The 121,896-nt window shown below is 42.5% G+C and overlaps 3 protein-coding genes across 5 annotated transcripts; 1 reads left to right on the forward strand and 2 right to left on the reverse strand.

Annotated features, from left to right (window-relative positions):
* Positions 1-34,850: 34,850 nt before the first annotated feature.
* On the reverse strand, positions 34,851-52,018 carry LOC144274315 (uncharacterized). Its single transcript, XM_077833096.1, has 4 exons — positions 51,640-52,018; positions 47,676-47,750; positions 43,897-44,040; positions 34,851-34,922 (listed from the first exon to the last, which is right to left on the reverse strand). Exons 1-3 carry the CDS (start codon positions 52,016-52,018, stop codon positions 43,979-43,981), a joined length of 516 nt encoding a protein of 171 aa, XP_077689222.1. The 3' UTR covers positions 34,851-34,922; positions 43,897-43,978.
* An 11,144-nt stretch (positions 52,019-63,162) lies between these two features.
* HCFC2 (host cell factor C2) lies at positions 63,163-87,599 on the forward strand. 2 transcript variants are annotated; one of them, XM_077828612.1, is made up of 16 exons: positions 63,163-63,339; positions 65,896-66,044; positions 66,501-66,661; positions 68,248-68,456; positions 69,060-69,144; positions 71,444-71,547; positions 73,896-74,084; positions 74,983-75,162; positions 75,891-75,940; positions 77,014-77,173; positions 77,927-78,127; positions 79,708-79,784; positions 80,634-80,774; positions 82,167-82,352; positions 83,369-83,654; positions 84,515-87,599. In XM_077828612.1, exons 1-16 carry the CDS (start codon positions 63,168-63,170, stop codon positions 84,538-84,540), a joined length of 2,376 nt encoding a protein of 791 aa, XP_077684738.1. In that variant the 5' UTR covers positions 63,163-63,167; the 3' UTR covers positions 84,541-87,599. The 2 variants fall into 2 exon arrangements, with proteins under 2 accessions (XP_077684738.1, XP_077684729.1); XM_077828603.1 differs by having other exon boundaries at positions 83,369-87,599.
* A 9,031-nt stretch (positions 87,600-96,630) lies between these two features.
* On the reverse strand, positions 96,631-117,702 carry NFYB (nuclear transcription factor Y subunit beta). 2 transcript variants are annotated; one of them, XM_077828625.1, is made up of 7 exons: positions 117,584-117,702; positions 106,397-106,490; positions 105,364-105,494; positions 102,600-102,797; positions 100,590-100,671; positions 97,307-97,386; positions 96,631-97,075 (listed from the first exon to the last, which is right to left on the reverse strand). In XM_077828625.1, the coding sequence occupies exons 2-7, from the start codon at positions 106,488-106,490 to the stop codon at positions 97,043-97,045; spliced, it is 618 nt and encodes a 205-aa protein (XP_077684751.1). In that variant the 5' UTR covers positions 117,584-117,702; the 3' UTR covers positions 96,631-97,042. The 2 variants fall into 2 exon arrangements, with proteins under 2 accessions (XP_077684751.1, XP_077684759.1); XM_077828633.1 differs by lacking the exon at positions 102,600-102,797.
* Positions 117,703-121,896: the final 4,194 nt, after the last annotated feature.

Consider the following 121,896-nt stretch of genomic DNA (forward strand, 5'->3'; position numbering starts at 1 on the left):
TAAGTCCCCACTGAAGCAAAAGTATGAAGCTAATGCACTCTAAAGTCTCAGAAACAAAAAGAGAAATTAAAAGATCCCCCCAATGTATTCATTTATTTATTTATTTTAATTTCATGACTTTCAGGTGTCAAATTCATGATTTTTGAATACTGGTGGTTATCAATCTACTGCAGGGTTGTATACCTATATTCAATAAAAATTACAGTAGAAATTTGCTTTTGAGAAGGATATCATACAAGATAGTATAGCGCCCTTTGGCAGGGGCGCTGGAACAATGTGTACAGTGGGGGTGCTGAGAGCCATTGAACCACACTGTAAACCCTGGATAGGATGGAAACCACTTCAAGTCAGCGGGTGCCACAGTACCCGCAGCACCCCTAGTTCCAGCACTATGCCCTTTGCCCCAGATTTTTAAAGGTATTTAGGCAACTAGTGGGATTTTCAAAAGCATCTAGGTGTTTTCACCCATTAAAAATCTGGCCTGTGGTGAATATTTGGGAACCAAGTTCTACACATAAGGGATTGTGTGAAAATTAGCACTAGGGTCCTGGATAAAGAGGCAAAATAACGGTTGACAAAGGCAATCCCATTGGTGGGTCAAAGGAAACGGAAGAAATTTTTACACGAAACCAGAAAATCAGTCAGCCTTAAAGTCACGTGATCCCAAAGAATAAACTTGTGATTTAAAAAGAAAAAAGAACAAAAATTTAGAATAAAAAACTAATGTTGCAGTACAAACAGGAAGCATTGCACTAGAAACACTGGGAGATGTGATTGCTGAAGCTACTAGCAACGATCAATATTTTCAATGATTATTTGCTATTAAAATATCAATTCAATAGCAAGACATCCATCTGCACAATGTTAATGATGAAGTGCTAAAAGTAATAAAAAATAACATTTTGAAAAGCAAATAATGTAAAGGAGTATGTCAAGGTTCCTTCCCCACTCTGAACTCTAGGGTACAGATGTGGGGACCTGCATGAAAACCCCCTAAACTTATTTTTACCAGCTTAGGTTAAAACTTCCCCAAGGTACAAACTATTTTACCTTTTGCCCTTGGACTTTATTGCTGCCACCACCAAGCGTCTAACAAATATATAACAGGGAAAGAGCCCGCTTGGAAACGTCTTTCCCCCCAAAATCCTCCCCAAACCCTACACCCCCTTTCCTGGGGAAGGCTTGATAAAAATCCTCACCAATGTGCATGGGTGAACACAGACCCAAACCCTTGGATCTTAAGAACAATGAAAAAGCAATCAAGTTCTTAAAAGAGGAATTTTAATTGAAGAAAAAGTAAAAAGAATCACCTCTGTAAAATCAGGATGGTAAATACCTTACAGGGTAATCAGATTCAAAACAGAGAGAATCCCTCTAGGCAAAACCTTAAGTTACAAAAAGACACAAAAACAGGAATATACATTCCATTCAGCACAGCTTATTTTCTCAGCCATTTAAAGGAATCAGAATCTAACGCATATCTAACTAGATTACTTACTAAATTCTAAGACTCCATTCCTTTTCTGTTCCTGGCAAAACAACACACAGACAGAAAGAACCTTTGTTTCTCCCCCCCTCCAGCTTTGAAAGTATCTTGTCTCCTCATTGGTCATGTTGGTCAGGTGCCAGCGAGGTTATTCCAGCTTCTTAACCCTTTACAGGTGAAAGGGCTTCGCCCACCCACTTCCTGGATCCCAATAAGGCCAGGAGGGATTTTAAAGGTGTTTACCCTTCCCTTTATATTTGTGACAGAGTGAAACAACATTTACAGTGAACTACAAGAAAAAGACACCCCAATTCAGGTAACCAGAGCAGCTCAGACAATTTTGTGAACAGCTGCCAGACGTATCCAGACATAGAAATGGAGAAGGGATTCTTTTAAACACTAAAACATGGATGATAATTAGAATTTGTGGAGGGATGCAGTGCACGGTCATAAACTATTCCACACTGATTCAATAGTGCATCAGGTGAGATAGGGAAGAGCTGCCTTGCCTAGGCCTTTAACAGCACAGCCTTGGGAAGAGAGTACTAAGAGAGGTACCGTCCTACAGGGAGAGGGGTAAGAGGGAGCCCCTCTGCCCCTCACATCCTATTTTTGCAGCCGTGACAGCTGGCTCTCCCCACTGGAGATAACTGTCACCCCCCTCCCCCTGACTGGCAGTGCCCATGCCCAACCCCTGCTTCCGCCCATCCCTGATTCAGCCCCTCTCTGCCCCCTGCCTCCAGCTGTTTGTCCCTCCTGGGTGGTCCGCTTCCCCAACACAAACTCAGCCCACCCCCGCTCCCCAAATCTGCTCCCAGACTTCCAACCCCTGTGAGCAGCAGGGAGCAGATTGTCTGTCCAAGTGACTGTGAGGTCAGAGTCAGGGCAGCGGCTTCAGCAGATGTTACTGAGCATGCTCAGCACATCCGTGCCGTGCTGCTGAGCAGTTAGTAGGCGTATGCTTAGCACCAGCACAGCTGCAAATTCTGACGGGCAGGCACCGGGCAGGGGTCGCTAGCTAGTCCCATCTCTCTCCCGGCTGCCCACTGCTCTGGGCTTGCACTGTGCCCTACAGCTCCCATGGGGTGGTAGCCGCATTCCCCTGAGGGGACAGAGAGGGCAGAGAGAAGGGGTGGCCAGATGTGGATCTGGCAGCTCTGGCCAGCTGAGGATCTGGCACTGCAGCCACTCATCCTGGTTTTAAAGCTGATTTTTTGGTACATAGGTGTATATGCAAATACGTTACCTTGCATATAGTGATTGAACAAGAGTAAGTGTCCTTATTTCCCTAATCCCCTCTCCCATACCGTCCTCTCTTCGCACAGATAGCTTGTCACAGACAGTGATCTCCCTCACTTCCTCAGGGAGCTGCTTCTGCTTGGCTTGTTCCTGTAGGTTACAGTAGCCTTTTCCCACTGTCATTTCCCCAGCAGTCTGTTATACAGTGGGCCTATTAAGAACTGAAATGTGAGCCACAAGTGGCGGTGACTGTAAAATGTATTAGAGTTAGGGAAAAGCTGCAGTGTGTGCAGACTCAAAAGCATTGTGGTGGGGAATGAGAATGGGAAATGTGCTGCCTTGTGGTTAATGTCACGGGGGAGAGAGGGAAGGAAGGGAGGAGGGGAAGGAGTTGTTGCCCTAAGCAAATACCAAAGATGAGCTGTGTGTAAAACTAATGTTTCCATGCTTATTTAAACTGTCTGTTATGGCAGGATTGTTTGTACCAGTACAAACTAGACACATACACTATAGAAGAGCTAGATATTATGATTATTACAATACAAGCCATATCTGAGTAAGATTTGTGGAAACTGGGGGAGACATTTGTGTTACTAATGCCATATTCTCTGCCTTTTTAACTTCATTTGGGTTGTTCAGGATCCAGTAAGCAAAGACAGAAGTAAATGTGATTACTGATTATCACAGACAGTGCTCCTCCATGTCACACTCCTATATGCACTGTTTGGTTCTCCTTAATACTACTATTATTTAGACCAGGGTTGCTCAAACTTCATTAAAAAGAAAAGGAGTCCTTGTGGCACCTTAGAGACTAACCAATTTATTTGAGCATGAGCTTTCGTGAGCTACAGCTCACTTCATCAGATGCATACCATGGAAACTGCAGCAGACTTTATATATACACAGAGAATATGAAACAATACCTCCTCCCACCCCACTGTCCTGCTGGTAATAGCTTATCTAAAGTGAGCATCAGGTTAGGCCATTTCCAGCACAAATCCAGGTTTTCTCACCCTCCACCCCCCCACACAAAGTCACTCTCCTGCTGGTGATAGCCCATCCAAAGTGACAACTCTTTACACAATGTGCATGATAATGAAGTTAGGCCATTTCCTGCACAAATCCAGGTTCTCTCACTCCCTCACCCCCCTCCAAAAACCCACCCCCATACACACACAGACTCACTCTCCTGCTGGTAATAGCTCATCCAAACTGACCACTCTCCAAGTTTAAAACCAAGTTAAACCAGAACATCTGGGGGGGGGGGGGTAGGACCCCCAGATGTTCTGGTTTAACTTGGATTTAAACTTGGAGAGTGGTCAGTTTGGATGAGCTATTACCAGCAGGAGAGTGAGTCTGTGTGTGTATGGGGGTGGGTTTTTGGAGGGGGGTGAGGGAGTGAGAGAACCTGGATTTGTGCAGGAAATGGCCTAACTTCATTATCATGCACATTGTGTAAAGAGTTGTCACTTTGGATGGGCTATCACCAGCAGGAGAGTGAATTTGTGTGGGGGGCTGGAGGGTGAGAAAACCTGGATTTGTGCTGGAAATGGCCTAACCTGATGCTCACTTTAGATAAGCTATTACCAGCAGGACAGTGGGGTGGGAGGAGGTATTGTTTCATATTCTCTGTGTATATATAAAGTCTGCTGCAGTTTCCACGGTATGCATCTGATGAAGTGAGCTGTAGCTCACGAAAGCTCATGCTCAAATAAATTGGTTAGTCTCTAAGGTGCCACAGGGACTCCTTTTCTTTTTGCGAATACAGACTAACACGGCTGTTACTCTGAAACCTGTCAAACTTCATTGCATCATGACGCCTTCTGACAACAAAAAATACTACATGACCCCAGGAAGGGGGAATCAAAGCCCAAGCCCCACTGCCCGGGCAGGGGGGCCAAAGCCCAAGCCCCGCCACCCTGCGGGGAGGGGAAGGGCAAAGCCGAAGCTTGAGGGCTTCAGCCATGGGCAAAGGGGCTATAATCTGAGCCCCACCGCCCAGGGCTGAAGCTGAAACCTGATTGCCACTGCCCAGGACTGAAGCCCTCAGGCTTCGGCTTCAGCCCTGGGTAGTGGGGCTCTGACTTTGGCTTCAGCCCTGCGCCACAACAAGTCATGCTTCACAGTGGAGAGGGACTATAAGGTACATCTTCAGTGCCAGAGCATTCCCTGTTCCTGAAACCACCACTTCAGATACTCCCCCTCCTCGCAGTCCTGGCTGGGAGTCTCTGCTCTGTTATCCAGACTTCTGCATTATCCCAATCCCTTCCTTGTCCCCCAGCATGAGATGCATGTACCTCAGGCTGAGGAACAAGGAAGGGATTGGGATAATGCAGATATTAGGATAACAGGGTTTCGGATAAACAGGCGTATACTGTATCTCATGTCATCATTTCTCTACGATTGTGGGGACTTTGGGCAGTGGTGCACCTCAGTTCCTCCTATTCTCTGCCTATGGCACATAATAATTTAAACTCCTGTGGACTATAATACTTTAGTCTAATTTCAGTTGTTGGGTTTAGTATGTGGGTGCTGGTGGCCTGTGATATACAGAAGGTCAGACTAGATGATCTGTCTCTAATGTGCTTTTCACCCCAAATTAGAAGCTGCACATTTGTGTGTCTTGTGAATCAGATAAACTGTCTTTCTACATGTGAATAACGTCTCTTTTTCTATTGAAAGCCTTACAGAAGGTAGAATGCTTATACAATCAAAATGTATGGACTAAATCCACTAGATTTAAAAGACAATATGGGATTTATTTTGTTGTTTTTTTCTAAATCAGGGGTTCTCAAACTTCACTGCATTACGACCCCCTTCTGACAAGAAAAATTATTACATGAGCCCAGGAGTGGGGACTGAAGCCTGAACCTGCCCGAGCCCCACTGCCCAGAGTGGGGGGCCAAAGCAGAAGCCAAGAGTTTAAGCCCCAGGTTGGGATCTGTAACTTGAGCCCCACCAACCAGGGCTCTTTGGCAAGCAAGTCTAATGCCAGCCCCAGTGACCCCATTAAAATGGGGTGGCGACCCACTTTGGGGTCCCAACCCACAGTTTGAGAACCGCTGTTCTAAATGATGGTTGCACTATAGAAGTAGTAGGAGTCTCATGCAGGGATCCTAGAAATCTGTTTGTCATGGGAAAATGTGGAAAAACCATCCTGTGACACCCCCACAGGCTCACTGCTGGCATTGGCAATCTATCAGCAGCATGGATCTCTGGCCGAGTCCCCAGTGCATCCCAGCAGTGGGCCAGAGCACTTTCCCCTGGCTTGGGGTGGAGTGAGCTAGTGAGAGGCAACTGACCCCAGTGCTCTGCCAAACTCAGCTTCACCACAAAAAAAGTGACAGAACGGCATTCTGGAACATTCTGGCACGACTCAAGCCCTGGTGTCTCCTCATTTTCATGGTTGAAAAATTGCTTATATCTGGAATACAGAATCATTGACCTGAGGTTATAGAAAGTGGTATTTACCCTAAAGGAACAAATCCCACAGCATTCTAAACTTCCTGCATGAATGATTTTTTCATGTCCCGCATTTTGGGTTGTTGTAGGTTGAGCTATATGGATTCCACAGTCTAATTACAGATGGTTGCCTGTTTATTTATAGACATTCCTATGGCACTCATCACTGTAGTATTTGAGTGCTTCACAGCCATGTCTGACTTAAGCCTCACAACACTCCTGTGAGGTAGGGAAGTATCATTACCCCAGGTTTCAGAGTAGCAGCCATGTTAGTTATCATTATCCCAGTTTCAGGTATCAGGAAACTACGGCAGAGAGAGACCCAAGGCTATACAGGAAATCGGTGTCATAGCCAGGATGAGAAGCCAGATCTCTAGCTCCCGATTCTTAGATCTCACCTCAAGACCTCCCTGAAACAAATAGCCTGTGTACTTTGGCTATCTGAGTCAAATAAAAAGTTAGAGGTCCTGCACAGCAAATTTAAATGGAGTTATGCTCAAACAAAGGGGAAATGTTTATTGGCAGGCCTTGCAAAGGGAGGGGATGGGTAGAAACAGATAGTGCCCCAAGGAGCTTGTGAGGGGGAAGAAAAATTATGTAATATACAATTCAATTTTCCTGTACAAGCCAGGGAGGTGGATGGTGCCTGGGTGGTTACCAATGCTGCTGATGCTTGGAAAGGGGCTTGGGAAAATATAGTATTAAGGATGTGATGTTGGCTAGACCAATAGTTCTACAAAGATGCTGTAGGAGACATTAACCTGAAGACTCTTAGCTTGGGTAGCTAGGCTTTGGCAGAGGTTCCACCATCAGCCACGATTTTTTAACTTTTTATTTTTTCTCTCCGTTGTACATTACATCAGTGGTTGCCAACCTTTTCTCTGCCTTGACATACCTCGATCTCCAGGGGCTCTTCCCCTCACCTCTGGCTGGCAGCTGCAGGAGGGAAGGGGAGGGGCAGAGGAGGTGACCCATTGCTCTGCCCCTGGACGTTGAGGGGCAGTGAGGCAGATGGCCAATCAGAAGGCGGCCTTTCCAATCAGAAGGTGGCCAATCAGAACTACTTGTTCTCATGTCGTTTTTAAAAAAATTCCATGCACAGCTGTTTGGGCCTGACCGCACACCGGTTGGGAATCACTATTACATACACATTTAGGGAGTCTCCTGTGGGAGACTAGCTCAAGGGAAAAGAGAAGTTCAGTCTCTGGCCTATTTAGTCTTTTAGCCTCAAATCTTACATTGTGCCCAAAGTATTGCATTTGATGTAACAGTGCTCCTTGCCCTATTTTTACCAAGCTTTTGTTGGGACCAGGGAGGGGATTTCAATTCAGTGAGACCCTCTCCACAGTTGGAAACTCCATGGTGGCTTTCTCACAGACCCATTTGTTGGGGTTGAAACAGCTCTCAGCCAGAATCTCGTCCACTCCACAAACAACACAGCTATGGCTGTCGCTGCTGCCAGTAACATGAAGCCTAATGAAAGAGAGTGTCAGAGAAGTAGATTTTACTCCAGTGATGTGCCAGTTGGGCATGTTAACAGCTTTCACTAACAGAGCTTTCCTCGCAACCATTTGCGTTAAATAGATATTAACAGAAGCAAGCAGTTTTAAAAAGTCTGGCTAAGGATTTCCTGCTCTGCCCTGCCCTCACCTCAGTTATTCAAGTTTCACTCCTTTGGTGTTTGTGATGTCATAAACCTACTAGTTCTCCCATTGTCCATGGAGTCTCTCAGTTAAGAGAGGGTAGACAAGACCTGAATTTCTAATGTAGGGGTGGAAATTTAAAATAAAATACAAAACAAAACTGGAACCCTTTCAGGCCACTTTTGGCAAGGGCCCAATATGTTGCTTTCTTTGCAGGTTATCTAGAACAAACCCAAGCACCTCTACACAACAGGTTAGGAAAGGAAAGGAAGAATCCTGTTTTCAAGTCAAACTACAGGAGGAATTTTAAGACTGTAAGCACTATGGGGCAGGGACCGCCTTTTTGTTCAGTGTTTGTCCAATGCTAGCACTGTGGGGCCCTGGTCCGTGACTAGGGCTCCTAGGTGCTATGATACTACACATAATAAGTGGGCAGAAAGTACTGATCCCAACTGGCATAATCTTGAGATGGACGAGAGTACGATGGGAATGCAATATCAACTGATGCAACCATGGACACTGCTAAAATGTCAAAATGTCTACAAGAGATCAGCTCTTGGATGAAGAGCAATTGGCTTAAGCTGAATGCAGGCAAGACCCAAATGATGCTGGCTGGAGAGGGAAAATGCTTTGAAGAACTAGATGAGACATTGTTATGACCTTCTACTGAAGGCACACAGCCCCCATTCTTCAAAGTAGTAAAAAAGCTCGGGGGCCGGTTGGACTCCTTACTCAGCTCCTTGGATCCAAGGAGCATTAGTATCTGAAACTGCCCTCTTTCACTGTTAGCTTGCTAGGAAACCTAGTTCCTTCCTTCCAGATGAGGACCTGGCAATAGTGATCCATGCATTTGTCGCATCAAGTCCGGGTTACTGTAATTCACTGTATCTATAGCTGAATGTGAAAAAAAATGCACAGGCTGAAGTTGGTACAGAAAGTGGCTGCCTCCCCTCTCCATGGTTTAGGCAGTTGTGAGTACATCAGGCCTGTATTCAAGCCCCTCCCTGGCTTCTAGTCAGCTGTCAGTTTAAGGCCTTGGTTACTATTTCTCAAAGCAATTAGTGAATTAAGCCCTAGCTTCCATCGAAGATCAAATTTTGGTCTATGAACTGCTGAGATCGCTGTCCACCTCTGGGACAAATCCCAGAACTGCCCACATGACAGCTGGGCACAAAGTATTCTGAGCCAACGGGATGTGGCTGTGGAACAATTTTCCAGAGGAGACCTGGCAAATCAAGAGTCTGGCTGTCTTAAGGAAATGCTGCAAAACTTTCCTCTTTAAAAAAGCCTTTCTGCAGTAAGAATGACACTCAAAACACTGACTCCTTAAACCCCCACCTACTGACCAACCAAAAATAGGAAATTAACAAAATGTAAAACAAAACCCATTCCCCAGAAGTTTTAATCCCCAGAAGGGAGAAGTGCCAACAACTCCATGAGGTCCACAAGGGACTTTGCACTTAGTATAGGTCTTACAAGGAAGGCACTGATGGTCAGATTTCTAAAGGTATTTGGCACCTAAAGATGCAGATAGGTGCTTCTGAAAATCCCACTAGGCATCTATGCACCCAATTTCATTCATATCAATGAGAAGTAGGTGCCTAGACACTTTTGAAATTCTGACTAGGTGCCTACCCACATCTTTAAGCACCTACATGCCTTTAAAAATCTGGCCCCAGATACTACAGTGGTGGGCAGCAGTAGTATAAAACAGATCTATTTAATTAATTAAATAGAGGTGTTCCTCAAAAGGAATGGTAGAGGTGGTCACTCAGGTACTCCTAATTGCCATCCCCCTCCCTAATAACTCAAGAACACAGGAAAACACAGCAAATTACAAATGGATAAAATGAATTTTTGTTACACAAGACAGTTGACCTGTGGCACTCACTGCTGCAGGAGGTGAGAGCCTACTACTGTAGCTGGTTTTAAAAGAGGTAGCATAATTGCATGAGCAGTAACAGTAGTTGTAGCTCAGTATCTTGTTTCAGGGCATGAAATGATCACCTGTGTGTGACAGAAGGAATTTCTCCTATGCACCGACCCCTGCTCCAGTTGTGCAATGTTGAACATAGGATTGCATTCTGGGGGACTTTCACCTTCTTCAAAAGCATCAAGCACTGCTTTCTGCCACCAGGGCTGTCCTTAGGGTCTTAGTGTCCACCCTCCCGCCACTTCCTATCCCTGTTCTAATTTGACCCTTCCTGCAGGCTCCCACCACAGCTGGCTGCTGCAGCCTGGTGAGTCTTCCTCTGGAGGGGATCTAGTACTTAAAAGTGAAAAAGCCTTCCAGCCTGCCAGACCTATTAGCACCACACTGAAACTGTTAAAGAGCCATGAAGTGAGCTGTAGCTCACGAAAGCTTATGCTCAAATAAATTGGTTAGTCTCTAAGGTGCCACAAGTACTCCTTTTCTTCAAGTGGTAAGGAAGCCATTTAACAGGCATTTGCCAATCCCCAGGTATACACTGTCAGTTTTACAAAAAACAGTTGTCCATTACTGTAATATTTATTCAGAACATGTTAGTCTACAGGACCTTAGTTTAAAATTTGCTTGAAAAATATTTCATTAGTGTGTTGCTGAAGATTATAAAATCAGATCTCTAAAAAATCCTTGCATAGATTTTTAGATGCACAATCTGAGTATTCATCTTTAGCCTTAAATGCTTGGATTGTCATACATATCATTTTTTAAATAAATCCTTCAAAAGACCACCCTTATCTAAAATACACATGTGAACCCCGGCTGCAGTTGGGCATAAGGGCACCAGTTTAAAAATACTGCATAGGGCCCCATAAATCCTAAGGACAGCCCTGTCTGCCACAGACAGGATACCAGACTAGATGGGCCAAGGGTCTCTTCAGTCCTGTGATCTTTTCGTTCAGTGCAGTAAGGACATTGCATAAACAATAGAATCCTTATTTGATCCAAATAGTTTAAAATTAATAATAATAAAAGGGAATGGATTCAACATACTTCTCTGCTGGTAACCCGGCACCAGTCACCCACAGCCATGCGTCCTTCCCCTTACTGAGTCCAACCCAATAGTAGCCTTTTTCCATCTTCATCCTGTTCATAATAAAGGTCTGGAAGATACAAGACCAAAACTGTTTTAGATTGATAGGATAATATTAATTAAGGCAAAAGAAAGAAAAACGTGTAACCAGTTGTCCCAATGCTCTTATGGGAAATAATCCATAAATAAAATTATAATAATGTGCAGTTTCATGACACCTTCCATTCTAGAGCTCTTTATGAATATCAGCTAAGTCTTATTAACCCCATTTTAAAAATGGGGAAATTAAGGTACAAAGAGTGAAATTCACCCCTGTGGAGCAGGCCAATGAATGCCACTAAGTGGTGCTTAGACACTGTTTTTGACCTTCTGAACATAGGTGAATTTGATCCAAAGAGTTTAGGTTATTTGAAAAGTCATACAAGCTTGTGACAAGAGTAGGAATGGAATCCAGGTCTTCTGACTCCCAGACCTGCGTCTTAACTGCAAGACTATTCTTTCTGAGCCCATATTAATTGAGTGCAACACTCACTTCCCCTTGTAAAAAGAAAAGGAGGACTTGCGGCACCTTAGAGACTCACAAATTTATTTGAGCATAAGCTTTCGTGAGACGCATCCGATGAAGTGAGCTGTAGCTCACGAAAGCTTATGCTCAAATAAATTTGTTAGTCTCTAAGGTGCCACTAGTACTCCTTTTCTTTTTGCAGATACAGATTAATACGGCTGCTACTCTGAAACTTTCCCTTGTGAATACATAATAGTCCCCTGGGGAAGTGGTTAAAACACCATATCTAGAAACTTCTAAAGAAATGAGTTAGATAAAGAACAGTGAGCATATTTTGCAAGGAACAATACTGAACTGGCTAGTGGGGTGCGGGCACTGGACTAAGTGCAGCCTAAAAATAGTAATAAAATAATAATAATAATAAGGCCTTTCCAGGATTCTCTGATGTTAGTGGATACTTTGGATAGAAAGATCTCTGTTACTGTACTTTGTCCTTAGACAGAAGTAGGATACTTTGAAGGGACTCTGGTTAGCTTGTGAAGTGAAATGGGGCCTTATTGGCATAATCTCACTTCCCCACACAGGAAGCTGCCTCAGACTGGTGGGGCTTGGCCTGTGGGGCTAAAAATCACTCTGTAGATGTTTGGGCTCAGGCTGGAGACTGTGCCCTGGGACCGTCCACCCTCACAGGGTCCCAGAGCTTAGGCTTCAGACTGAGCCCAAACATCTACACAGTCATTTGTCAACCCTGGAGCACGAGCCCAAGTCAGCTGCCCCAGGTCAGCTGTGGGTTTTTATCCCCGTGCAAGCATACTCTCAGGTGAGGATAATGAAGGCCCACGGATCCCAGGAGGTGGTGGGGGTGGCAGCCATGATGGTGAAACTCAGTCCTCCCCTGAAGTCTTTTTCTTTAAGGACTCACAAAAGGAATGGTGGGTGGGATAGTCCGTCCCTCATTGTTTTGTTCAGCAATTAGGCCTAATAACTGACATACCACTTTTAATTCATTAATATCTGGCTCCACATAATGTTTTAACAAGCATAATTTCAACAGTCCTTGGATTATATCAATGTGGTCTTTTTGGTTTAGGCTAATCCAGTCTCTCTGATTGTTTTGCACCCGCTTATAACATTTTTTTTTAATTGAAAATAACTTAGCCTACTTTCCATGGTAATTTTCTAAGCAGGGAAAAGTTATAGACCAGTTGTCACAATAGGACCCCTAGCGAAAAAATCAGAGAAGACAGACTTTCAAGGAAGCAATTCCACCATCCCCCAGTATAATAATAGGACATTGTGGATATACATCCCACCAGCATCTCGCATTGACCATGTCAGAGACACGATACAGGGCTAGATGAGCCTTTGGTTTGTTCCACTATGGCAAAAGCTGAGAGAGAATAATGGATTAGATGCACCATTGATCTGATCCAGTAGTGGTGCAGTAGATAAAGGACCTTGGACAAATGGACTCCTGGTCATGTCTGGTGTGTCAGGAGCTTGATACAGACCATACAATGGTCTGACCCTCTGTGGCAGGAAGTGAGGTACATTTGACTTCCTTCTGGTATGGTATTTCTTATGTTCCTTTGTTGGATCGCTCCCCCTTTCTCCATTAGAACTGTGAACGAGGTGTTTTCTCACCTTCTCCTCCTCATTGTCAATCACAGCGAGGATGGCGGCCTGTGAGCTGCAGTACCACTTGCTATCACTCCAGTTTTTTTTCTTCTCCGAGAAATAGTAGCATTTCCCATGGTGCAGAACCCATCCAAGTGGGCAGTACTCACACTGGGCATGTTCTACAGGGTAAAGAAAGAGTCCTATAAAGAGATCAATGGAGTATCTCCACCCTCCTTTTTCTTCTCACTATCCAGCTCCCTCTCTCTTTCACAGACCATCCTTTCTTCTCAGATGTGGAGCTTGACATGGCAATCCCTGCCTTTGTCTACTCAAGGCTAGACTGCAGGAACACACACTACCTGGGGACTCCCTTAAAAACCAGCCAGATGCTTCACCTAACATGGAATGCAGCTGCCCGCTTTTTCTAAGTGGTGCAGAGCAACAGCAGCTTATTATACCCATGCTTCTTTCTCTTCCCGAGGTGCCAAGTCATCGATAGGGGATAATCAAAGCACTGATCATCACCTATAAGACCCTGTTTCTAGGCCGCAGCTCTCTCTCTCTCTGTCCAGTCATTGCACCTATGCTCAGCAGGAATGCTCCTGCCACCTGCCTGAGCGGGGCTACTCATGGGCACCATAGACAGGATGTTCCAGTCCTCACCTCTGGAATTTGCTTCTGCTGGAAAAAATATCTGATCTGACCCTGGCTCCATGTGAAGTGTGATGTAAGATCCATCTCTCTGTTCAGACTTTATAGTAAGTGCAGGTTGCGGGAATGCCATTCAGACCACTAGGTGGTCTACCCCACGTCCTTTTTGGGTAGCCAGTTTGGTGCTGCAGAGGGCGATGGTGTATTTACTGTCTATTTGGGGAGAGGGGGAAATGTTTCTAAACCTGCTCTAAATTATTCAAAGTGCACCAAGATACTACAGTGATTGGGGCTTTATAAATGCCTACAGTCATAAAACTATGAACTATTATTAATAAAAGATACAGGTTTCTGCATGCTTCAGTGATGCATAGGAAGGAGAATATCACATGAGGCTGTTACCTGCTTTCCCGCTCTCTAACTCCCCACAAAAATGTTCCCTTAATTTGCCCAGCATCATCACAGTACTTCTGTGAAGGTCATCGGACATATTCTGGGTATTTCCACTGAGTTCCTCAGACAAATTCTGGGCACTGTTGAGGCAGCTGAGACTAGAGCCTTGAAAGACTTAAATAGAAAACACATAGAGATATAAATACATGTAATGGATTAAGCAAAATGAGTAGCTGTGTCACACGGTAACCTTGCTTGGAGTGCCCTTCTACAGCAAGCCACAGCATGAGAGGCACATCTGCCTCAGTTTCCCCTTTCTCAGAGTCCCCAGTGAATAGCCCAAACTATCTTTGAGTACAACCATAGCCCTTGCAGGGTTAATTACCAAAGTCCCATGCACACAACCCATAACCCAAGTCCCATAATCATATTCCCAACATCAAATCAATCAGCGTCCTTCACCACAGGCTCTGGCATCCCTCACCATGCCTCTCTCCCAGTCTTCCGCCCTCTCTGTCCCTTCGGCTTCAGGTCTCTGGCTCCACGAGCCAGCAAGCATCTCCCTCTGCTGCTCTCAGTCTTAAGCTCTCTCCTGGCTTGTCTGTCTGGCTCAGGAAGGTCAGCTAGCCAGCCACTCCACTGCCTTCCTAATAATTCCCACCTCTTTCCAGGGAAGGCCTGCAGAGAGGCATCTGCTCCCTATAGGCTCTACCATACAACTCCTCCCATCTCCCGCTCTCTGGGAGCTCTGACTGGCCAGGTTTCTCTCCCTCTCAGCCCAGGTGCCCTCTTTTGGGATGGTGTCCCTAACCCCTGTTTGCCAGAAGCTGGGAATGGGCCACAGAGGATGGATCACAGTCACTTGATGATTATTTGTTCTGTTCATTCCCTCTGAAGCATCTGGCATTGGCCACAGTCAGAAGACAGGATATTGGGCTAGATGGACCTTTGGTCTGACCCAGTATGGCCGTTCAGAAGTTCTTTTAAAACAACTGGGAGACAGCTGATGAGTCACAGAGGCACTGGCCCTGCTCACTCCTAAGGGCAGTGTCACCCTATGATGAGCTGATAGAGGAAAAATGAGGCCCATCTAATATTGTCCTTTTTTTGCCACAGATGGCCTGATTGTCTCTCCAAATTGCCTGTGGCAGAGGTTTGCTTTTATGCCTCAGTCATTGCTTTACACTTGTCTCATCCTGCCAAATGGACAAGTAGCAGGAGCAGTGAATGAAAATGCCAAGCTTTTCTAAATGTAAATTCTTTCCCTCTTCAATGGGCTCTCTTTTCCTTCCATCAATTAAAATGGCTGAGCGCTAGAAATCTCTAGCTGTTGTGTTTCCAGTGTAATATTCAGGGCAGATGGATTAGGGATGGAAGATATGATCATGAAAACGGAGGTCCTATGGCATGTCTAACCCATTATTGAACTAACCCTCCCCTTCTTGTGACTTCTTGGCTTTGAAACAAGGAGCCAGAACTTACTCAGAACAGTCAAACCCGTCACAGTCCCAAGCAGAATGGTCACCGCTACTCCTAGGGATATGGTAAATGGATGGCAAAATGGAGAAGACGTGGAAGAAGCTGCAAGTACAGAAGGAGCTGTTAGCATAGTTTAGAATCAGGGGTTGGCAACCTTCGGCATGCAGCCCATCAGGGTAATCCACTGGCGGGCCACAAGGCAGTTTGTTTACATTAATCGTGCACAAGCACAGCCTCCCACAGCTCCCAGTGTCCACGGTTTGCCGTTCCCGGCCAATGAGAGCTTCAGGAAGCGGCGGGCTGCCACTTCCTGCACCTCCCATTGGCCAGGAACGACAAACTGCAGATGCTGGGAGCTGCGGGGGCTGTGCCTGTGGACGGTCAACATAAACAAAATGTCTAGCGGCCCGCCAGCAGATTACGCTGATGGGCCACATGCCGAAGGTTGCCGACCCCTGGTTAGAAACAGTAAGACACCCACCAAGGCAAAGGCCAGCTGGGCACTTTTATTCATCCTAACCCATAACAGAAGGCAAGGGGGGCACTTAAAAGGAAAGAAAGTTAGAATTGCCCAACAGACGGCACTGATCTGGGTTACTACTGAGGCAAATAGCTCTGTAGGAATTAAAATATAAGAATAGCATCTGCAGTGACTCTACAGGGGTTACATATTTCCCTCATTCCTAATGCTTCAGGGCATAAACTACTCTCTGGAGGTCAGGAAGAAATTTCCTTTCATGGTATATATGGTGCAATGGTGCTTCATATGGGGCATTGTGGATGTTTCGATCTCCTCTTTAGCTCAAACAGGAATTCATTTAGGGAAGTTCTATGGCCTGCGTTATACAGGTCAGATCAGATGATCCCAATGGACCCTTCTAGCTTTATAATCTATGAATCTAGGGACTAAGTATTTTGAACTATGAACCTATATACCATCAAGCCTCCCGTAGTCAATGAGCTTGTACCAGCCTCCTGGTTGGAGGAAGAGGACATTTCTATCTCTGTTCTGTTCTTTGGTGGTTTACTTTCCGTGAATACAGTGTTGGTGAAAGGTGCTGGGTTGCGAGTCCAGGAACCTGAAGCTCTTTGTATATCTCTCCAAACAGGTATAGTATAACCAGTGGCAGTACAAGCTTCCAACACACACATCAGCCCCCCCATCAAAGTGACTTGATCATGATCTGAAGATCCCTCTTCCAGGGCTGAGTAGGGAATTCGGTCTCAGTAAACCATTCATTCCTTGTGAGCCAGCCAATTAAGGGTAAGCAATCCCAGCCATGGAAGTGGGTTTTGTGATGTGGACAATTGTCCAGTCAGAAATTAGACTGCAACCCTAAATAATTTCACACAACGCACTGAACAGCTGGCAGATGGGAATGATTTCTGATCACTCCCTACTGACCTACATAGAACAGATAGGAACTGATGGCACCTAAAGCTGAGTGGGTCAGTATCCCCTTTCAGCCCCCCTGAATTATTCAGTCTCCACATGCATAGGGCAAGATTGGAAAAGGTGACTTCTGCAGAGGTGAAGGCTCTATTTAACCCATTCCCCATGACCTGAGAGTGGATGTAAACTGTGCCCTAGAGATAAAAGGTTCTATATGCGATCTCCTTGAGTCATTCAATCCATTGAGGTGGAGCTGCATGGCAACCCATTTCCCACTACTCCCAAATCATTCAGTCACACCTCACCCTCTAAATTCTTACTCTACATTCTCTAGGTCCATGATACAAATATACTTGCTTCCATTTTACTCAGAGATCAGATAAGTTACAGCCGCGGTTCTCAACCAAGGGTATGCAGAGGTCTTCCAGGGGGTACATCAACTCATCTAGATATTTGCCTATTTTCACAGCAGGCTACATAAAAAGCACTAGCAAAGTCAGTACAAATTTAAATTTCATCCAGACAAATGACTTGTTTATACTGCTCTATATACTATATGCTGAAATGGAAGTACAATATTTATATTCCAATTGATTTATTTTATAATTATATGGTAAAAATAAGAAAGTAAGCAATTTGTCAGTAATAGCGTGCTGTAACACTTTTGTATTATTATGCCTGATTTTGTAAGCAAGTAGTTTTTAAGTGAGGTGAAACTTGGAGATATGCAAGACAGATCAGACTCCTGAAAGGGGTACAGTAATCTGGAAAGGTTGAGAGCAGCTGAGTTGCAGTCCTTTCCTTCTGTAAACCCCTCTCCAAATATATGCTAGATGACCACTCTCCTAAGAGAACAACAAAAGATGTAATTAGCTTTGGCTTATTCATTGCCCTAAAGCAGAGGTGGGCAAACTACGACCCACGGGCCACATAGAGGGCAGGGGAGTTGTGGCGGTGGCCAGGGGGCAGGGATGTGGATAGAGGGCGGAGCAGTCAGAGGGCGGGGAACAGGGCGGTTGGATGGGGCAGAGGTCCCGGGGGGGCAGTCAGGAAGGAGAAGGGGGGTTGGATGGGGTGGCGGGGGACAGTCAGGGGCAGGGGTTCTGGGGGCAGTAAGGGGACAGGGAAAAGGGGTGGTTGGATGGGGCAAGGGTCCCGGGGGGCAAGTCAGGAATGAGAGGGGGTGGTTGGATGGGGCAGCAGGGGGCAGTCAGGGGTTGGGGGGGGTCGAGGGGTGGTCAGGGGACAGGGAGCGGTGGATGGGGTAGGAGTCCCGGGGGGGCCGTCAGGGGACGGGGGGGGGGGTTGGATGGGTCAGGAGTCCCGTGGGAGCCGTCAGAGTGCGAGAAGTGACGGGGCCGGATAAGAGGCAGGGGCCAGGCCACGCCTGGCTGTTTGTGGAGACACAGCCTCCCCTAACCGGCTCTCCATACAATTTTGGAAACCCAGTGTGGCCCTCAGGCCAAAAAGTTTGCCCACCCCTGCCCTAAAGTGATTTTTTTCTCTTTTTTTAAGGATCATATTTCTGTTTTGCTGCACTGGGATAGCACATACCCGCGTGCTCGCTCGCTCTGTGGAGCTTTAGCTGATGTTTACATAAATGGGCAGGAACCTGTGGGTTAAGGCACCATTTTGTGATGACTTCCGGATATAATTACTTTATAAATAACGTATTAATTTTGCTAAAGAGTAACCCATAGAAGAGTGACAAATCCTATCAGTGGCTTCAGTAGTGCCAGGGAAAAGCTGTTACCCAGTCACTCTCTTCAAAAGTGTTTACAAAAGCAGCCGGTATAGGCTAGGCATATTAGACATTATCTCATGTGCAAATGGGGCTTCTGTAAGTCTGTTAAGACTCTTGGCCTGATTCTCCTCTCACTTATGCTGGTGTAAATCAGGAGTAACTCCACTGACATATGAGTGAAAGAGGAATCATGCCCTCTCTGTTCAACGTATTCTAACCTATCTGTGTTTATGGCATTATCAAATCTCATTAAAGAAAAATATAATGAAAATAAATATGCCTATGCACCCTTATAGTACTTTTCATTGAAGGGTCTCAAAACGTTTTATAAATATTAAGCTTCACCACATCCAGAAACAAGTACATTTTACAGACGGGGAAACTGAGATACAGGAAGTAAATAGCATGCTTAATTGGAGGTCATGCAGCAAGCAAATGGCAGAATTGGATAAAGACCGAAGAGGTACGTCTATATGGCAAGCAGAAACATGCGGCAGCAAGTCTCAGAGCCTGGGTCTGTGAACTCTGGCTCACACTACAGTGCTAAAAATAGCCTGAGCTCCAGCCCAAGCCTGAACATCTACAAAGCTATTTTTGCACTGTGTCATGAGCCCTGTGAACCCAAGTCTTTAGAGCCAGACTCGCTGCTCTGGGTTTCTGCTTGCCATGTGGATGTACCCAAGGAGTCCCGACTAGAACTGGACAAATAACTGATCTTTTAGTTTGATGGCAGTTCAAAAAAAAAAAAAAAAAAACCAACGGGGGGGAAAATTGGTTCAGGTTGAACTGAACCTGATTTGATTTTTAAAATTTTTGATGAATCAATAAAGGGTGTTCAGGCTCTGCTCCAGAGCACGGATTCAAAGCCAGATCACCTGCATCCCACCCCTGGACTAAAGGTTGGGGGGCTAGCAGCAGCACCACCACCTCCACTATTTTGTGACTAGCCAATATTATTTGTACCAAATTTGCACATACTGTTGGGTCAGTCAAAACTGTATTTTTCATCAAATAAAGCGTGCAGAAATTTTTGCCCAGCTCTAGTCGTGACTCCGTTTCCTGCTCTAGCCACTAAATCACAGGTTCTCAACCTTTTTCTTTCTGAGGTCCCCCCAACATGCTATAAAAACTCCACGGCCCACCCGTGCCACAACATCTGGTTTTCTGCATATAAAAGCCAGGGCTGGCATTAGGGCGTAGCAAGCAGGGCATTTGCCTGGGGCCCCATGCTACAGGAGCCCCCGTGAAGCTACAGCATTTAGGCTTCAGGTGGGGCTAAGGGCCCTGAGCTTGAGTCCCATGTAGTGGCTGTGGGGCTTCGGCTTTCTGCCCTGAGCCCCAGTGAGTCTAATGCTAGCCCTGCTTGGCAGGCCAGACCCCTGAAACCTGCTTGCAGCCCCCCAGAGGGCCCCAGACCCCTAGGTGAGAACCACTGCACTAAATCAAACTATCTGGTGGTACATGGCACAGAAATAAACTCTGGAGATGTTATTCTTACTTCCATTCGATCTTTTCCTTCTTCCTTTGAAGCGTAGGGCTGTGTAACCATCCTCCCCCTCTTCCATCTCTAGCCTCTTTTGCAGAGTGAAACCAAGAGAAACAAACAACCCTTCCTGTCACAGCAAAAGCAACCATGGAAAGTTAGTAGGAAGGAAGGGGCAGTGAGAGGCTGGTCACTTATGAACTTTAACCAAAGTAAACCGCACAGGATGCTTGTATTTGAGTTCAGAGGACACAGCTTAGTGCATGCCTGAAAGGTAGGGCTTGTTTTTATAACCAAAAAAGAAAGAAGAAAGGATTTCATGTAATGTGATTGTGTTGCATTCTGTCACAGGAAAACTGCAATGAATGAAGGAACCCTACAGCTCCCGCTTGAGGTAGGAAAAATGAGGCCACTGTTAGAAGTGGAAACAGACCCTAGGCCTGCTGCTGCCTAGGCCTGCCCCTTAGGCACAAAACCATCCTTCTTGGCAAGTGGCCGAACCATTCAAGACAAGGCGTTCTAAAGCTGGGGCGAGCAAGGAGCTGAAGAACAGGTTGAGGCTGCAGTGCTACAGACTTTACGGTAGCTCTCCCCCTGGGGAGAATTACAGCACCGCGCGAGGAGGGGGTGAGCTCGCAAGCTCCTGGCCGCGATCTTGCTCGCGCGCGCGCGCGCCCTGGGGCATTGTCGGCCTAGAGTCAGAGCTGGGCGGTCGCGCGGGGCGCGCTGCAGCTGCGGTTGCTGAGCGGTCTATGCGCGGGGTGCTCCGGCGGCAGTTCCGCAGGGAGCTGCTGCGTGGGAGGCGGGGCCGGCTGTGAGCTGGAGAGTCTGCAGCCCACAGATCAGCGGCATAGCGAATGTGTGAAAGCCAGCGGGCGGGGCGGCTCGGCTGCCTTGCGTTTTGATGTGGCCCGCTTGAGTGGGTGGTTTCTTTGCTTCAAGTGAGGCTCCGCTTCCAAATCCAATCACTGTGAAGTCCTGTGCACACGGTCAGAGGTTGGCTGCTGCCTGACCAACTTTTGTTGTGTGCGGGCTTCAGCTATTTAAGTACAGCCTTAAGACAGGTTTCAGAGTGGCAGCCGTGTTCGTCTGTATTCGCAAAAAGAAAAGGAGGACTTGTGGCACCTTAGAGACTGACCAATTTATTTGAGCCTAAGCTTTCGTGAGCTACAGCTCACTTCATCGGATGCATTCAGTGGAAAATACAGTGGGGAGATTTATATGCACACAGAACATGAAACAATGGGTGTTACCATCAGACAGCCCCGCAACCTAAAGCAAATACTCACCAACAACCACATACCACACAACAGAACCACTAACCCAGGAACTTATCCTTGCAACAAAGCCCGTTGCCAATTGTGCCCACATAGCTATTCAGGGGACACCATCACAGGGCCTAATAACATCAGCCACACTATCAGAGGCTCGTTCACCTGCACATCCACCAATGTGATTTATGCCATCATGTGCCAGCAATGCCCCTCTGCCATGTACATTGGTCAAACTGGACAGTCTCTACGTAAAAGAATAAATGGACACAAATCAGATGTCAAGAATTATAACATTCATAAACCAGTCGGAGAACACTTCAATCTCTCTGGTCACGCAATCACAGACATGAAGGTTGCTATCTTAAAACAAAAAACTTGAAATCCAGACTCCAGAGAGAAACTGCTGAATTGGAATTCATTTGCAAATTGGATACTATTAATTTAGGCTTAAATAGAGACTGGGAGTGGCTAAGTCATTATGCAAGGTAGCCTATTTCCTCTTGTTTTTTCCTATCCCCCCCCCCAGATGTTCTGGTTTAACTTGGATTTAAACTTGGAGAGTGGTGAGTTTGGATGAGCTATTACCAGCAGGAGAGTGAGTTTGTGTGTGTATGAGGGTGGGTTTTTGGAGGGGGGTGAGGGAGTGAGAGAACCTGGATTGTGCAGGAAATGGCCTAACTTGATTATCATGCACATTGTGTAAAGAGTTGTCACTTTGGATGGGCTATCACCAGCAGGAGAGTGAATTTGTGTGTGGGGGGGGTGGAGGGTGAGAAAACCTGGATTTGTGCTGGAAATGGCCTAACCTGATGATTACTTTAGATAAGCTATTACCAGCAGGACAGTGGGGTGGGAGGAGGTATTGTTTCATATTCTCTGTGTATATATAAAGTCTGCTGCAGTTTCCACGGTATGCATCTGATGAAGTGAGCTGTAGCTCACGAAAGCTCATGCTCAAATAAATTGGTTAGTCTCTAAGGTGCCACAAGTACTCCTTTTCTTTTTGCGAATACAGACTAACACGGCTGTTACTCTGAAAACTGTAAGGAGAGTGATCACTTAAGATGAGCTAATACCAGCAGGAGGGGGGAGGAAGAAAACCTTTTGTAGTGATAATCAAGGTGGGCCATATCCAGCAGTTGACAAGAACTTCTGAGGAACGGGGGAGGGGGGAATAAACATGGGGAAATAGTTTTACTTTGTGTATTGATACTCAAGGTGGGCCATTTCGTTGTAATAGGTGCAGTAGCATCTATACCGGTAGACCCAAGTTAGCCTGTGGGACATGCAGGCTCAGCCACGGGTAGATCTGCCCTGCACTTGTTTGGTGGGTGTTTTCACTGCTGCTGTGAAGCCAACAGGCTTGTTCTGTGCTCCTGTCAGAGCCAAGCAGAGAGTGACTCCCAAAGCAGAGCACTGCACTGACTGGCAGGGTACAAGCCCTGCTCTTCCTCTGTGACATATGTGGGGAGAAATTCAGAATGGGAGCTACTGCTGCTTCTTTGAATCCTTCCCAGTAAGAGCCTTCTGGTCCCACCCCAAATCACCCCCTCTTTCTTTACTGTTCACATCTCTCAAATCCTGCAAACAGGCACGTTTTTAATTTGAAGGAGGTGCCTAGTCCTGTGGGGTTAGTTGAGTGTAGGGCTGCCAACTTTCTGATTGCAGAAAACCAAACACCCTTGTGCTTGCCTTGGTCCGGAAGCTGTGGCCAATGGGAGCTGCGGGGATGGTGCCTGTGGGCGAGGGCAGTGTGCAGAGCCGCCCTGACCGCCCCTGTGCCGAGGAGCCAGAGAGATATGCCAGCTGCTTCCAGGAGCCGTGGAGCCAGGGCAGGCAGGGAGCCTGCCTTAGCCCTACTGCGCCGCTGACTGGACTTTTAGTGGCCCAGTCAGCACTGCTGACCGGACCCACCAGGGTCCCTTTTCGACCGGGCGTTTCGGTCGAAAACTGGACTCCTGGCTACCCTAGTTGGGTGCTTAAAGTTAAGCAAGTGCTTGTCTGCAGGATCAGGACCTTGTCACTTAGGGCATGGCACTACTCACGTGCTTAAAATTAACCATGTACTTAAGTGACTTGCTGGATTGGGGGCAGAGTGTTCAGCACTTCGCAGAGAATCAAGCCCTTAGCCAGGCTAGACAGAGAGATGGATTTCCATTTAGGCACAGGAGGCATGTGCCTAGGGGTGTCTAAAAGTTAAAAGGGGTAAAAAGTGAGAACCTCAGAGTTACAGATACCTCGGGAATGGAGGTTGTCTGTAACTCTGAAATGTTCTGTAACTTTGAAGAAGAGGTTATGGACTTCAGCGACATGTGGTGGGGGAGGGTGGAGAAACAGAGTTGGGGCTTCTGACTCTTGGAGCACTTGGGCTCAGGGCAGGGGGCTCAGGGCTTCTGCCCTGTGGGAGCACTGGGGCTCAGCACTTTAGATGTCGGGGGAGTGCTAGCTCCATTCCCAGTTTCAGCCTTGCCGGGGCTCAGGGCTCTCCACGGCTCGACTCTCTGCTTCGGGGGAGGACGGGAGGGCTCTGGGCTTTAGCTACAGGGGGAGTGCTGGGGCTGAAACTGGCACTCCCCTCATAGCTAAAGCCCCAAGCCTTGATGCCCCCCGTGGGTCTAAAGGAAGGAACAGAGCTGCGGGGCTGAAGCCCAGAGTCCCAGCACCCCCTGCAGTGCTGAAACCGGGAGCAGTCGTGGTGCTGAAGCCCCGAGCCCCCCATCTAAAGCTCTGTGCCCCGATGCTCCCGAGGGTCAGAAGCCTGGAGCCTTGACTGCCCCGCCACCACCCTGCAGCTGAAGCCTTGAGCCCTAAGATAGTACAGTATTTGCATTTTTTTTTTTTTTTAAAGTCTGTGCTGCTGCCTGATTGAGGACTTCTGGTTCCACAGCGTGGCCTGTTGACCCCTCAGTCTGTAACTCTGGTGTTCATATCTTTGAGGTTCTATTGTATTTAAATTATCATTTATATTTCTTTTAGTTTAATTTTTTACGGAAAACACAAAGGTCCACTGTAGGCAGGACAGGGCGCTGAAGATGCTGTGCCTAGGTGCATGTAAAGTGTAAATCTGGCACTGGCTAAACACACTTCTCTTTTAGTTTTTCCTCCCAGTTTAATCTTTCCAGCTGTCTAACCATTTTGGTTGCTCTTTGAACTCACTCCAATTTACCTACCTTTCCGGTAAGTAAATGCAGTTTTCCAGCTGCACTCCCATATATGGAAGGACTTTTACCTCCGTGCTGCATGACTCCTTTGTTTGCAGTTCAGAATTGCATTGGCTGGCAAATGACTTTTTAGTTAGATGTGTCTGCAGTGGGATGCCGCTTGTGTTAGCGAAGAACCTGGCCCAGGGACATAAAGTGAGAGAATATGCCAGTAGTAGCTGTTACTGAGTGTGGTCAGGAAAGGGTTCTTGTAGAATATATTAATGATAAAGTAAAATTATGATTAATACAGTGAAGGCAAACTCTTTCTTCCCTAACAATGTTGCCCAAGAATGGGATGAGAGAACAATGGAGATCAGCTCTCACAGAGAGAGAAACATCAAACTTCGTCAGCAAATACTGAGAGAATGCTACCAGAGGTGAACCCTGAGATCTCCTTAGCAGAAGCAGATTATCCTACAATCATCTCAAGTATACCACATACAGATACAAATGCCACCAATGTAAATTCTGTTGTAGGAGTGATTATACCAAGCTGTGTGGTTATTCTTATCATTCAAAACGAATTTAACAAATGGTGACACTAAGTTGCTTTTATGGTGGGAAGGGGGTTGTCTCATTTAATATGTGTTGAGATTGTGTTTCCACCTCGATCCATAGGCGCCGACTCCATGGGTGCTCCGGGGCTGGAGCACCCACAGGAAAAAATTAGTGAGTGCTCTGCACTTGCCGGCAGCCAAACATGAGAACAGCATGAGGAAGCAAGCCCTATAGACTTGAATGAGGATAAATCCTTATAAAAATAGGCCCTGAAGACTTTGGGTCTGATTCTGCAAACCAACTTCCAGGAGCATCAGATGCACATCTGACAAGGCCCTGCTCCCTCCTTGTGTCCAGGCCACCTGGCCAGTGGCTTGGCACAAGCAACTCTAAGTCTGGTAACTATGATAACAACCTTGCAGAACCTGTGTGTGTATGAATGAATGTGAAATTGAATGGAATGTTATAGCTATAACTGACTGCTTACTATGGTTCTTTCTGTATTCACAATGAAAGCAGCATATTGCCTTAGCCCCTTTAATAAGATCCTGCTGGTTTTTATTTTCCTGGTGTAACAAATGAAGATGAAAGGTGCCTTCTTCCATTCCCTGGCTTCCTTGAGCCCAACTTCTGAAAGCATTGTGATTATCTAGCTATTCTACTTGGGCAGGTGAGGTTAACACAACCCTTAGTGAAGCATTTTATTTACTGGTGGGGATATTTGTTTTGGTTTAAAAAATGGGGCAGCCCCTCCCAGTGACAGCAGCATTACTAATTAGCATGGTGGAACCAGAGCTCAGAGTGCTGCTGGCTTGGCCGATCGGTGGGTGGGTTCAATAAATGGGCCAAATTTAAGTTTTAAAAAAATGTATTTGACAATTGTGAGGTGTGTTAGCGGAGTCACGTCCCCTGGGAAAAGATGTGACTTGGGGGCAGAGGAAGCTGTGCAATGTTTCTGACCCACAAAACAGATACAGTGAGCAGTAGAGCAATGTGGCTTCCTGCCTTGAGACCAGCTATGATGGAGGTACGCTGCTTAGCACCTTATGTCATCCACTGCACCTGTGCAGTGTGAGTGGACCATGCTACCCAGTCAGAATACATTTAAACAAGAGGCAACATGTTACACACATTCTGTACTGGTATAAATGATTACACTAGATGCCAGGCTGGGGAGAATGAGGCCTGTGTTCCTAAGCAATTGTTAAGACTAGTAGTATTAACACTGAGGGGTTTTAATGCAGTACAACGGTAACAGAAGCACCCTTCCTAAAAAACAGCTTTTTACTGGGCATATTTTCAGGAAGTGCTCTTGTGGATAACAAATGCTAAGTTCTGTCTTATAATCATGCAGGAAACAATCCACTAAGGAACTGGATGCTTGTGGTCATTGACAATGGTGGAGTGTGTGTAAAAGGAAGACGTGAGTAAGTGATTTTCTTTTAAGGGTTTTACAAATTTCTGAAGACCTAAAACTTTGTTTCTTTTTCATTTGTAATCCTTCTGATACCTTGGCTGGAGGTGGGGTTATAAATGCAATGCAGACATTAAGCATGCAACTTCCAGATTGAGAACGCTGACATTCTTCAACAGTGACTTTGGCACAAAGAATCAGTGACTATCAGAATGACAAGAATGGGAAATAGCCACAATCCTGCCCTAAAAATGCTTCAAAAGCTGTTTGAGGTTCACCACATTTTAGACACCAATGCCATGCTTCAGCCACAAGTTTAGCTCCTCGTATGTCTGACCTAACTGATTACACATATCATAAAGGAGACCTGCCGAAAAGGGAAAATAAATGTGTGCTTTTATTTTGTGTTTTATGATATATAAAGGAGACCTGGAAAAGTGCTTTTCGTTATATTTTTAGTTAGAAATATTAAGATTACCAAGTCTAGGCTTTCCTGTTTGGCTGGAGGACTAGATGGAGCTTTCTGAACCTGCAATTTAAGAGGCAAAGTGTTTAATCTTTCAGAATTCTCTCCCAACTGTGTGAGTTAAATTAATGTTAACTAAAAATCTCTTAGACTGCAACCTGAGCAGTTGATCAGAGGTGGTGTCATAATCCCACTCATTTTCCAATCATCCATATAGAGTTCCAGGCGAACAGAGAAGACAAGATCTAATATTTCTAATCTATCCAAGCAGGAAATGGTCTGGGGAAAAAAAAGCTTTCAAGCCTTCATGGTATTTATGGGAAGTTTTTTTTTAGTACAGCATCTGCAACCCACTCTTGTCTCTCTCAGATCATGTTTAAAGGATAGATATTACATGAAACAAATATAATAATTATACTGAATTATGTGAGACCCAAGGAAAATGTGTTCTTAGGACCTCTTTAAGAGGGGAATCTTTATTAGAAGCACCTTTCATGGTATGGGCCTCATTGGAGGTGTCCTTGGGACAGCAGAAGTCTTCTGCAAGTTCTGACTCCAGCAGCAGGCTGGAAGCGTCTGCCTCCTTTGGTGGCTCCTGCCCAACTGAGCTGCAGGGCCCACCTCTTATACTTCCTGTCCCTGTCCTGCCATTCCACTTCTGGCATGGTGGCCTAAGCCTTCTGGGTTCCGCACACCAGGGGACGTTGGGCTCTCCCTCGCTGTCAGTCTCTGAAGGAGGGCACTCCCCTTTGCTACAGCGCCCCAAACACAGCTCCCAGAAATTTTTCCCTCAGTGGTAGCCATTGGGTTAGCTCTGGTGCACACTCATAGCACTAGTATAAAGGGCCCAGCTGACCCTGTGCCCCCTCAGTTCCTTCTTTCTGGCCAATTCCAAAAGAGGGGTGGTAGGGTGGGTCTTAGAATGGATATATGCAACATATCTTGAAGAACAACAGTTACAGAAAGGTTTCAGAGTAGCAGCCGTATTAGTCTATATTCGCAAAATGTAAAGGAGTACTTGTGGCACCTTAGAGACTAACCAATTTATTTGAGCCTAAGCTTTTGTGAGCTACAGCTCACTTCATCGGATGCATTCAGTGGAAAATACAGTGGGGAGATTTATATACACAGAGAACATGAAACAATGGGTGTTACCATACACACTGTAACAAGAGAGTGATCACTTAAGGTGAGCTATTACCAGCAGGAGAGCGGGGGGAGAGGGGAACCTTTTGTAGTGATAATCAAGGTGGGCCATATCCAGCAGTTGACAAGAACTTCTGAGGAACAGTGGGAGGGGGGAATAAACATGGGGAAATAGTTTTACTTTGTGTAATGACCCATCCACTCCCAGTCTTTATTCAAGCCTAAGTTAATTGTATCCAGTATTCAAATTAATTCTAATTCAGCAGTCTCTCATTGGAGGCTGTTTTTGAAGTTTTTTGTTGAAGAATTGCAACTTTTAGGTCTGTAATCGAGTGACCAAAGAGATTGAAGTGTTCTCCAACTCATGAAAAATCTTGGAGTTATTGTGGATAGTTCTCTGAAAACGTCCACTTGATGTGCAGCAGCAGTCAAAAAAGCAAACAATGTTGGGAATCATTAAAAAAGGGATAGATAATAAGACAAGCAAATATCATATTGCTTCTATATAAATCCATGGTATGCCCACATCTTGAATACTGTGTGCAGATGTAGTCGCCCCATCTCAAAAAAGATATATTGGAATTGGAAAAGGTTCAGAAAAGGGCAACAAAAATGATTAGGAGTATCAAACAGCTTCCGTTGAGGAGAGATTAATAAGACTGGGACTTTTCAGCTTGGAAAAGAGACGACTAAAGGGGGATATGATAGAGGTCTATAAAATAACAACTGGTGTGGAGAAAGTAAATAAGGAAGTATTATTTACTTCTTCTCATAACACAAGAACTAGGGGTCTTTGATGTTCCCCTGGTGTTATCTGGACCGGTGATCTGCTAGGTGACTCCAATCCTTTACTCTGGGAGCCAGCTTACCCTGCTCTGCTGTGACAGCCTCTACTCCTGGGCTGCTTGGATTGTGCAACCGAATGACACTAGCCAATATCTCCGATCCCAGACACAACCCTAGGAACCTCTGTCTTCCAGTGTCCAGTAATTCACCCTGGATACTGCAAGCTTATATGAGTTTTTCAGTTTATCAAAGAAATTGATATGTACCAGGCTTGTTATCACAAAGGGAATCTCTAACACACTTCAAACCAAACGCACTCCTTCAGGTAGAATGAACAAATTTATTAACTACAAAGATAGATTTTAAGTGATTATAAATCAAAGCATAACAAGTTGAATTTGGTCAAATGAAATAAAAGCAAAACACATTCTAAGCTGATCTTAACACTTTCAGTGCTCTTATAAACTTAGATGCTTCTCACCAGACCCAGCCAGGCTCTCCCTTTTCACACCCCCCACCCCATTCATAGTCAGGTGGGCATTACCTCATCATAGTCCCTGACTGACCAAGGGAAGAGGGGTGACTCACTGGAGAGTCCAACAGATCCTTTGTTGCTGCCTAGGCCAATGTCCTTTGTTCCTGTGAGGTTGGGCTGGGTTTGTCCCATACATGCCCTGATGAGGTGTGAAGTGCTCCTCTGTTCCTGGAGTTTTGCCTGTGCTTGTTTTAAGCCATGAGGACATTTTCAGCCCCATAACTATATACATGAAATTACAACCTATAACATGACTATAACAATGCTCAGTGCATCATGAGCCTTCCGAAGACACCTGACATGACAAGCTTTGCAGTGGATACCACACAATCATCTTATAAGGATGAACATGGGAGTGCATGGTATTCCCGCGAGGTACAGAACATCACAGGGTCACCAAATGAAATTAATAGGCAGCAGGTTTAAAACAAACAAAAGGAAGTAGTTCTTCACACAATGCACAGACAACCTGTGGAACTCTTTGCCAGAGGATGTTGTGAAGGCCAAGACTATAACAGGGTTCAAAAAAGGACTTGATAAATTCATGGAGGATAGGTCCATCAATGGCTATTAGCCAGGTTGGGCAGTGATGGTGTCCCTAGCCTCTGTTTGCCAGAAGCTGGGAATGGATCACTCGATTACCACCTGTTCTGTTCATTCCCTCTGGGGCACCTGGCATTGGCCACTGTCAGAAGACAGGATACTGGACTAGATGGACCTTTGGTCTGACCCAGTATGGCCATTCTTATGTTCTTAATCCCAGGCCTACTGGTCCTATGGAGCATACAGCAGTTAGTTGGTCTGGACTCATAGAATTAAGCTTGTCAGAACTGATTAGCCATCTACACTGGAGTATGCCCAGCTCAGGCTACAAGCTTTGGTGACTTTGCACTCTTATGAAAAGGTCACATTAAGTTTTGAGCCCCAGGCTACTGTAATGTTTTTATAATTTGTTTTTTAAAAATAAGAGCCTGAAGTTAGGTTACATCCATATTTAGGCACTTGTCTGATTTTCGAGTGTGTTAAAACATGGGAGCTATTCGGTGCTTAGTCCATTGGCATCAGATGCAGCTGTTTACAATATCTTTGCATCACCACTGTACCCTTCCATAAACACTGCCATGTAGTAATCCATACCCCGCAAGAAAGCATGAATAGGATCAGAATAATTGCAGGAGATATTTGTGTTAATCCTCAATTTCTCAGTCAGTTATGATAAAACAAATAGAGAGAGCAAGAGACAAGACACAGACAGACAAAAAAATATATACAAAGACATTATATAGCTGAGTTTTACATACAACTATTTGTTGGTAAATATTAATCTTTTTAATCCTCTTTCTTGTATATTAAATTCATTTTCATATTAACTATTACCCCAGAATCTTTTATATTAGCAAAGACTGTCTTTGAATTCTAAGTCCCAGAGTATTGGTTCTTAGCCTGTGAGTGACTTGTGTTCAGGAATTTCCCGTATTGGGCTGTATCTCATTATTGCTGGTGTCTTCAAGCTTGTGGGAATCTGAATGCCTAAGGAAAAGACCCCTCAAACTAATATGTGTCTACAAAAGTATGTTACAAATAAGACTGGGTGATTGATAAGGGATGCCTATGCTCTAATTATGTTCTGTGATTAATAAGAGGTACTTGTTAGAGCAAATGTTTTTTGTAATGACTGAAATTAAGGACCCATTAAAAGATGTTTAACTCATTAAGAACTGTCAGTTGTCACAGATGTTATTAATTATGACCACATTAGAACTCTTTTAGCTTATCTATCCCTGTAGTACAGGAGGTGGTAAAATATGTCTTCTTTCCTGTATTAATCTGATTGATAATGATTTGAGATTATCAAATAACAGATTCAAATGGAATTATTTTAATCAAAGATTATCAAATTCAAATATGCTGAACTTCTATACACAGGTTTTCTATGGATGTATCTCTGCAATGTACATATTTTTTCCCAGACCATTATAAAAAGTGATCTAGGGTCTTTGATTAGATTTTTATTATAATAATTATTTCTGATAAGATGGTCAACTGAACTATATTTACCATACAGTTTGGAAAACAAGGTATTTTAAAAACATGTATGGATCAGATTTTCAAAAGCACTCGGGTGCCTAAAGATGCAGATAAACACCTAGTGGGATTTTCAAAAGCACCTAAGAAGGTTAAGATGGGACTGAGTCAGAATTAGGCACCCAACCTACTCATGTGTTTTCTAAAATCCCACTAGGCGCCTACCTGCATCTTTAGGTGCCTAAAAGACTTTGAAATTTGGCCCCATGTCCAATTCTTTCCCAGGATGAGCAAACACTGTAGATACATAAAACAGAAGCCAAATGCCACCCTCACTTTCTTTGCTACTTCTATACATTTTTGTCCCTCCCTGTTCTGAAAGATGCTTCACATTCTGAATTAAAAATAATGAATACATTGAGAAAAGTGTACATGATCTAGTTTAAAAAATAGTTATTGATAAAAGGGTTGTGTTAAAAATATACAAACTTCAAGTATCCAACTGTTTAAAAGTGTCTAATACTGCCAGGTACCTTCAGTGGGACATGAGGATCCTAAACACCATACTACATCTATTCTCACATGGCCTTAATATGCAATTTGGGTTTCTAGGCAGGTTACAGTTGTAGGCTTTGCAGATTTAGAATTGATTTTGCAGCTTGTCAGAGGAGCGTGATCCTAGCTTCTGAAGTGTGTCTGGCAAATAACCCAGAAATCTAAAGCTGAACAAACAATTAGTAAAAATTATAACAACAGATTCAAGATATGGCACTGGAACTCACCCCTGGCTACACAGATTGATAACGGCAGATACCTGAGATAACAGGTTTTCAACCTGGGAGCTGTGACCCTTGTCAGGTCACAAACAAGTTTCAGGAAGTTACAACCACCTTTCCCTTCTTTATAGCTAGATAGAAGGAGGATCTTGAAAATTGTTTCTGTTTTCACATAGGATCACTGTATAGAAGAAGTTTAGACCCATTGCCTTAAAACAGCCATGATATAGCACTTAAGTTATAATTGGCTTTCTAGAGCATTTTATGTTAAGGAAGGCCCAGCAAGTGGGAGCTGAATTCTGCAACAAAACTCTTTTGTGTCTGTGGTAAATTGGAAATCCTGCTATAGATTCAAGTACATTTATAAAACAAACACACACACACCCCCAAATCTCTGAAATGGACTGAATTGAAGTGGGTAACATGAACTTGAAATCTAGTCAATTAAAAAAAAAAAAAAAAAAGTAAAAGTTTTTCTCCCTGTTGCTGTTGGAAAAATCCACACAAATTGCTGGGAAAAGAGTGAACGTTAATTTACATAAAATGCTGTTCACAAAACAAAAGTTATTTTTCCCCTTAATCCCTTGTCAGTGTTAGAAATTAAGAAAAAAATCCAGACAGACTTTTTTCTGTTAACAACAAAATGAGGGTTTCAAGGGGTGAGTGATGTAGTTGAAGCACGGGGAGGAGGTAGCAGGAGCATTTGGGAAGAGCAGGGAAAGGTTATAAAGTCATATAACCAAGGAGCCAAAGGTTCTAGTAGGGTAAATGGTGAGGAAAGGGCAGAATTCCTAAGAAAAAATTAAAGATTACCAAAATTCCTAGTATGTAACTGTTGCCTAGCTTCTTAGAAATAACATCACTGACAAAGAGGCAAATGGCGTGAGATAAAAACTAAAAAAGTGACATGGACAATGGCTAAAAACAAAACAACAGGCAAGACAGAGAAGAGAAAATATAAATGGCGGGGAAAAGCTCATGCTGAGACTCTCTCTCCCCCCACATTGTGGTTTTTTTGTGTTTTTTTTTAAACAATGTAATCTTTTTATGTGTCTGTAAATTACCTAAGTGTTAGACCTGTAATAGAGGTCTCCCTACGAGATGGGGAGCAAGCAGATACCGGAAACAGTGTTGGTATATAATATTCTAAATGTTCTTCACTGATTACAAAACAAACCTTACTCACTCCACATTCACACCCCAAACATACTATACCGGAGTCCAAAAGTCAGAATGTTCCCAATGGCCAGTCGAGGTTCCTTCCATCAGGATAAGATCATAAGATGCGGGGAGCTGGTGAAAATCACATCTATATCCACATGGTTCTCTGGATCAATAAACGACTCCGATTTGCAAAAAAAAAATAGGCACCCATTCATAATCCATTCCGTCGCGTCATCGGTCCTTTGCCTTTATTAGGCCTTCTACCCACACAACTCCAAAGAGACAATCCTGGGTGGGCTGCCATGATCCAAGACATGCCATTTCCTCCAATTCTTATACAATATTATATCAGTCCAGCTGTTGTTATTTCCTTTTCTGATGATTTTCAGTATTTTTCCTCGGAGCATAAGATTGTTTTTGCACAAAGAGTTCTAATAGTCCTTGACCTTAAGTTCTTGCTTCAGTTGCTAACTTGCAACACACGCATTCATGTCAAGCATGCGTCATTCATACCAGGGCTCAATGACCTATAACGTATTACATGGACATATGAATCACTATGTGTATACACACACACACGCACACACACACACACCCACCCACTCCCCAACAAAAGTACACTTTTGGGTGCTGACTCTTCAGGACAATGTCTTCACTGAGTTTGTACAGCATCTAGCATAATCCAGATCTTGACTTTGAACACTATCATAATACATATGTAGGTATATATACACACATACAAATAAATAAGTGCAGATGTCTACAGGAGCTGGATTTTGCTTGTGATGGCACATCAGCTACAGGCATCCCCAATGCACCTTGCAACAGGCCTCCAATTACAGCACTTTAGATCTTATGTTCAGGAGAGCTCTATCTGCTACATTTCTCTAAAAACTCTTGTTAGAATTTAGAAGTTGTAATAAACTCCACTGGAAAAAATCAGATTATGTTTGTACCTTGCACTACTAACAAACCCTTCACTGGAGATGACTACTACTCATTTGGACTCTTTGACACAGATCCAGCGTCTTGAAGATGTGCAATCTACAGTAACAATTTTGTCACTGTTTAGGAAAGAACACTTCAGCTTCGCGTCTTCATTTTCCAATTGGATGCTAGGGAGAAGAAAAAAAATAAATGGGAATGAATCACTTCTGTTCTGAAGATAAATGTTTGTGAAAAGCCAGGATCACCAATCATTTCTACAGCTCCAGATTTATGCAACTGAAGACAGAAGCAATCAGCAAACAACCTATTTGTTGTTGTTGCAGAAGTTAAGTGTCTTGATGAATTACAAATAATTACATACAATGTCTCTCAACTCTACTTTGACAGCAACTCATTTTCTTTCTGGTTTCAGTCAGACATATGCCGATACCCCCCACCAAGTTTCTAGTCACAGCTGAAAAAACATACACATCATTAGTAAATGGAGATCCATCATCCCACTGCCATTCTGCTGCTTCCTTTCTTAGCCCAATCCAGTAGTAATGGTTCTGTCTCAAGCGTTCGATGTTCTCCTGTAATTGAGAATAGCAGAATTTTTTTTTCCTTCGTGGCCCATCCTAAATTGAACCTCCCTTCTTATGCAATTTGCTCTACACAGGACAGGAATAGCTTTCACTATTGATTTGAATTTAAAAAAAATACTTACCTATTACCACCAAAACAATTATTCCTTTGGGTAAAAGGGACCTCAGGCCTCAATACGTGAATATATTTAAGAAAACTAGATTCCAGCAGTTGACAAAAACACGTGCATGAACATTTACAAAGCAGGAGTCAACCAATACCAACTTAAGTCTCTGCATTTCCCTGCATAAGCTGCTAATAAACTTACTATTTTTACTGGGTATCGGGGTTCGGGGGGTGGTCAACTAAGGCAGCAAAAAAACCCACTGGATGCTATTCAATCATTCAAGAAGCCACTGTCAACATGAACATTTTTTCTTTGAGTGATTGCTCATATTGATTCCAGTTAGGTGTGCACACGCCTCATGCACAGCCGTCGGAAATTTTCTCCCCTAGCAGCATCCATCGGGTTAGCTGCGGAGCCCCCTTGAGTGGCACTTCCATGGTGCTCAAAAAATGACCCTGCTGACCTGGCACCCCGTCAGTTCCGTGACAGTTGTTGGAACTGTGGCATCTTGCTTAGCAAGTTCTCCATGTTTTCCCTAGCTTGTTTCATAGTGGTTCTGTTAGTACACCTCTACCCCATGTAACGCAGTCCTCGGGAGACAAAAAAAGGTCACCGCCTTATAGGTGAGACCGCGTTATATCGAACTTGCTTTGCCCCCCCGCGTTCCTTGTTCCCTGACCGCCCACTCCAGAGACCCGCATCCCTAATCACCCCCAAGACCCCACCCCCTACCCAACCCCCCTGTTCACAGTCCCCTGACTGCTCTGACCCCTATACACACCTCCCACCCCCTGGCAGCGGTGGGAAGTGGAGACCAACCCGCTCCACTCCGCCACCTCCGAGCCGCGGCGGGAAGTTGGGGAAAGGAGGTCCCCCCCACACTCACCTGCGGCGGGAAACTGAGCGCCATGGCTGGGAGCTGGCGGAGTGAAGCAGGCTGGGGCCAGGCTGCTCCGCTTCCCACTGCTGGTGAGTGCAGGGAGGTTGGGGAAAGGATGCCCTCAGCACTCACCGGTGGCGGGAAGTGGAGCGATGCGGCCCCAGCCCGCTCTGCTTTCCTTGCCCCGGCCCCAGCAGTGTTGCTAAGGGGGGGTGTTGGGGAAAGGTCCCGCACTCACCTGCGGCAGGAAGCGGAGCGGGCTGGGGCTGGGCTGCTTCCGCCACTGCCGGTGGGTGTGGGGGGATCCCTTCCCCCAAGCCCCCTTCCGCGAGCGACACGGCTGGGGCTGGGGCGAGGGAAGCGGAGCGGGCTGCTCCCGGCCCCCCGCTAATCCCCCCGGCCACTCTGGGACTGCGGGGCCCCCAAAAGTGCCCCCCAACAGCTCCTGTCTCCCAGACCCTGGGGGCGCGGGAGCCCCTGACTGCCCCCGAGACCCTCTGCCCCTTATCCAACTCCTTGGCCCCGGCCTGGCCCAGCACCCTTAACACACTGCCCAGAGCAGCGTGTCGGAGCTTTACCACGTTGTATGCGAACCTGTGTTATATCGGGTCGCGTTATATCAGGGTAGAGGTGTAATTCTTCTTGTTTTCTTACTTATATAGTTAGTGGCAGTTGGGTTGCGGGGCTGGGGGTTACCCTCCACCCGACTGCTTTTCCTTGAGAAAAGCTTTTCCTTCTCATGCCCAAGTCCCCGGCATCCAAGCCCTGCAAGTCCTGCTCCAAGCCCATGCCAACAGGCGACCCCCATGACTCTTGTCTGAAGCGTCTGTGGGAGGCTCACCAAGCCGAAAAGTGCAGGATCTGCAAAGGGTTTTATCCTAGGACCAAAAAGGAGTGGGACTTTCGCCTTAAGCACCTCCCAGCCTCCTTTGGTGTGGCAGGATCCAGCACCAAGTTCTTTGGTGCGCAGCGCCCCGGCAGCAGTAGTGGAAGCAGCACCATGGATAGACTCTGGCCGAGACCCGCGGCACTGCTGTTCTCAGCACCAAAGCCGGTGGCATCTACCTGGCACCACTCCCACTCCCCGGCACTGAAGCGGCACTGGAAGCAGGAGAAAAGTGGCTCTCCGTCCCAGAGACCCATCCCTCTGGAGCCGGCCGCTGTGGTATGTCCCAGAGAGGAGCGCCCAGGGGCAGTCTGTGGCCACGGCATTATTGACTTCGGCCCCACAGGGGAGCCGTAGAGTCTGGTGCCCTTGGACTCCCCAACCCCGAGCATTGTGGATGTCCAGCTGCCGTCCACCCCAGACGCATTTGCGGCCGCGAGGGACCTCATTGCCATGACGGCACCAGGGTCTCCTCTGCTCCACACCAAGCCTCCAGTGCCTCAGTATATGGCACCGTCTTGAGGCAAGCCAGCATTGATCCTACGGTCAGCACTGTTGGTCGAGCCTCAGCACCACTCAAGATCTCGGCACTGCTAGGAGTCCCTGCAGCGCTCCGCACGCCAGTTGCGTCAATGCTACCAGTCATGGCACCGCTCCGCACACCAGTTGCCTTTGCGGAACAGCTCCCAGTCCCGGCACAGCTCCCCAGCCTTGCGGCGCTGCCCTGGTCCTCGCGGTCCCAATCCTGTTCCTCGGGGTTGGAGAGAGCGTCTCAGTACTCAGAGCAGGACTGGCGCCGGTTGGACCGTGGGTGCCCCGATGTGGGAGCAGGGCCATAGCAGGGGCCAACTCAGTGGCCATTTTGGACTCCGTGGGCATACCACCAGACCCAGCTTCCTGGTCGCCCACCTCTGAACAGAGGGTGCCAGAAGCCTCAACCAGTTGGCCCATCTCTAGGGGTGCAGAGGAGGCATCATGCCTCCTTCCCCCCTCGGAACCACTTCCAACTCCAGTTCCTGAGCCGGAGGTGGTCAGCAACACAGGGCATTGAGCTCCCAAAGAGCAGGAAGATTGGGATGACCCTCTCCTCCCCCTTGGCCTCTTTGTCATCCTCCCCTGAAGAGGCCGTAGCAGGCACCTCTGTCTCTGGGCCACCCCTCATAGACAGCTGCGCCCACCAGGACCTTCTGCGCAGGGTGGTGCGCAATATGGGCCTGCAGGCAGAGGAGGTGGTAGAATTGGAGGATCCGCTGGTAGACATTTTGGCCCCGGAAGGTCCGCCCTGCCCCCCATCAAAACCATTCAGGCCAATGCCAAAACCATCTGGCAGACCCTGGCCTCCATCCCCCCTACGGCCAAGGGGGTCAAACACAAGTACTTCATGCCCTTGAAGGGGTATGATTATCTCTTTATGCACCCGCAGCCCTGCTTCCTGGTGGTTGCAGCCATGAAGAGAGGCAGGGTCAGCAGGCCCCAGCGTCCAAGTCGAAAGAGGCCAAGCGGCTGGACTTGTTTGGCCGCAAGCTGGACTCCACGTGGGGGGCTCCAGCTCAGGATTGCCAACCAGCAGGCATGCCTGAGCCGTTATAACTTCAACTCCTGGAACTCAATGCTCAAGTTCAAGGAGCTTGTGCCCCTTGAGTCCAGGGAGGAGTTTGGGGCCCTTGTTGATGAACGCAAAACGGTGGTACAGATCTCTTTGCAGTCCTCACTGGATGCTGCGGACTCAGCAGCGCATACTTTGTCCTCTGGAGTTGTCATGAGGCACACCTCTTGGTTGCAAGCCTCAGGCCTGCTGCCTGAGGTTCAGCAGACTCTGCAGGACCTGCCCTTCGACGGGGTGGGCTTGTTGGCGGAACAGACTGATTCTAGGCTGCATACGCTAAAGGACTTGAGGGCAACTATGAAGTCCCTCGGTATGCACGCCCTGGCAACCCAACAGAAGGACTTCAAGCCCCAGCAGCCGCAACAGCACTCCTACCCTCTTTGACCAAAGCAGGACTTTTACAGGCATAGGGGACGGAATAGCAGAAGGAAGCCTTCCGACCCCCGTCTGGACAAGGCCAGGGCCCGACCAAACCATCGTCGGATTCCAAGCAGGCCTTTTGAAGGGACGCTCGAGGATGGCGTACCGGACTTACCCCCGGATCCTTCCCCACCATTTTTGAATAGTCTATCCCACTTCCACCGTGCGTGGTCCCAAATAACTTTGGACCAATGGGTCCTTCACAAGGTGGAAGCGGGATACTCTCTTCAATTCTGCTCCTACGCACCCTCCCATCCCCCTTCCCTGTCCCTCTTCAGGGACCCCTCTCACGAGCAACTCCTTATTCAGGATGGTCAGGCACTCCTCGCCATGGGAGCGGTAGGGGAGGTTCCGTGGGAGCTAAGGGGCCAGGGGTTCTACTCCCAATATTTCCTAATCGCCAAGGCCAAAGGGGGCCTCGGGTCCATCCTGGACTTGCACGGGCTCAACAAATTCATGGTAAATTTGAAGTTCCGCATGGTCTCCCGAGGCACTATTATCCCCTCCCTGGATCCTCAAATGCCGCCCTCGACATGAAGGATGTGTACTTCCACATATCAATTCATCTGGCGCACAGGTGCTTCCTGGTCAACCGTGAACATTACCAGTTTACGATCCTTCAATTTGGCCTTTCAACAGCCCCCCTCCCCCCCCCCCCCCAAGTGTTCACCAAGTGCATGTCGGTCGTGGCTGCCTTCCTCCGTCAACAGCAGGTGCAAGCGTATCCCTACCTCGACGACTGGCTATTTCGGGGCCGCACCAGAAAACAGGTGCAGTCCCAACTCTGCCTGGTCAGGTGTACGTTCAAACGGCTGGGTCTCCTCCTCAACGTGGAAAAGTCGACCCTGGAACCGACCCAGAGGATAGAATTCATTGGGGCGGTGCTGGACGCAGTTCAGGCCTGAGCCCTCCTACCGGAGTCCCGTTTCCAAGCTATCACGGGCATCATTCAAGGCCTTCAGCAAAACCCAACCTCGACAGCAAGAGCGTGAATGAGTCTCCTCGGCCACATGGCTTCTTGCACGTACGTGACCCGGCATGCCAAGCTCCGGCTCAGGCCGTTGCAGGCATGGCTCACCTTGGCCTACCAGCCGGGGCACAACAGCTTGAATTCAGTGGTCACTGTGCCGGGACAGGTGTTCACCTCCCTTCGCTGGTAGCTCAACCCCTGAGCGGTGTGCGATGGAGTCCCCTTCCACAGCCCCCAGCCTTCCTTGTCCCTGGTTACGGATGCGTCAGCTATGGGGTGGGGAGCACATCTGGGGAACCTTCAGACTCAGGGCCTATGATCACAGACTGAGCTCTTCCTCCATATCAACGTCAGGGAGCTAATGGCGGTGCACCTTGCTTGCTAAGCCTTCCAGGCCCAACTGCATGGTCACTGCATGGCGGTTCTAACGGACAACATCACGGCCATGTTTTACATCACCAAGCAAGGGGGCAGCGTTCGACCCTCCTCTGCCAGGAAGCCATCTGACTATGGGAGTTCTGCATAGCCCATTCCATTCACTTGGTAGCGTCCTTTCTTCCTGGGATCCAGAACACGCTCGTGGACCGCCTCAACAGATCCTTCCACTTGCACGAATGGTCTCTCCGACCGGATGTTGTACACCCCATCTTCCAAAGATGGAGGTTTCCCCAGTCAACCTGTTTGCCACCCGATGCAACAGGAAGTGCCCAGCATTCCGCTCCTTCCAGGGTTGCAGCCCAGGCTCCCTCACGGATGCATTCCTGCTACCCTGGACAGGTCGCCTGCTCTGCACCTTTCCTCCGTTCCCTCTCGTGCACAAAGTCCTGCTGAAAATCCGCAGGGAGAGGGCAAAGCGGATTCTGATAGCTCCAGCATGGCCTCGCCAGCACTGGTACACCATGCTGCTGGAGCTGTCTGTGGACATACTGGTCATGTTGCCTCTCCTTCCCGATCTACTCACTGAGGACCATGCTTGCCTGTGTCTTCCTGACCTGCGGTCCCTCCACCTCACAGCTTGGACACTGCATGGCTGAACCTCGTGGAGCTTCTGTGTTTGGACCAAGTAAAGCAGGTCCTGCTAGGCAGCAGGAAGCCCTCTACTAGAGCCATCATATATTTTGTGTTGGTGTGACCAGTGCTGCACACCCTCACCGGTACCCCTCATTTTAGAGTACTGCCTGCACCTGAAACAGCAAGGCCTGGCAGTGTCATCTGTAAGGGTTCACCTCGCTGCCATCTCAGCCTTCCACCTGGGCACATCTGGCCACTCTGTCTTCGCCTACCCTATGGTTGGTCGCTTTCTCAAAGGCTTGGACTATCTATACCCTCAGATCTGTCAGCCTGTCCCTGCGTAGGATCTTAACCTGGCCCTTTCAAGGTGCATGGGGCCCCTGTTCAAACCACTGGCCATGTGCTCCCTCCTGTATCTTTCTTGGTCTCCATTATGTCCGCGAGACATGTCTCCAAGCTGGAGGCCCTCACCTCAGCACCACCTTACACGGTCTCCACAGGGATAATAAGGTGCAACTCAGACCGCACCCAGCCTTCCTCCCCAAGGTGGTGTCGAACTTTCACACCAGCCAGGACATTTTCCTACCCGTCTTTTCCCCAAAACCTCATGCTCGTCCCCGGGAACAGCGGCTGCATTCCCTTGATGTCCACAGAGCCCTAGCTTTCTACACAGAGTGCACTAAGCCGTTCAGAAAATTGACCCAGCTATTTGTAGCAGTGGCGGACCGGATGAAAGGCCTCCCAGTCTCCTCTCAAGGAATATCCTCCTGGATCATGTCCTGCATCCGCACTTGCTATGAGCTGGCTGAGGTGCTGACCCCAGCTCTTACCGCACACTCCACTAGGGCCGAGACCTCGCCAGCGGCGTTCCTGGCCCAAATACCGATCCAAGAACTCTGCAGGGCAGCAACTTGGTCCTTGGTGCATACCTTCACCTCGCACTACGCCATTGTCCAGCACGCCAGGGACAACATGGCTTTCGGTAGGGTGGTACTACAATCAGCATTCCTTAACTCCGACCCCACCGCTTGAGTAAAGCTTGGGAGTCATCTAATTGGAATCGATATGCGCAATCACTCGAAGAAGAAAAAACGGTTACTCACCTCTTGTAACTGTTGTTCTTCAAGATGTGTTGCTCATATCCATTCCAAACCTGCCCCCCTTCCCCTCTGTTGGAGTAGCCGGCAAGAAGGAACTGAGGGGGTGCCAGGTCATCAGGGTCATATATTGAGCGCCATGGAGGCGCCACGCCAGGGGGCTCCACAGCTGACCCAACGGATGCTGCTAGGTGAAAAGCTTTCTGACAGCCATGCACGCAGCACGCACACACCTAATTGGAATGGCTATGAGCAACATATCTCGAACAGTTAAAAAAGGTGACTAACTGTTTTTCCCCACTCATTGCTATGGATTCCTGGGGGAATGACACTCCCTCACAAATCCTACTCTTGGTTCATGAGTAAGGCTAAGATTTAGTCATGGGTATTTTTAGTAAAAGTCATGGACAGGTCACGGACAATAAACAAAAATTAATGGCCTGTAACCTGTCCATGACTTTTACTATAAATACCCATGACTATTGTAGCTGCTCTGGAGGGCACCAGCCACCCACTGCTCCGTGGCCCCTGGGGCCACTGTTCAGGCAGTCCCTCAGGCCAGCCGCTGCTCGGGGCCAGCAGCTCAGGGGTCAGCCCCACCGGTCACTGTGGAAGCCATGGAGGTCCCGGAAATTCATGGAATCTGTGACCTCCGTGAAAGACTCGCAGCCTTATTCAGGAGTATTGATTATTCGCATTATGACTTGAGTAAGTGGTATTTCAAACGAAGTAGTCTACTTATTAAAAAAGACAGGGGATTAATTTCTTCCTGTTCCTAATATTGTGTCCACGGAGATTTCTATTGAAATCCATTTGCTTCCTCCTTACTCTTTTCAGTATTTTATAGGGCTTGTAGATAAAAACGTAGGGATAAATGCAATCTTGGAAGGCCGCCATTGTCTCCACAGATGGAATTGAAAAGATCTATTTTGAAGGGGAAGACTTGCACAACATAGAACTAACTTCCACCGTAATTCACAAAAAAAAACAAAAACGTCATTTCCATCAACAGCAGAGGCTAATGAGATTGTTTCCACATAGTCACCACTTTATTCTAAAAGTCCTCAGAAAGCCCCAGCTCCAGGGCTCTCACTACCATACTTTCCTGCACATCTCCACAAATTCCTCTTACCCTATTCAACTGCCATTATTCCTAAATTTGCATCCCATTGCCCATACTTAGCTCGTCTGCACTATAAACTTTGATTGTCATTTTATCACCCATGCATGGGAAGGAGATAGCCACTGGGCTTTTCCATGTAAGGATTATTTAAGAACAGTTTTTCAGCAGGCACTCACCCTTTAAACAACAGAGTTTCTTGGTTGACTGATCCCAGAAACACTATGAGGTCATTTACTGCATCTCCAAAGGGCCAGTGAAGGACTATTCCCTGTAGTTCATTTTCTAGTGTTCTGTCAACTCTAGTTTTGAGGTTCTGAAGCAATGGGGTTGCCATCATTTCCCTTGGGGAAAAACTACTTCATATCCTATTATACCCCATACCCAAACATTCAGTCTCCACTTTCTTATGTTCATGCCATTACTATTGGCTCCACTCTGAGCCCCAATTATCCCAAAAGACATAAGTCATTGATTTCAACTGGAATTATTCATATCCTGTAGTGGAAGAATAGCATGTTTTCTCCTCTGAATATTTGTTCCACTATTTTACAAGTGACTGTGAAGATAAGTGGTCCATCCCAAATACCTATTAATCCTCTCTCTCACCTGCCACCACACTGACCTTCTGTTTTGACTTTCTGGAACATTCCCCACCTGCTCTATTTCTAGAGGATGATAATGCAATATTTTACCTTTAGCCTGTGGGTGCAGCATTGTCTTGTCTATAATTCTCCCACAGTCATTTATATTGCTGTACAAATAATCAATACAAGAAACCTCCAGAACGGACTTCATTAGGTACATAAGATAAGTCAGTAATGGGATGTTTGTTAAAACAGGTACAATAGTTTCACATTCTCACCAGTTGCAGTTTCTCTTTTATCACAGGAAGTGTTGCACCATGTGAGGTGCAGTACTCCTTACTGGCATCCCAGCTCTTTGTATCAGTGGAAAAATAATAACAGTTCCCTCCAAAACATATCCAGTCTTCTGGACACTGCCTGACCTGTGGAGAGAGAGTTCCTGGGAGACATAAGGCAAACAGCATAGTCACATTCTAAGACATGTTATTTTCTCCTCAGCCATATTACAGGCTGCTGAGATAGAGTAGAACACCTGAATATCACTAAACCTCAGTCTGAATATCATTGAAATTCCAGCTGAAGTTCTAGAGTGCCCGTTGTCCTGGACGAACTAAATTTGAATAGGTACCTAGTGCAACCACCCTACCTGTGTCTTGCAATTTCACAAGGGCACAATGTTCTTCACTAGGGGCTCTGCTTCCCTAGTGATAAGCTGTGGTATGAAAGCCATAAAAAGATAGACCCACTTTCTGTCCCAAATTTTCTGCAATGTTGCTGTGTCTTGTTAAACAGCTGCCACATAGCACTTACAGTGATAGCTGCATTTCACTGGTGGGAGAAATGATTCCTCTCTCTATAGGCTGTAAAGCACTAGTGTGTGATAGCTTCAAAAATCCAAATAAGAGCTTGTCTTCACAGGGAGTTATTCCAAAATAGCTGTTCCTGATTAACTCCATGTGTGGATGTTCTTATGCCAGAATAAGAGTGCCTGATTTTTCAGAATACTTAGCATTTTTTTTTTATAAATAGTGATTTATATGTTCAAAGCACTATACAGCTATTAATTAATCCTCACAACCCTAGGCAGGTGGGCAAATATTATCTCCATTTTGTAGATGGGGAAATTGAGACAGAAGAGCAAGTCATTTTCCCAAAGGCCAGAAGACAGCAAGTCAGTGGCATAGTGCTCCCTCTTCTCCTTCTGAAGCTAGTAGCAGTGCTGCTCTCTGCAGGCAGTTGAAGTGACCGTCATTCCCTCTGTGCTGCACACAGGATGCAGAAAGAACAAAATGCTGCATTTGGCAATCTGGAGCTGCAGTTAAGTCTTGACTTGTCTCCTCACAGACTAAAGGAGAAGGAAAGCAGCTTTTGGTTTTCCTCTGAACACATTTGGAGTAGAGGAGGAGGAGGAAGCATGGGTGAGGAAGAAAGGACAGGAACGGAGGAAAAAAGGACAGGAAAAACTGGTTAAAGGTGACACGCAAAGAAAAGGGTGGGGAAGTTGTCTTTAGTTTCTTATGACATATAAAAACCCAGAAAAAACAAACAAACATTTTTTAAAGTTATTCCTCTGGCAACTTATCTTATGCATAGAGCTCACAGTGTTTTTCCGAGAAGGCAAGAGCTGAAGTTTTCATTTAAAAAACCAAGCAGAACAAACCCCTTCATTTAAAAATAATCTCATAGTCCTTCTCTATAAATAATAATGCAGCTGGGAATAAAGTGCCCATATCCCTTATTTTTCTTTTGCAGTTTACCTCTAAAGCTAGAAGGAAAAAAAAAGTGAAGAAGCAGAGTGGAGAGTAAAACGTAATGTGAGAGAGAGAAAGAAAGTAGCTAATGAAAGGGAAAGAAAAGAAACAAAGAGATACAAAAGAAAGCATCAGATGAGACAGAAAAGTGAATACACTGAAGAAAATGAAGCAAGAGACAGGAACCAAATTCCAATCTCACTCATACCCATGTACTCCTGTAGGATTCATACAAGGTTCATGCGCTTGGCAACATTCAGGGCACACCCGGAGTGTTGTGCTGGACCTGTGCACACACAGCTCCTCTCAAGGGCATCAACCTTGGAATCTCGCCCAGATGGCATGAACCGTGGGATGCCTCCCAGGACTGGGCTCAAGGCCCGAGAGCAAGGAATGTGGTAGATAGAAATTGGTAAATAAGAATGTTAAACAAAGCCAGTGTATTCCTTTTATCTGTTGGAGAATGTAATGCGCGGGGGGAGAGAGAGAATAAAGGGGAAGGTGGAAACCTGACAGGCAGAAGTCGGTTAGTAGACCAGCCTGCTTGCTTGCTAAAAGCTGTGTCCTGTCTTGTCATTGAACCGCCACATATTCCCACTGCAATTCCCAGTTGCTTTCATGTAGCATAAAGCTTTGGTTACGAGCTCCAATAATTTGACACAGCAGCTACCAAAATCAGTTCAGAATTGAGAACTAGGAAGAAAAGGGATGATATTAATGAATTGTGTGATTTAAAGGCTTGTATCTACCGTGATGGCACACAACATTTGTTTTTAGCTTTCCATTGGCATATGCTGTTTATATAGTACAGTGATGTAGCTCTCTGCTACTCAGTTGGAGAATATAGTATTGTGCAGAGAGAGCTTAACCACACCAAAGCACAACGCTAGTTGATGTGCAATTGAATCAGACAATGAGAACAACAAGGGCTATGAGACCAACCAGCACAGAGCGGCTGCCAGTCCTTTCAAATATCTCATCACCTAATTCAGGCATTATATTGCAGCAAAAAACCTGACACCACAATTGCTACTTTTCAAAGATATGTACAAGGCACCTCGCCACAACTCAGCAGCAGAAGACCAATCTTGTACTACATTACCAACCATCTCCACAACAGATGCGATCACACTGTGGTGAGCAGAATGGGAACAAGTTGCTCCCTTTGTAAGAAACTCCTTCTACGTCACTCATGCAGATCAGAGACTGCCTGGCTTTGAGCTGCCATGCTATCTCTGGGGCAAGCTCAACCAGTTCAGATGCAGGGTGAAGTGCAGGAAATGACCACACCTCGGGACTCAGGAACAGCCATCTGTGTAGCTGACGTGCACCTGGAGACACCATACATCTACTGAATGGCTGCTCATCTTCTGCTGGTCTACCAGGAGACCTTTTCATACTCCATACTGCTGACCCTGAAGCTATCGAATGGCTAAAATATGTATCATATCTACCTAGCTCTTTTGACTTTTTTATTTATACATTTCTGTTTTATTTCTCTGCTTTATATTTTGAACCTTTTCCCATCTTTATTGTACCACTTGTGCATTTGCTAATAATGGGCACTACCCTAAAATACATAGCAGAACTCTCTAGTCCTGCTGGTTTTCTAAGGTATCAGACCTCAGAACTGTGACTTGATTGTTTTCTAGGCATTGATTCAGGATTTGATATCAGTTACCAGTCCTTGTAACTTTGTAGTTTTCAATCCTTTCTGGTTAGCTGCACACAGAACACTATAAAACAGTTTGAGGGGACAAAACGACTACTGAATCCAATTAAGCTGATGAGGGGAATTTCAGAGAAAGAAAATATAGTAATTCAAGTTGGAACTAGAATGCTTTAAGTATTTTGGATCATGAACTGATAAACCAATTTGAATTCTGCTGCTGTTTAGAAAGGAGTATACAAAAGAAAAGAAAATGCCAAATTTGAACTCTCCTGAGAGTGAGCACACAATACAAATTAACAGAGAGCTGCTACAGTAAGAATTTAGCGGTCTCAAAAATCAACATTGTTTAGTGAATGGAGTATGGGGTGGAACAAACTAAGGTTGGGAAGCTTGAATAAAATGGAAATACCGATACTTAACCTGAGATAGGTGTTCAGATTTTAAATGTGTATCCGATAACCAGGAAGTGTCATGCAAGTGCTATATATTACTTAATGTACCATCAGGAGTTTTGGCCAGGGATGCAAGGGAGAATCTAAGCCTTCTTCATATTGTGGGCATTTGCATTAGTTTCACTCTCACAGTTCTAGAAACAAGCCAAGGAGATGTTCTCCCCTTATTCTAAAGCCCTTACCTGTCAGAAGCAACACCAAAATAACCACAGTCTGTACACCAGCTATTACTTTCCAGAGGATGTTGGAGTACTGACCTGAAATCAGAAGAGTCAGCACCAAGTCTTATTATTCTGAATATAATGCTTATGAATGCCTTGTCTTTTTACATTACTTTCCATTGGAGGTTCTCAGAGCACTTAAGGAATTAAAATGACTACATCTACTTTAAACAGTGACATTGTCTGAACATTGTAACAAGTAATCCCAATGATGATGATAAGTGAAAAATTAAAGAAAAATTTAGTTACTTCTATTTTTCAATATATTTTATTTATGTGATAGCACTCTTCATTGTCAGTCAGTCTCTGTGTTACTTTCAGATAGCAAGAGAAAAGAAAACATTTTAAAAACAGAAAACTATAACGGTAAAGTTAGATACAGTATCATGGGGACTCAAGATTAAGTGTGGGACCAGGAACTACTTTTAAAGTCTTTTTTTTTTTTTTTTTTTTTTGAAACTGACTAAGTTTCAGGTTGGCAGTATCTCTGTAAGGCCTACAACATCCTTGTGAAGCAAATATGGGTAAACAGAGATATGGAGATTTAAATATATGGGAGGTGCCTCGCGACAACACATCAGCAGAAGACCAATGTGCACTATGTTACCAACCATCTGCATGGCAGATGATACATGCTGCAATGTGCAGAATGGGAACAAGCTGCTCCCTCTGTAAGAAACTTCTTCCGTATCACTCATCCAGATCAGAGACTGCTTGGCTTTGAGTTGCCATGCTATTGCATTGTAGCTAGATCAAAGCTAGCTTGTGTAAGAAGTGCTGCAATCACATCTCCTGACTGCAGTGTAGACATAGCCTTGACATACCCATAGTCACTTTCCCAAGATCACTATCATGAGGTCAGGCCTACACTATAAGGTTTTGTCAGCCTAGCTATGAGGTCAGGGATGTGAATCCTCCTCCCCAGCAGACACAACTGTGCCAGCAAAACCCCCATCATAGACCCAGCTGTGTTGACAGAAGAGAGCTAACATCATGCAGGGAGGTGCCACTATGGTAGTGACAAAAAAAATCTTCTTTTGGCATATCCTGCATCTATACTAACAGGCTCTGCCAGTCTATACCAGAACAGTTATATTGGCAAAGCATTTGCAGTATAGACAAGGCCTCACAGCCAGTGGCAGAGCCAGGTACAGAACATGGGCCTTGTAAGGATAAATTCCCAGACTGAAGCACTAAACCAGTCTTTTTGTTGTTTAAAAAGGGACACCATTAGTTGAAATCTAGTCATTTCAAAAAGTTAAAAAGCAGATTCAGCTATTACAGGGGTTCTCAAACTGGGGGTCGTGAGGTTATTATGTGAGGGTCATGAGCTGTCAGCCTCCACCCCCAAACCTTGTTTCGCCTGCAGCATTTTTAACTGTTAAATATAAAAAATGTGTTTTTAATATATAAGGGGGTGGTCACACTCAAAGGCTTGCTGTGTGAAAGGAGTCACCAATACAAAAGTTTGAGAACCACTGAGCTATTAGTTACTAGTTGTCCAAGTTCCATGCTTGCATGGAACAATTTACAGGACTGGAGTTTCATACATCTCTGAATTATTTTGTCTATTAGAATTACTAGAATTGAGAGATTAGAAGAAAAAACCCTATTTTTTCAGATTTTTTGTGCATTTGCAATAACTTTGTACATATCTCCTTTGAAAGTCTGTTTCTCCCTTGCTGATGGGACCACACACACACACACACACAGAGTAACCCCTCAATTAAAGTCATCCCAGTTAATGTTGTTTCGTTGCTGATCAATTAGGGAACATGCTCATTTAAAGTTGTACAATGCTCCCTTAAGACGTTGTTTGGCAGCTGCCTGCTTTGTCCACTGCTTGAAGAAAGAGCAGCCCGTTGGAGCTAGCTGGTGGGGGCTTGGAACCAGGGTGGACTGGCAGCCCCCCTATCAGCTCCCCACTCCCCTAATTTCGCTGTGCAGCAGCTGCCCAACAGGCTATCAATTGCTGGCAGTTCAGTTGTCCCTCCCACCACTGCCATGTGCTGCTCCTGCCCTCTTCCTTGGAGCTGCTCTCCAGAGCCTCCTGCTTGCTGTGCAAGGGAGGGGGGAGGAGGGGGATTAATGTCAGGATGTCCCCCTCCCTCCTACTTCTGCCCCCTGCTTACGCCTTCTCCATATAGAGCAGGATGGGGACAGGACAGGGGAAGCTTGGTGGCGGCAGCTGCTGTCTCAACTTCCTGATCGTTTTAAAGGCAAGGTACTTAGAATGGTGTCAGAATACTTAACGGGGCAATGCGTCTCTCTCTCTCACACAGACAGGGTGTGTGTCTCTGTCTGCCATACTGTATCCCCTCCCTCCATTCGTGCCCCCTTGTAGAGTGTGAGGCTACATTAACAACGTTTTAACCCTTGAGGGCTCAGCCGAGTGCTAGTTCATCATTTAGCAGTAAGACATTCCCTGGGAAATATCCTACCCTCTAACTTAACTACCTTATCCAAGCTTCACAATCATCATTGCTGTGTACAGTATTAAATTGTTTAAAACTTATACTGTGTGTGTGATATATATAATATAGTTTTTTGTCTGGTGAAAAAAATTTCCCTGGAACCTAACCTCCCCCATTTACATTAATTCTTATGGGGAAATTGGATTTGCTTAACTTCGTTTTGCTTAAAGTCGTATTTTTCAGGAACATAACTACAAGCGAGGAGTTACTGTGTGTGTGTGTGTGTGTGTATATATATATATACACACACACACACACACACACACACATACATACACACACACACACACATTCCACTGTAAACCAGAGTGCAAACTCAGATTTGAACCCAAACCTCCCTACCATCTATACACACACCTGTCTGACTCACCACAGCAAGCACTCAGGACCTGAGTCCTAGGACTTGCCCAGGGGGTGATTTGTAGCCCAAGTCCCACTATGACTTGGGTTCAGGCCCTGTCATTTTGCAGTGGGGATACAGGTCAAGCCATGAACCTGAGTCAGAAGGTCTGTGTGGGTACATCTACACAGCAAAAAAAAAAAAAATATCCATGGCAGCAAGGCTAAGAGCCTGGGTCAACTGACTGGGGCTTGTCCTGTGGGGCTAAAAATAGCAGTGTAGACATTTGGGCTCAGGCTGAAACCCAGCAAGTGGGGAGGGTCTGAGAGCCAAGAATCTAGCCCCAGAGTGTGAGCTGAGCAAGCTTGAGTCAGTTGACCGGAGCTCTGAGAGTAGCTGCTGAGGGGTGGGGGTGGCGTTGCTGTGTAGCTGTACCCATAGTGCAGTAGGCTCCAAGCCAGCAGCAGAAAAACCCCTTGTTTGAAGTAGAAAAGATTTAAAGGCATTTCAAGGGGCAGCTCCTCCTAGAACTAGATTTTTTAAAGCTACTGAACTCCCAGCCATTTAACCTGGGACCAGGGCCGGCTCTAGGCACCAGCAAAACAAGCAGGTGCTTGGGGCTGCACATTTCTAGGGGCTGCACATTTCTAGGGGCGGCATTCCGGTGCTGGCTATGCCGCCCCTAGAAATGTGCCCCCAGCTCGCCTCCGCCTGCTCCCCTGAGCACCCCCCCGCCACGCCGCTTCTCCTCCCTCCCAGGCTTGCCCCTTTGGCGCCGGAAGCCTGGGAGGGAGGAGAAGTTGAGGAGCCGCTGGAAGCCATGGGGAAAGAATCCGGCAGGCCCAGGGGAGGAGGCGGTAGGGCTGGGGATTGGGGAAGGAGCGGGGGGGGGGGCACGAAAAAAAAATAGGGGCATCCAAAAATTGTTTTGCTTGGGGCAGCAAAAATCCTGGAGCTGGCCCTGCCTGTGACGGTCCTCGAGGGGGACCCTTTAGGGATCCCCCTGCCCTCCCCAGGTGGGACACCCGCCCACAGGCCCGCCAGCACCAGGAGCGGGGCGGCTGGAAAGTGACCCCACGGAGCTGCCCTGCTGCCTTCCCTCTCCCCTCACCACAACGGCGCTTCAGCGGCAGGCGCTGGGGGCTCGGAGCCTCTCCTTGCCCGTCGCTGCCCCGGGGGAGCCGCCCGTCGCCGTCGCCGAGCGGGGAGCAGCTGCCGCTCGCAGGCGGCTCGGCCTTCGCCAGGAGGCTGCAGCCGGAGGTGTCTGCGCGTCCCTCCGCATCCAAGGCGGCGGCTGCGGGGCTACTGGGGCTGGAATCGCACTCGGCTCCGGAGAGCGAGAACTTTCCCACCACAGCCTCGGGCGAGTCCTGCCGGCGCTGCGGATGCCAGCGGATGCTGGAGTCATAACCGGAGTCCGGGCCCGGCCTTTCCGCTGTCTTCTGTCCTTGCACAGGCGTCCGCAGCTCCAGCTCCGGAACCGCCTCCATCAGCACGGCCGCCTGCTCAGGAAAGGGAAAAACAAAAATTCAAATTTGGCGCGAGCGCCGCGGCAGGGAAACTCCCCCTGGTGGCCATGTGCCGCTTGTGGTTTACAGAGCAGGCTCAGTAACCCCCACGGGAGGCGCCGCCGCCGCCCTTCTCCCTGCCCTTGTTAGCCCCAAGAGTCTGCGGACTGCTTTTTACAGGGCTGCAAAGGGGGCAAATCGGAGGGGGGCGGCAGCGACTGAACAGGGGGCGGAAATTGACCGGTTGGGGGGGCTCAAGTAGCTGGAAGTAGGGTTAGGATAGTGGCTGAAGGCAAAATCAGGGATTGGGGGGGGGAGAAGACGGAGTTAAACCCTGGGGTGAGGCGCTGCCAGAGGGTAAAACCCCAGCACAAGGAGGGGCAGAGGGGGTAACAGCTCCCCTTCTGGAGTGAGACACCAGTGTTTGTTTTAAAAAGAAAAAATAGGTGTGTGGAGCAGAGGGGCTTTTTTGCACGTCACACAAATTGAACATGCTCAGAAACGTCTGCTGAAGCCACTACTCTTCACCCTGCCCTTGTTAGCCGTAAGATTCTGCTGACTGCTTTTTACAGGGCTTGCAAAGGGGGCAAATCAGAGGAGGGGGGTGGCCAAGGTCTGAGCAAGTGGTGAAAATTGACTGGTGGGGGGAGGGTGTCAAGCAGCTGGAAGCAGGGTTAGGATAGGAACTGAAGGCAAAATAAGGGGTGAGGGAGGAAAGGAGATGGAGTTAAGCCCCAGGGTGAGGCGCTGCCAGGGGATGTCAGAGGGCAAAACCCCGGCAGAGGGGGTAACAGTTACCCCAGTGGACTGAGACATTAGTGTTTGGAAAAAAATAGGGTAGGGGAAGCAGAGGGGCTTTTTTAGTTCCCCTCCCACAAACAGTACCTCTCAACATGGGTTTCCTAGGGCTGGGTTCTTAAAGGCACAGGCAACTGAATGCCTAGTCACTACAGCTCCTCTTTGATGTAACCTACTGAGGTGCTGCAGCAGAAGACTTAACTCAGTGAAACTGGGCCTTCCCTATACCCCCCCACAGTCCCCCAGTGATCAACTAGTTACAACAATGTCGCCAATTTTGTCATTGGTTGGAAATTTGAATTGAAATTGAAACATTAATATACACTTTAAAAGCCTATACAACATATGATAAAATACTTGTACCTGAAAAAGTATAATAGGTTTGAAAAGTATGAAGAAAGACTAGCTTCCTCACATAGCTGTTGTTTTTTCTGACAATGTTGGCGCCTTGGTTTTGGCAAATTGGCCAACCTTATCATTTAAAATTATGATTTGTAAGCAAGGTCTGAATGAACTCTCCCCTGACAGCTAATGATGAGCCAGGGTGGGGGGAAGGCTTCAGGACCAGATTGTATTTCCATGCACTCACCTACCTTTCCTAGGTATCCACCAGGAAGAGTTGTGTTGCTCAAGTGATCAATTTTGGCTGGTGTTGGGAATTTCTGTACTAAACATTTTTATTATATTATAATTAATTTTTACATAAGAATATAAGAATGGCCATATTGGGTCAGACCAATGGTCCATCTAGCCCAGTATTCTGTCTTCCCACAAGAAAAGGAGTACTTGTGGCACCTTAGAGACTAACCAACTTATTTGAGCATAAGCTTTTGTGAGCTACAGCTCATGAAAGCTTATGCTCAAATAAATTGGTTAGTCTCTAAGGTGCCACAAGTACTCCTTTTCTTTTTGCGAATACAGACTAACACAGCTGTTACTCTGAAACCTGTCTTCCAACAGTGGCCAGTGCCACATGCTTCAAAAGGAATTAACAGAACAGGGCAATTATTGAGTGATCCATCCCCTGTCGTCTACTCCCAGCTTCGGGCAAACAGATGCTCTCAGAGCATGGTGTTGCATCCCTGCCCATCCTGGCTAATAGACATTGATAGACATACCTTCCATGAACTTATCTAGTTCTTTTTTGAATCCTTCTTTAGTTTTGGCCTTTACAACAGCCCCTGGCAAAAAGTTCCACAGGTTGACTGTATGTTGTATGAAACAGTACTTCCTTTTGTTTGTTTTAAAGCTGCTGCCTATTAATGTCATTGGGAGACCCCTAATTCTTGTGTTATGTGAGGGAGCTTTTCACTTTCTCCACACCAGTCAAGGTTTTATATCCCCCACATAGTAGTCTCTTGTCCAAGCCGGAAAGTCCCCCAGTCTTTTTAATCTTTCCTCATATGGAAGCTCTTCCATACGCCTAATCATTTTAATTGCCCTTCTCTGTACCTTTTCCAACTCCACTATTTTTTTTTTTTTGAGATGAGGCAATTAGGACTGCACAGTATTCAAGATGTGAGCATACCATGGATTTATATAGTAAAAGTGGAGGAGCTTGGTTTGCCAGACTGATCAGCAAATCCAGTGCTGACAAACTATGTGAAAAGGCTGCAAAACACCAGTCCTCTGGACTGCATCGACATGCAGAAAGCCTTATAAGCCAGGTTTCAGCGTAGCAGCTGTGTCATTGTCAAAGCCAATTTTAGAAGTACTTAATGAGGCTGTTAAGAATGCTGGAGATACAACAGTTTATGTGAACAAACATGGCTGTCACATCATACTTTCTCTTTAAGCAAGAGATACCACACTCTACAAACTGGAGGACAATGTTAAGTGCATTGTCATTTGTTAATCCAGAAGTTGGACACTGTTTCCTACCAAGACCAGCAAATGCTCACTATCTTTCTACAAGAAATTCAACTGACTGGTTAGAAGCATGCAGTGCCACAGTGACTCAGCAGTTGAAAAAGTGAAGAATTTCTCACTGCATTCAGAAAATGTGCATACATGGCTGATGAATGCACTGATGCAAATGGGTGTCAAGTATTAAGTCACTGCCTATGTTATCTTGATATAAGTGGTAGGTCAGTAGATGAATTTCTAGATGTTCAGGTTATAGAAGACACATCGGCTGCATCTCTAAAACCCACATCTTAGAAGAGTTAAATGCTTGTCAATTGAACGCCAAACAGATGGCTGCTTGTGCATTTGATTGAGCTGCAAACCTCCCTGGAAGACATAGTGGAGTACAAGCTTTGCTCAGAGAAAAGTGTAACTCTAATCTCTCCAATACACACTGCAGGGGGCCATCTATTCCAGCTAGCACTAGTACAAGCTGCAGAATCTTGAAAAGGCATTTCAAAAGATATAAATTTAATGTAATCATTATACTCTTTTCCAGAAAGTTTTCAGGGTGGTAGCCGTGTTAGTCTGTATGAGTGGGTTTTAGCCCATGAAAGTTTATGCACAAATAAATTTGTTAGTCTGTAAGGTGCCACAAGTATCTCTCGTTCTTTCTCAGAAAGAGTCCAAAAGGACTGAATGACTTGGAAAACATAGACGATACATTGGGACAGAAGTTCAAATGAGTCCAACCTGGGAAAATCCACTGGCTTTCTCATGAGCGATCCTTGGCTGTTGTCTTAAAATTACTGTAAACATTATTATTGGCTTTGGAAAGTATTGATCGAGATGGGACAGATCTAAGTAGTGAGGCTGGTGGACTACTTTTGCTACTAAGTTCAGAGAACACAATCTCCAGTCTCTCTTGTAAGTCTACTGGTGAAACCACCCGCGTCATTAAACAATGCCATCCAGGCATCTGCTACAACAATAGTAGATCTCTGTCCAGCAATGGAAGTTACACTTGGATCAATCAGAGAGATATCCATTGAAAACATACTGGAAAAAGCAAAGACTTCCGTTCAGAAGTTGACTAATTAGGGCACTTGTATGAATTCCTTAAATGAAGAAGAAAAGAAATGTTTTTGTTAAGACAGCTGAAAAAGTAAAGTACACTGACTTGATTCTTACAACAACTTTTGGATTCCATCAACCTCTATGTAGCTTTTACAGATGCCTGTCTTATAAAACACTGAGAATTGAGTGGAGTGGGGCACTACCAGCAATGGGGCTGCCATGTGATCAGGACAGAATAGAACATTTGAACACAGACTGGAATATCATACGATGAACCAATGTAGATTTGATTTCAACTTCTTCTTTATCATCACTAATGGTTCAACCCAATTTTGTGCTATGTTTCCTGGAATGAAAGAAGTAGGAATTCATCTCTTTCTACTCCCAGTCACAACAGCTACAGTTGAGCATTCTTTTTCCTCATTGAATATAATTTTGTATTCTGAAAGAAGTCGCCTTCTGCCCGATCATGAGCATATCATAAAGGACTGGAAGTATCTGACACATGATAAGCCACCAAAAATGAATGCACTGCATGCGAGAAGTTCATTAACAAAGTTGTGCAAAATTACAACAAGAAACCAAGAAGGATGTTCATATAGTGCTTCATAGTAGGCTTGCATAGCCAACTTTAATTTGTGTGATGATTTAAAAACATGAGTTAAATCTAATAAAATGGTTGTGAAACATTTTTCAGTGTTTACTATGGTGCCATACAGCCCACCTTTACCCTAACAGTCTCACCTCTCATCAGTCCTCACCCCTCCCCCTGTATTTTTGAACACCCCCTCCACCCCATCTCAATTTCTGTGGAAAACACTTCAGTGAAATATTTTTTCTGTGCGATACTTGTTTACATCACATTCTGTCAACTGTAGTATTCAGCATCAATTATCCTCCTAATGTAAATAGCAGGGTAGGTTTGTTTATTTTGCTAGGCTGCTTGGCTGGCTCATTTGTTCGTGGGAGAAGCCTGAACCTCTAAAGAGCTATTCATCTCACATCAGTTTTTCAATAGAACTCTTTGCCTCTCCACTAAGGTTTCTCTGAGTTTGAGATCCTCAGTAGCAACAGTTATAATCAATCTATGTCATGTTTTATAGAGATCGTGAGCACTTTACCAACTGCGGGCTCAGTTATGGCTCTAAAGCTTGAGCAATGTTGAGGAGGACGAGAAGGTGGTACGTCTTCAAGCAATGGTGGTAGGAGAGGTGTTTGTGCTGGTGGAAGCCAGGGGAAGCCCTGGGGTCACCAGGAGCACTGGGGAGTGCGGGTTGCCCTCACCAGTACAGAATAAGTGTAGCAGCATACACTCCACACAGTGCATGGCTCCTCTGGGGTGCTCAGTATAACTGGCAGTGCCTTCTGCCCCTACCCATTTGCCATCAGGGTATTTAGGCAGCAGCAACATTATGGCTTCCACATGCATGGGAGTGTTTGGGGGAGAGAAAGGACTTTTTGGCCCTCTTCTCACCTCCGCCACCACTAATGCTTCTGTGTGATGGCAGCCATATTTTGACCCTGTAATAAATAGATAGGAACTGCTTCTGCCAGGAAAAATTTCAGGTGAGCATAGATGCTCCTCAGTAAGGGAAATAGGAAATCCAAAATACTTCTCTCTCCTTTCTACCCAGCCACCAGAGAATAAAATATAGCTGTATGGGGACAAACCCATCTGGCTCATATTTACCCTACAGACTTCAAAATCTCTTTTTGAACAAGCCCTTTCATCTCCAATGAGATATTATCCCGGGAGCTTGCTGGAATCTACACGCCCTTTGATCAGAAACCTTTCTCAGTCAAGGCAACAGGATAAGTGACTTGCTGCCTGTGCCTGCCTGCTGAGTTGATGAACTGAAATGGTCAGAGATCACACCAGCATAGAAGTATATTGAAGGTGAACCCTAATAAAATTAAGAGTTTAAATTATCCTCCACATGTCCCGTGTCCCACTAACATGAATCCAGGCAGGGTCGTTTGGAAGCTGAACAGTTTATGCTTCCATCCCACACCACTGTCAAGTTTTAGCAAATTAGGACAAGTCAGCATATAAGAACAATCATATGTATCAGTAACTACTAATGGTAACAATTCACTACCTCTCCCTGCTACAGGTAGCAAATTCCTACCAATAGCAGTTTCACACATCCCCGAGTGTGAGAAACTACATCAGATAGCAGTTTTTAGCGAAGTAGGACCTGTTGCTACTACAGGTAGCACATTCCTACAGATAGCAGTTTCACACACGCTATGGTGTGCAGAACTGCTCTCTGTAGGAATTAGCTACATCAGCTAGCAGTTTTTAGCAAATTAGGACAAGTCAGCAAATAAGAACAACCTTATGTTCTTGGTGGTGTTGGGGGACTTTAACTACCCAGACATCTGTTGGGAAAATAACACAGCAGGGCACAGATTATCCAACAGGTTCTTGGAATGTAGTGGAGACAATTTTTTATTTCAGAAGGTGGAGAAAGCTACTAGAGGAGAGGTTTCAGAGTAGCAGCCGTGTTAGTCTGTATCCGCAAAAAGAACAGGAGTACTTGTGGCACCTTAGAGACTAACAAATTTATTAGAGCATAAGCTTTCATGGGCTACAGCCCACTTCATCGGATGCATAGAATGGAACATATAGTAAGAAGATATATATATACATACAGAGAAGGTGGAAGTTGCCATATAAACTGTAAGAAGCTAATTAATTAAGATGAGCTATTATCAGCAGGAGAAAAAAACTTTTGTAGTGATAATCAAGATGGTCCATTTAGACAGTTGACAAGAAGGTGTGAGGATACTTAACATGGGGAAATAGATTCAATATGTGTAATGATCCAGCCACTCCCAGTCTCTATTCAAACCCAAGTTAATGGTATCTAGTTTGCATGTTAATTCAAGCTCAGCAGTTTCTCATTGCAGTCTGTTTTTGAAGCTTTTCTGTTGCAAAATTGCCACCCTTAAATCTTTTACTGAGTGGCCAGAGAGGTTGAAGTGTTCTCCTACTGGTTTTTGAATGTTATGATTCCTGACGTCAGATTTGTGTCCATTTATTCTTTTGCATAGAGACTATCCATTTTGGCCAATGTACATGGCAGAGGGGCATTGCTTGTACATGATGGCATATATCACATTGGTAGATGTGCAGGTGAACGAGCCCCTGATGGTGTAGCTGATGTGGTTAGGTCCTATGATGGTGTCACTTGAATAAATATGTGGACAGAGTTGGCATCGGGCTTTGTTGCAAGGATAGGTTCCTGGGTTAGTGTTTTTGTTGTGTGGTGTGTGGTTGCTGGAGAGTATTTGCTTCAGGTTGGGGGGCTGTCTGTAAGCGAGGACTGGTCTGTCTCCCAAGATCTGTGAGAGTGAGGGATCATTTTTCAAGATAGGTTGTAAATCTTTGATGATGTGCTGGAGAGGTTTTAGTTGGGGGCTGAAAATGACAGCTAGTGGCGTTCTGTTATTTTCTTTGTTGGGCCTGTCCTTTAGTAGGTCACTTCTGGGTACTCTTCTGGATCTGTCAATCTGTTTTTTTCACTTCAGCAGGTAGGTATTGTAGTTTTAAGAATGCTTGATAGAGATCTTGTAGGTGTTTGTCTCTGTCTGAGGGATTGGAGCAAATGCGGTTGTATCTTAGAGCTTCGCTGTAGACAATGGATCATGTGGTGTGTCCTGGATGGAAGCTGGAGGCATGTAGGTAAGTTTAGTGGTCAGTAGGTTTCCGGTATAGGGTGGTGTTTATGTGAACATAGCTTATTAGCACAGTAGTGTCCAGGAAATGGACCGCTTGTGTGGATTGGTCTAGGTTGAAGTTGATGGTGGGATGGAAAGGCTGCTCTAGATTTGATTTTGACAAATAGGGAGGAACTGGTTGAGAATTTGAAAGTGGAAGGCAACTTTGGTGGAAGCGATCATGATGAGGTTCTGATCTGATGAGGTTCAAAAAGGATAAGTGCAGGGTCCTGCACTTAGGACGGAAGAATCCAATGCACCGCTACAGACTAGGGACCGAATGGCTAGGCAGCAGTTCTGCGGAAAAGGACCTAGGGGTGACAGTGGACGAGAAGCTGGATATGAGTCAGCAGTGTGCCCTTGTTGCCAAGAAGGCCAATGGCATTTTGGGATGTATAAGTAGGGGCATAGCGAGCAGATCGAGGGACATGATTGTCCCCCTCTATTCGACATTGGTGAGGCCTCATCTGGAGTACTGTGTCCAGTTTTGGGCCCCACACTACAAGAAGGATGTGGATAAATTGGAGAGAGTCCAGCGAAGGGCAACAAAAATGATTAGGGGTCTAGAACACATGACTGATGAGGAGAGGCTGAGGGAGCTGGGATTGTTTAGCCTGCAGAAGAGAAGAATGAGGGGGGATTTGATAGCTGCTTTCAACTACCTGAAAGGGGGTTCCAAAGAGGATGGCTCTAGACTGTTCTCAATGGTAGCAGATGACAGAACGAGGAGTAATGGTCTCAAGTTGCAGTGGGGGAGGTTTAGATTGGATATTAGGAAAAACTTTTTCACTAAGAGGGTGGTGAAACACTGGAATGCGTTGCCTAGGGAGGTGGTGGAATCTCCTTCCTTGGAAGTTTTTAAGGTCAGGCTTGACAAAGCCCTGGCTGGGAATGATTTAACTGGGAATTGGTCCTGCTTCGAGCAGGGGGTTGGACTAGATGACCTTCAGGGGTCCCTTCCAACCCTGATATTCTATGATTCTATGATTCTATGAAATGATAGAGTCATGAGTCAGGACTCAAAGGAATAGTAGGAAGAAGAACAGCAAAATAAAGATAAAGGATTTCAAGAAGGCAGAATTTAGCAAACTGAGGGAGTTGGTAGGTAACATCTCATGGGAAGCAAGTCTAAGGGGAAAAGCAATTGAAGACAATTGACAGTTTTTCAGAGAGACATTAACAGCACAAGAGCAAACTATACCACTGCGTAGGAAAGATAGGAAGTACGGCAAGAGACCATGCTGGCTTAACCAGGAGATCTTCAATGATCTAAAAATCAAGAATGAGTCCTTCAAAAAGTGGAAACTAGGTCAAATTACAAAGGATTAATATAAACAAATAATACAAAAACGTAGGGACAAAATTATAAAGGCCAAGGCACAAAATGAGATAAAACTAGCTAGAGACATAAAGGGTAACAAGAAAACATTCTACAAATACATTAGAAGCAAGAGGAAGACCAAGGACAGCAAGGTCCATTACTAAACGAAGGGGGAAAAACAATAACAGAAAATGTGGAAATGGAAGAGGTGCTTAATGACTTCTTTGTTTCGGTTTTCACCAAAAGGGTTGGTGGTGATTGCATGTCTAACATAGTGAACGCCAATGAAAATGAAGTAAGATTAGAGGCAAAAATAAGAAAAGAACAAGTTAAAAATTACTTAGACAAATTAGATGTCTTCTGATGAAATGTGTCCTAGAATATTCAAGGAGCTGACTAAGGAGATATCTGAGCCATTAGCAATTATCTTTGAAAAGTCATGGAACACGGGAGAGATTCCAGAAGACTGGAAAAAGGCAATTATAGTGCCAATCTATAAAAAGGGAAATAAGGACAATCTGGGAAATTACAGACCAGTCAGCTTAACTTGTGTACCCAGAAAGATAATGGAGCAAATAATAAAGCAATCAAGTTTGCAAACATCTAGAAGAAAATAAGGTGGTAAGTAACAATCAGCATGAATTTGTCAAGAACATATCATGTCAAGCCAACCTGATAGATTTCTTTGACAGGGTGGATAGGGGGGAAATGGTCGACGTGGTATAACTTGACTTTGGTAAAGTTTTGATACTGTGTTGCATGACTGTCTCATAAACAAACTAGGGAAATGCAACGTAGATGGAGCTGCAATAACATGGGTGCAAAACTGGTTGGAAAACCATTCCCAGAGAGTAGTTAGCAGTAGTTCACAGTCATGCTAGAAAGGCATAACCAGTGGGGTCCTGCAGGGATCGGTTCTGGATACATTTCTGTTCAATATCTTCATCAATGATTTAGATAATCGCATAGAGAGTACACTTATAAAGTTTGCAGACGATACTAAGCTGGGAGGGGTTGCAAGTGTTTTGGAGGATAGGGTTAAAATTCAAAATGATCTGGAGAAATGGTCTGAAGTAAATAGGATGAAATTCAATAAGGACAAATGCAAAGTACTCCATTTAGGAAGGAAATGACTTCCTAGGAAGGAGTACTGCGGAAAGGAATATGGGGGGGTCACAGTGCATCACAAGCTAAATATGAGTTAACAGCGTAGCCCTGCTGCAAAAAAAGGGAACGTAATCCTGGGATGTATTAGCAGGAGTGTCATAAGCAAGACATGAGAAGTAATTCTTCCGCTCTGTTCCGCACTGATTAGGCCTCATAATGGAGTACTGTGTCCAGTTCTGGATGCCACAATTCAGGAAAGATGTGGACAAATTGGAGAAAGTTCAGAGAAGAGCACCAAAAATTATTAAAGGTCTAGAAAACATGACCTGTGAGGGAAGACTGACAAAATTGGGTTTGTTTAGTCTGGAGAAGAGAAGACTGAGAGGGGACGTGATAACAATTTTCAAGTACATAAAAGGTTGTTACAAGGAGGAGGGAGAGAAATTGTTCTTCATAACCTCTGAGGATAGGACAAGAAGTAATGGGCTTAAATTACAGCAAGGGCCGTTTAGGTTGGCCATTAGGAAAAACTGCCCAACTGTCAGGGTGGTTAAACTCTGGAATAAATTGCCTAGGGAGGTTGTGGAATCTCTATCATTGGGGATATTTAAGAGCAGGTTGAACAAACACCTGTCAGGGATGGTCTAGTCTAGATAACACTTAGTCCTGCCTTGAGTGCAGGGGACTGGACTAGATGACTTCTCCGAGATCCCTATGATTCTGTGATAATACTTTATCCTGCCCTGAGTGCAGGGGACACATTGCTATCTGTAGGCATTTGCTACCTCAGGTAAAAGCTGTTTACAATAGCAGTTTCTTACACTGTTACCCATCAGTAACCGCTACAGGCAGCACAGCTTTCAGAGTAGCAGCTGTGTTAGTCTGTATTCGCAAAAAGAAAAGGAGTACTTGTGGCACCTGAGAGACTAACACATTTATTTGAGCATAAGCTGTCGTGAGCTACAGCTCACTGCATCCGATGCATTCCTATGAAGTGAGCTGTAGCTCACGAAAGCTTATGCTCAAATAAATTTGCTCGTCTCTCTCAGGTGCCACAAGTCCTCCTTTTCTTTTACAGGCACCACAGCCCAGCAGGGAGCAGTTTCCCGCCCCACACTCTACGCCGGCGTGTGTCTGACGCAACCGAAGGGACGTTCCCTCGCTGCCGCTGCTGCGCGCGCAGCCCAAACACCTCCTCTTCTCGCCCCCCCCCCGCGGCCACCCCTCGCCGGCGCGGTGCATTGTGGGAGTGGCGGCAAGATGGCGGCGGCCGCCGCCGCTGCTGGCCTGAGCTGGAGGCGGGTCCCTTCCTCCACCGGGCCGGTGCCCCGCTCCCGCCACGGACACCGCGCCGTGGCCATCCGCGAGCTGGTGATCATCTTCGGGGGCGGCAACGAGGGCATCGCGGACGAGCTGCACGTCTACAACACGGGTATGGGGCGCGGCCCGTGGGGGACGGGTCAGGAGCCGCCGCCACGGCCGGGCTGGGCGCGCTGGGGCTGAGCGGATCTCCCAAGGGAGCCATGAGTGCGGGTGCATATGGGGGGAGGGAGCGGTGCACGGGGGTGGGGCCTCGGGAGGGATGTTTTCTATCGCTGCTCCGCTGATTTCTGTGGGACGTGGGCTTCCAGCCCTGGGTGTCTGGCGGCAGCTGCTGTTGTCTGTGCTGCAGGCCGCTGAGAGAAACATCTGCCCTAGATTTGGGTCCTGCTGGCGTTGTGCCAGCATTTGAATGCCGAGGCTGGATTTATTGTCTCTTCTAAGGCAAAGGAAGTTACGTCCCTAGGTGTGAATCTGTCATAGCCTCCTCTTTAGATCGGAAGGATTGGATGGAATTGACTGAGAAGGTGCCTGTTGAGCAAGTGGAGACCAGTTTATTGCTCTTGTCTCTCCTTCATCCGCCAAATCCCACTTGTTCCTTCTGGTGGCAACTCAGGGCATTGAATATGAAGAGAAATGGATCTGGGTTAGCAAAGTGAATGTGGCTGCATTGGGAGTTTTATCAGACAGCAACTCCTGAAGATTAATTTTATTCATAAAAGATTAGATGCTGAAACACTGCACAGAGTCCCCTCCAACTGGGATAGTTGTGTAGAATTTCAGTGCGTGACCTGAGATGGGGACTAGGTAGGCTGTTCCATACAAATCAATTTTTGCTACTGCTGGTTGGGATAAGAATTAAAGGACACCCAAGTTGAGAAAATGAGAGCTAGACCATCATTTTCCCTCTCCAAATTTAAGTACTATAGAAACATATATAAATAGCAAAGAAATGGTTGTATGATTTTTGTGACTGCATTTTAGGTGAAGTCAGGATTGTGAAAATATTTTGAAGGTAGTTCATTCAGAGGAGAAATGTTAGATTTTCTTCTGAGCAAAATTTTTCCATACCAGCTTGCAGATATGACTTTGCTACACTTAAACAGATGCAGTCAGTTTAAAAACCCCACTTTTTAAAATGTCTTAATCTACCATATTGTTATAAATAACATATGATTGGGGAAAGTGTTGTTTACATTTTACTTTGTGTATTTACAGTATTTCTTGTAGAATTAGTTTCCCCTATTGTTTGTGAGTGTGTGTGTGTGTGTGGAAGCTGACAGTCAAAGGGGAGAAAAATATTTACAATAAGAAAATTTAAATGTACATGTATTACTGGTTGGGGTAAATATAATGAAACTTTTTAACACTGACTAGATGTCAAATTGATAGTGTCCCTTTAAAACACTGTATGGTAGTAAAAGGGTATGTGACTTTGACCTTTATTTCATTGTGACAGTAGAAAGATGTCTTTTCTTTGGGAAGAGTCAGTGTGGAAGCTAGTGAGTATGACCAGTGTGAGAGACTTTTACTAGTTACCTGGGCCATGTCTTCACTAGGGATAATTGTGAAGAATTCCCTGCAGTTGTTAACATTAATTCAATTTCTGCACCAATCTAGCAAGACTTTGTCATAGCAGGGCTAGATGACATAGCGCTAAAGACAGTGTTAGTAATGGAAACCACATCTGCACTAAAACTCTGAATGTTGCTAAATTCGATTAATCTGAACTGGTATTGGCAATAATGGAAATTTTTTCAAAAGGTTCTCTAGTGTTGACAGGGGCAAAGAGTGTGTGATCTAGAACTTAGTATAACTGTAGAGTAGCAGCCGTGTTAGTCTCTAAGGTGCCACAAGTACTCCTTTTCTTTTGCGAATACAGACTAACAGCCACTTTGTGGCTTCCTCTACAGTTATAAAAGAAAAGGAGTACTTGTGGCACCTTAGAGACTAACAAATTTATTTGAGCTTAAGTTTACGAAAGCTTATGCTCAAATAAATTTGTTAGTCTCTAAGGTGCCACAAGTACTCCTTTTCTTTTATAACTGTAGAGGAAGCCAGAACTACTACTATTGACTCTGCCAGTGACTCATTGTGAGAGCTTGGGCAGGACAGTTACCCACTTTGACCTTGTATGCTCTGTCTGGGACAGTTCCACATATCTGTCATCTAAAAAGAATGTCTCAGGTATGAGAATCTCCCTCACATCCTCTGCAGTGAAGACTGATATAAATAATTCATTTAACTTCTCTGCAATGGCCTTGTCTTCCTTGAGTGCTTCTTTAGCACCTTGATCGTACAGTAGCCCCACTGATTGTTTGGCAGGCTTCCTGTTTCTGATGTGCTTAAAAAATTTTACTGTTAGATTTTTATGTCTTTTGCTTGTTGCTGTGCAGATTCTTTTTTGGCCTGACTAATTACACTTGACTTGCCAGAGTTTATGTTCAGTAACACCTGTTTCACAGAGCAGTGATCAATGTGGTGGTGGTTCTGTCGATTGACTTGCTTTTTATTTTATAACCTCTTTATTGTTATCCTTTCCTATTGAGAGCCACCTACAGTCAGTAAAGAAGAAAAAGTGTCTCTTGTGTGTCCCTCTTTTGATGGCAGAGTTGTTAAAGGCGCATCAATTCCCTCTGGGTGTTAAAAATTTTTTTTTATACTATAGCTACAAATCAGTGGTTTCTTCCTGCTGTTAGAGGAGATATTCCTCCAGGCTGTGCAGCCCATGGATTTGTCTGCGATGGCACCAGAATACTAGTGTTCGGAGGAATGGTTGAATATGGAAGATACAGTAATGATTTATATGAATTACAGGTAAGAAACGCAATAAAGACCTTTCAGTTTTAAAGATTTTTAGCAAAATGGATAAATGCAGCAGATTCTGCTTCTATTTAAGTGAAATAATACATTGAGTTTGGCATGATCTGATAGGCTGCGGCTCTCAGAAAGCTGGCATGGATGACCATTGTGTGTTCTGTTGAGGAGAGAAGAACTAAATCTTGAAAATGGAACATAAAATGAAAATGTTTAATGTCATTAGGTTTTACTTCATTAATTTATTATCAGTTGTTACTTAACTTTATTCCTGTTTGATTTAGGAGGGTATCAGGAAATATTCAATAAATTAATACTCAACTAAAGATTATACAGAAAATATGCAAAGAATAGTCCATGATATTATCTTGATTCTCAAATTACACTTTATTGATAGTATGTGAGCAGATTTGATTTCTGAAGTTGTCTTTTTTCCCTCCCCCTGCCCCCTTTAAGGCAAGTCGATGGCTGTGGAAAAAAGTAAAACCTCAGTCTCCGTCTGTTGGTTCACCACCTTGTCCTCGACTTGGCCACAGCTTTTCTTTATATGGTAACAAGTGTTATTTATTTGGTGGCCTGGCAAATGAAAGTGAAGATTCAAACAATAACATTCCCAGGTATGCTGATTGTGTTTGATCAAAATATGTAAATAATAGATGTAACAAGACACAAACCAAAAAAGCTTCTGAACGGTTAGAAGAAATTTTTTTCATGTCCCAGATGATAGTGATGGAATTACTAGAAATGCATGTTAGATAGTCTTTGCGCAATAAAGGGGCTTTGCTATAGTCTTCCCATTAGGCTTGTTGCAGGGATAACTGGCTCGAAACTCTGACATACTTGCAGTGGAAGCTAAATAGAGTGCCGTTTTGCAGAACTCCAGGATTAGCTACTAAATTTCTGAAGAGTAGTCTCTTACCTTCGATCTCCTGGTACCCAAAAAGGTCATCTGATGTTTCTCTATGTCTACACTGCAATTAAACACTTGCTGCTGAACATGTCAACTGACTGGGACTCAGGCTCAGGGCTGTTTAATTGTGATGTAGGTGCCTTGGCTCAGACTGGAGCTTGGGCTCTGGCATCCTGCAGGCTGGGAGGGTTCCAGAGCCTGGGCTCCACCCCAAGCCTGAACTTCTGCACTGCAATTAAACAACCCCTTAGCCAGAGACCCACAAGCACGATTCAGCTGATATGGACCAGCCACAGGTGTTTAATTACAATGTAGCTATACCCTTACATATCTTTATACAGTGCTTTGGTATGCGAGTAGTATTTTTTAATTTAAATTACTTTAATGGAAGTTCCCATGAGTCTTCCTGCTTCAGTGGATTTGGGTTGGAAGATTTTGTTCACAAAATGTTGCGGAGAATCATGGAATGCGCTGCATATACAAACACTTCAAAGTACAGTTAATTTTAAATCAACACACATAGGATACCAAAGCTGAAAATACTTTTTCCCCCACAGTGAATGGCAGTTAAGACCACTTGCAACTGGCTAGCTGCAGTAATGTGCCAAAACTCTCTTCTCCCTATTAAACAAGATTTGACTGAAACAAGTATCAGAACTCAGACAGTTCTCTAAAAGTAACTTGCAATAAGTGGATTTCATTTAATTCAACAATAAACGGTGAATTCCCTCTTCACTGACCAACCTGAGGGCATTCTGCTCATATTCTGCTGATGCACCATATCATAGGGTATTTATCATTTACAGCTTAGCAAGTCGCTCTTCAGTTGCTGAGGAAATTTGAATCATGCTAAGAATCTTGGTGTCACTTTTGAATATGGCTTTTTTGTGGAATGCCAGATGTCAAAAATGGAATGAAAGCGGACTTTCTTCAATGTACAGTTTGTGCCTGAAATCTGCCCATACTTTGTCCCTCCTTACATTTAAATATCATCTCAGTATTTTTAAAACCTACTTTTTAAAACGAATACTGGCCCTATGTTTAGCTTCCTTCGTCCTTTTTGCTTGTGTTTAAAAAGGATGCTATTTTGTGGAGTTTGTTTTTATTCTGTTTGTACGGCCCCTACCATCAAACGTTTGATGGGTACTGTAAAAATAAAATCATTATAGCCATCTGCTATGATAACCTTTTGAAAAAACAAGTAAAAGTGCTGGGCGGGGTCTAAAATTCACCAATGTTCCCTTTTATAATCCTTCAGTTATATTTTTCAATATCTTCCTAATTTTACACTAGATATTTAAATGATTTCTATGAACTGGAGCTGCAACATGGTTCTGGAGTCATAGGCTGGAGCATTCCAATGACCAAAGGGATCTTGCCTTCTCCTCGAGAATCCCACACAGCCATTGTGTATTGCAGAAAAGATTTGGGAAATCCAAAGATGTATATTTTTGGAGGGATGTGTGGCTGTCGACTTAATGACCTTTGGGAGCTTGACATAGGTGAGTTCAGTCAGTGTGTGAATCAGCTGAAGTGCATGTCTGGTGTTGAGGAAAAGTGAAACCCTATGACAATTAGTGATCTGATATATAATTGTAGTTAACACATGATTTAATGACATTCAGTCTATAGTCTTAATGCCATTTTATTCAGTGGCACAAAATGTGTCAGATTTCTATGACTATTACTTTTACCACTAACATGCTGCAACGTTCACTTGCACACCGAGATCATTGGTTTTACTAGGAAATCTTAAATATTCTTACCAAAATAATTAAAAATTGAGTAGCCTTAGTGAAATTGGGATTATAATCTCAATTTCAAATTGGTAAACAGGTTTGTCAACCTATTATATAAATCTGAAAAGGACAGCTAACATAAAAATCATCTGAGTGTGAAGTTACTAAAAAACTATAAATATGAAGATAGAAATTAGCTTGAAAGGGGCTACCTTCTTGCTTTGTTAAAATCTAATTAATAGTAGGTATATGCACAGTATTTCCTGAAATCTAGGAAGTGATATGCACAAATGGCTGTATCGAATATATTTATTACTCTACTGAAATGCTATCTTTTTTTTTTTTTTTTTTTTTTTTTTTTTTTAGAAACCATGACCTGGTCAAGACCAGAAACTAAGGGGACGGTGCCACTTCCTCGCAGTCTCCATACGGCTAATGTAATAGGAAACAAGTATGTCTGTTGTTAAAAGCTCAACTATAGAAAGGTACACCTAGTAGGAGAATGACGATATAGTGTTTCTGTGTTGGATTACCCTTACCCACCACTGTACAACATAAACAGCTTTGGCCTTGTGGAATGCTCTTCTGGATGTTGTGCTTTCGTGGAATCTATGGAGATAGCAATATGCCATCATCTAAATTAAGGCTGTTAGTGAATTTTAGTAGTATTACTACTATTATTACATCCTTCTCACGCTAATGTTGGTGCACAGGGCAGAAACTAGTCTCTTCCATTCCTCTCTGTCATTAGCTGCTGCTTCTGTCTGCTCTGTGGTATTGAAATCAACTCTTCTGCTAAAGGGTGGTCTTAAGGTTTCTTTTGGCCACCCTCATTTCCTCACACCAGTTGGCTTCCACTTAACAGCATCATGTGGGAGCCTGCATATTGGCATCCGGAGTACATGTCCCAAATATGCCCAACGCATCCTTCTAGTTCTAGTGGAGACGAGCTGCTGGTTGGTAATTTCTCGGATCTGTTTATTGGTAGACTGTAGTTTTAAAGCTCTTTCAGTAGTAGGCACATAGTCTTCTGTATTAACTTCACTGCTTTTTACCTCAAGCCATAACATTTAACAAATTTCAAAAACTCATGAAAATAGAGATGGCTTTTAATACATGTAAATAACCACCCATGCGCTTTTGCAAATACAGAATGATAATCCATAAAACAGGGTAGTGTGATATTTGAACATATGGTAACACATACAATCATCTGAAAGATGGGTCATTCTATTACTCTGTAGGAACTTCAATATTGTAATATGCTGGAGCTGAAGAAAGAAGTGGGAGAGAAACATTCCAGATACTGAATGATAGTAGGGAGTCGGGGGGGGGGGGGGGAGTGTACGTTGAAATGCTTTACTTTAGAGTGATATTTTAAAAAAGACTGATGTTACTTAGTAGTATCTATAACATTTAGCTTGAATAGATTTTTCCAGGCAATACTGCTGATAACAATTTAGGGGGAGAGGTAGAGCTTGATCATTACCCTTTCGTTTCATAGGCCATCAAAGTGCTGTGGAAATATATACGCACAGGAGCGTGCATGTTTGCGCGCACACACGCAACCCCATAAACTTCCATCAACAAAACTGAATTCTGTATTCTGAATCATGTAATCAGACTGAGTCATGCATGTATCTAATTCTTTCCCTGGTCCCTTTGTATAACTATACAAAATAATACTTAAAACATGGAAAATTGCTGTATGTTCTTTTACCCTCTAGATCAGTGGCTCTCAACCTTTCCGAACTACTGTACCCCTTTCAGGAGTCTGATTTGTCTTGCATACCCCGTTTCATCTTACTTAAAAACTACTTGCTTACAAAATCAGACATAAAAATACAAAAGTGTCACAGCACACTCTTACTGAAAAATTGCTTACAGTCTCATGTTTACCATAAAATTATAAAATAAATCAATTGGAATAGAAATATTTTACTTATATTTCAGTGCATAGTATATAGAGCAGTATAAGCAAGTTGTATGAAATTTTAGTTTGAACTGATATTGCCAGCGCTTTTTATGTAGCCTGTTGTAAAACTAGGCAAATATATAGATGAGTTGATGTACCTCTGGAAGACTTCTGAGTACTCCCGGTGGTATGTGTACCCCTGATTGAGAACCACTGCCCTAGATTACTCTTCTACCAGGTAGCATAACTCAGTCTATCAGATAGCTTTATCAAAGTAAATATATTTGCTTCCAATTTATATCACCTTACAGGTTGTATATATGGGGTGGGGGAAGAAGAAGAGTGCCCTCTGAGACAAGATCACAACTTTTGATTTTTTTTATTCCTAAAAAAGTTATCAGATTGTATTTCATACAATGCATTTCTAATGCTGATATCTGATAGTCTTTTAAAATGGTCTGTTGTGAACAATACATGGAAGGGCTGTAGAAGTTGTGTTTTTACTTTAGATTTTTAACTTCTAAATACCTAGCAGTTTCAGTTGCCTTTATTGAGATAAGAAATATGCTAGAGGTGTATTAATGTGGAATATTTCTCGTAGTTATTTTGCTCAACACTTTTGATATTTATAGACCTGTAACAGCACCGATTAGAAAGAGATTGTGGGGCATAAACAAACTCTCGTAAACTACGATTGAGACACTGAAGTCCTGTAAATATTCTGTTTTGTCATGGAGTATATAATGAGATGGAACGATGCAACAGGCCTGGGAACATTGTTAATTAGCTTTGTCTTTTTTTTTTTTTTCCCCCATCCTTCTTCCCTTATTTTTAGAATGTATGTTTTTGGTGGATGGGTTCCACAGACAGTGGAGGATGAGATTTCTGCTTGTGATGGTGAATGGAAGTGTACCAGTTCATTTTCTTATCTAAATTTGGGTTAGTGTTTCTGCCCTTTTTGATAATAATGATAAATTGAACGCTTGTTTTAACACATGTAAACCTATGAGTAAAGTCTTAAAAAATAGTCTTAGGTGACTTTAGAACTAGACACCAGTTTCACATCCCACCTGGCACATGTTTTACTCTCAAACTCTCCACTGATCTGGGTGTACATTTAATTCATGAAAAATACTTTCTGGATAACAGATGTCATGTTTGTAAATAGGGCTGTCAAGCAATTAAAAAAATTAATTGTGATTAAATGTGTGATTAATCACACTGTTAAACAATAGAATACCATTTATTTACATATTTTTGGATGTTTTCTACATTTTCAAATATACTGATTTCAATTACAACACAGAATACAAAGTGTACAGTGCTCACTTAATATTTATCTTTGATTACAAGTATTTGCACTGTAAAAAAACAAAAGAAATAGTGGTTTTTCAATTCACCTAATATGAGTACTGTAGTGCAATCTCTTCATCATGAAAGTTGAACTTACTAATATAGAATTATGTACAAAAAAACTTGTATTCAAAAATAAAACAATGTAAAATTTTAGAGCCTGTAAGTCCACTCAGTCCTACTTCTTGCTCAGCCAATCACTCAAACAAATTTGTTTACATTTGCAGGAGATAATGCTACCCGCTTCTCGTTTACAGTGTCAGAAAGTGAGAACAGATGTTCTCATGTTACTGTTGTAGCTGGCATCGCAAGATATTTACTTGCCAGATATGCTAAAGATTCACATATCCCTTCACGTGTCAACCACCATTCCAGAAGATATGCATCCATGGTAATGACGGGTTCTTCTCGATAATAATCCAAAGCAGTGTGGACCAACACATGTTCATTTTCATTAGCTGAGTCAGATGCCACCAGCAGAAGATTGATTTTCTCTTTTGGTGGTTTGGGGTCTGTAGTTTCCACATTGGAGTGTTAGTCTGAAAGCAAGCTGAACACCTCGTCCCTCTCAGATTTTGGAAGGCACTTCAGATTTTTAAACCGTGCTGTAGCTATCTTTAGAAATCTCATATTGGTGGTACCTTTGCATTTTGTGTAATCTGTAGTGAAGGTGTTCTTAAAATGGACAACATGCTGGGTATCATCCGAGACTGCTATTACAGGAAATACATGGCAGAATGTGAGTAAAACGGATCAGGGGACATACAATTCTCCCCTAAGGCATTCAGTCGCAAATTTAATTAATGCTTTTTTCTTTTTAATGAGCGTCGTCAGCATGGAAGCATGTCCTCAGGAATCATGCTGAAGCATGAAGGGGCATACGAATGTTTAGCATATCTGGCATGTAAATACCTTGCAATGCTGGCTACAAAAGTGCCATGCAAATGCCTGTTCTTATTTACAACATCACCAGAAAGTGAGAAGAGGGCAGCATTATCTCCCTTAAATGTAAACAAACTTGTTTGTCTTAATAATTGGCTGAACAAGAAGTAGGACTGAGTGGACTTGTAGGCGCTGAAGTTTTACGTTCTTTTGTTTTTGAGTGCAGTCATGTAACAAAAAAAAATCTACATTTGTAAGTTGCGCTTTCACAACAAAGAGATTGCACTACAGTACTTGTATAAAGTGAATTGAAAAATACTATTTTTTTTTATCATTTTCAGTGCAAATATTTATAAGCAAAAATAATGTGCACTTTGATTTCAGTTACAACACAGAATACAATATCTATATGAAAATGAAGAAAAACATCCAAAATATTTAATAAATTTCAATTGGCATTCTATTATTGAACAGTGCAGTTAAAACTGCGATTAATCACGATTAATTTTTTTAAGTTAATTGCGTGAGTTAACTGCGATTAATCGGCAGCCCTAGTTGTAAGAAGTCAACAGCATTGTAAATACAGAACAATGCTGGGGTAACTCCCCAATAGGTTCTGTATTCTGTTATATTCCTGTACTCTAAGACACGGTTGTTGCCTTTTAGTTATGCACACTGAGCTATCTTAGGACCCATACCTTTTTACTCTACATTTTCACATGATGCAACCAAAGATCAGGAAAATGGCTTCAATTATATTTGTTTGCCAGGAGACACATTTGTAGATCATATATGATACAAATCAGTGGGGGCTGATCAGTGGGGGAGTGGGGGCTCAAATGACTTGTCTGCAATGTAGATGATATCTGGTCTAACTTCAGAGGTTAGAGAATATTCGAACCATTAATGATTCAAATGAGTAAATGTAAACACATGTATAGTCTCATAGACAATCACTTTCCCTTTGACTAGTTAGATGGATTATTATCTGTATTTCTTGTTTTGAAAACACTTATTGAATGGTACTGATTATTTCAAGTTTCACTTACTAGATACCACGGAATGGATCGGTCTAATCTCAGATTGTCAGGAAGACAAAAAGAACTTGTTACCCGGGCCAAGAGCTGGACACTGTGCTGTGGCAGTCGGCACTCGTCTGTACATCTGGAGTGGTAGAGATGGTTACAGAAAAGCTTGGAATAATCAAGTTTGCTGCAAGGATCTTTGGTATTTAGATACAGGTGAGTAAGAACATAATAAAAGTACTATAATATGTTGTACATCTTACTACAATATAGAAACTTGGCATCATACCTGCTTGGAAGTTTTAATCTATAGCAAGTTTAGTGAACTTTTTAAATCTCAGGTTTTTCTAGTAAAATATTGTTTCAGTGTTGATGCATTTAAAGATTATTGTTATGGCTTTCTGCGAAAAACAATGTTCTGTTTCACAGGCCTCAAATCCCACAGGCGTGCAAAGATGTTTTATGAGGCTAAATTCAATAAAATACCTCTAAGATTCTTGAGTACAAGATGCTAGAGTATATTATCTAAACATTTTGTAAGTTTTTTCCTGATGTGCACTTTAAATTTTCCTTAATTTCACTTTATTGTTGCGGCTACCTCTTTCACCACACTAAACAATTGCTATATTTGGTGTTTGCACGCTTCAGGTACTTGTAAAAGGTTGTGTTCCACTCTTAGTTGCTTAATGAAGCAATAATATTCTCACATTTTTTCATAGCCATTTTTGTTGAATTCTGTCCAATTGCATTCAGTGCTAGAGATACTTAGACCAGTCTTTCGGGTGCATTGTCAATAAAGCTATCTAGGGAGTCTCTGTTCTCCATGATCTTTGAAGTGATGCCTCTGCATATGCAGCCTAAAACCTCATTGATTTTTCTGCTGGCATGAGACTTCAAAAAATGTGCCTTGTATGACACTCAAGAGAGACAATTTAGTATTTTCTGGCTTTATTTTATAACTTGTTTGAAAAATGCTTTTTTGTCGCGTAGCCTATGCCATATGTATTTGGAGAAATGAGAACCGTTGATGTACTGTCATTACAGAAATATCATTTGAACTGCAATGAAAGAGCAGCTTTAAATATTCCAATTGTATTTAATTGGTGTCTTTTAGAGAAACCATCAGCACCGTCGCAGGTACAGCTGATCAGAGCTACAACTAATTCTTTTCAAGTAAAATGGGATGAAGTTCCTACAGTTGAAGGATATCTTCTTCAGTTAAATGCTGACTCCCCAGCCCCTATGGTGACTGGTGGAACTGTGGTTCCTGAGACTGCACTGCTGAGTTCACAAGGTAGTACTGCAATATTTCCCTTAGATGAAACTACATTTCTACAAAGGTTCCTGTAGATATTTACATTAATTTTAAAATGGATAGTTAAATATGTAAGATAAAGACCCAAATCCTTGGCTGTGCCTAGGGAGTGCACACACTGCAACTCAAGAGTTGAAAATCTCGTTTTAAACTACCCTTGTGCTTCCTGACCCCGAGTTGGCTGAATGATGGAGTGGTTCCTTGATGTAAGCTAGAATTTCATGAGCCTGGAAGTGTCTTACAGAGTGAAACATTTGATATGAGGCAGGAAAATACAATCCATGCTCAGAATGGATTTTGTACTTTGCTATATGATACCTTGAAATCTGGCTGCGACTTTGGCCAGTACATGAAGTAGTGGGGAATGAGTTCAAAGGTAAGTTTAACATCCTATTTGTATGTGACTTGAAGGAGAAGGTATTGGGAAAAGGATTTCCATTGATTTTGTTTGCTCTTACAGTTTCATTTCAGACTTAGTGGTTCTGTAAGTAGAAACAGAGATTTTGACAATAAGACAAAGGGCCTGATTCTCATTTACACAAAAGCACCTTCATACTGCTCTGGCGCTCACTCACTGGGATAAAATAGACTCCATATAAAGCATTTTAATGCTTCATAGAATCAATGGGTATTTGTTTTTGTTTACCTGTAAGGTGGTTCTACTCAGCAGCAAAGTCTATAATCAATGACTATCATCCTTCCTCCAGGAATCAAGCTGGATCTTCACAGCCAAACAAATCACATGGTTCCTAATAATGTAAGTGTAAACTGAAAATTCTCAAATCAGGACAAAGTTTTAGTGATGGTCTCACTTCCCACCCTAATTTGCCAATTTTAAAAAGTCTGAAATATTTTTAAGCTAAAAAATTAACTGCTTAATTACATTACTTCTGTTCTAATGATGCTACCTCACTTCCTGATTGAATGGAGGGTCTTGAAAAGCCATTGTTGCTGATACAAGAGGGAAGCTGCAGTTGCACTGAGTACTTTATGGTAGCTGGGAGCCTGATACCAAGAAGAAAATCTCCTTTGTCCTCAAAGCCCCAGCAAAATGGGTACAGAGAGGCAGAGAGGATATGCTACGTTATTAGAGCCTTGGTGAAATTCCTTTCTTTGTAGCAGGCTCCTAATATGGTATTTGGAAGCCTGTTAGTAGCAGTTGACTCCTAATATGGCCTTTGGAAACCTGTGAATAGCAGTGTGTGTACAGCTGACTTCCCTTCTGCCCTGTTACCAGTAAAAGAAGGGTCATTAAAAGAGAGATTCTGGTTAAAAAGACTTAAACTTTCCAAAAAATCTAGATTAGGTCATAACTGTTTAAGGCCTCTAAAAACAGGCGAACTTGTGTGGAATCAAAAATTGAAGACACTTAAAGACTACAACTTGTTCCTCAAGACTAATTGGGGATCTTAATGAAATACAAGTTTTCTTTAATAATACTATATGTTGATATGAGTATGGAGGGGGGATTTCTAATAAAATGTCTTAATCTTTTTTGGAATATAGTTGAGCCTACATAATTGTACTTTATGTGATTATTTGCAAATAAACTGTACATGTACAGTAAATGTACGTGATAACTTTTAATTTGCACTTTCATTTAAGAATACTAGTGGTCTCCAAAATAGAGCTTTGAATGTTACAAGGACGCTATCAGATCAAATTTAGACTTTGTGAAAAGCTTATGTTTTACAAGTTTAATTACTTTCATCTTTATTTGAAATTCCAGTGGAAAGATTTTATGAACAAACATTTCCTTGCAATGTTTGCAGCTCAAATTGTAAACTCTAACAATTATTGTAAACAAACAATTGCTTTCTTTTTGGATAGGTACAAGTTTCATCTAATTCATTATTAAAACTAGAAGCTAAAGAAAATATTACTGAACCTGAAAACATAGTTACACAAGAAGCTACAAAGAAAAACCATCTAGATTCTAGAGGATTCAAAGAGTCAAATGCCCCCTCACTTTTGCCAGCGTGCACTTTAGGTAAGAGTTTATTCAGTAGAGACTAAAGAAAAGTTAGAGTTAAAATCTTGCAAATATAGCAAAGTAAGAATATTTGTGGGTTTTTTTTAAGTTAAGCCTTTCACAAAGTATCTATTACTGTACATATTTATAACGGGGGAAAGATGAAACCATAATTTGTCCCTAGTTTATTGTGCTTTAAGAGGAATAAAGTGTTCACTTCTGTCATTATGATGACAAATACTTGGCTATAAATAGCTCTCTACAAGAGAAAGGTCTGTTGCTACAGGTTGAAAATTGGCATAGAAAGTATCAACTGAGAAACTAACTTCTACAGTTTATAATATTCCTAGTCACTTAAATTGCATGGACTGGCAAAAATTTAGGATTTCAAGGTTGCAGATGTTTTTGCTACTAAGAATTGCTTTTAGATCAATGGTTTAAATTTTTACCTCCCAGATTTAATGCTTAGCAGAATAACAGAATTTAATCAGATGGGCCGATTTTATCAGTCGAGGAACTAAGAAGCATCTTATGTACCTGTCCATAGTTAGGTGTTTTTGTGTTTTGTGTAAATATATCAACTAGTATGGGGGAGAAATTGATATTAATTAAATAACACCAAAGTTGGTGTATGGCAGGGATCTAACCAGACTTATTCTAGTGTGGATCTGGCTAGCATCAATTCCTATAGCAGACTAAAAAACTAGATTAGGCTGATATTTATCAGTTGACATCAATATTGAAGTTGAGTTAATATTTTTCATATTGCAGGTCCTCAGACTTCAGCAAATGTAGCTGAATTACGTGACTTGGACATACGAACTGTAAATCCTGATGCTTCTGTATCCAGTACTGTCTCCAGCACACAAACTATGGTAACCCAGCAGGCTGTTAAAACTGAGTCATCAAGTACAAATGGGGCAGTTGTTAAAGATGAAACTTCACTAACAACATTCAGTTCAAAATCTGAAGGTTTGAAATGTGTTTCACATACTGTATTTTGAGCCATATTTATCTAAGGCCATCCAACTTCTAGTGTGGTGGGAAATTTTGTAATCTTTGAATAGTGGCTGGGATTGAAATAATGGTTGAGGCATTGATGATACTGAGCAAGCTGAAAGATCTCTGCGCTGGTCTCACTTTAAAATGAGGATAATCCTTACGCACCTTTGTAAACCATTTTGATTTGTGTGGGTGAAAAGTGCTACAGATATTCGTTACTAGTTGACAAAAATCCACCTTTTAGATAATGGTAACCACGAACTTTGGTGCCTGTGCACGTTTGCGCGCTCCAGTGATTTTCTGGCTAAAAATGCAATATATTCAAATGGTGACCTCAGATCATCTTAATTTCTTTCCAAATTGGAAGCCTCATACCACAAATGAAATGAAATTAATCACATTTATTATTTTAGACTGACCACCTCCTAATGTATGATTGAAATGTCTGAAATGAGCAGGTTATGTAAACTCAATGTATAAACAATGCCAGTACAAAATTTCTAGAAGGAAGTGAATATGAACTATTTGCCATTGCCTGAGAGCAGTAACTACTGGTTGACCCTCTGCTGGTGATGTCTTGCATACACAAGCACTATTCTAACAATTTGACATGTAAGCACAGAATACAAATGGAGTAATTAGAGTTGTCTGAATCTTGAATACAATTATATAATGTAATGAATTAGTTATTTTTTCTCTTCCAATTGGTGGGTTATTTTCTATATTCCTTGTTTAGAGTTCTCGCATGATCTGTACTGATATGAATGAGTAAGGCTCAGGTTGTATGACTTCCAGAGACCTCTGTGACATTTTCAACTTCAGCCCTGGGGCGGCAGCTAGAGCTGTCAGACGGTGGGGGGCACTCCAGCACTCTCAGCCAGCCTAGGGGAACCCTGGCGCTCTCAGGAGCAGAGGGGGTGGGAAGCCATGGGTGCTGGATCTTCCTCCATCCCCATTTTGTCACAGTGAGTAAAAGTCAGGGACAAGTCACGGGCAATAAATATTTACGGAAGCCCGTAACCTGTCCCTGACTTTTACTAAAAATAACCATGACAAAACTTTAGCCTTATGCATGAGCAATACATTTAAAATTATTCATTGCCTAGGTTTAACATTTAGATTGTTCATACTGGGTGGGCAATTTCTGCTCCAGTCTGATTTGTTTGTGTATAGTCCAATATTATTGTAAACAGAATTTATATATGACTCTAGGCCATAACTATTAATAATGCCATTGCCTTAGAATTGTGTAGGTCTAGTCTCCATTGATGCTACCATTTTAACTGCAATGGCATGCAACGCCGGACACCCTTAGAGTTGTTCTGTAAATTTAAAACCAACAGTTGGTTTAAAAAAGCTATTAAAATTGTCAGGTTGTAAATAGCACTGCATGTAAAACATACCAAACTATGTCTGAAATACTGAATAGACTTTTGCAAGAGACACTTGTCACTGAAATCCATTTACAAATTTTATAAGCTATGGAATTTGTCTTTACATGTCAATTGTTTTATGTGAACTAATGTTTTTAATATAATTCTTGTTTCTAGTTGCTGAAACTACTTTTATATTACCTTCAACCAAAGTCAGCACTGGTCAAACAAATAACTTGACTGTGCACTTATCTGTAAGTATGTGATATTGCATAATAATGAATGATGATCTTTGTTCTTAGTCTCAGGCCCCTCCAGATAGTTATATTTTGTTTGAAAGAAAAACATGATGCATTGCTTAGTAGGTTGCGGTGAACGGTATAGATGAAAATTATATGTTGTATCCAGTCTCTCAAAAAAATAACTTCTGTGTTGCAAATGGTTTGGTTTGAGAGAGTGTAAATGAAACAACTACTCAGGAAAGGTGGGAGGAAACTGAACTACATTTCAACTCTAGGACCACATTTCTTCAGTATAGTACAACTATGTGTATATAGCTGGTATGCCTAATAGGGTCATAAATGCATCCTGTAATTAGTACTTTGATTAAAATAGAAGTATGTAGTCTTGCATACTTTAGATCAGGCATACTGCACAGTTTCAAACCTATAGGTAATTTAATTAAGTTCCTTTTGAACTGCAAGATGAGCTAATATAGAACTACTTGCCCCTTTAGAGGTGACAAAAAAATCTAATGTCCTTCCTAGAAGAACCTCTTTTCTGGGGCAGTACTCTTAGAAATGGCATCAGAACATCAGTCTATTTGTATTTCTAATATGTTAGTAAAATATCTGTCTTGGCACATACTATCTGCATACCTTCCACCTCATGTGTTTGGAAATACCAATGTTTTTAACAAGTTTAACCATTCAATACTTTAACTGCATTTGAGTAATAAATGTATATTTGTTCTTTGTAAGTACAACAAAATGTAACTTACTGGAGTGACTGGGAGTTTTTTTCATATATTTTAGTTTTTATGAACTGTGACTTTTTTATGTTAAAGTATGGATGGTCTATATAATGTGTTCCTCAAACATTAGAAAACTACTCCACTAAGACAGATGGCAACAGTGAAAACAAGAGAACGACAGTGGTACGATGTGGGAATTTTTAAAAGCAGTAGTGCTTTGGTGAGCCAGTACTATTTGTTGCCAGAAGAAAAATCAAGCATCTCCAACAAGGTAAGTGCTATTCGTGTGTTCTTAATTTTGGAATGTGTTGCCCATGTGTATTAACTGGTTGAGACTAAAGGTTTGGGAATTTCCTGGTTTGGTACACTGTGGAAGGAGCTAGTGCTAATAGGAGTTCTGGACCCACAGTTAAACCTAATTCAGGATGCTGGCAGATATCTTGCTTACTTACGTTCTTTTTCTGAGGCTAAATCTTCAACCAGCCGAATAAAATGCATGATTATAGGGAAGGCGCACTTAAGTTTTTACTAGTTTTATGCCAGTGTTACATAGGCAATAGCTCTCAAACTGGTAAATTTTCAAACTAGTAAGAACTTTTTGTGTGTGATCACTGGAGGTATGAAAACGTAGAAACCTGCAACTGGATTTCAAAATTAAGAAATTGTGTGGGTTAGCTATACATTTTTTAATATAGTATCTGTTTTTAAATACAACCTTGAAACTTATTCACTGAGGTCTCTTCTCCTTTAAATGTGACTCTTTAATACTCATTAACATTGTTTGACATTACACATGTCCTTACTTAAACAAATGAATGAATTCTGTATTGGTTAGCAGCATAGTGACTTTTAAGATTTATTCAACTTTATTTGTATGTCAATTCAAAGTTATAGCTCATGACTATAAACAGCAACTTCTGAAATAAAAAAAAGTTAATGGACAAAATATAATAGCTTGGGCATAAGACTGTTCCTTTTTTCAAATGCATAACTTAAAAAGCTTGCTTGTGCCATTCCCTTCACTGTCTGAAAAATAAAATAAAATTAAAAAAATCACTTACACTAATGCTAGAAAGCAATCAAAAAGCATTTTTCAGGAAGTGAAAATAGGGATTACAGTTTTAACTGTTTTTCACCTTATCTATCATTCCTCTGCAGTAGGTCAGTGCTTTAATTAGTATAATTTTTGTAAATTACTGAAATAAAAAAATATATTTAGTTTGTTTAAAGAAAACTAATAGAATTGTGACACTAATACAAAGCAACGTATGGCAACCCCTGTGTTCCCTACCAAAGCAAATAATTTCTGTTTAGTCCAGTATCCTGCCTTTATCACTGACCATAATCAGATGAAAAAACACACTGAATACAGCATATTATGGCTTGTTTAACAGAGCAGACTTCACAGTGAAACTGTAGCTGAGGATTTCTTTATTCTTATGGGGATTATAAATTTCTCTTAAATGCTTCTGTTATAAGGGCTACTCTTTGACCTAACTTCTGGGGTCCACTGTGTATATACTATTCACGCACACTTCTAAAATCACTTTAAATTTAGTTTTTTCTTAAGCTGATCCTGCCACCTGCTAATTCATTAGGTTAGGTGTGATTTTTAGTGTTTTATAGGTAAACTTATTTACTTTTGCATTATTTAAATTTTCAGGTGGAAAATACAGATGTCCCAGACTACAGTTTACTTAAAAAACAGGATCTCTTTCCAGGCACTGTGTACAGGTTCAGGGTTGCTGCAATTAATGGCTGTGGTGTAGGCCCTTTCAGTAAAGTCAATGAATTTAAAACCTGCATTCCTGGTTTTCCTGGGGCACCTTCAACGGTCAGAATCACCAAGGTGAGAAAGCTGATTAGGATTTCACTTTGTGTAGTGTTGACTCCCAAACCTAATCTGGTAATTTCTGGGATTTTTACTTTAAAAAAAAAACACAAAAACAAACAAACAAAAAAAAACTGTCCTAGCATATAGTGTCAAAAGTTGATGGGTAAATTCTACTTGCTGTAACTTTTTTTTTTTTTTTTTTTTTGGTGTGGCCTTAATAAGAACCACATTCAGACACTTAACACTGAGATAGAGGTGTTGATAGAAAATATTATTACCAGGTAACACTTACTTTTCAGTTCTCTGATCAGTACAGACTTTGTTTAGTGTTGTGTTAAACTGTCTCTGTCCTGAGGTGCTTGCAGCCTAAAAGAAAAGGCCTGACAACAACACGTTAAAAGATCCAAAGAATTGGTGATGTTTTAGAATGTTTTTTTTATAAATCAGGCAGTAATCCTGTTAAAATGTTGGTCGCTCTGAAAAGTTCTTAAAATGACATTGAAATTTAATATTTGTGTCTCAATGACTGTATTAAATTTGTTCATTTACAAATAAAAAGATGGGTTTTTTGTTTTTTTAATGGCCAGCCCAACAAATTCAACTTGGAATCTGAAAATCAGTCTCTGCTTTTTCTGACTTATGTTATCTTACCAATAATACATTTTAAATAGTTTCTTCCATTATTTACACTTACACAACCTCATTCCCCAAAATATCCCCTTATTTGTACATCTGGAATCACGGTGTTTGTGTTGCTCTTTGTTTGTTTTGCATAAGCCAGAGTAGAAGTTTTCTGTTTTCCATACCTGTTTTAGCTCAGAATTGCTATCAAGAGTAAAAGGTAGTAAATGCTTGTGTAAGTAAAGTAAGCAGATAAGGACCGGTGGTCTGAATAAGACTGTGCCTTTTCACTCTCCATAGAGTATAACCACACTTAAATGGTAATGGAACTTTATGTAATGTACTTAATTGACAGTTGAGTTTCAACACATTGTGATACTATGCAGATAATGTTTCAAATTTTTCTCCAGAGTGTAGACTGTATTCATCTTTCATGGGAGCCACCTGTTTCACCTTCTGGAAATATCTTGGAATATTCAGCTTACTTAGCTATTCGTACCACACAAGTACACGAAAACCCAAATCAGCTTGTATTTATGAAAATATACTGTGGTCTTAAAACATCATGTGTAGTGACTGCTGCACAGCTTTCAAATGCCCATGTTGATTACACCTCGAGACCTGCTATAGTGTTCAGGATTTCTGCAAAGAATGAGAGAGGATATGGACCAGCCACACAAGTTCGATGGCTTCAAGGTAAAGTGGATACCAAATGTTGTGTTAAATGGGATTTATCTGCACTATGAGAAAACTATTTATCAAACCATTTTTCTGTTGTTGAGTCCATTTTTCCTCAGCAGCATGCATGAGGAAACCTCTTCTCCGTGAATGATCTGTACAGTTTTTAGAAACATTTGGTCTTTAAGTTCAGCTTAAAACTTTCAGACAACTTGTTCTATTAATTTGGATACAAGTAAAAACTAAAAAGTGGAAAAAAAACTTAAATCAATGTATTGGTTCACCCCACAGGTATACATTAACAGAAAAAACCTAAACAAACTTTAGATTCTAATTAGCTTCATTTCAACTTCAAAATTTTTGTCTTGCTGACACTGCCAACTAACTAGTATCATCCACTGTTTTGATTGGTTCCTTCTGTCCTTTTTCCTCTTTAATGAGAGAGTAATTTGTTGCCTCTGTATGAGGTGCCCTGATTTTGTTCACCCAGTAAGGGCAGTGAAATCACTGCTTTCTCTTAAGGTTTCTAAAATTGTGTTCGTGTCTTGGCTTATGAGGACAGTGAGCCACTCATTACTACTTTCTAGCTTTTACATTTAAACCAGTAAAACAATTGGAGGGCTCAAACCAAAGGTGAACTATAAGAAAACTCTGTTGTCCACACTTGAAAACTGTTTCTCTAATATGGGGGAAGACAATGTAGAAGAGTTCAGTTTGGTGTTTTACTGTTTCAGCCCTGCTTTGAGGGTTTTGGCAATAATCTGTATACTGAAATCTCTAGATACAAACTTCAAGAATATGGTCTGTTTGAATGCGTCAGACCACTTAAACGTTCCGTGACTTCATATAGATAATAGTGTGTCTCCTTCTTTTCACAGAAATGAAAACATCAAGTTCAAAATAGAAGCACCATAATAAAATTCAAGTTATAAATGTAGTGTTTAACATTTGTAATATTTTGTAAATGCTCCAAATATTTTATTTTTGCATTGTTTTTATCTTAAATTTATATGAACACTTTTTTTTACATTTTAAACATCAGCATTATGCAGCCTTGTTCAGGTTGAACTACCATATACAGAAATTCTTGCAGTGAAGGTAAATAATTAGATACTGACTATCTTCTATCAACAACCATTTTGATTAAAATTTTAAATATCACTGTCTTTTAAATCTGAAATTGACACTTGAAGCAGAATTTAAATTTGTTACAACTGCAGGTGCACAAGATTATCTGCCACTTGTGCCAGTTTTCAAAGATTTTGTAGATTGCCCGTGTCGAAATGTCATTGCACAGATAATGAGGCTTTACAAAGTTTTCTCTGTTCAGTTGAAGTTCTTATACCACATTCATCACTGTGGTATCCGAGTGCAAGGCAAACATTTCCATTTATTATAGTATCTTAAAATGTATAGAATATTTTAATATATGTACTTTTTGTAAAGAAATGATTTTTCTACTATTTGTAACAAATATTTTAATCTTTAAAGGCATTCCCTGAAGATATGCAAATACTAGGAAACTGTCACTTCTGTTTTGAAAAATATAAATGTAATGTAAATGCACTACTATTAGTTGGATTATCCTTTTGAAGTTGTACAAATCTTAAATCTGTAAATATTCTTAATGTTTACAAAGAGACCTCTCTGGTCTAATATTAAACCCTTCATGAGGATTCATCCTTTTTTTAAATCCATATGCTTTGCTTCCAGCATATGCTTGCTTTTTGCACTAATAAGAATTTAATGTACCTCATTCTTATGTTTGTAATCGCTTGTGTTGCTTCCATAACATTTCTGAAATATTTTAGTCTAAAAATTTAACCAAAGTCAAAATACATGGTAAGCAGTTTTGCACATATTATATGCTAATTCTTATGACATATTTATTCCAGTTAGTCTTCATAACTGCTTGTTTGGTAGAATATACAAGTAAAGCAATCAGTTCAATACTCCCATTTACTTATCAGTAATTTTTCATTAATTAGATAGTTATTTAGCTCAAAAAGCACTGCTGTTAGGAATAGGTTGATCCATTCCTGTGCTAAAGAAAATGTTTGTTCACAGTAATAGAAAAAATGTAAACATTTCAATGCTATTTATTTTAAAAAAATAATTTGTTTACCAAAGTGTAGAGTAAAATGGCTGAATTGTGTGAGGCCACTAGGTGAATAGATTTTGAGGCATCTGATAATTTTTATAAAATGAGTTACTGCACATGTGCAATGAAGTTTTATACTTTGCACTTTAAATTTTTCCTTCAATGCCAAAATAATATACATCAAGGTGGAATTACTTGCCTTTTCCCCTTACATTTGTGTTAAGAACATGTACTGTAAATATGTAATCTTAAAAATTAAGAATGGACTTACCTGTTTTGTTTTGGTTTTGGTTTTGTTTGGTTTTTAATGGGGGCATAGATATTTGGCAAAAGATTCTCAATAAAAGATTGGATAACCCAAATATGCTGAAGTAAATTTTATGGCCAAACTTTAGACTTCTAAAAGTCAGGGTTTATAATGGAAGTGCTGGTATGGCCTTTTTAACACTGCCACAATCTGTGATGCCATGTAAAAGCACTGGGGACTTTACAAATCTTCATTGTAGAACCGGTTGTGACATAAGAGTAGTAAAAATAGTTCTACTCATAACAATAGAAAACCTGACAAGAAAAAAACCTTGTGCATATAGTGTTGATTTCAACAGATTTATTTGAAGCTGAGTATTCACATCATGAATTTTTATGTAGGGTTTTTTCCTGCAGACAAAGTTAAATGGGCTTAAAAACTTTAGTATAATGGTCTACTTCATCAGTTATGACCTTGACACTACCCAGTAACTAAAATCTTCACTTACACGCAGGCTGTAACTAGAAAAGTATAACTTTGCTTTTCTTATTAGTACTGTGAAAGATGCCTTTAGAAAACATTTATGGCTTTGATTTTTGTTGGTTGGTAGCTGTGATTTTTAGTGATATTATTTAAGAATAAAATCTGTTGGGTACGTCCATGGATGGAGTTTTTGCACTTGGTTTCATATACTTTGCACATTTTATTTTTTAAAGGATGTGTCACGATGACCAAAGGTAGAACTGTGGTATTTTTAATCAAAATATGATTTCTGTGTAAGTGTACTTACAGCTGGCTTTATGTAAGTTTTCACTCTCTTCCGTTATCCCAGTTGGGTAATGTTTGAATAGTGAACAAATGCAAATCTCCTGTTCCGTGCTTCGCAGTTTTACTTTAAAATTAAATTACGTTATATACACTGTGAAAATGCACATTGAGGTCTGCTTCTCAGAACTGTACTTGCAAAATGTCTAAATCCCACCTAAGTGTCATCTTAGAGAAACATTTTATTTGCTTATAAGCTAGATGTTGCACAAATATACTGAGATGTCTGTTCCAGTTTTTAAATTTATTTGATATGATTGAAATTAGCTGTTTGAGAAACTGCATCAGAAGTTCTCATTATTCCGTATTTGTTTGTTGTTGTTAAAATACATGTAAACAAAACATCCACATTGATCAGAGTACAATATCAAATTTGTAGAAATTTCAAGGGGTTTGATAGACTTTTCATGAAAGTTCTGACTACATAAGTAGAAAAGTTATGCTAGCTGTGGCAGATATTGCAACAACTTAAGAATGTTTTTGTGAAATTTGAAATAAAATGAATGAGAACCTACATTTTGTGTTTTAAAGTAATTATAGCAATATCTTTGAATTTAGTTTGAAGTAGACCACGTGATGACCAAGCCAGAAACTTTGGAGATGTAGTTAACGATACTATTGTTAACCGGTATTTCAGGATGGTTGATTTGAGGTGGTTATAGTTTTATGGCCTGTTACTGCAGTGATCTCTACAAAGAAAATGGACGTTTTGTACAATGAAAAAATAATTGAATATATCTTATTTCAAAGCATTGTTTATTCTTTGTAATAAAGTGGTTGTCCTATAAAATGAGTTGTATGTCGGTACTTTAAATTGAGAACTATTTGTGTACAAATTTCAAAGGTCAGTCCTTTGAATGATTTGGTCTTTTAGGTTTTAAACTTAAGAATTTGCTTTAAGAGGTACAAGGAAGGAGGGCATGATCATGATACAGACATGAATGTCAACAGTACCTTTCCCCAGAACAATTTTAGATTTTGAAATTTCTGGACTATTCAAATGCATCTCTTCTGCCTGTCCCAAAGAAAATTAGTTGGATAAGGAAAGACCGATAGAATGTGAGTAAATTAAAAAGTCTTTGTTTCTTCTTCCTAGTCCTGACTGAAATAACCTTTTTAAAAAAGGCAGGTTGTCATTTATTGAAAGCAAAAGAGTTCAAAAAATACTTCCAAATTTGAATTCTTCTTTCTTGTGTAAGAAATATTTGTTTCCCAACGAACAGCAGATGTTCTGTCAATGCACATTTTGCAGTTAAGATTAAAATACCTTTGTTTTTGCTTATTAACAAACCTCAGGTGTTATGGTCAAAAATAGGGAATGATTCCCAAGGTCATCTCATTCTGACTTGGAAGCACTAGCAGCAGGGTCCTTTTAAAATATTTTTTCAGTGGTAAAAATATCTACAATTTTTTTGCCAGACTTGAGCTGTTTGTTTCAGTTCACTTGACAGTACTAATCTGTCAATCAGCCTTGTTTTGATGTGCCACAAGAGTATCTTAGTATTGCCAGTTACTCAAGATTGTTCGACTTGGATGGTTCCAGGACACTTTGAAGACTGTGTAGAAAAGTTGTTTTGACACTGACATTTAGAGGTGGTTTGAACTGCATATTTTAACGGCCTCTTTATAAATAAACAACAAAGCACTGAAAGATTGACACATCACAGTGAGAAAAGATGTTAGTGAGGGACTCATCCCAATAATTGCATTGACCATGTGTATATGATTCAGTACTACTCACTAGGTGTTCTCCAAACCCATGAGTGGTTAGGTTATCACTGAACTTAATTTTTCCTGGTCAATACCCATTATGAGTTTGTTTTTTATAGTGCTTATAGCCTTATACCTTAGTCCATCCCTTCCTTTGCTGCACATTGGGCTCCCCACATTTGCCATCCTTGCCTGTCAACTGCCCTTCTCTCCAGATCTTCCCATTTCATGCTGAGGTGCTTGATGTCGTTCAGAACTCTTTGTTGCCATGTTATTTGCGGTCTTCCTCTCTTCTTGCGTTTTTTCTGGCTTCCATTCAAGGGTGGTATTTGGTAAGCTTCATTTACCAGTCTACTGGGGGGAGCTGAATGAGGAGAAAAGCTGCTAAAAATTACCAGGTAAGAAGTTTCTTGGTCTGTTGCACAACTTCTCTCCTCATTCATCATTAATGGGAAGTAGCCAGCAGTGAATCACAGAAGTAGGGGAAAGGATAAGCAGGTTTAATTATAGCAGAATAATAGGCAGGAATGGAAGATCTCCCCTCCCTCCATATAAAGCAAGGAATTGTGGTAACCAGCCCAGACGCATGTTCCTACCAAAGGCAACTGCTGCTGCAGAGGAATGAAAATGTACTCATTCTGCAGGTGAGGTTACTACGTTTTCCTCAATGCCACTAGGGCAGAGGTGGGCAAACTATGGGCTGTGGGACCGTCCTGCCTGTCCCTTAAGCTCCCTGCCGGGGAGGTTAGCCACCCAGCCCCTCCCCTGGAGCCTCAGCTCACCATGCTGCCAGTGGTCTGGGCGGCAGGGCTGTGAGCTCCTGCCAGGCAGCGCAGCTGTGAGAGCCGCCAGGTGTAGTGTATTAAATTGCTCCCTGTATGAATGAGCTACTTTATGGAGAACCAGGACTGGCAGTTGTGAGTAGTACACCGTAAGTAGCACATTCTTACAGGTAGCAATTTAATACACTACACCCGTGTAGGGAAGGCCGTGCCTCCCCAAACAGCCTGTCCCCTATCCGCCCCCTCCCACTTCCCTTAGAACCTCCGACCTATCCAACCCCCACCCCCCCCAGTCCCTTGACTGCCCTGACCCATATCCACACCCCAACTCCCTGACAGGCTCCATGGAACCTCCTGCCCCTTATCCAACCCTCCCCACCCCCTTACCATGCTGCTCGGAGCACCAGGAGTGGCAGCCGTTAAGTAATGCACTGTAAGTAGTACATTCCTACGGGGAGGAATTTAATACACTACACTGGCCCTCCATACAGTTTTGGAACCCCAATGTGGCCCTCAGGCCAAAAAGTTTACCCACCTCTGCCCTAGGGACTCTTGTGAATAATTTCCCAGATGCCTAGCATGCCAACCGGTGGAGATTTTAACATCTTGTCTGCAACAACTTTTCAGCTATCAGGCCTTGGTATTTTGGATGGAATGAGATGAAGGGGGTACAGTTGGCATAAGTACTCTCCATATGCTTGAGATGTATCTTTAGCGTATTAGGAATGCTTATTTATGGGAAACCTTCCAGAATGAGTGCTAAGAGGTAGAACAAAATGATGGGAGAACTCTTTCCCAGGGATTGCGGATTGAGGAATTTACTCATGAACAGAGGTTTCTGGAACTATAAGAATATCCTTTTTCTCACACCAGCAGCGTGGTTCTTGTATAGACAGGGGAACTAATTCCAAAACTTGCCTGTTGGAGGGAAGGGCCATCCTGGGTTTGCATTCAATGTGGTGTTGGGTTTTTTGTTTTTCCCTTTCCCTCAAGTATCTTATTAGTGAACATGTAACATTTTAAAGACAGTGTGGCTGCTTTTTAAAACCCAAATAAAAAAACCTTAAGGCTCAAATATGTCTTCAAAGAAAAAGGGAAAACATTAAAACCTTTGAGCTAAGTGAGCTATAGTGAGTTACTGACAGCAGTTTTGAAGGTTATTTTTATATCTAACAATACAAATGTGAAAATACTGCATGTCACATGTACAAGCAGTTAGCATAAAAACTATTTCAAACTGTTTTGAAAATACAGAGTGCTTGTTCCCTTCAATTGTTGTGAAAAGTTCAAAACCTATGTCTTGGGTTGCAGTGTACTCATAGTAACATTTTAGTATCTGATATTCTGATTTTAGATTGCGAATACATGGGTCTTGTGTACAATGGGATTTAGCTACCACTGCAACCCCCTCCATAGCAACAATTTACACCAATGAAGTGTGGTTTATTTGAAATGAGTAAGCTGCCTAGATATAAATCATAACTAGGCTGAGGGTAGGCAGGGGTGTAGCTACAGCTAGTATAGTATAGGATCTTGAAAATGTTTACTCCTGGTTTGTGTTTATCAAGAAAAAACATTATGGTAGGAAAGTTTCTGTAAAATGAATTTCGAAGTAACAGGAACAATGTAGCAATTACCTATGCCTAGACTACTTCCTAGCTAGAAGAATGAGGGAGATGACAGGGATATCTAGTGGAAGAACTGACTGACAGTGTATACGGATGGACCTGAATTCGGATGCCAATTACTGAAAATGCAAAAGGAGTTGAAGCAGTATCACCACCTTTATTGGAGGGCCTTGTTAATAAAGGGCAAAGCAGTCAGAAGTATATGAAATGTTATCTTGTCTACACTGGCCTAACCCCAATCCCCACAATTATTTTGAAGAGGAATAGTTGAGGTGTATTAACCTTATAGAAGATTAAATTACACAGACATATCAAATGCCTGTGATGTAAGAATTTGGCTTGACTACCTCCCGGCAGCCTCTGAAGATGCAATTCTGAGGAAGTAAGGAGTGTTGAGAGATATCTGTGACTTGTCCAGTGTAGAAGCCCTAGAAGCAGGCTGGCTGGCAGGCATTGAAATGTCCCAACATTGAAATGTTCCTAGCAATAGAACAAATCCTTCTCATGATTAGGAACTGTGTGTTAAGTCTGATTTAAGAGAGTACCTGTTGCTCCAGGTTGACTAAGCAATGCCTTTCTACAATGCGATCTGATTATTCCCAGAGGAGGGCAAGGCATAACTATGTGGTGTGTCTTATGAGTATAGCTGATGATACTCTCACGGTCCCCATCTCCAGCTGATGCAAGAAGAGCAGTGGTGATGGGGTATGGATTCCTCTTTCAAACTTACCAGGAGAATTACTAAGGCAGTAACTGAAGAGATTTGTAAGAAAACCTAAACCCCAGGATTAGTCAGCTCCACTATAACTAGTCATAAGAGAGACTAATAGTGGCAGATCAGAGAAGAAATGGCTCACTGATAGCCTTAAGTAAATGAAACAGCTAGAACTGTAGTTCCCCCTCCCATTATGTAATAATGAAATGCCTATGGATGAGCAAATCAGCAGGTATGTCACTATCTTGAGTAAATGAGGACCTGGCTGTTCCTGAGTCAGTCTGCCTAAAGAAAATGAGGCAATAGCATAAGCAGTCCATATGAAGTCATTAAATAATAATAGCTGGTATGCTCCTTAATGAAATTGGTTTCTCAGGCTGAAACCCTAAGAGCAAGAACTGGGATATTAATTGGAGAAAATAGGGTTCTTGCCCTCCATGACTTAATCAGGCAACCTGACTCAGATCTACAAGAATGTGGACATTTACCCCCAAATTAGTGATGTTCTCAAGGGTTGGGGATGTGAAGGTGACTCCTGCATTGTATGTTACTAGAGAACTCTGAGATGAATTTCTGATTGGAAATGAATAGGTAGAGACTTTCATCAAGTACTGGATTATTACTGTCTTGTGGTTGCAAGTACTGAAACATATACCACTGGGGTATGTGAGAGGGGAAACAAGTTTTAATGCAAAACAAAACTGTACGCTTTCAACTGTTAATACTTTACCAAAAGTAATCTAAAATCTGATATTTTGTGTGGGATGGCCCAGAGTGATTACCAGGGATGCAAGGGTTAAATTGTCAATGTTCAGGCGGTTTCCTTTTGAAGAATAGACTGTAGCCTCCTGAGAGTATTCTTTCATACAAAGGCAAACCAGATAGCATCACTTCTGATCAATGTAACATACAGCCTGCTGTACTGTAAGAGGATATTCCAGAAATTGACCCTGGCAGTGTGCCTGGAAGGGTTTCTGAGAAAGTGCATAGCAGAATCATTCTAAACACTGATGTCTTTTTTCTTTTAACTGCACTGCAGCCACAAGTTGGAGACAGTAGTTTAGTTTATATGTACCGGGCACCAAATTTCAAAACTTCTGTATGTGGAGGAGCAACTATGCTGCCTACCGAGGGACCACAGCTTTAGACAGCTGGGCACTGAACTAGCACTGATCTTTCCCTTAGCTTTACAATTACCTTTACCTGCCACTGATGAAATGCAGCATGCCCTTCAGTTTCAGGCTGGCCTTGCAATTAACAAGTAAGTTGATCAACAGGCAGTTGCTTAAGATGCACACTGCAAGAGACTTGTAAATTATACAAGTTCTGAATGGTTGCACCTGCCAATAAAAATGCAAGCTATTTCTGAAAAAGCCTTTCGCTTTGGAGAGGAAAAGAAAACAGGCACTCTTCTACTGTAACAGTACGCCCATACTGTGAGTTGCAGTGGTTCTGATGTGTGCAATTCCTACTTTACTAGTCCAGTTGCATCCATCCTGGTTCACTTTACCCAGCTAGTCTAACAGTAGGGGTGAGGAGAACCTATTTTCCCCCCCCAGAGTGGAAATATTAAAACTCTATTTTATTAAGTGTTTGGGCCTCAAACTAAAGACTGCATCTAAATGCATTTTTAAAATGAAAGTAATGCAGAGAATAGGAAGAGAGATTAACACTTATTCATTTATTTCTCCTCTTTCCTTTTTTCATTATTCATGCTAGAAATTTACTTAATAGTAATATTTTCCATCTATGGTAAAGAGACTGCTACTGTTCAAGTAATAGATTTCAGTTTAAGAAAAGTCATCCCCCTTCTTGCCCACATTTTACCCTGCACAAAAAGAGCGCTAGGGATTCAGTCTAAAAACAGATACCTGATCACTTTAAAAAAAAAAAATTAAGTCTGCTTAGATGAAATGGAACATTATTCCCTTCTAAAGTTGCTAGCATGCAAAGAATTCTACAACCCTAAATGAGGATAATGCTAGATGTTAGTGAAATAAGTTTTTTCCCTGGTGGTGTTATGCATCAGCCTCTGTTGAGGTATCCCTCTGCAAGCCACTTGTACTGTATATGCTGCACTGCTTAGGTACAATGAACCATATACTCCATTCCACTGCAGAAAGGGGAGCAAAAATGAGTAAGATCATGCAGAAATTAAGGTGGTGGGCTTGGAAGAGAAAAGCCACTGTGTTTTCAGTTGCTAGCTGCCATTTGCCTGTCCATGTAGTTGACAAGTCACCCTATTTCCCCCTCCCTCCCTCAGCACTTATTTGCCTAAACTATGTTAATACTGTGCAGAGCGGTATTAGCTACTCACCCTACACTCTGAATCCCAGCTACTGAGGAAGCAGGGAGACCTGTAAACCTCAAGGAAGCTTGAGTGGAGACTGACTAATCCATACTGCATGCAGATAGCAGACACATAAGTACAGGTCAGTGAGATTCTATAATCTGTTTCCATACACACCAAAAGTCCACTCTACACACTTTGACTACACCACATAATTCTCTACACAGCAGAGACCAGACCAGGGGGAGCAAAGGCACAAGCTAAAACTATCAAAACACAAGTACTTAATGTTTGGCACCTAAATAAGTGGAGTGATGTGTGAAAGTGCTGAGCACCAGTAATGAAAATGGGAGTTAGAGGGGCCCAACAAGTCAGATCCCTTTTGGGTGGGGGAGGAGACTTTAATCACCCTTATTTGACAACTTTAGCCACTGTAGTTTAACTCTCTTCCCCTTTTATATGCAGAAAGAGCCTAGAAGACCAAGTAAAGCAGAAATTTTAACCAAGAATTCCATTATTGGGTGGATTGATATTAGGCTGCCATTACATGCTTTCAGCTACAATAAGAAACTATTGCATATGCTGCATGAAGTGATCTTTCATACACTAGTGCTATTTTGAGTTAACATTAAAATGTGAAACAAGGTACCAAGCTTGATGTCTCTGGAAAGAATCAGGGTTACATTACTTCAGAAAAAAACAGTCAAACAAAACTTTATTACAGAACTGCACTTGGGATAAAGCATCAGATGACATGACCAAATTGATGGCATTTGAGGGTTTTGTTTAGGGTTTTTGTTTGTTTTTTTTTTTAATGGAAGGGAGCTGGGGAAGAGAGAGAAAACATACCTATCTGGGTTGTACTTTCTATCTCTATAGGTAGGGACCCATGTAATTCAACACCATTGAATTCATCCCTTGTCAGAGCTGTGTTCTAGAATCTAAGCTTTAATTTAAAATAAATAAAATCCATCCCTCATGTTTGAGGATGTAACCCTGAAATGATGCAGCTTGTGTGCAATGCTGCAGTGTTGTCCTCCTGACTTCAGAAAGAATAGCACACTCCTCCATCTCAAAGAGACTTAACTCTGAAACCTAAAATGATGAGTTAAAGAGATTAAGTATCAGTATTAAAATACGTAATCAACACTATCCAACTAATGAGCTTTTCCTGTAAGTCCAAGATCCCTTCTGTACGCTCACCAAGTGCCAAACCTCTAGTTTGTCCCGCACACTTTAAATGTTACCCTTTTTCAGTACCAAATTCTGCACATCAAGAACTAGAAATATGGGACTGGTCTAAAATAAATTGAACATAAAACATTCAGGGCTCCTGTACTGCTTGTGTTATTAATCTCATATTTAATGAAAAACTTGTTGCTGCAAAAATGACACCAGACTGCCTGAGAACACTGCTACAGAAGATATGTCCATCTTGCCACAGAATACAGTGGACTTGTCCAGGGGCTTGCCTTGGCATATTGTTAACCTACATATAAATTATGACATTTCAGTTACCAAAGAAAGATACACCAAGACTTCTGGCCACATACAGCCCATAATTCTGAAATTTCATTCTTTTGGTTGTTTTGTTTTAACCCAATTATCTAGCCCATTAAGGATTGGAACATCACATTTGCAAAATAGCCTCCAGGAAAATTACGGCACCAGGTCAAAGGTTTGTTTTTGTTTTTAAGTTAAAAAAAAAAGAGATGGGTGGCAGAGTGAGGGTTATACTAACTTTCAGCTCACTGAAATGCAAATAGAAATATTAAAAGTCTCCGAACTCAGGCTGAATAACAGGGATGCTAGTACACAACCACCCTTACACCAACACAGTCTAGGACACTGAAGTATCTAACAAGATTACTCACCCAATTATTTAAAAAACAAACCAACCAGCAACGTTACTAAGAATAGCTCACTAAATATACAAAATTACATTATCTAGGTACAGTTTATTGCAAAATCAGGAAGGAGACAGCAAACTAGAAGTCTGAGTCTTTCCTTTCAGATTTTTATCACCTAGTCACATTTCAGTCACTCACACATGCAGATGCGTGTATACATGCGTGCGCGCACACACACGTATACACACCCTGTACACACTATTTCTGAAACATCTGAGCGTTCCCACACTCTTACAGGAAACCACACCTTATAACATTTCCATTTAAAAAGATAAATTGAGGTCATTTATCACAGGACTATAAAATCCTCCTAGAACACTTGAGGAAACAGTTAAATTTTGGGATTTGGCTTTCCAAAAACCATGCATAAAAGGAAAGCGTATAATTTCAATAGCTCTAAGACTACTTTTAAATTTAACAAATTACTCTTCAGGAGTCTGTACAGAGTTATTAAGTTAATGGAATTGTAAAAGTAGCCTAATGAATGCCTGTAGTAGCTATTTCAAATAAAAACTGTTGTACTATAGTAAACGCTGTTGATGGGCACCAAATCTCTAAATTTAAACAGATCTAACAATTGTTTGCTTCTGGATTAACATTAAATTCTAAAGTTACATTAAAAAAAACAATTGTAAATTCTTTTGAGCTGCTAGAGTTTCATGAAAAAAATCCCTTTCAAATTTTCAATAAATATATCAACATTAAAAATCTAGTTAAGACATGCAAGACAATTTACATAACCAATAACAATTCAAATTTTATAATAAAGGCAACTTGCATTCAAAATGAACTTTACCCTTATTTTATTCAAAGGGTAAACATGAATTAAACTCAGCTGTTTACTTGAATTACAAAAGTAACATGATTCAATATGAAAATAAGAAACTGTCTACAAATCTCTGACAGTAATAAATTGCAATATACAATGCATACAGGAGTTATACAGAGCAACAAACTCTTGTACAAAACAAAAATACTTTAATACCCTTAAAATCCAATTTTTTTTAAAATTCATGAAAAAAGATTTGAGTCAGAATTCACACCTCCATTAGTCAAGCCTCAGGTAGCTACATTACAGCTATTTAATGTACAAAGAGACAACTCTCTCCTCTGTCATTTTAAACTAATGTCTCTTCTCACAAGTTGTACAGCTTTCTTGTCTCTCTCTTCCATTCCCAAATCCAAAGCCTTCTTCAAATCATGAGAACTGAATTTGCTGAACACCAGAGATCTAGAGAGACGGGGGGGGGGGAGGGAGGAAGAACGTAAGCTTAGTTTCAAGTTTCCATCCTCGAAAGATGTATCACATTTAGTAATCTTGCATGGTCGTAGTGTCAGAAAGGCATGACAAATACAAGGTCTAAATACAAGTTATTCTCATCTCTTTCAGACTGGGGGGTGTTGAAATAGGGCTTTCAATTTTAGCGACAGAAGGAAGAGAGTGGATGAGAGGATACTGTACCTGTTGATAAGATGTTGTATAAACCATAACATTTTGCTGTTGGCCATCTGTAGTTATTAAACCTGCTGGCAACTGGTTAGCTAAAAAAAAGAGCATTTTAGTTAAGGAAGTTAGACAAAACTGCAGGAGACTTAGAACCTTGTTTAATGTATATATTATCATTCACAACAGAAAGTTCAGTTATGGTCAGAGGGACTATGGCCATAACTTTCCTCATCATATCTACTCCTGGAGTACTATAAACTCACATCAGTTTACTTTACTAACAAAAACAAGTTAACTGCCATTAGCACTGCAGAGTTGAAACTGATTTTATTCTGCATCAAATCATAAATCAGCTTGCAAAATTTTTACTGGTGATGATGTATGAAGGCAAAAACCAGCTGTACTTTCCAATCTGAGGTGGACTTTACCATACTGGCCGCTTGAATTCTAAAAAAATTTCTTAGAGCATTGAGCACATAGTCCATGCTTTACAAGACATGACAGGAGAGTAGGATTTGTTAGTGGAGAAAATGGGGCAGTGGTAAGGGTAATGGTAGCAATTAGAGCTGTGATGTAGGCTTGGATGGAATTGTGCAGTGTTCTGAAGGACATGACAAAGAGCTTGGACTTAACACACAGTGACCTACAGGAAGCCAGTTAAATGAATAAAAAAGTTTTTGACAAGTAAACTGACTAAAGTGTGGTGTGGAAGTCAAGAGAATAAACGGAGAACCTGTTAGGTAAACATTATTGTAATTGTGGGTCTAAGCCCTGTGATAATCAAAGTAGAATTATTATAGAAGTCATTAGGAAAGCAAAAGGTAGAACTCTGTCTGATATTCTGCATTTGGAGAGAATAAGGGGCTGGTTTGGAAAGTCCAGCCATTTCTATATAAGGATAAGAGACAAAAACAGAAAAACCTCAAAAGAACCCTAAATCAGTTTCCCATGTAAAAAAAGTTTAACCAAACTTATGACAGAGCTGAACAGCTTACATTTGAGAGATTAAATTTGGTCTCTACCATATTTGGTTAAAAAAAATGGACTTTTATTGAATTAAGTTGTGCCCAAACTAAAAGTTACATGCAAAAGACACATTAAGTCTGAAGTTAAACTCTTCAGGCAAGATAATCCTGCACATATAAAAACTGTGCTTTGCAAGTCATGTATGTAAGAGATAGTGATTCTGTCTCCAAGTTCTGCCTCTGCTGGCTCTTAGCCAGGGCCTCCTGCTCCCTGCCAAGTCCTACTATTCTCCTCCAAAACTGCCATTTTTTAATGCTGGCATTAAATGACATGTGTGAAGTAACTTTCCCAATCTCTCAAGCTTTGCATCATAGAATGTACTGAAGCCTCCAGAGCCTAGGAAATTTGAAATATGATTGGTGAGCAGGTGTCAAGGCATTTCTTCAGCCTTCTGCTTCCAGATTAGGGAGCATCTCCCAGAGACCAAACTTGGGAAGTAGACAGCAAACTCACACAGTTGATGGGGGTATCCTGTCTTGACACCAGTTCTTGAAAGTGCTATACTAGTACTTCTAGTAAGCACATACACAAATGGTGCTGTTAGGAGCACATGCTTCCTAGAAGCATAGGAATGTTTCCTGTGAGTACTACATCAGTGCCTGCATAAAGGGGTCATTCATGCGGTTGAGTTAGCTTTCTCTCCTCCACCCATTTTTCTTTACATGAGTCCTTGGGAAATTACATACAACCCCTGGGTCATTGAGTTCAATCTCCTGCTACTGCAAGCAACAGAGGTAGGATTAAAAATCCTAAAGGTTAGATCCAAACAATCAGGACCTGCAAGAGTTGAGGTTTCTCTAGCAACGTTAAGTCATTACGCACACAGTATTTTCTGTTCCTGTTTACCTTGCTAAATGGATAGACATACATTACTGTTTGTCTTTAAATGTCTGGCAGAAAATATACAGAAGGCACAGCATGGAGGAGTTAATGTTGCTGTTGGAAAGTTACCCTTTGCATTTGCTGACCTCTGACTTTAAACTGTGAATGTCAATGTTTCATTAACTGTGGGGGTTTTGCATTTTATTAAAATAACTTGTAAAATTCCACTGCAATGTCACCATTTAAATTCTCAGAATCACGAGGCCTGCTGGAAACTACCTTTCTGGCCACAAGAGCCTCCATAGGTTTTTCTACATTCTGTAGAGCCAAAATGGGATTGTTTCATCTCATTGCTTCAGCAGGTCACCACCTGGTTAAGTCTATAGCTCATCTCTAACGCATTAGTTTAGCAATAATTTTAATAGAGGCATTTACCAGGTATTTTTAAACTGGTCTGACTCTTGAAAGTGGTGAGAGCTCTCCCTCAACTTCTCTGCAACCGCTTTACCACCACTACCCACAGGTACTTAAAGCAAGAACAGAAGACTCCACTGTTATTAAGACCTTAGTTCCAAATTTAAAAAAAAATTTGAGGGACCCCTATGAACCTTCAGGCCCCATTTGAGGATATGGGGAAGTACGCTACAATGGAGCCATAAAGGAAAAGAATAATTTCACAAGATTCTTCTTCCCTCGACCACAGCTGCCTTTTTTCCCCACGTCCACAAAGTCTGTGCATTCTATTTACAGCAAGAGAAAGTGTTTTAGACGGACAGGAGCCAGAGAGGAGCCTCAATTTCATTTTAGCAGACTCTGTGGCTCCACGCCACAAAATGTGATTTACTTTCTTCCCTCCCGTTCATTTTTGCAGGAAGATTGCATATGGGCTTGAATGGTTAGCTACTAAGGAAATAAGAAAACTTTAAAAACTGCATCCAATGAAGTGAGCTGTAGCTCACGAAAGCTTATGCTCAAATAAATTGGTCAGTCTCTAAGGTGCCACAAGTCCTCCTTTTCTTTTTGTGGATACAGACTAACATGGCTGCTACTCTGAAACCTTTAAAAACTATGTTCTTTAAAGTCTAATGAAAAATTACAGCACTAGTTCATGCTCTCAAAGCACTTCACATTAGGACTAGAATGTAAACCTAGTGCCATTGGATAGGATTACTAACAGCAAAGTTAATATCAAACAACTGATGAATAAATTCTGACCCTAGACGCACAAAGCTTCCGTTGACTCCAATGAGTGCATCTAAATGCAGGTTATCACCAACACGTCCCAAATGAAAATTATGGTTATTTTAGATCCCACCCAGCTAGTCTGACCCAGCCTCAGTTACGAAGAAGAAAATTCTGATGATTAACGTTTCCTCAAATCTGAAACCTTAGAGGATCTACAAATAAAGTAGTAATGAGATCTGAATTAGCCATTTAAAAGTTTACTTACTAAATGCTTCGTCTGTGAGATCCTCACTAAGACCGTCTGCAGTTGTAACTGTTCCTCCAATCCCTTTCTCTCCTTTCATTGCCTTTAATGAAATACAGAAAATGTTTGCATTATAATAGTTACCTTAGATTGCTCATGATCCTAGTTTCCTAAAATGGGAACTTTTACAACTGCTAACGGAGCCTGTATGCAGCAAGGAGAAGTGTGACACTAACATCCAAGGACTGCAATGATAATGTTTCTTTAAAACACACACAGTATGTGAGCAAAGTATAAAGACTGCACTTTTATAGGAGATCCTTCAAATTCTGCAGAAGTAAGAGTTCTGTGGTAACTCACAAGAAATAGTTAGGTCTACCTTTTGTACCTATAATCCACAGCAGACTGCAGAATTCCAGGAATACTAAAAATGTGGCAAACATATGTTGGTTACATAAGCTTATTGGTTGCATTTTATACATGGATATATACACTTTCTAGTATGGTTCTTGGGATATGAAGTGGGAAAGAGAAGATGCAGTGTGGGTTGTTCCACTAATTTGTATGCTATAGCTTTAATGCCTTTTCTAATAGCTCTGGGAAGTAATTATGTACAGTGCCAATATCATACAATAGGAAGGTCACATTTAAACCCAAGATAATGAATTTCTTCCCCATAGTATCCAATATAACCAGAACCTGGGGTCAGCATGATGAGTTAAGGCACCCAATGAACTGTGTGCTGTTTCATCAGCCAGGCTTTTTGTGAAAACATCAAGGCAAGTACTAACGTAATGACAAACTGTCCATACATTTAAGAAAAAAAAGTTGAAGCCATTTCCTTTGTATAGTACTCTGAAGACAAGACTGGGAACATCATTTATAGCAGACAGGCAAAACCAGAGCCAACAAATCCAGATATTAAATGCTAGCTCCATTAGCCTATTGACACAGTTGGTAGTATAACCTATGTCACTGTAAAGAAGAGGTACGTTTGAAGCCAAATGGGCTTAAACATTTTCTGAAGAGCTACTGCAACATACAAGCTGCAATTTGCCCTCTTTGATGCAGGCTAGCCTAGCATTCAGACACTGCTACATGAACACAGGGAAGACGGTTAGAGTATAGGGTGTTCTATGTACGGCGTGGGTGTGCGGGAAGAATGGAGGGATGTTGAGGAGGGGAGAAGCAGCTTATTAGCTGAAAGTTCCTATAACTTGTTTGCATAGACTCAGTTCTTGAGTCAACATCTCATGCCACTGTCTCATAGGAAAACTCCGACTCTTTGGCATAAATTGCCACAGAGGGATGGTGGGTGAAGGAATAGAATATACATTAATCTCTTCAGCCCCCCAAAGTGGAAAAAAGCAGAGGACAGCTCTATTTTGCATGAAATGAAGGTTGCTGGAAGGAAGGAAGAAAGTTCATGCTAAATTCTGAGAAGACTAGAGGATATGCTAAATCTTGAAGTATCTTCTGCAATAAGAAATGCAAATGTTAATGCCAAAACAGGGTATTGGAAAGTACTTGACAACCAAAGCAAAATATGCTCAAACAAGCATGTAGCTGACAAGTTTTCATGTCACCAAAGTAATGTGTTAAAAATATACCTTTCCCCTTCGCAGATTAGAAATGCAATCTGATAGAATGTAGTGGGCTGGCTCCTCAGCTGGTGTGAGTAAGTGTAGCTGCATTGAATGTCGCTGAGGATCTGGCTGAGTTCTTAACAGGAGCACAAAAACTAATTTTTACCATAATGTTAGAAAGGTTCTTCAAAAACATCAGTTGGACAATTTAGCTACTTTGGAACAGCAAATTTGCCAATACTTTTAATTATGTTTTGAAGTGTTTTTTATCCCATGTCATGTTCTATTCTGATGTAGATATGGATGTTACATCAGTCACTGGATAGTAGATTCTGGGGTACGGTGCAAATGAACCATTTTCAGCTGTATATGGAGATAATAAAAAAGAGCCAACGCTGAACACAGTAAGTTTGTCTAAACCTGTGTGGAAAGATAGGCTACCAACCTCTCTGAATTTTTGGAGATACAGCTTCAAAGGTTCAACATAACTATCAAATCCCAAGGTAGACATGGCAAAGAGAATATCCTCTCCATTGATAGTCTTTCGTTTCTCTTGATGACACCTCTCACTTGCTTCAGATGTTATAAAGCTGATGAATTCACTTACACACTCTTGCACACACTCCTTTGCATCTTTAGCAATCTGGTAAGAAAAACCATTACTAAAGTCACCTGAAGTTTGCTTAAGCTTCACTGTGTTAATAAACTGCAAATTAAAGTTCTACTTACTAAGCCTGTTCCCAAAGCTCAGTTCAGAGATCTGATCCTGAAAGGTGCCGGCCAGCCACAACTTCCCTTGACTTCACTGGAAGTTAGAGGTACTGAGCCCCTCTCAGGATCAGGCTTGTGGGTTAAAGCCCTTAGGCCCACTAGTTCGGAGAGTCTTGCAACATTACACTAAAAACTTGTAGAACCCCAACTCTTAGTACGGGAATAATAAACTAGAAGATATGGGGATGTCCCCACAATAATTATCCATAAGTAATATGCATATATGAACAAAACTAGTGTGCATATGCAAAACAGTCACTGGATGTCACCGCTGTTCCAGGTAAAATGCAGATAAAATAGCATTTTAAATAAACTAAGACTATTATGTTACTATTTCAGGTGACACTGCAGACCTCTACAATTTCTGTAATATTTCACAGCTGCATTTTGTACGAGCTGTTACATATGCACACAGTTTAGAGACATTAGTGGGTTGCATGCTTCCCTTTCTTCTCTTTGGACACAAGCCATTATATTCACAGTCAGATCTGAATTCATAAGTTGTAAGTGTAAGTGAATCTCATGGTACTATAACCTTCTGGAAATGGAATCTAAGAAAGGTACGAAATTGGAGTAATCAGGATGAATCTGACTGGACAGCACTTTATAATGTCTTGTGGGACAAAGCAGCTTCATGAATTTCTATTCTCCTTTAATTTGCTCAATCTGCTATGGAGCCTATATCTCAGGCCTTCCAGAACTAAATTTCTGCAGCTCAGCCAGGGATATTTTATCCTAATCAGATTCATAACTAGTGCTTACTCGGTTTGCCCAGCAGTGGTTTTTAATATTCTAAGTTTTCTAAACAAGCATTCAAGTGAATAAACAGATGTGCTCCTGCCAAGAATAAATTAGATGAGTTAAATTAAAGTTTTTAGCCCATTAAAAATAAATTAGGTGATTTAGAATAGCAGAGGGGTGCTACAGCTGAGTATTTTAGGAAAGTAAATAAACAGGAATCCACTGAAGCATTATCCTTATTTGATGCTTGTTCATATGTGACAAATCTATTCCACTTGGAATATGAAGAAGGAACCTTTGTATCTCAGAGTAATAGCAATCTTTATTCAGAACCCCATATTCTCTCAGACATAATTTTCAAGCATCCAGACACTTAGGGGTAGCAGCTCCCATTGTGATATTTGTGGCCAGATTTTCAAGACAACTTAGCACCCAATGTGCCAACTTCTTTGGAAAACCTGACCTCAATTGTGGGTGCTGAGCACTTTTGAAAATCTGGCGTAAAGAAAAGATTAATGAATCTAACAATCCTACACTGAAACACTCAGGGGTTTTGAAAGCATCCATGACTGCCATGGCTTGCCTATGTCAGGTTATATTTTAATGTCTTGCTAGCTGTCTGATTATTTTGTAAGCTGTACTCCAAATCCTATGTAATATTAGAGAGGATTCAGATGACAATGACTGTTTGGTTAAGATAAGTAGCTTAGAGGGTTCCAATACTTAATCAAATCTCAAGTCTGCAGAAGTGGAGTACAAGTCTCATGAGAACAAGCTCTCACAAGCCTTCTCATAACTTGTACTTCTAGTAAGGCCAGAAATTAAAGCCATTAGAACAGCCTATTTTATGGCATTTTGGCGTCTTGCTTCTGGAAATACAGAAGTTCAAAGATGAATAACTAGATTTTTTCCTCAGATGATGGAGAAGGAAGTTCTTATTTCATCCAAACTGGCTCACTCATTCCAATTTCCCTGCACTCCAATCCAAAAACGTAAAAGAAGAAGAAATCTCTTTCCTACAAGTTTAACAGTTGTCAATATTTGATTGCCACCATGCCTAATAACTTTTATGAGTGAACGTCTGGTGGCTATTTTGAAAACATTCGTTGTCTACGTAAAGCATTGTAGACACTAGATAAACACAAAACCTACTTTGGACCCGGCTTTTACATTTGTCATATCAATTTAGCAATCTCATTAGCCTGTTAAGTGTGTCCACTCAGGGGTTTGCATCAGTTTAAATTGATTTAAAAACAGTTTTAGTTAAACTGCTGCAAACTTTGTGTTTAGATAAAGTCTAAGCAAGCCAGCTCAAATATTAGCCTCTATTTTTGACCAAATAAGTCCGCTTTTATGTGGCAGTTATGCATAATCTACATGTCTAGAAAAATACTACCGATCACCACAGCTACAGACTCCATAATATGGATGAATAAATAAGTAGTTTATATTTTTTATGAAAAGAGCAGTTTAATCTTTTAATTGTTGGATTCCTGTAACTCAAATATAGTTCAAAATAAATTTTGGGAAAACCTGGCCAAAAAAAATTGCTCTCAAAGAGCAAGCATACAGTTTCAGCAACTGAAGATAGGGATGTTGTACTGGAACCCAACTTTGCCTAACCGAAGAATGAATGTAATACGTGAATATGTTCTCATTAGCAGAACAGCCCTGTTGGATTTAACCATGGATATTACCTTTCCTGTCTGGGGTATGGCATTTTTCATTATCCTTGCCACATTTGCAATTGGAAGATATATATCTTGTTCTCTAAAACTCTCTTTTGAGCCATTTGTGTCTTCATGATCATTCATACTGTCCTCAGTGTCTAGCAAAATAAAGAAAAGTTAGTATTGGGTGCATTTGCCAAGCACCTTCAATCATCTTACCTGTAGTCTCATTAATCCAGGACTACTAACATTCAAAACCTCTGATCAACTTCATATAGCTGCCATTAAAAACAGCTTGCGACAGAAGTGCCCCTTCTTATCATCCCCTAAATGTAAAATTTCAAACCCCACCCGCAACAGCAAAAGAAAATGATACTGGTCTGAAATAAACCTCACTGAATAGTGCCAGTCGTCTAAGATTTAACAACAAGGGTGGAAATGGGAGATTCCCAACTTCCAAGTGAGTACTACACTTGCTTACAGCCCTGGAAGGCCCAGAGTTGTTAAAAATTAACACATGCGCCCATGACATTGTGGTGCCTAGGAAAGTTGTTTTCTATCACACCTCACCAATATGTATTCTTTTTATATATTACAATATTGGATGTGTCCATGTGTACTTCCCGACACCAGTTTCACAAATATTAAGATTTAATTTGTTTATTGAACAATGTTATAAATTTATTTATTTATTTTTAAAAAAGAGACATTCCTCTTCCAGCAAAGAGGCAAGCAACATCCTTTGATATTTAACACACACCACCCCATTACAGGTCAACATAGAGCATATTAGTGTGGATTACTTCTTTTTCCCAGAACACTAGATAGCATCGGAGCCCCTTTGAAAGCAAACACTGAAAGTTGCAAACCCATTTTCAAATTGATCAAAACTGAATTGTATGCAGGGAGTCATTATGAATGCAGATAAATATCAATTCTTAGCTTCATGAATGATGGAAAATTAGTGGAAGAGCTAGACAAGAAGGTACAGGACATAGCATAATACTATTAAGTATGATAAAGTAAGACAAACTTCAACTTTAACTGGTAGGTTTCTTACCATCATGAGGCTGTATTACAAAGTGACTACCACCAATGTACTCTCCAGCAATTCCTAACTGAGAAGCATCTGTTGTAGAACTGTCACCATCCATCTATAACAAAACAAAACAAAATCATGCACTCCAGTATACCACAAATGCTACTGCTTAGCAGTAGATTCATTTAAGTTACCTTGAAAGTAAGGGGCCAAATTCAGCTAGCATAAACAAGCACCTTCCTATTAAAAACAGTGTCCATTGCTCTTCAGTTAAGGTTGAATTTGACCTGAGATGCTTTGGCTTCAGTAGCTCCTTCACATTTAAATTTATAGGAAGGTACTTTTAGCGTAATACAGTACTGTTCATGAAAAATATTAGACCAAGGAAACATCCTTTATCATTCAAAGGGTTGCTTAATGTAGTCTATGAAAATGAAAGCTAACAATCCCTCTCTCCAGTTCCCATACAGGCAGAAAACAAGCCACAACACTCTCTCAGATTACAACAGGAGACTGTATATTCTCCTTTTAGATTATTAAGCAAAACACAGGCAGCCACAGGTTAAACTACAAGACCATGCTAAAAAGCTGAGTGTTTAAAAAGAATTACACTGTTTATTTTGAAAAGTAACCAGGTGTGCTCTTATAAAAGAGTAGTATTTATGTCAATATAATTTTACATTTAGGTAGTGAGCCTTATATTAGTAGCCTCAGACTACCCATAACCCCATTTTCAATTGGTTATAACTTTTAAACTTTTAACTGCATGGGCTGAAGTTTTCCATGTTTGGCCTCTGCCTCAAACTGAGTTTCTGGAAGAAAGCTTCAGCAAAAACTCTGCAACCATTTGAGAATGAGAATAGGGAAACATAGGTAATTTTGCCAATTTTTAAAAAGAAATTCTAAAGCAGTGGTTCTTGATCCTTTGAGCTCAGGACCCATTTGTAAATCTTTATGGCCTGTCATGACCCAGTAAATAGTTTTAGTGCAAAAAACAAATGTTTTAGTAAGCCAGATCTTACCTACAATATATAGTATACATATTAAGTACTAAATAAGTACACTGTGTATACCACAGCAGTAGCTCCTGTCCTGCAGAGCTATCTGGGCTCAGCTCCCTACTCTGGGCATTGCAATCTCTGAGGTTGCAGTGCTATTCAGGTCTAGCCAGGCCAAATTTGTGAATGGTGCAAAGGATCACAGCACCACTTGCTCAAATTTGGCCTGGCTGGCCAGTCACCGTGGTGGAGGGACAGCTGGGTCAAACCTGAGCGATGCTGTGGCCCTGCATACCAGGTAGCAACATTCAACGCTAGGACCTGAGCTCAGCTGGCACCGCAAGCGCGGAGCTGTAGGATGCACCCCTACAGGGTAAGAGCAGTGCAAAAATCTGCAACTGCCTAGCCCACCACCTCCCAAACACTTCCTAACCCCAGAAGCAGGACCTGGCCCCCTCGCCATCCTTTGACACATACTGGCAACCCGGTTTTGGGCTGCAAACAACTGGTTGAGAAACCCTGTAAAAGCCTCATTGGTTAGGAGCAAGAACTCAAAATCTGACTGGGAGTTAGTCCTGGGGCTACAGAGGTGCCTTTTGCTGTCCCCATGAAAATATGTCCAGATTTGGCCAAGTCACACTGAAAATTGCCATTTGCTTATTTTCTGGATGTTCTGTCTGCACTACGTATGCTTCTTGGTCAATGACCCTCTGGCTTAATTCTGAAGCAGGCACACAGACCAGCAGCTCTGGGTTGTATGCAGACCAAATGGTTTCACCTCAATTTCTGTCATGAGCTTACCAAAAAAAGTAATTGAAATTTCTGCAAATTCAGAAGCATCTTTCATTCTGTTTGTTGTAATGGTTTGATTTTTCTGCAGAACTATTTTTAAATTGATTTTTTGATGATTTTTCAATTTTTGGGGGGGGGGGGGAACCCATCATGCAATTAAACTTTGCCTGGGCAACACTAGTGATTCCCTCCCCTCTTCCCCCCAGAGACAACATGCCAAAACTGAAAAAAAGATTTCTCAAAAACAAACAAAATCTTTTCACTTAAAGTTTCCATCAGAAGCTTTTTTAAAAAGTGGAACGTTTTGAAAGTTTTTTTTCACAAAAATATGCTCTTTGCATAAAAGGCTGAATTTCAATAAAAAATTTAATTTGGCATTATTTCAAGAAATCCACTTTAGCAGAGTGCACAAGTGGTCAATTGAGTAACATTATTATTATACTAGGACTTCTCCATTGCTTTCATAGTAGGGAAGCGGCAACACTCATCTCTCATTACTCTGTTATTGAGGAATAGCGGAGTTCAAGGCAACCATTTTAGATAAAGTGTGATAGCAGCAATAGAGTCTATCATATTCACTTAAAAATTAATTCCAGTTATTTAATGTTCAGCAAGACACATGCTGTATCACCATTTCCATATCTGGGAATTAAAGTAAATGTTTCCTACCTTCAGGAGTTGAATTAACCTTGTTTACTGTGGTTTTGTGTGTTGTTTCTTGTTTAAACTTACATAGTCATTGGCTAACAAAACCCCAACTAGTCACATCTGGATTTCTCCTTAATGAGAGAATGAAAAGCAGTCTTACACCTGATCCTACAAAGGGATCCACCTCATGGATCTTTACGACCACAGAAAGGGTTTTCTTCAAGAACATAGTCTATACCAGATTGAGTACCCATTTTACTGCAACCACCAGCAATATTGCAGATACTTGGTTGCTGTCACTAGTGTGAGTTATCAGAATGAAAATGCTTGAGACCTGTCTACATCAGCAGCTCAGAAGAGGTCAAACTGCACCAGTGTTGGCTGTTACAGTAACAGGGGTGCTAGTATATCTACTGTGGATGAATCCAAGGTGAACTGAAGAAGCAACCTTGTAACTATGTTGATAGGAATTACAAGATTAATAACGTTGCTAGTTTAACCACATGAACCTGGCCAAGTCCCCCTCTCTGGGCAGACAACATTCTGTTGTGAGTGAACACAACTACTGGATACCACATGTTTCTAAGCCCTTTGGGTCTGGACAGTGACTGGTCACTATTCCTAGCCCTGGGTCTTTAGACATTCCAAGGTGAAGATACCTGTCTGACACCTCCCTTGGGCACTTGGCCCCCACAGTCCAGTCACCTCACACTCCAGCCCACCTAAGCCTCAAGTGCTTATATATGCTCCCTCAGAGTTCCACGACACTGTGTTAACCGTTTCCAAGACAATGTGGCAGGCAAGCAAGGAATACGGGCTTAGTAAAGGAATTTTTTAACCGCAGACACTTTACTCTTAAAAATCACTTGAGTTACAGATCTCTGAAAAATAACAGTCCTGAACACATTCTCCTCATCCCTGATCTCATCCCTCCTGCGACTCCTGGGTTTGATCAGCATCCTTAGACTGAGCAGCCCTTCTTGCCTCTTCTCTCCTTAGCCTGGTCTTCTTGAGTGTGGCATTAGTCTGACATCCCCCACCCCTTTCACAGAGAGCATTCCCTCTTGGCCAAAGGGTTCAGAGACTTTATTCATGTGTCTAGGTTGAGGATCATCAGCTACTTTTCCAGCTCGGCTTCTGTGCAGAGTTCATTGGTCTTCTGGATGGGCTGGTTGTTGAAGATTGCTCTGTGCCCTCTTCACAGACAGTCATTCAATTTGTGTCAAGCCAGTACTACCAATATTGATGCTCTAGTCCACAAAGGAGGATGCAATACCACATGAAGGTCACACTCCAAAGTGAAGGTAGCAATAAAAAGTGGAGTCCCTGAAAAGTGGCAATCACACAAAACAAGACGGAGTTTACGATGACAGACTCTCTTCTCCTCCCCCTCCCCCCATCTGCACTGGGGAATTTTAGGGGAACCCCCCCACACCTTACTCTTGCTTCCACCTGTATGACCCCACTTGTGATAACAATGATGCAAGCATTCATACAGAGTGCACTAGACAGCCATCAGCATTTGAGGCAGTGTTGCCTAACCCTGCTCAGAACAAGTCTATTGGACACAGTGGGTAAAATGTCAGTGCCTATATGAGTGATTTTACTGATTATATGATTGGTACAACTGACTTTTGGTGGGGGGGGGGGGAGGAATTTCTGGGAAAAAATGCAAGCACAGATAAGACCCAAGAAGAGAATTTATTCCATTGTTGGAATTGGTGGAATCTGGTCTTTTAAATTAGATGTTCTACCCAAAGACATCAAGAGTGCTCCTCATAGTCTTCTCACTTCAACAGAAAAATGATGAAGAATATTCCTTATTCATGGATGAACTTTTATGCTTAGGGTCTTGTATCTTCATTTTTATAAGAGTTAGATTAACAGCAGACATAGGCTCTGGAATTTTCCCTCATAGTTCAACTGGGACTTTCATTATCCTGTCTTAATCCAATCCCAAACCCTTCCGGAGTAAACACTATTTGTTCCATGGTTTTGAGGTGTAGAGGGAAAGAAATAAACTAAATTTCAATTGTTGCTTAAGCCATCTGGAGCCAGGTATCAAGAGAAGAGATACCACACTAACATGACACCCTACTAATGTTTCTTTAGGTTCTGTTTCTGGTATTAACATGAGCCTGTTTAAAGATCGCTGTTACTAACAGTTCTGTCACAGTGGATAGTCATAATAAAATACTGGAGTTTTAAATTCGGACTTGTTTAAAATTAACATTTACAATAATCTGTACTGGGGGTTAAGATCACCATAAGTGTTTACTTAACATGCTCAAAGTCAGCTCAGTACAAGGCTCATACCCTATATAGCATGACCTGATTTATGCAACAATAAAGCACTGCGGTATACAGCTATGTTAACTGGCTACAAAATAATTCAAAAGCATCCAGTTTTAAACTGAAATTATTCTAAAAATGCACCAAAGTTCAATGTACCAGAGAAATACCCCCAGCATACAGTAATCTGACTCACTGACAAAGCGTGGGGGAGAAGGGCAGTGCGTCCTGTCAGACTGATACTTCTGCTAACAACAATGCAACTAAGCCATTGCTGCAAGTGGGTACTAATTTTCAGAACATCAATGAGCCTCTAGAGGGAGAACTAGACCTTGGTTAATAAAGTCAAGAGCCTATATCCCACTTTCAAAGATTACTTATGCATTTAAATTCTTTTTGAAAATGGGACTTGGCATCTTTGAAAACTCTGTCTTGACTTGAAGGACTCAAATCCTGCACAAGGGGAACTCTACTGTGTTCCTATTGAGGTGGATTATACAATATCATTTTTAATAAAAAGGAGCATATTTCCCCGTTTGCGTGGTTACATAATGGTGTCATACATGGAGCCTCGAACACACTGAATTAGTATAATGGATTGCATACCTATCCAATCAAAATACAACTACATTCTACATTTCTATTTGAAAAATGACTTGAAAAAACAGATTGGCTTGGACAGCAACACAAGCAAATGGAGTGAGCACAAATAAAGATAATATGGGGTAATGTATCAAATTGAGAGTCATGAATTGGGAATTTGAAGTGGTCAGGTTAGTTCCATTCTTATTTGATATTGTCAATGATTTGGAAGTAAACAGCACAGTAATTTGCATGTAAATGGTCAGGAAAGTATTGCAAACACCACTGAAGACAGAGAAATATTGCAAAGAGATCTTGAGGAGTTAGAACTGGCAGGAAATACAGTGAAATTGCTGGGGGAAATGGAGATTTAAACACTTGAAGACAATTCAAGAAAGGGAGGGAGAGAGGAAGGCAGGCATTCAGAATTGTACTAAATGAGCCTCATGGGTAATAGTGGACAGCAAATTAGTTTAGATGTGAATTTACACTATCATATTGCATTAAAAAAATGAGGTTCTGGGCTGCACATAAAGATGTTCTGGAGCAGTATGCATTATTTCCTTGTCAGCAATGCCCTGTTGAGACTACACCTAGAATACTAAACTCAGTTCAGAACACCTCAAGATCATAAAAACTTAAATGGGATATAGGATTTACTTGGAAGGAAAAAGTAAGCCATATCTGTGGCTTGGCTCAGTGACAACTATGGAAGGACATAAGCCTACAAACTTCTGAGAAGTGTGAATACCAAGGAGAGGAGAGGAAATTTAGCACAGTACAATAAAAAGTCCATAACTAACAATAACAGGAAATGAAAAATTTGCCTTAAGAACAGGGAAAACTCCCTAGCAATGTGATTTGTAAGACTGGAATGATCTCCCACAGGAAGTTAAGCAGCAGGCCTAGTTTAGTTTTAAATATCATACAAGAAAAAAATAAAACAAACAACATAGGCAATAATCCTGCACTGGCAGGGAAGGGACTAGAATAAGTTTGTTGAGCTTTCTGTATCCTCTTCAGTTGCTACACTTGATTTAACCCAAATCCTGAGGTTCCCCCTTTATCTTTATTCATTGAATTTTGAAAATCCTAGAGTCTTAGTAATATAACCACTAGACAAAAGCTTGAATAGTCCACTCCATCAATTTAGATAAGAAACTTTGCCTAACGAGCATGTGCATGGGATGGAGAGAGAGGATGTTATTCCATCAATTTCTACAGAATTACTTTATTAAAATGTTTAAAGTCTTTATACATTTGCAACCTGTGAATGGATGCCCTGTGTTCTTCCTGCATCTGAAGCATCTCTATCTGCTTACATGCTCAATGCCTTCCCTAAGAGCTGTAGAGTGACACTGACAAGACTGGACAGTTTTACTGCTGCTATTCAGCATCAAGGCTGTAAGGGGTTCCCTCCATGTTTGTCCACCTCTGGCCTACTACGGCTCACGGGACCGTCCTGCCCAGCCCCGAGCTCCCGGCCCAGGAGGCTTGCCCCCGGCCCCTCCCCTGCTGTTCCCCCTCCCATGCAGCCACGTGGGCAGCAGGGCTGCGAGCTCCTGCTGCTCTGAGCGGCATGGTAAGGTGGCGGCAGCGCCACACATGGCAGTGAACGGGTTGGGTAGCGGGTCCCCGGGGGCAGTCAGGGGACAGGGAGCGGTTGGATGGGGCGGAGATTCTGGGGCAGTCAGGGGTCGGGGAACAGGGGGGTGGGATAGGGCATGGGAGTCCCGGGGGGCCTGTCAGGGGGTGGTGTGGATAGGTCGGGGCAGTCAGGATACGGGGGGGTGTTGGATAGGGGGTGGGATCCCAGGGGGGGTGAGGGTTTAGGGCAGGGGGTCCCAAGAGTGGGCAGTCAGGGGACAGGAAGTGGGAGGGGGCAAATAAGGGGCAGGGGCCAGGCTTTTGGGGGGCACAGCCTTCCCTACCTGGCCCTCCATACAGTTTCACAGCCCGTTGTGGCCCTCGGGCCAAAAAGTTTGCCTACCCCTGATGTAGGCTCCTCCACACTATACATAAAAAGTGTTCTAACAGAAGCCCCTTATGCCAGTTAACTTGTACACTACCATGGTTACAGTTGCAGTATGGAAAGGCTCTAACAACAAATTTCTTCTTGTTGTTGAAACAGCCACTAAACTGAGTGGCTTGGTCTGAGTGTGGTGGGGGACACCAGGAAGAACTGGGCACAGTTTCCGTGATTTCTCCTCACAGTTTCTGAATTTTTTTGGTGTGGGGAGGGAGGGCGAGGGAGCAAGCATGGTGGGAGGAGAGATGTGAACTGGAAAGAATCAGAGCTTATATAGGCTATTTAAGAAAGTTTGTGCAGTTCCACTACTTTTGCAGAGACTGAAACGGATAAGCAGTGCTCTGTCCTATCTATTCCATCAGCACAAGCACGAAGACACAGTCTGAAATGTTTTAAAGACACTCAATTAATATTTTAATAACTGTCCTAGTACCTTTACTTAAAAATATCCTTCATTTTCTACTCTGATCCATTATTTTTGGCTTTCCCCCCCATAGATTAGTTACAATTTTAAGTCAGGGCAGAGGCTATTTGTCCTTCCTTTATCATATTTAAAAATATTTCACACGCTTATGAAAAATAATTTCTTCACCTCAAGCAAAGAGCAAGTAGAATTTTACCAGACTAATTCAGTATAGTTTTATTTTCAACCAATACTTGATACTCGAACATGCTGAGCTATTCAGTTTAATTCTCACATTGTGGCTTATACATTGTGATGAACTCTATTTAGTAAATAAATTTTAACTTTCATCTGTTTTTACTTGGCACTAATCCTAAGAAGTTAGACACTTTCTAAATAACATAGTTACAAAAGGTAATTAAAAATAAAGACTCTGAATAAGGCAATAACCTCATTGCTTAATCACAGAAAGATTTCAGATCTGATACCCAACAATTAATTTTAAGATTAAATAAAAATTAGATTAGCAATTTTATCCCTTTTAAAATCCTGATTAAAACAGTTAAATTGTCTTGATTAAAGTCAGGGATTAAAGCTATTTCTATACCACAGCCCACATCTTAGTAGAGTCTCATGGACCACTGTCCTCTTGCCAGCCACAGATCTGTAGAACAACTTCCCCTATCCACAATCACAGTCTCCTCTCCCACTGGCAATCAGATATCATTTATGTGGCAAATACTGCAAATATTTATATTGAAGGGTAATACCAGGATATTTATTTTTAGCATTTTTTAGTCTAGTTAGCAGCTCAAAATGCCAACAGGCAACACTACATAACCAGCCAGCTCTCTTCAGACCATCAACAAGTGGTTGATATACCATCTTGGGAATTAATGATTTAGGATCAGACCACCCTGGATTTTCCTGAGCATTACAAATAGTATTTTTCCTAACATGTTAAAACAGATGCAATACAGACTATACAGAAGAGATAATTATATAGCAGAGTTTGGCTGGCACAGTGATAAAGTGTATACACTGTTCAGGAAATCTATTCTAACAGCTGCACATGAAAACAGTTCTTGCACATATAACTACAACTATACTGTGGGTAGTACCCCAAGCTGCTCCTTGCTTGCCTTTTGGCTACTGCTTCTTTTGTCAGGTAAGGCATAAGTAAGCAAGATTTAAAAAAAAAAAAAACCTACATTTTTCATCCCAATTAACTTTTTAAAATGTTTTCCTGTCAGCAATGCAAAGGTCATTATGAATAAAATGATAAGACATTAAAGGATGAAGGGCAGCCTTCATTTATCTGATACAGTCTTGTAATCCATGACTGAATAAACCAGAATACCCCTAAAAAATCAATACAACCCTGCCAGTCCTACAGCCTTCTACACTGAATCTTATTTACAGAAGCAAGGACTTGCATTTAAGTGAGACTTGGCCACAAAAAAGGGCAGTAGTAGAATCTGATTAAATTTCTTTGCAGTTTTACACTTTTGGAGTAGCCTACAAAATGTACAAGCTTGAAGAGTCACATACAGTATTAGTCTTTTGATAAGTTACTAGAACTTTAAGTTTGTTTTCCTTTCCAGGTTATTCTTAGGCAGTCTACAGCACTTTGCTCTCTCAGTGTCAACAGCCTGGATTTTGCTGCAAGATGGCAGCAAAGGCTAGCACATAAGAGGGGATAATGCACCTTAAATTTTAAGTGTGTAAAACAATTTACAGCAATTATTAAAATGGAGTGTTGTAGCCATGTTGGTCCCAGGCTATTAGAGAATGCTTTTGAGCTTACACAGAGCAAGAGCTCCGTATAAATTTGAGCACTTGTCTCTCTCACCAACAGAAGTTGGTCCAACAAAATATATTACCTCACCCACTTTGTCTCTCTCTTAAAATGGAAATGTTTTCAGATTTAGGTTACTAGTCACCATGTGTTACTGGTTACTTTTGCACTTCACTCAGATTTGTCAGCCTAATAAATTTCGTTTCCCTCTTCTTATGCACTTGAATACAGCTGTGCCTGAGTTACAACACAAAAGGAAAATCTTTACATTTAAATAAGCTCTGTGAATTAAACTTCATGAAAACACTGTAATATTAAGTTTTGTAATGCATTCCCTACACCCACAGCCAAAAATCCCCTAAACTAAGATCAAACCTGCTTCACCAGACACCCTTTTTTGTCTGTTGGTTGAAGTTCACATCAAGTTTCTAAACCCCTAGAAAAGTTTATTTTTATCAGCTTGTTCAGAAGCCTAGCTGTCATTTCCATATTAACTGTAGCTGCTGGAAGGCACACCTATAGGAAGGGAAAGTCCCCTCTCCCCATCACTTACTTTCTAGTCCTCAGGGGAAGGTTTACCCACAGACTCAAGATGCTATCATTTTATCTCTGAGAATTGTGTATCGTTTTGTTTTGTTTTTAAAGAGAGACTAAAATCCATTATTTCCTGTCTAAAACTGAAGTGCCACTGCCTACCTACTGTGGTATCAGATGCTCCTGCCTGGTTACTCAGATCCTCTCATCACATCCTGGTGTTTTAGGGCCTCACCCTACGCTCCTTACTCATGCGGAGCGCTTTCGAGGGGTTTTTGCCTGTGAGAGGACTGCAAGGTTAACTCCAGGGTGCCGATGTAGAGGAGACTAGCTGTCCTAGCTCTGACCCCAGGATCACCGAGATGCTGCACCACACCAGCACCGCCATCCTCCCAGCCCACAGCACTGACAGCCACAAACTCGGAACTGCGCGGGGGAGGTGGAGGACGGGGAGCAGCTCTGGCTGCACCAGGGGCTCGGAGTTCCCCCACACTCAGCGGAGGTGGCCGGGACTGCCCAAGGGTGGGCAGAAAAGGTCGCCCCCGCCTAAGATCCCACAAGCGGCTCCCAATCCGCAGAGACCCAAGTCGCTCCGCTACAGGGCGGGGGAAGGAGCGAAGGGGACGCGACCGGGGGGCGGAGGGAGGGAAGGATCCCCGCTGCTGGGCACCGCGGCCAGGGGATCCCGGAGGCGGGCAAAGGGGGATCGCGGCTCCCAGCCCCCGCTGTGACCGGGACGCCGCAGGGGCCCTCCCCCGCGTGTGGCCGGGCGCGGGGCAGGAACAGCCCGGGGAGCCGCGCTCCCGCCGCCCGGGCCCACAAAATGGAGCCAGAGCAGGGGCCACGGGCCCCAAAGCCCAGGCCCAGCGGGAGCCGGTGGCGGGGAGGAGAGGGCTCCGCTTCGGTCCCATCTCCCCCCGCCTGCCCCCACCGGCTCCGTCCCCGCCCGTCCGGGCTCCGGCCGCACAAAGAGGCGAGCGGGCGCTGGCGGGGCCCGGGCTCCTCTCCCCACTTCCTGGTCCCCTCGGCGGCGGCGCGGCGGCGGCGCCGGGGCCCGGGGAGGGAGACGGACATTTCATTCGAGCCTGCAGTGGAACCGGTTACCAATCATTGGCCGGAGCCAGGCACAAACCTCCAGTGCGGCCCTGGTTGGCTCCCTCCGCAAATCGGCTGTTTGGTTGGACAGAAAATGGCTGCGAAGGAACCAGTCCCAGCGCGGAGCCCCGCTTCCCGCAGCCGGCCTGCCCTCCCTCCGCGCCGCCTCCACTCCCCTCCAGCCCCGCCACACTCGGCTCTTCCCGCCGCGTGGGCTCCCTCCCGCCGCCGCCGCCCGCCAGAACCTTTATAGCGGGGCCAGAGCTGGGGGAGGTCGTTGATCCTTCAGGCGCACTGACCTCGCCTCGGAGAGGGGTCGCCTTGATAGGGGGTTTCGGTTGGGGTAGATCCTGTACAGCTCTCCCCACCACCACACACAGATGTGGGGCGGGGGAGCGGGGGCGTTCTCTGATGGGAGGTTTCATTGCGGGCAGTTGGGGTAGACCCGTGCAACTCTCTCCCATATCAATTTAAACACATGGCTGTTGTAAACCGAATTGTCTGGGCATGGAGTATCTGTGTAAGAGGAGGGATGTGTTGGACACTCCATTTCTAAGATGGAGATAGTATTTATTTATTAAATAGAAAGAAAAGGAGGACTTGTGGCACCTTAGAGACCAGCACATTTATTTGAGCCTAAGCTTTCCTGAGCTACAGCTCACTTCATGGGATGCATTCAGTGAAAAATACAGGGGGGAGATTTATATACACAGAGAACATGAAACAATGGGTGTTACCATACACACTGTAACCAGAGTGATCACTTAACATGAGCTATTACCAGCAGCAGAGAGGAGGGGGAACCTTCTGTAGTGATCATCAAGGTGGGCCATTTCCAGCAGTTGACAAGAACGTCTGAGGAACAGTGGGGGGGGGGGGGGGGAATAAACATGGGGAAATAGTTTTAGTTTGTGTAATGACCCATCACGAAAGCTTATGCTCAAATAAATTTGTTACTCTCTAAGGTGCCACAAGTACTCCTTTTCTTTTTGCGAATACAGACTAACACGGCTGCTACTCTGAAACCATTTATTAAGTGTTGATGGCTAAGAATTACATTACCTAAAGTTGTGTGAAACTCGTGTTATACCTTACAAGGGCTTTTGTTAACATTTTCTTTTGCATCAGAGATGAGAAAATTCATACATACGAAGGCATGCAAAACCTCAAAGTAAAACTCACCCAAATCCACAAATTTCTGCTTGGAAAAAACATGAATTGTATGTGTATATATACACATAACAGAAGGACTCAGATTCACTCAAAAGGTTCATGGGTTTGGTCTGAGTTCAAATTTTAATGAAAAATGAAACCAGACAAATTTTGCATGGCTTCATGTTTCATTGCAAATATTTTGTGCAGCTTGAACTTTATTTTAACTGCTGGGTGTTGTGAGAATTAATTCATTAATTTTTGGAAAGCTTTTTGCAAGTATTATCTAAACAATCAATATCTTTCCAGCCCTCAGGAATGTATTTTTCCTCTCCATTTATTTTGAAGCTTGTTTTATCACTTGCTACCTTATTACTATAAGGATGCACTATTAACCTTGCTCTGCAGCTTTAAGAGGGTTGTGTGGATTCTGTCACCCCAACCAGGAATTTCACAAATAAATCAGTGAGCACACATTGAGTCAGGTACAGAGCTTCTCAAATCTTTGATACTAAAGTTAGGGCCAGATCCCACTACCATTTAAGTCAATGGCAAAACTCATTTTTACTTTAATGGCAACAGGATTGGGACCTGTGACACCTAGATTATGGTCAAGTCACAGCAGGAAAGCTTCAGTGAGGAAGTAGTTAACTATAAAATAAAGGATATTGAAAGAATAAAGTGCTTTAAAAGACAGCTCAAATATTTTCTACTCTGAACATGCGAATATTGTGCATGAAATCCTACTGTCTTTTAAAAAAATACTACACTATTCTGTAGAAATGACCCAAAGCTTTTTCTAGGAGCACTACAGTGTTTTGTACTACTAATATAGCATTATATATATATATTTATAATATACACACAACCATGTTAAAAGAACATTATTAAGGTTGCAAAGTCAAGCCTTCAGAAGTTAGGAAATGCTGCAATTAAATTTGCCTGTGCAACCTTAATTCATCCCCTTTGTGTGCATGCACTATGATACATCTTTTAATTACACAATCACATACTATTTTTTCCATAGGACCCATTTCTCATTCAGTGCCTGGATTGGACGGTGTTCCCTTAATAAGAAGCTGTTCAATATTTTGTTTTCTCCCTGTTGTTCAGTGATTAGCCCCAAGCATTATTTACTGCACACTATTCAAACTCTGCTCTGAAAACAGAATTATTAATTTCCTAATTAACTTTTCTATGGTGTTTATCACTATAATATCTGAGTGCTTCACACACAATAATGAATTTATTACCACAACCCCCAGTAAGGTAAGGAGGTGGTTGTGAGTGTGACATTACCCAGAGTACAATCTGGACTGATAGACACCTGTGTCCGTTCAATTCTCCAACATGGGTGCCTTTTACACTGCTTTACTGTGAGAGCAACCGCTCCTGGTCTACTCACACAGCTCCAGCATGTAAATCGCTCCCAGCTATATTGTAAGAGTGCTATAGCCAGTCACTCATGAATTACACTGTAGGGCCACACCAGCATGGGAGTGTGCCTGAGAGACCCAGAGCTAGGAACCGTTGACCAGTCACTACCCAGACCCAGGGGACTACCTCCTTTTTCTATCACTGTGGACAACACCACCATCCTGCCTGTCACTCAGGCCCAACAACTTTGACTTGGACCTCTCTCTAGGTCCTCACATCCAGGCTATGTCTAAGGATATGTCTATGCTAGAAATGGTGCACCAGCCAGCTGTAGCTGAACCACTGAAGTTTAGACACTTACTACAGTGATGGAAGGGGTTCTTCTGTTGCTATTGTAAACTCACCGCTTCAAGAGGGGGTCAATCTAGTGGTGTAATAGGCATAACTATGGCTCTCAGGAGGGGTAAATTTTTCACACCCCTGAGCAAAGTAGCTAGGTCAAACTAACTCTGTAGCATAGACCAGTCCTTGGTCTTGCAGCTTGTTTCTGCATAACAGCTCTAAAATATTGCCTTTCCTTCCATCCACACATCCAAAACCCTCAGGTAGGTTCTCATCAGTTCACATCTCAATTACTGCAACATCCTTTTTTCTGATCTTGGCAAATGCAATCTTGCTCCACGTGTCTTCATTCAGAATGTAACACTGCTGCAAAGATCATTTTCCTAGCCCATCACTTCAACCATGGGTGAAGGGGTCTCCAGTGATCCCCACACAAAACACAGGCAGGAAGGGGTTAAGAAATTTCCTGGCCCACAGATAGCAAAAGCAACCCGAGCTGCTCAACTGTAAAAATGGTCAATTATGGAAAGACACGCCCACAATTGCTGCAGCTAATGAGGGCAAGCCCAAGAGTAAAGATGGGGAACAGCATGAGAAAGGGTGGAAGAGTTTTCTCCTTCTACAAGCTCCCTCTTCTCTAGCACATCAAACATAAATTGTCTGTCTTTGCTTTCAAGGCCCTTCATAGCCTATCCTGCTTCCACCTATTATCTCCTTCAGTATCAAAAGATTGACTCCTGCTTCTGATTGGTCCAAGATGGTTCCAATGCCCATTCCATTCCGCTGTTAAAGTTTCAAACAGCCACTTTTGTGCATTCTCCCAGCCTGTGCCTATGTGGGGGAGAAACTCCCTGTAAACATCTGCAAAACTAACTCATTATTCTCTTTCAAAACCCTCCTTCAAACTGTCCTTTGCCATAAGGCCTATACAAAATTGAGAATGGGTAGGCTGCTGGAGTGCTGAGACCACTGCCTATCGTGCTGACCAATATCATCTTATTGTTTCCTTGTACTCCCATCTGTCTGTATTCATCGGTTATCTCTCATCTTACACTTAGATTGTAAGACCTTGGGGGCAGGGACTGTTCGTCTCCTGAACTTGTATATTTACTAGCACAATGGGGTTCTGGTCCATGACTGGAGCTCCTAGGCCCTAGGATAATACAAATAATAAAGCATGGGGATCCAGCAGTTGGGTGTATTCGCAACAGACTGTTGTCTTTCCAGAGAGAGAGACTGGGCAGGTTGTGAAATTGAGATGACCATAACTCATCTGAGAGGAAGGGTGGCCCCGTGGCTACGGTGCAAACTGGAGGTTTGAGGGATCTGCGTTCAATTATTGGTTCCACCTTAGACTTATTGTGTGACCTTGGGCAAAGTCGCTTTGAGCTGGATTCTCAAAGGTATGTAAGGCTTCTAACTTCATTTGAAATAAATGGAAGTTAGAAGCCTAAATACGTGTGATGATCTGGACCTTTG

The sequence above is a fragment of the Eretmochelys imbricata genome, chromosome 1 (genome assembly GCF_965152235.1).
Source record: "Eretmochelys imbricata isolate rEreImb1 chromosome 1, rEreImb1.hap1, whole genome shotgun sequence".
Taxonomy (NCBI): Eukaryota; Metazoa; Chordata; order Testudines; family Cheloniidae; genus Eretmochelys; species Eretmochelys imbricata.

Coding starts and splice junctions, on each gene's coding strand:
- HCFC2 (XM_077828603.1), top strand. CDS start 63,168: ATGGCGGCGGCCGCCGCCGCTGCTGGCCTGAGCTGGAGGCGGGTCCCT. Junction 75,941..77,013: donor ATCACATGGTTCCTAATAAT/GTAAGTGTAAAC, acceptor CTTTTTGGATAG/GTACAAGTTTCATCTAATTC. Junction 82,353..83,368: donor CAACGGTCAGAATCACCAAG/GTGAGAAAGCTG, acceptor ATTTTTCTCCAG/AGTGTAGACTGTATTCATCT.
- NFYB (XM_077828625.1), bottom strand. CDS start 106,490: ATGGATGGTGACAGTTCTACAACAGATGCTTCTCAGTTAGGAATTGCT. Junction 100,672..102,599: donor ATCTCCAAAAATTCAGAGAG/GTTGGTAGCCTA, acceptor ATTTCATTAAAG/GCAATGAAAGGAGAGAAAGG. Junction 97,076..97,306: donor ATACAACATCTTATCAACAG/GTACAGTATCCT, acceptor CCGTCTCTCTAG/ATCTCTGGTGTTCAGCAAAT.
- LOC144274315 (XM_077833096.1), bottom strand. CDS start 52,018: ATGGAGGCGGTTCCGGAGCTGGAGCTGCGGACGCCTGTGCAAGGACAG. Junction 47,751..51,639: donor GCCGCTGAAGCGCCGTTGTG/GTGAGGGGAGAG, acceptor TTCTGATTTCAG/GTCAGTACTCCAACATCCTC. Junction 44,041..47,675: donor TTTGGTGTTGCTTCTGACAG/GTAAGGGCTTTA, acceptor CTCTCTCCACAG/GTCAGGCAGTGTCCAGAAGA.